This window comes from Delphinus delphis, chromosome 9, assembly GCF_949987515.2.
Source record: "Delphinus delphis chromosome 9, mDelDel1.2, whole genome shotgun sequence".
In the NCBI taxonomy this organism is placed as follows: domain Eukaryota; kingdom Metazoa; phylum Chordata; class Mammalia; order Artiodactyla; family Delphinidae; genus Delphinus; species Delphinus delphis.
In genome coordinates, this window is record NC_082691.1 from 85218106 (window position 1) to 85322158 (window position 104053).

General features: G+C 43.2%; 3 protein-coding genes across 9 annotated transcripts; 2 read left to right on the plus strand and 1 right to left on the minus strand.

The window, feature by feature from the left end:
- Positions 1-13408: 13408 nt before the first annotated feature.
- CPA5 (carboxypeptidase A5) lies at positions 13409-43294 on the plus strand. 2 transcript variants are annotated; one of them, XM_060020002.1, is made up of 12 exons: positions 13409-13524; positions 14688-14769; positions 15771-15905; positions 24417-24515; positions 25666-25767; positions 26967-27068; positions 27424-27534; positions 27999-28089; positions 31383-31582; positions 31838-31922; positions 32409-32623; positions 43282-43294. In XM_060020002.1, exons 1-11 carry the CDS (start codon positions 13409-13411, stop codon positions 32594-32596), a joined length of 1311 nt encoding a protein of 436 aa, XP_059875985.1. In that variant the 3' UTR covers positions 32597-32623; positions 43282-43294. The 2 variants fall into 2 exon arrangements, with proteins under 2 accessions (XP_059875985.1, XP_059875986.1); XM_060020003.1 differs by lacking the exons at positions 31838-31922; positions 43282-43294 and having other exon boundaries at positions 32409-32507.
- Positions 42458-50162, plus strand: CPA1 (carboxypeptidase A1). 2 transcript variants are annotated; one of them, XM_060020000.1, is made up of 11 exons: positions 42458-42496; positions 43282-43385; positions 44267-44348; positions 44806-45039; positions 45277-45378; positions 45906-46007; positions 46199-46309; positions 46934-47024; positions 47531-47730; positions 48245-48329; positions 49975-50162. In XM_060020000.1, the coding sequence occupies exons 1-11, from the start codon at positions 42458-42460 to the stop codon at positions 50160-50162; spliced, it is 1338 nt and encodes a 445-aa protein (XP_059875983.1). The 2 variants fall into 2 exon arrangements, with proteins under 2 accessions (XP_059875983.1, XP_059875984.1); XM_060020001.1 differs by lacking the exons at positions 42458-42496; positions 43282-43385 and adding an exon at positions 43732-43796.
- A 4680-nt stretch (positions 50163-54842) lies between these two features.
- On the minus strand, positions 54843-101384 carry CEP41 (centrosomal protein 41). Of its 5 annotated transcripts, XM_060020892.1 has the most exons (12): positions 101292-101384; positions 88817-88880; positions 76143-76190; positions 71886-71947; positions 70535-70604; positions 64864-65008; positions 63012-63163; positions 62540-62607; positions 61387-61501; positions 60729-60944; positions 59898-60042; positions 54843-55833 (listed from the first exon to the last, which is right to left on the minus strand). In XM_060020892.1, exons 1-12 carry the CDS (start codon positions 101322-101324, stop codon positions 55809-55811), a joined length of 1143 nt encoding a protein of 380 aa, XP_059876875.1. In that variant the 5' UTR covers positions 101325-101384; the 3' UTR covers positions 54843-55808. The 5 variants fall into 5 exon arrangements, with proteins under 5 accessions (XP_059876875.1, XP_059876878.1, XP_059876874.1 ...); XM_060020895.1 differs by lacking the exon at positions 59898-60042; XM_060020893.1 differs by lacking the exon at positions 54843-55833 and having other exon boundaries at positions 57589-60042.
- Positions 101385-104053: the final 2669 nt, after the last annotated feature.

Here is a 104053-nt window from a genome sequence, read left to right on the forward strand (position 1 = left end):
AACAAACTCATAGATACAGAGGTCAAATTAGTGGTTACCAGAGGGGAAGGGGGTTGAGAGGTGGGTGAAATAGAGGGTAGGGGGTCAACTGTATGGTGATGAATGGTAACTAGACTTGTGATAATCATTTTGTAGTGTATACAGATGTTGAATTATGATGCTGTACACCTGAAACTTATATAATAAAATATAATAATAAATAAATATCAACATTAAAAAGGAGTGAAGAAGAAATACTTTCCCAGACAAACAAAATCTGAGGGAATTCGGATTTTGAATTCTGCAAGAAATATTAAAAAAAGTTTTTCAGGGAGTAGGAAAATGACATAGGTCAAAAATTTGTATCTACATAAAGAAAGGAAAGGGGAAGGAATAAATGAAGGTAAAATAAAATATTTTATTTTTCTTATTCTTAACTGATCTAGAAGATAACTGTTTAAAAATGGTAACAATGAGATTACAGTTTATGGATAAGTGAAATATACTGTATTTCAGCAATGTTATAAGGGGTAAGAGGAAGAAGCTGGGAATGTTCTAAAGCAATGGTCCCCAACCTTTTTGGCACCAGGGACTGGTTTCATGGAAGACAATTTTTTCATGGACTGGGGTGGTGGGGGGATGGTTTGGGGATGATTCAAGCACATTACATTTATTATGCAGTTTATTTCTATTATTATTACCTTGTAATACATAACGAAATAATTATACAACTCACCATAATGCTGACAGGAGGCGGAGCTCAGGTGGTAAGGCAAGCGATGGGGAGCGGCTGTAAATACAGATGAAGCTTCGCTCGCTTGCCTGCTGCTCACCTCCTGATGTGCGGCCCGGTTTCTAACAGGCCACAGACCAGTACTGGTCCGTGGCCCAGGGGTTGGGGCCACCTGTTCTAAAGTACCCACACCACATGTGAAGTAATGTTGTTTGAAAGCAGACATAGATTAGTTAAAAGTGTACATTGCAAATTCTAAGGCACTACTAAAATAATTTTTAAAAGAAGCATACTTGATATGCCAAGGGAGAAGATAAAGTGGAATTCTTTGAAATGTTCAATTAAAACCAGAGAAAGCAGGTAAAGGGGAACAAAAGAAACAAAAACAAGTATAATAAATAGAAAACAGTTACAAACATGGTAGATATTACTCCAACTATATCAGTAATAAATTTAAATGTGAATGGTCTAATACACCAATTAAAAGACCGAGATTGTCAGTCTGGATAAAGAAGACCCAACTATTAAGTCGTCTACAAGAAACCCACTTTAAATATAAAGGTTCAGATATATTAAAAGTGAAGTGATGGAGAAAGCTATTCCACTCTAACACTAATCAAAAGAAAGTTGTAGTAGCTGTCTTAATTTCAGACAAAGCAGACTTCAGAAAAAGGAAACTTATCAGGGATAAAGAGGGGCATTATATAACAATAAAGGATTTAATTTTCCAAGAATATATAACAGTTCTTAGCATGTTTGCACCTAACAACAGAGTGTTAAAATTCATGAGGCAGGGCTTCCCTGGTGGCGCAGTGGTTGAGAGTCCACCTGCCGATGCAGGGGACACGGGTTCATGCCCTGGTCCAGGAAGATCCCACATGCCGCGGAGCGGCTGGGCCCGTGAGCCATGGCCGCTGAGCCTGCGCGTCCGGAGACCGTGCTCCACAATGGGAGAGGCCACAACAGTGAGAGGCCCGCGTACCGCAAAACAAAAAAAAATTCATGAGGCAAAAACTGATAGAACTGCAAGGAGAAATACACAAATCTGCTATCTGGTTGGAAATTTCAACACCCTTTTTTCAGTAATTTTTAGGTCAACCAGGCAGAAAATCAGAAAGAATATAGTTGACCTGAATAGCACCATCAATTGACTTGATCTAATTGACATTTATGGAACACTCCATCCAACAGCAGTGGCATACACATTCTTCCCAAGCGCTCATGGACTTTCACTAAGATAGACCACATTCTGGGCCATAAAAAATAATATTGTGAATTCCCTTTCAGTCCAGTGGTTAGGACTCCACACTCTCACTGCTAAGGTTGTGGGATCGATCCCTGGTTGGAGAACTAAGATCCCGCAACCCGTGGCATGGCAAAAAAAAAAAAAAAAAAAAAACTTAACAAATTTAAAAGAATAGAAATCATAGATTTAAGGTTCCCTACACTCAGGATTCCTCTCCTATAATTCAACCTACTGCCTGGGCAGGTGTCACCTGACCCTCTTTGTGGAAAATGGAACTCAGAGAACTGGCACAAATGCTGATATTGCCATGAGTAATAAAGTTCTTTGCCTGTGACCCAGGGTTTTGTGTCTTCTGCTGGCATCCAGGAAACGGTGGCCAGCCAACTTATTAACTTGAAGTCAGGGTAAAAATTTTGACCTTTCAGAGTTCTTGACAACATCTTTTATAGTTTTAATCTTTTCCTGTCCAAATCAATACCTAGTTACCTAGGTTACTCCAGTGAATGTCCGAGTGAGGCTATTTGTTTCCAGAATGTTTATTTTCCATCTTTATCTCAGTTGCATCAAGTTTATCTCAACGGTTTAAAAATTGGCACTAAAAATTTCAGTTTTCCATTTTCCACTAATTTTTACAAAATCTGGGCAAAATGTGCAAACAACTCTGTTTAGATGAAATCAAGTAAGGTGAGGAGCTAAACTGGCAGGCAGCACCCCATCCCCCCAGTTGCTGTCTTCTGTTGCACAAAAGTCTGCTATTGTACAGAGGCTGAGTTCAGCACATACAAGAAGTGTTACTATGTAATTAAGTCAAGGAGAGCCTGAAGTAAACATGGACCCAGCAGTAGTCTTAAAATTCTTGATCCCAAAGGCCTGTTATGGGGGAAGACTGTTCTGACACCACATGACAAAAAGGAGCAGCAAGGATTCAAAATCTCAATCAGACATCAGATTCTAAAGGCATAACCTTGCTCATAGCAGTGCTCAAATAGTACCCCCCCCATAATACATTGATTTCAAAGATAGGGAAATCCTCCAGTATCTGTCAACGTTGATTTAAATAAGTTTTAATTTAAAAAAATCAGATTTTGCCACCCAATGCTATGTAAGAGAAGAGGTACTTACAGAAACAAAGCCATGACAGTATGAGACTTTTCAAAATTGGTGCCAGATCATTAGGCCAGCATTCTTCAGATTTTTTTCATCCTGCCCTCCTACAATTAAAACGTTTTTAGCATGTCATACCCAACATATGTAATTATGTATTTATAAAGTCTGTATAAATACCATTGTACTTGTATCATGTATTTAGTAAAACACAAACAAAAATTGAAATAAAAAAGGATGAGATAAAAATATACACTAGAGGGATTTCCCTGGTGGCACAGTGGTTAAGAATATGCCTGCCAGTGCAGGGGACATGGGTTCGAGCCCTGGTATAGGAAGATCCCACATGCCGCGGAGCAGCTAAGCCCATGCGCCACAACTACTGAAGCCCACGTGCCTAGAGCCCGTGCTCCACAACAAGAGAAGCCTCCGCAATGAGAAGCCCGTGCACCGCAATGAAGAGTAGTCCCCTCTCGCTACAACTAGAGAAAGCCTGCACGCAGCAATGAAGACCCAACACAGCCAAAAATAAATAGGTTAATTAATTAAAAATATATATACACTAGAAGTCTTATTAATTTCTTCCTTTCTACCCGGTAAGAGCAAATGCCTCACTTTGGAGATCATTGGCTTTGATTGAAGAATGCTTCTAACTCTGGTCTCTGATTTCCCTTGAGCTTTCTAATAGTTTCCAATAGTCTCATAAATGAATGCCTGCCTCTTCAACTAGACAGGGGTGGGCAAACTACAGCCTGCAGGCTAAATCTAGATCCACTTATTTTTGTATAGCCCAAAAGCTCTTTATATTTTTAAATATAAGAAAGACTATACAGTGAGAATACTTGCTGTATATTGCCTCATGGGCCCCCCAAAGCCTAAAATATTTACTATTTAGTCCTTTCCAGAAAGAGTTTGCTGGCCCACAGACAGGAAAACTGTCTGGTCACCTTTGCGTTTCCTCCACACAATAGAGACTTCACCAGCGCCTCATAGGGCTGTATGCATGGCTCCCCAGCACCAGGGGCTGGCCCCTGGCTGCAGCTGCACCCCTTGGCCTGCAGGTGCCCTTCCTCCAAAAAAGTAGGAAGTGGCTTCTTGGGTGGTGGCTGCCAACCCTCTGCCTCACTGGGAGCAGGCTCTTGGCCTGTGGTCTGGGGCACCTGATCGTCATTGGCTGGGTGGTCCTGGTATGGCCAGCCCCTCAGCCACAGTGGGGTGAGAGCTGTGGGCTGAGGGCCAGGGAATGTCACTGGGCAAACCCTCTCCCCTTTAGGGACTGGGTGGAGGTGGACTGGAGCTGGGGTCTCCCGGGTAGGTGGCTGGACCAGTGAGGAAGAGGGTGGGTGTGCTGCAATAGAGAGGAGGCCAGCTGGGTGTCCAAGCAAAGGCATCCATGTGGCAGAGGGTGGCCCAAGAGTCTGTCATCAACTGCTGGGCCTAGGTTTGGGGGTGGATGCCAGTTCTGGGGGAGGGGAAGGAAAGACCCTGGTATTGGAGGGTTGCATTTAAGTATGATACCATGTGAGGTCTCTGACTGTGGGTGGTGAGAAAGGGGTCCAGTAACTAAAAGTGGGAAGCAGGACAGAGCAAAGATTTAGGAGCTCTGAGCTGGTAGATGCAGAGCTGGTGGAACAGGCAAGGGCAAAGGCCTAGGAAGCAAGGTTTGTTCCCCTAGGCTTTGGGCAGTTAGCAGGATGAGTGGATCAACAGATCATCAATAAGTAGGTCCTGGGCAGTGCCTGGGCTGTATGCAGGGTTTCTTGGGTCACACAGATGAATGTGACACAGCCCCAGTCCAGGGTGAGCTTGTTTTGTGTTAGACTGATGCTTGTGAAGAATTAGAATTTATATGGTGTGTGATGATAGGGGGAAGCATGATATGTGATGGAGATATGGTCGGTCAGCTACAGCTTCCCTTGCTGGAATGACCTCAGTGTGGGACTTTTCAATGATAAAGTTGATTTAGAAACTAGTCTAGAGCAGCATTAACCCACCTTTTGGTGCGTCATTGTTTTCTTGGATTTTCAGTTCTCAATTTCCTTGAAGGCGCCTGTTTGGCACATTTCTAGAAGGTGGGATAAGCCTGTTTTGTGTTAATTAAATCACATTTTGAGTGTCCCCGGGGGAGGAATGTTAAGAAACTGTAGTAAATCCTCTTGTCAGTCAAAGAATCCTTTTGCAGTGTGAATGATGATACTCCTGTTTTTCTGTTTTTTAAGATTACATTTGATATATTCATTTCCATTAAGCACCCAAAGGGGACTTCTGGAAATTAAACATAATTTAGTTTGGGAGTTTTATTTGCAAATATTGGAGCACCTCATGTGATCTCTGGAGATCATTAGGGAGGTTTCCAACCAGAAGTGGGAATTAATACCTTTAATGAAGAAAGAATTCAGGGCAAGAATCAGACTTCCTGGAACCTCTTCACCCTGCCTCAGATGGTTAACTCCTTCATACTTTCTCTGACTTAGCCCAAATTCCACTCTCTTTTTTTTGAGCTTTAATTTTTTGTGTGTGGTAAAATATACATAACATAAAATTTACCACTTTAGTAATTTTTAAGTGTACAGTTTAGTAGCATTGAGGAAATTCACATTGTTGTGCACCCATCAGCACCATCCATTTCCATATATTTTCGTCTTCCCCAACTGAAACTCTGTACCCATTAAACACTAACCCTTCATGACCCCGTTCCCTCACTAGCCCCCAGAAACCACCACTCTACCTTCTGTCTCCATGCATTTGACTATCCTAGGTATCAGACGCCACTTCTTAAACTTCACTTTTAGTTCAATTAATTATACGGCACATCGTTTAATGAGTCCAACAGGTCTACAAGACTTGTTATAAAAAGCAGCCGAGGGCTTCCCTGGTGGCGCAGTGGTTGAGAGTCCGCCTGCTGATGCAGGTGACACAGGTTCGTGCCCCGGTCCGGGAGGATCCCACATGCCGCGGAGCGGCTGGGCCTGTGAGCCATGGCCGCTGAGCCTGCGCGTCCGGAGCCTGTGCTCCGCAACGGGAGAGACCACAACAGTGAGAGGCCCGTGTACCACAAACAAACAAACAAAAAAAAGCAGCCGAGTCCTGCTCCCCATTCCTTCTTTCCATGTCTTGCTCTCCAGCAAAAAACAAACTGAATTCTTTTAGCCTTGACATTCACATCCATAAACCTAGATACAGTGTTTATATTGCTACCTCTCGCTTTGTTCAGTTTTAGGTATTTTCTATTGATTTCTAACTATGAAAAATAAGAATTTAGCTTTCCCATATTTCCTTTAAAATATATTTTATTGTGAAGTATATCATATGTACAAGAGCCTGTGTAAAGCTTTCATAGCCTGTTAAAAATATAATTAACTCTCTTACCCACCATTCAGCTTAACAAGAGCAAACACACCTTAGAAGCCTGCAGGTGCTCCTCATTGCACTCCCTTCCCTTCCCCAGATGAAACCACAAATCCACACTAAGTTCCTTCCTTTTCCTTGTAATTATCAGCTGTGCACATATTCCTAGACAATATATTGTTCAGTCTTACCTGTTTCTGAATGTATATAAATAGAAACATACAGTGCATGTTCCAATTTGGCTTCTTTCACTCAACATCATGGTTTTGAGGTTCGTCTGCTGGATGCATGTAGTTGTAGTCGGTTCATTTCCTCTGCTCTGTTGTATTACAACTACATCTCCATTTTAGAAATCCAATCTTGGACATATATCTTGCTGCACATGAGTTTCCTCAGGGCATATAGCTGGGAGTGCAGTTGTTAGGGTGTAGGATGTGCAACTTCACTAGGTAACAAGTGTTTTTTGAAGTGATTTCACCAATTTAAAGCTCTACCAGGAGTGGATGAGAGGTGCTGTTGCCCCCATCCTTGCCAACTCTTGGTATTGACTGACATTTAACTCTTGACATTGGTAGTATGATATGGTAATTTCACTGTGGTTTAATTTTCTTTTCCCTGACTAATTATAATTTTCACATGTTTATAGATCATTTGTGAGTCCTCTTGTGAAATGGACTTTTGTGTTCTTTGCCCATTAAAAAAGTGATTCACAGATGTTCTTTATATATCATGGATATTTTTTTTCCAGTTTTATGTGTTACAAATATGTCCTCTCCAGTTGAGGCTTACTTTCTACTCTCTAGTGAGAAGTTCTTAATTATAATGTAGTTGATTTTATCCATTCTTCCCTTTATGGGAAACTTTATAGTTTTTTTTTTTGCTTTTCACATCTTATTTAGAAAAATTATTACCTATCCCAATGTCATAAAATATTCTCTATGTTGTCTTCTGAGGGTGTTATAATTTTGCCTTTTACATTTAAGTATTTTAATCTACCTGGAATTGATTTTTGTATATGGTATGATTGAGATTTAATTCCATTTTCCCCATGTAGATCTACAGTTGTCTCAGCAACGTTTATTGAATAGTCTTTCTGTTCCACAATGATGTGCTGTGCCAAGTCTGCAAAAAATTAAGTTTCCAAATATGTGTGGGTTTATTTCTGTGTTATGTTCTGTTTATCTGTGCCAATACTGTACCATCTCAATTACTATAGTTTTATAATATGTTTCAATGTCTGATACGGAAAGTTCTCCTACTTTGTTCTTCAAGATTGTCTTGACTCTTCTTAGGACCTTTATTTTTTCATATACATTTATATAAACATGAAGTTGTGTGCTGTTGGGTTTTTGATTGGCATTATATTGAATCTCTAAATCTATTTGGGGAGAATGGATAATTCTATGACATTGAATTTTCTTGTCCTAGAATAAAGTATATCTTCAGGTTTATTTAGAATTTTTGCATTTTTCAATAAAGTTTTATAATTGTCTCCAGGAAGGATTGCACATTATTTGTTAGAATTATTCCTGAATATTTTTATATGTTAAGAATTCTTGGGAAATTGAAAGTAGTATTATTATGTAGTGACCCTCTTATTTCTCATAATGCCTTTTGCCTTGAAGTTTATTTTATCTTATATTAATAAAGCTACAGATATTTTCTTTTGGTTAACATTTACCTAGCATATCTTTCTTCCACCTTTGACTTTTAGTTTCTCTTTGTTCTTATGTTTTAAGCATAACTCTTGTGAATACATATAGCTAGGTTAAAAAAGAATCTATTCTGATAATTTTTGTCTTGTACTAGAGAGTTAAAACTACTTTTAGTATGACTGAAATATATTTAGGTAAGTTTCTTCTTTTTATGTTCTTTCCATTTGTCCTACTTTTAACACCCCCTTTTTTTCCCACCTTCCTTTCTGTCTTCTTTCGATTTGTTTTTCCCCTGTTTTTCATTTCATCTTTACCCTTTCTACCCATTTGGAAGTTATTACTCTAGCAATCTGAACATGCATACTTAACCTAAGTCTAGAAAAGTATCACTGTCTAAACTTTGTTACAGCAGAGGACCTTAAAACACTAACTCTGATTACCTGCTTGTAAATAATCTGCTGTTATTCTGCAGGATTTAAAATCCTGATGTTAAGTGATCCAGAGAAAAATATCTCCTGAGACTTCATAACCATAATAAGTAAGCCCCTACATGAGTCTGTGGTCTAAATTTATGCTAACTATGTAGTCCAAAATAATTCAAGCAAATTAATTTAATTTAGAGTGGTCTCAGGTTGGACGTGCCCCCCAGGCAACTCATAAAAATAAATGCAAATCCTCTCTGGAGGAACTCAACTTCAATCTAGGCCTCAAAGCAATTCCACAGGTAAAGGTCCAAAAAAAATGACTGGCTCACAGATAAATAGCACAGGAAAAAAATGCACCATGAATGAAAACCAGCAGAAATAGTATGCAGTAGAAATAGACGTGCAAAGTCTTCAGATATTGCAGTTATCTGCCACAGAATATAAGATTATTAAGTTTTATAAGTTTAAAGATTTAATTTTTAAAAATTTATTTATTTTTGGCTGTGTTGGGTCTTCGTTGCTGCGCACGGGCTTTCTCTAGTTGTGGCGAGCGGGGGCTACTTTTCACTGACGTGCGCAGGCTTCTCCTTGTGGTGGCTTCTCATGTTGCGGAGCATGGGCTGTAGGTGTGTGGGCTTTTAGTAGTTGCGGTTCATGGCCTCAGTAGTTGTGGATCACAGGCTTAGTTGCTCCACAGCATGTGGGATCTTCCTGGACCAGGGATCAAACACGTGTCCCCTGCATTGGCAGGCGGATTCTTACCTGCTGTGCCCCCAGGGAAGTCCAAGTTTTATAAGTTTAAAAAAAAAACAAACAAGAAGTTCTAAAATAGGTAAGAAATTCAAGTCATTTGGGCTCAAAAAGAATAAAATAGAACTTCCAAAAAATGAAAAAAGAATACCATACTGTGTTGACTATAAAATAAGATTGATCATAAGATGAGCCATAATTTTATGTGTCGTCAAAAATACTGACAATTATCATTCAAGATGCCACCGATTGTAAGATGCTCCCGGATTTCAGGGGTGTTAAAATCTGGAAAAAAGTTGTTTTAGAATTGATGAACTGTGTAAGTTGAACGTTAAAATTTAGGAGATTGATTAAAATACATATTAAGCTCAGCTGATGAGAGAATCAGTTAACTGGGCTAAAGAAACAATATTCAATACAAGTAAATTATCCAGATTGTAGCCCAGAGATACAACGAAATAGAAATATAACAGAATGACTAAGAGTCTTGGAGGATAGAATGAGAGCACCTAGCATATACTACATCAAAATTCCAAAAGGTAATAAAGAGACTGGGAAAAAGCCAACGTTAAAAAGTATAATGGGGGGCTTCCCTGGTGGCGCAGTGGTTGAGAGCCCACCTGCCGATGCAGGGGTCGCGGGTTCGTGTCCCGGTCTGGGAAGGTCCCACATGCCACAGAGCAGCTGGGCCTGTGAGCCATGGCCGCTGAGCCTGAGCGTCCAGAGCCTGTGCTCTGCAACGGGAGAGGCCACAACAGTGAGAGGCCTGCGTACCACAAAAAAAAAAAAAAAAAAAAAGTATAATGGGGGCTTCCCTGGTGGCACAGTGGTTAAGAATCCACCTGCCAATGCAGGGGACATGGGTTCAAGCCCTGGTCTGGGAAGATCCCACATGCCACGGAGCAACTAAGCCCTTGTGCCACAACTATTGAGCCTGTGCTCTAGAGCCCATGAGTCACAACTACTGAGCCCACGTGCCACAACTACTGAAGCCTGCGTGCCTAGAGCCCGTGCTCCGCAACAAGAGAAGCCACCACAAGGAGAAGCCCGTACACGGCAATGAAAAGTAGCCGCCGCTCGCCACAACTGGAGAAAGCCCGCGTGCAGCAACAAAGACCCAACGCAGCCAAAAAAAAGTATAATGACTGAGAAATTTGTGACAATAGTGGAGAGAGAGCTGTCCCCAGGTATAGTAATCCAATCTCAAGCAGGATAAACCAAAAGAAATTTATACTTAGACACATTATACATGTGTCTAAATGATTACCTTTTAACAGCAAAAGTGATAATGTTTTCGATGTGCTGAGAGAAAAACAATAATCAACCTAGAATTTATAACCAGTGAGACTCTTTCAAGAATGAAAGCAAATAGGGACTTCCCTGGTGGTCCAGTGGTTAAGACTCTATGCTCCCAATGCAGGGGGCCCAGGTTCAATCCCTGGTCAGGGAACTAGATCCCGCAGCTGCAACTAAAATAAAAAGGAAGATCCTGCGTGCTGCAACTAAGACCTGGCACAGCCAGATAAATAAATAAATATTTTTAAAAAAGGAAGCAAATAAAGACTTTTCAAACAAATAAAAACAGAGAGCTTCACTAAAGAAAATTTAAATATATACTTCAAGCAGGAGGAAAATGATCCTAGTTACAAGCTATTTTCTTTTAGGAGGAAGATCAAGAACTCTAGGGTTGAGAGACCTCTATCTACTCTTCAGGGGACATGTTTGCTTACCTCTCAGGTAAGTTTGCTTTTACTTCTTTTACTTCTTTTTGGAATCTGTAGATTCTTACTTTCATGCCAGCCCAGTGAGGTGTTAAGAAAAGTTGTTATTAAAAATATTTTATCTAGCATTTTAGTTATTTCATTTGGGCAGGATTGCCCACTCACCTGTAGGAGATGAAAGTCCTTCTAACAACTTCTTTAGGTTAACTCTCCCTGCCTCTTCAGTCTACATGGAGTCCATGTTACCCATCCTCCTGGCATGTTGTACCTTCCCCTTGTAGCACACACATCAGCTATATTTTCACACTTATTTTTATGCTCTTTAACTTAATTGTCTACTTACCCCATTAGAAATCTAAGGGCTAGGTCTGTATTGCTGTTTTATTCCCACACCTTAACAAGTGCTTGGCCCATAGTAGGTATTCAGTAAACATTTATTGAGTAAATAATGTCTACTTAATTAGATATTTTAATGTCTAAAAGTAAAATTAATTAATGAGTAATTAATTTTGAGTGAGAAGCCAATATTAGGTATTAGATCGAACACAGCTGTGTGTCTCTGCTTCAGATCCAGCCTTGGAGACAGTACTCAGGGCTGGTGAATTCCCATAGAACTATGCTGTCTAATATGGCAGTCATTAGCCACATGTGGCCATTTAAATTATTAAAATTAATTAAAATTCCTCACTCACACTCGCCACTGGTGGCTATCCTATTGGATACTGTAGACATAGAACATTTCCATTATCATAGAAAGTTCTGCTGGAGGTGCTGCCTTAGAATTCTCAAGAATTCTTAACTGCTCCTCTGTCTCTCTTTTGCTCTTGCTCTCAGTCTTTCTTTCTGTCTCTCCCCACCTCTAAACCAAGTGCAGGGATTGTCTTATTATTAGTGACTTATAATGGTGCTTTTGAACAAGAAGATGCTGGGTACTTTGGGTGACTAGCACCATCTCACTTTTCTTTCTTTTAAATTCCTGAGCTATTGTTTACTAATACATTCTTTTATTCCTATTTCTAACTGAAGCTGACTGTTACTTGGGTAGAAAGCCTAATTGCTTTCTTTTCTAGGTCCTTAAACCCTTTGCTAATGTTTCAGTCTGAGAGTTCCCAAAGCCAGGGTTCTAGCAGAGTTTGGCATGTCTGAACAGCTGAACTACGAGATAATGGAGTAGGTCCAGCGGGGTGTGGGAGCAGGGCATTCTCTCAATAAAAGAGCTCCCCTCTCTGTACACATGGCCGGTTAATTGGCCATTCTGGGAAAGCATGGATGGGGAGGGGGGGCTTCTGAGAATCGCCAGTGACAGTTAAGTGGCCTTTTGTTGATGTCCTCTGCTGAACAACTTTGTTGGATTTAGTCTCTGCCTTTCCTCCACCTCCTGCAGATTTTCTGTTAGATTCATCATTTACCATTCAGGCATCATCTTTCACTTTCTCCTTCTAATATGACTGCTTTGTGTGCTGGCCTCTGCTTTATTCCTACTGTTCCCACACTGTAAAGGGGGCTGTGTGGGGCTTCAGCAGCACTGAGAAATTGACTCTGCTCTCTGTTGAGAACTATAATAATGACTGCAGTGACCTTCATGTATAGCAGAAAATGCACTACCTGTCCTGGCATAATGGTGACCACCTGAAGATAGAGAAAAGGGACTCTTCACTGAATTCCTTCTCATAGAATAGATATTTCCTTTGTTCCCCTCTCCATTTTCTTCTCTCCCCTTCTCTCCACTGCAACTGGAGTCCTGAGCTAAGATGCAGCTGTGACTAAGAGCTAACGCTTTGAGATAATGACATTATATTTTGCAGGCTTTGCCAAGCCAGTTCACCCAAGTTGTCTCATCTAATACCCCCCAAAAATCCTGTGAAGCAGGGAGGAGAGATTTTATTAACCCCGTTTGATTGACTGATGAGTAAATTGAGACTTAGAGAGATTAGGTCAATTGCCCCAGACCTTTTAGACAGGAAATGAGCACCAGCTCTGTGTCTAAACACGGCATTGTTTCAGTGGTGTCCACATCCTTATGTGCAGGGAGGATATGTGTGAGTGGATGGGGAGGGAGAAGGAGCACAGAGAAAGATTAGGAAGAGGGAGGAAAGGAGTGGTTTCCTTTGGCCTCTGGCTTCTCTCATCTTTCTCTGGAGATGGAGGATTCGATGTTCACGAGAGGCTGGCCCAGCAAACCTCTGGGGAGGAAAACAGCTAAAGGCCTTGTCTTCCTCTTTCCCTCCCCTCCTCCCCTTCTCAGGAGAAGACTCACCTAGGAGTGGGGAGGGGCGCCCCAGCTCTCCAAGACCTGGCGTGTGGGAATCCCACGCAGGGTCTCCCCAGAGAGAGCCTAACGCACATTCTTGGGTCTGGCCTGTCGGCCTTTAGGTGCTCTGCTGTCCTGAGGCCTGGCCGTGCCCGTGCACGAGGAGAACCCCTGAAGTTTGCCTGGAGGAAGAAGCATGCAGGGCTTCCCCAGAGGAAGTGTGGGCCGAGGGCTGTCCCCTGTGGACAGGCAGACGCTCCTGGTCTGCAGCTTTGTCCTGGCAGCAGCTTTGGGCCAAATGAATTTCACAGGGTGAGTGGCTGCTCCTTAGTGGGAGGGAGGATTGCTGGGAGCCAGGTGACCGGGTGGCCCAGCGGGACCTGATCAAGGTGAAGGGATTCAGGATTTGAGTTCCCATCCTGAACCCACTTCCAACTCCGTCACCTCTCAATTTCATGTGAGAGGGCAGGACACGCAGCTGTATTATAGTCCCTCCCGCAACCTAGAGTTCTTAGTCTGGACTCCAACGGTAAGCTTTCAGGGCTCCAAGAACCCCCTGAAATCATATGTAAAATTTTTTGTGTATCTACTTTTTTTCTGGAGGAAGTGTTTGTAACTTTTCTCTGATTCTTAAAAAAGTTATAACCCCCCAAAGACTATGTACTCCTAACGTATGGGTGTGGTATTGTCTTCCTTTGAGTAAAAATAAGTATGAGTATTATATACTCTCTACGGACATGATTTCTCAGCTTCCCAAAGATCCCGCAAGGTAACCACTCCATAGTATTTCCATAGTAGAGAAGAGAAGACACAAGCTTAGAGAGGGGGTTCATCATCCAGGGTGTCAGAGCCGGTCACGGAGGGAGCCATCACCATCCCAGGCTCAGACCCCAGAGGTCACACTGCAGGCTGCTCAGTTACATGACCTCCCCACCCCTCTGGAGGGACAGGAAGGAGCTCAGCTTCCCCCTGTGAGGTAGTGTGAGATTGATCTCTTCCATGTCCTGCGGCTCTTGGGAGAAGGCAGGAGAGGGCACGGGGCTGGGGGCAGACATGGCCTTGGGCCCTTGTATGAAGAGCACATGGGGCCACCATTGGTGCCCCCGACTCCCTGTGTCTGTTCCTTTCTCTCCTTTATTCCTTTTGTTCTCCCTCCCTCCTCCATCCCCCACATTCCTTTCCCATCCTGTTTCCCCTGTCTTAGCATTGGGTTTATCAGCGGCACTGACAGGCTTTTTTATATTTAGTCCCCTGGGTGGTCTGTCCTTGGGGCTGGAGAGACCACTGGTCCTGGGCTAAAGGGCTTTCCTGCTTCCCAGGGCTACAAGTCCTTCTGCTCAGGGGTCCTCTGGCCTCCCGGCTGTCCTGCCAGGTCCCCGCAGTCTGGCCTCTTTTCCACTCTGCCTCTCCCAAGCAGCACGGTCTTCCAGGAATCCCTCTGAACAGCTCCCTCCACCCTCTCTGTGTCTTTCCAGTGACCAGGTTCTTCGAGTCCTGGCTAAAAATGAGAAGCAACTTTCACTTCTTAGAGATCTGGAGGGCCTGAAGCCTCAGAAGGTGAGGACTCCACAGGGCTTGGGGAGGAGTTCTCTCCTCCCTCACAGCAGCCTGCACCTTTGACTCCGTGTCCTGCTTCCCCCACCCCAAACCTGCCCTCTGGGTGTGTCTGCCAAAGATCACAACACTGTTGAAAAATCAAATGTGCCTCCTCTTCAAAAGAGGTTGGGAACACTCACCTGGAAGGTTGGGTGGCCCTTCTTGGCTTTCCCCTCTGTCCTGTAGGGGGGCTGCTCTGAAAATGGCTGGAATGTCCTGAAGCTACACGAGAGGTCCATGTATCTCTGGGTGGTATGCCATGCAGCATGCAGACTGGACACATCTGTTTCCCAACTGCAATGGCTTAGCTTGGCAAACCTGTGTTTTATTTGGGTTCGTCCCTGTCAGCCTGAGCATTGGTTTCTGAGAACATTTGTCCTCAGCAAGTATTCCACAAAGGAAAACATTTTCTTCAATAATAGAAGGGTTTTGTTTGAGGGCTGTTGAAACAACCGGGTATTTCTGGATGTGGCCCAAAGCCCACGTTCCTATTCGTTTGAGTGCCCCTATCAACCAGGACTCAGAAAACTTTATAATAAGTCTCTCCATTTTACAAACTGAAAAATAGACATGGCAGTCGGGTGGCACAGGGATCCAGATCAGGCCTCTCCTACCCCTTTGGGGTTTAGGGGCAGTGATGTCTCCCTCTTCTCACCAGGGTTCTTGTCCATGTTAATGTTCCAGATGATGAGCCGTCTCACCTTTAGAAATTATTTTGGGCTCTTTGCATCCAGGCGAAGTTACATTTTGTGAGTGAGGCTGGGAGATGAGGTGCTTAACATCAGGGAAGGAAACTCAGTGACTTAGGGATTTTGTTTGTCCCTGTGTTTCTGCTCGGCCTTAGGGGTTTCATTTTGGAACTGGGGCCCTTTCAACTGTATAAGAGAAGAACATCTGGCCCTCCAGGGTGCCTACAGGATTGTGTGATAAACATGCCCATTTTTTTCTCCTTTGTGATCAAGGTGGACTTCTGGCGTGGCCCAGCCAGGCCCAGCCTTCCTGTGGATATGAGGGTTCCTTTCTCTGAACTGAAGGACATCAAAGCTTACCTGGAGTCTCATGGCCTTGCTTACAGCATCATGATAAAGGACATCCAGGTGAGGTCCTGCCCCAGCGCTGTGGCTGGGGTCTCACCTTCATATCCTGTTTTGGTTTGGGCCTAACATGGAGAAAGAACATCCAGGGCTAAAATGGACGTTTTCTTTCTGGAGTTTCATCTGCATTTTTGTGAACCTACCGTGGAAAGAATGAAACCTCACACTTCTCAAGGAAAATTTAAATCTAAGACAGACTTCATAAGTCATAGTATGGTAATGGCAGGGTAGCTTGTGGAGGCCTCTTTTTTTTTTTTTTATTAAAATTTTTTAAAGATTTATACAATTTTAAAGGTTACTTTCCATTTACAGTTATAACAAAATATTGGCTATATTCCCCGTGTTGTACAATACATCCTTGAGCCTGTCTTACACCCAACAGTTTGTACCTCCCACTCCCCAACCCCTGTACTGCCCCTCCTCCCCCCACTGGTGACCACTAGTTTGTTCTCTATACCTTTGAGTCTGCTTCTCTTTTGTTATATTCACTAGTTTGTTGTGTTTTTAAGATTACTTGTGGTTTCCTCTTATGGAGGAATTTGTAGTTCATGACAAAGGAGGAGACGGGAGAGAAGGGAGACAGGAGGAAATAGCTCAGGTCTTCTCTAGGCACCATGGGGAGGAGGCACCTCTTCTGGATGGCTCCTTTTGCTTTTCTGACTGCTCCCTCCTGTCCCTGTTGTGTCTCAGCCATTTGATAGCAGGGGATTCCTTCACTCCAGAGAGGCAGGAAGAGGTGAGAGAAGCCGTGTGAGCCCTGCTGCGGTTTCCCTCCCCCAACCTCCACTGCAGGGCTCTCAGTACTGGGGGCCTCTCCCAGGCAGGATTCTGCCAGAGGAACAGCTTTGGGAGAAGCAGCTGCAGGCCTGCCCTTGGGGAGGGCGAAGGGAGACTTCATCCCAGGCACCCGCCCTCACTTGTTGCTGCACCTCACAGCGTCTTTTCTGAATGTCGTGAAGTTCTATTTTAATTGTTCTGTCTTCAAGGATATCCCAAGGAGTCTCTTTCCTAAATCGATTCTCTCGGGCATCACTGGGTTAGACCTCTCTGGCTGCACCCCTCCGCAGACGCCGTCGTGTACCTGTAGATTTGTATCCACGTAGATTCCTGCGCAGCCACATTGTGCTGCAGCTAATCTCCTCTAAGGGCTTTGCGTGTGGGAATACACAGTCCCCAGAGCGCACACACTTGACATCACATACCATTAGGTGCATTCCTTCCCCTGTAAGCACGGGCCTGGGGCACTGCGGTCCATTCAAAGACCTTTCTTCCTCCTCAGGCACATCTGTTTCCCGCTGGACATTTCCCTAATTAAATCCCCCACAAACAAAAATGGGGAAACTCCCACAGACAAGAGAGGCTACCACATCAAAAGACTTAGTGCTCAATTCTCATTTTTCACCCGTGCCTGCATTTTGAAGTTTGCATTTCCCTGCTTCTGTCCTGCCCTGGAGACCCTGCAGCATTTGGCAAAGAGATAGGAAGAGGACTCTGACATTTTTCTGTTGATTTCTGCATATCAGGAATGGACCCAGAGGCACCTGTGCGTCTCTCCCGCTTCACCGGCTCCTCTGGAACTGTCCTCTCCTGTCATCCCCGGCCCCTGGATTCCCTTCGCCAGTGGGAAACGGGGAGCTTTTCATGCCCTCTCAGTAAAATGCCCTCGACTCCGGGCCCTAACCCAGTCCGGCAGGATTTTCACCAACAACTTGCTCTGTCGGCAACGCATCAAGCTCTGATTGTTATACTTGAGATCACATTTTGGCTCCCAGGGAGCTGGGGCTGGGAGGAGGCTGCTGTGTTGAGTTGATTTGTGGTGATGATGGGGGAAGGTGTCTAGGAGGAGGGAAGCTCAGAGGTGCTAACAGGAGGGAAGGGCTGTGCACCACTCAGGTTGTTGGCCTCCAGTCTCACGTTTTAGTTATTGACGCACAGACCTGGTTGCCTTCTGTCTTCTGCATCACCTCACCCCAGTGTCTGGCATAGTGTCTCCTGCATGGTGGGCCCTCAACCACTGTGTGCTGAATGAATCGCTCTGTTGGCAGGTTCAGGAGGAGCATGCCCGGAGAGAGACCTGGCTAATATGCTGGTCTTTGTCTCCAGAGCCCCCTCCCCTGAGCCCCTCAAGGTACAGAATCATTTGCCTTATCTATCTTTATATTCCCAGCACCTACCATAGGGCCTGCCACTTAGGCGGGGCTTAGTAAATGTTAGTTGACTTAATGGACATGAGAAGGAGAGGGAAGAGGAGAGAGTATGCTTGCTTGTTAGTACCAGGCTGAGAGAAAGTGTGAAAAACCTTGGTGCCAGCTTTTACTTTGGCCAGAGGCGCTGGAGATTTTTGAGGAAGGGAAGTGCCCCCCTGCCACCCCTGCCTTGTGATCAGAGGGATGCTTGAGATCTGCTTGTTCATTCCACCCACAGATGCAGAGATACCTACTGTGTGCCGGGTATTGGGCAAGGCACTGGAAAAACAAAGATAAAAAAATCTAGTCACTGGATCCAGGGGCGCTTGAGTGCTGTGGGGATGGGAGAGTTGAGGGAGTAAATCAGTGATTACAATGGAGTGGATGATGCGCTGATGGAGTGGAGCAGGTTGCTATGGGAGCGAGTACAAGAGGCACTGCATGTCGCTCCCAGAAGGCGGTAATTACGGTGTGGCTGAAGAGTGGGAGGTGGGGGGCGGGGAGGGGAAGGGGCCTATGATTGGCACTGAGGCCAGACCAGAGCACAAAGGGCATCCTCCACCAGGTGAACAAGTCAAGATAAAATCCCGAAAAGCGTGGGGGAGCCATCGGAGGGCTCTGACATGATCAGATTTGCATTTTAAGAAAAATCCCTCTGACAGTGACAATGTTGACAATGTTGAGGTGGGGACAGGAACAGGGAGAGACTGACAGACAGGAGGGTGGTGAGGAAATTGCAGTGGGCCAGGGAAGAAATTATCTGATTCTGAGTGAGCTGTATTTGCATTTAATTTTTCTTCACCTCCTCATTCTTTTCAGCCCTTTGGTTTTGTTTTTTTTTTTCCCCCTGGGATGAGTCACCATGGAAAAGCTTCACTTGAGCAATCAGCTCTGTGGATTTTAATGGCTTTTTTCTGATTACAAAATTAATAAATATTCATGATAGATAATTTGGAAAATAGGGGAAAGCACAAAGGAGAAAACAAAAATCACCCATTCTCCAAGCACGCTCTAGAGCAAGATACAATTTAGCGTAAATACTGCTTCGCCAATTTTCCCCTCTCTCCTGGATCATTCCCATTAGCATACAAATATAGAGTTATTTCTCTCATCTTAAAAAGGTCCTCTCTTGATCCTTTCCCCCACCGCCAGCTATCACCCCATTTCTCCTTTTCCTCATAGAGCAAAACTCCTGGAAATATTGACTGTACTTACCATCTCCATCCCTCTCCTCGGGTGGACTGTCCACCGCCTGCTTCACCTCAACTGCCCTTGACAACGTCACACACAGCTCTTAGGTCCAACTCAGCAGTCAGCTCTGAGTGCAGTGTCCTGTTCTTTCATCTTTTAGCCTGACTGGTCACTCTCTCCTCTCTGGAACACGTCTCTCCTTCTGGCTTTCACGACACTACGCTCTCCTGGTTGTCCCATCTTACTGGCTGCTCCTTTGCATGTTGTTTCCCTGTTTCCCAGCTCTGTCCTTTGACCTCTCCTCTATCCCCTCATCCAGGATCATGGCATTGAATACCTTCAACCTCCTGAATACTCCCATATTTATAGCTCCAGCCAGACTTATATATCCGACCTGAACTCCAGACTGACGTATCTGACCATCTACTTGGCATTTCCACCTAGGTGTCTAATGGGCATAGCAAACTTCACAGGTACAAACCTAGCTCCCCTGGCCACTCCCTGGCCTGCTCCTCCATAGCCTTCCCCAACTCAGGAAATGACAGTGCCATCCTCCCGTCACTCAGACAAGAAACCTGGAGTCATCCTTGACTCTTTTCTCACATCCCACAGACAGTCCATTAGCAAATCCTACCGGCTCTCCCTTCAAAATATATCTTACCACATCCTATTCTATCACCACAGGTCGACACCCCATCAGCCTTCACCTGGATTATTCTGGTAGTTTCCTAACGGTTCTCCCTGATTCCACCCTTGCCTCCTTATTGCCTAGCCTCAAAACAGCAGAGGTGACCTTTAAAAATATGCAAGTCCTATTATGTCACTCCTCTGCTTAAAACCCTCAGTGTCTCCCCACATCATTCAGAGTAAAACCCAAAGTCCTTAAGACTGCTGTAAGGCTCTACACGATGCAAGCCCCACCCCACGTCACTGGCCATTCTCCCCTTGCTCACTCTGCTCCAGGCACTGGAACCTGCTTGATGTTCCTCCAGCTTGCCTGACCTATTCCTGCTTCAGTGCCCTTGACTAGGATCATACCTCAGGGCCTTTGCACTTGCTGGTCCTTGTAGCTGGCATGCTGCTTCTACAGATATCGGCATGGCTTATTCCCGCACTACTTTCAACACTTGATTCACGTATCAACTTTTCACCCTATTTTAAGTTGTACCCTTCTCCTCCCACACTCCCCCAGTTCCCGCTCTCACTTTTCTCCTTGGCACGTACAGCCTTCTAATATCCTATATGATTTACTTATTTGTCTTGTTTGCTGTCTGTCTCCCCTACCAGACTGTAAGCTCCATGAGGGCAGGCAATTTTGTTTTGTTGGCTGCCATATCTTTAGTGCCCAGTGTGTGCTTCACAAACACTGGTCTGCTGAGTAGAAGAGATTAAAAAGTGGGAAAGGTGTTGGCTGGGTGGCAGCTCTAAAGAGGAGAGGAAGACAGGAATAGGCAAGGAAAGGAAGGAATCATGGGTAAGGCCCTGAGGGAGAGCCAGAGTCTGGCTGCATGGGGATAGGGGGGCTGAGGAGGGTTGGGGGTAGGGGTTGGGAGACAGGGTCAGCAGAAGGACTAGGCCCCTTTCTTGGTCCCAGGGAGGGGTAGGGGCTGCCTGACTCACCCAAGTGACCACTAATGGGGGTCACCTGCTGTCCAAGTCCTGCAGACACCACTTCTCCCTGGAGGAACCCAGATTTCCTGGTCATGCCCTGTAATGATTATTCCACCAGAGTCCTGGAGTCACCCAAGAGTCACTGTTGTTGTCCTGTTGTTGTCATCATCATCATACCTGGCATTTACTGCATGCTAGGCAATGTTCTAAGCATTTTACATGTATTCACCCTTCTAATCCTCACAAGAACACTTCAAGTATGTGTGAAAGTACATGGTAACATGACCCCCATTTTATGAATGTGCAGAGAATTTCCTAATTTAGGAGACTGAGGCACAGAGAACTTTGCAATTTGCCCAAGTTAGTGACAACGTCAGGATTTAATCTGAGACAGCCTGACTCCAGGCCCTGGACCCTTTACTCTTGTGCCGTCTGCCTTCTCAAGTGGTGTCGTTGTTCGTATGGCGTTTTAGCTTTGCCTTTTGGGCAGGGAAGCCCCGGTTCGGTCTTGAATTCTGAGGGGTCCATTCTAACAGCCCCAGATCTGTACCCCCTCACCCGCCATCCAAACGTAGGCATGGACTGTAACTGCCACCGGCCATGCAGCTGCGACTGCAAATGTTAGGCCTGGAAGAGGAGGCCAGGGATGCATGAGAAGAGGTGACTGCCCTCCTCACAGAGCGGACATTAGAGCCCATCTCCTGCCCGCCACCACTGTTTCTGTGAACTTCGTCCATTTTACGTCTGTGGTTGGAGTGAGCTGTGAATGCAGATTCCCCTCAGGCGTCATCTTCACCGTTATGATCAGCTTCCCCCAGCCCCCCATCTTGGAGGTGCTGTTCTTAATGTCCCCATCCTTCCTTGCTCCTGTCATAAATTAATTTACACCGAGGTATTACTTTCCCTGTCAGCTTACGGCTTCCAGGGAGGCAAATGGCTTACTTCTGAGTCTTTTTTTTTTCTCTGAGAAGCCTGACAGGGCTGTAATTAGGCAAGCCTGCGGCAAGTCTGCATTCTTAGTTCTCCCATCCCCTTCCCTCAGCCCTGTGAAGGGAGCAAACATCTGCGTATTTTTCAGGCCAGGGTAGATTAATGTTCCTGGAATCAAGGGCCCAGCTGTGAGGGCTGAGCATTCCCAATTTGTAAGCGGGTGTCATATCCATTCACAAGGCTGTGAGCGTGTTTGGAAAGTTATTTGCAGTTTAGTGCCGACTTCCCATTTGCCTCCAAGCTGTCGTGTGGAACAAAGGACAGCCTTATGGGAACTCTCTTCCTGTGGGTGTCCCTGAGCTGTGGGGAAAGAACTGGGTCCTCAGGTCCTATCTTCCCAATTTTTCTTCCCTCTCCTCCACCTTCACTCACCACCTCCATCCCTAGGAGGTTAGATGTATGGGCCCTTTAACTTTATGGCGTTGGGGCCCTGACTCCGGGTGCGTTGGCCTGACCCGCTCTCTGCTCTGCAGCTGCTCACTGCAGCTGGTCATGCCCGGCCCACAGTGAGGGACACACATTGGTCATGGAGGCTGCTGAGATTTCCGTTGATTTTCTGGGAAGAAGACAAATTTCCTTTGTTAGAGCTTCCCAGGCTGGTGCTTGTGCCAGTGAATATCAGGGCTCCTCCAGCCATCTCTAACTAAACCAGCAATCCCAGCTTTGCCCAAGTGGGAACGTCCCCAGTCCAGCGAGTTCAGCTAGAGAACATTGCAATTACAAATGCCTAGCGTGTAGTTGGTGCTCAAAAAGAGAATGAAATGAGCCCCAAACATTGACTTCCACTCCCATTTAAAAATCTGTGAACTTGAGGGTTGTGAGCAAGCTGACAGGGGCGATGGGGTGAGTGTGTCATCTGATAGTGGCCTCAGCTGCAGCGGGGCAGGGCGGGAGTGTTTCTTCTAGCCCTGGGACTGAAGGCGCCATGGCTGCTGCTTTATTTTTAGCCATTTGGGTGTTTTGTCTTTGTTTTAGTATTATTTATTCATTTAGAAGATTTTCCTTATTGAAGTAGTGTGAGCACGTTGCCAAAATGCAAAGATAGAGAAAAGGAAAAATTGCTTGAAATCATAATCTTTCTCTCCTAACAGGCATGTTAGCATTTGGGGTTTTTTTTGACATTTTACTGTGTTGTTTTCCTATGTTTTGGGTATTGCCTTTTCATTATTTTAAAGCATTTTTAAATTACAAGAATAGTATGATGGACTTTTCACCTGTTGTTCATATTTTATATGTGTGCTTACTCTTTCTCTCTCTATGTACACACACACACACACACACACACACACACACATAGACATGTGTGTGTGTGTGAGAGATTCTTATTAGCTTTTAGTTTTGATAGCTAGCTGGCCTTAAGGAACATAATGTTAGAAACTAGGATATCTGGGTTTTTATCTCACCTCTGCCCCTAGTTAGCTTTGCTATTAAGTCTCTTTACCTCTCTAATTTGCTTTTTCTCTAAAACATGAATAGTTAATTCTTGCCCTGTCATCAGGTCATCTGACCAGATCAACCGAGGTGACGAGTATACAGATGCTTGGTTAAACTAAAAGACTCTGGCCTGAAGCAAGGCATTATCAGGATTTACTTGTGACCCAGAGCTGCAAACCAGAGTGACTCTGGGTTGACGGCCTCTGCTTTCCCAGCACCCCTGTGGCAAAGGGGCCCAGGCATCTCCCATGCTGCACAGGCAGGGCTGAGTCCTGGGGTGCTTCGTTCCCTGGGTGTCAATGTAAGGGTATGAGCTTAGGGTGAAGGGCACCTGCCTACCTCACTGAGTCCCGAGCTGAGAAAAATGCCCCAGGATGATGTGGGAGGTCAGTTCAACCCAGGCACTATACTGCCCGCTCTGTGGGAAGTACCACATGAGGATTGTGTGCCAACTCCAAATTGCCACTCAAGGAAGGACATTACTTTGGCTCACCTGTACTTGTGTTTAAGAGGCAGTTAAGATGGTGAGTGACAGACTGTTGGCACATTAAGTATAATGATTTGGACTGGCTTTTCGAATGGCTTGGACATCAACTGTCTGGGCTACTTCCTGGGGCAGAGGGCATGCTGTGGGTCAGGGGAGCCCTCTGCTCCCCCAGGGGTCAGTGTACATAGTTCAGCTTGGGCTTTGGCTCAACAGAGTGTTCACAGAGGACAAAAGCAATGTTGGCAGTAGCTCATGAGCATCTTTTCCAAGACACTTTTATATATTTTATTACATTTTATCCTTTTGAGATGGGCAAGGCAAGTCCCAATTTTAAAGCTGAGGAAACCAAGATCAAGGTTCCGCAGCAAGTTAGTGGCAATGGCACACTTAGAACCAAGTTCTCCAGACTCCTTGTCCTGTGCTCATCTGGGAAATGGCAGCATGAATGCCAGCTTGCCAAACGGAAGAATCACCCAGCAACCTGGCATCTCCTCCTTTTGTGCAGTTCACACTCACAGCGGCTCATTCTCGCGTGTCGATACTGTGTTTGTGCAGCCAGCTGAGGCAGGACCTCAGAAGAGACATGCCTGGCCCAGCCTCCTCTTCCCTTCCTAGGTGCTGCTGGACGAGGAGAGAGAAGCCATGGTGAAATCCCGCTGGCTGGAGCGCAGCACCAGTGGCTTCAGTTACTCCTCGTATCACACCCTGGAGGAGGTGGGTCTGCCAGGTCAGGCTCTGGGCTCTGTTGTCCTCTTGAGCCCTCAGGGTCTCCAGCCTCAGGACCCTGGGGTCTACAGGAGACTGTGAGCTGACGCTTGGGGAGTGCAGAGCACACACTGGGCGACAGGAGGTAGACAGCTCAAGGAGGTCCAGAAGCCAGGATTCAGATAGAGGGGACTGTGGCCCGGTCCAGAGCAGGCGTGGGAGGTGGAACACTAGAGCAGGGATCCAGCACCGGCCAGAACAGAGCAGGTAGAGGCACCTTCCTATCTGACATTCTGGCTAGGGATCCAGGGGTCTTAACCTCTGAACGACCATTCCTGTGTTAAGTGACCCCAGCTGTGAGTACTAGAGCATAGAGGGACAGGAAGCTAGGCATGTTAGAGAGCCATTTTGTAGAATTAAAGAGTTGCGTTCAGCTGGAGAAAATTTATGATTACAGTTACAGCCATTGAGGGCAGGCATGACTGATTGTGACTTGTTCATAAAGGTAGAATATGCAAGAAAAGCATAGAGACGCCCAGTCGAGAAAGAAACTCTAGGCACACATCCTATTTCCATGTAAAGGATGACATTATTGATATTGTCCATCTATTATTATCATTATCACTCTCCCCGTTTCACGAGGTCCGTTAATAGAGGATCCATTTTCTTTCGTATATTTGTTAATTTAATTATATATTGGAAGAATAAGAGAATGAATTAGTATATTCCATCAGTATTTACTGATGTCAGAGATAAATAATCCTGCCTTCAAGAGGCTTAGAATCTAAAAGGGTCAGGATGACTAAAAACAACACTGCAAGGACTGAGATCTGTCCAATGGATTGAATGGGCCAATAATATGGAAGCAAGAGAAACTTCCAACCAGAGAGAGCCGTGCAGGCCGACCCTGGGGACTGAGTAGGCGCAGCACGTGCTGCTCTTCCAGGCAAGGCTTAGGAAGAGCCTGGGAATCCAGGCTAACCACAGCTCCTGCCTTAGACCCAAGGTAGTCTTTGATTTTTGTGATACTTTTAGATCCTCAAGGGAGGTGGGAAAGCATTAAAGAGGGTGGGATGGGACAAGGAGAATACTCAGAGAGATCCTGGGATTTGCCCCCTCCCTGCTTAACTGCCCATCTGAGAAACTTCATTCCTTTCAGATATATACCTGGATCGACAACTTTGTAACTGATCATTCAGATATTCTCTCAAAAATTCAGATTGGCCACAGCTTTGAAAATCGGTCCATTCTTGTTCTGAAGGTAAAAGCTAGCAGTGTTGACCACTAGACTGTACAGTGAGTGCCTCTGGCATAAGTTGAGCTCATATGGGGTTGTGGCTGGGTGGGAGTTTTAGGGAGAGAGATGTGTACACTCTTGTCCCGAGGTGACCCACAAGCTTTGGGATGGTGGTGTTCGGGGACCCACCCTTGTAGGTGTGGACAGGTGGTAGTGCAGTGACCTGGCATGTCTGGGTCAGGAATCTGGTGGGAGGGTTGCTAAGGAGATGGAACTGCAGAGTGGCAGTCATCACGTTGGACTTGGGATGTGAGTGTGGGTGAGTCAGCATTCTTCCTGTTACCTCAGTTGCTTCATCTGTTCAATGGGAAGAGCGGTACCCAGAGGCTTCATTTACAACAACTGAAGTCATCTGGCTCAGGCAGCCCCACAGACAGGCCTGAGTCTATGAGGACGCCTTTCAGCCCTTCACAGGGGCCACTGGAAACAGAGCTCTAGTAAACTTGGCAGCAGCAGTGCCCTTGGCCATGAAGGAGGCAGGATGGGTGAGAGTGTGGAGCCTACGGGAAAATGATTCTTTGTGTGTGCCCTAGAGGGCACTCAGGAGCATGGACCACGCAGGGCATTTGACATCCAGCTCTCAGAGAAGACAGGCACTGCAGTCCTCAACAATGCCCTGGGGGACTCTTCTGAAGGGTCAAGTGGTCTCATCCAGCTTGGGATTTGACTTCGCCTGTGTCTGCTTTGATTTCCCTTAAGGGCTGTCTGTGTTCCCCCTTTAATGCTAAGACCTTGCTACTCAGTGGGGTCCTTGGACCAGGAGCAGCAGCATTCCTGGGAGCTTGTTAGAAACTCCCAGCCACACACCCCTTTCCAGATCTACTGAATCAGAATCTGCATTTTACTGAGCTCCCCGGAGGATTCACGTGCCTCTCAAAGTTTGAGAAGCACTAGTCTAAAATACTTTCAAACTTGGGAAATTCTGTGCCTCTGGCTGGATCACTTTGCTCTCCAAGAGCATCACTATGTCTCCAGGGCACCCCCACACGTGTGCACTTTCTATGGGCTCATGCACAGGTACCTCCACCTACAGCCCCCCTCTCAGGAACATGGGGCCACTCCAGGCAGTGAGGATACGTCTGGGGCCTCCTTCCAGGCAGTCTAGGGACAGCCCTGTAGCTGTTTTGGTTCAAACTTGTATGGGGTCCGGTGCTTTTCCCCAGTTCAGCACTGGAGGTTCGCAGCGCCCAGCCATCTGGATCGACACTGGAATCCACTCCCGGGAGTGGATCACCCATGCCACCGGCATCTGGACTGCCAGGAAGGTCAGCACAGACCATGGGGGCTGGGCTGGGGGAATGGGGGCTGCTCAACTATTTAAGGGCACCTCCAGTTGAAAACTTAATTCGTGGTTCTCCTAACCCGGGGGGCTGTCTACGCTCCTGCCCTATGGAACAGCTGCCATGTGCTCTGGCCTTTTGCAGCACAGAGCCCCAAGCTGTCCTCTGCTTTCTAGTTGTTTAAAATCCAAGCCTTTGGTTCTGCACAAGGCTGAACCTGATGACTGATGCCACCCCTGCCTGCAGCCACTGGCTGTACAGATGTCCTGCTCTGCTTCGGAGGAGAGCCCAGCAGGGCCTCCTGTCCCTCACCCTGTCCCCACCCTGCCCTTTCTTGCAGATTGTCAATGAATATGGCAAAGACCGCATCGTGACAGACGTACTGAATGCCGTGGACATCTTTAAGGAGATTGCCTCCAACCCTGACGGGTTTGCTTATACCCACAGCATGGTGAGAGTACCTGAGAGGGAGGGGGTCAAGGATCAGGGGTCAGCTCTGGGGGAATGGAGGAAAGGTCACTGTGGCTTTGGGATGCTTGGCTGAGGTTCCCTAGGGGCAGGCCCCACGGGGGCTCCTTGCAGAGCCTCACTGAGGCAGGCGGGCTGCTCAGATACTGTAGCTGCAGCTCTTGCCCTTCAGCCTCCCTCTTGCTGCCCAGGGAAGGCCACTGTTGATTGACTGTGCTTGGGCCTCTCTCCATACCCATGTTTAACCTCATAATACCCCAGGTTTAACCACAAAGCATCTGATCTGCAGCCTTGGCCCAGCCCCATGCCAGCCTCATCCTGCCCCAGAGATTCCTTCCTTTTGCCCCTCCCTGGCCCGCCAGACCCCGCTTCCTAGACCAGGATGTCAGAGGCTCCCACCCAGGAATGGGCCCAGTGAATGAGGTCACCTGCCCTGCGCATTTTCAGAACCGCTTGTGGCGGAAGAACAAGTGCAGCAGACCCGGAATCTTCTGCATTGGTGTGGATCTTAACAGGACCTGGAAGTCAGGCTTTGGAGGTACTGCAGTCTGCTGCACCCGGGGGCAGGGCTGGAGAGGACTTGATTCCTGGCACGTCTCCCACACAGTCAGATTATGTTGACTCATAACTGGGGAGGCAAAGCAATTAGCTAATGCAAGTGAGTCATGGCCAGAGACAGGCAGGCACATGCCTAGGATCGGCCGTGAGGTATGGGGAGAGGTTGCATATGTCTGTTAAATGTATACATATGCTAAGCCTTCATGGGAAACAGCTCCTTGCCTGGGGACTAACTGCAAGGGTCAGATCCTAAATATGGCAGAGAAAGGCTTAAGGAGGTCCAAAGTAGTCTTGCTCATTGTTCAAAACCCAGAATTTGTGGTGCCCCACCCAAATATCTCTAGCCCTTCCTTGAATGGAGCATGCCACAAGAAAATGCCTCCAAATTCATTCCCTGAGACCTGTGACCCAAATTTTGCCCTCTGGGGAGGCCAGAACAAAGGTTCGAACATAGAATAAACTAGTTCCTTATCATTAACACTGACTTGAGCCTGGCTTTTATTTTTGGCCCAATTACTTTGTGACCCTGGGCTGTTGGACTGTTGTTTACCTGCAGGGTTGTATCATTCAAGGGAGGGGTGGGCAGCTTCCTCCTGAGTTCCCTTGGTGTTCTTTCTGATTATCTCCCTTGCCACACGAGGGGCTTAGGGACTAGATGGGGAAACTGAGGCTTCCAGAAAGCCCAGAGATGAGTATGTGGACCCTGGGAATGCAGAAATTTGATGGTTGGGGTTCTGGGTCTAACCAGGAAAGTCTCCAAAACAGAGGGGTGTATGGGTACAGCCCTCAGCCCCCAGATATTGCTCCCACACTATACTGGGGAATCAGGGTTTGGCTCCACAGGAGACGATGCCGTGCTGTTGGCTGCTCCTACCCCCTCGCCATGCTGTTGAAAAGCAGATCTGCAGATGGGAGGTCAAGCCCACGAGATAGAACATTCTAGATCTGGATGCCCATTGCTTTGAAAATCTGATTTGAGTCTGTTCTCATTGAAAATAAGGACAGCTCTGAAGCATACAGAGCAAGGCCACCAGCCCACAGTGTAGGGGGTTGCCTGAGAGTCTGGGGCTGTGTTTTAGCTGCTTGTGTAAGGGAACACAGCCACATAAAATTAGGTTTCCACCTCCAAATAACCAGACATTTGCCCCCAAGAGGGCATCCACGTGGGCCCCTCAGAACTGGCTGAAGGGAGTGCCCACGTACCCTGAGACAGACTGGCTAGAAGAAAGACAAATTACCTCTTAAAGAAAATAACTTTTGTGAGTTTCACCACAGGAAAAAAAATCAGTATATATATATATACACAATGTAAAAAAAAATATGTGGGAAAAAAGCCCAGAGGGGACAAAAAGCTCCCATAATCCCCCTGCCCAAAGATTACTGCTTTTAATAATTTACCATGTCCTTCCAGTGAGTTCCCCTTGCTACAAATTACATTTTTAGAGAAGGAAAAATAAATAGCTAATGAATCCATTAGCAGGTACTTGTGAAACAGGCAGGCTCAGAGGACTTTGACTGTGAATGTCAGAGGCAGACAGCTAATTCCCATTTGGTCAGGGGAAGATTAGTTTATTCTGCCTAGCTCAAACCAGAACTAACGGCCTGATGTGTTTCTCCATATTTGGGCAAAGCCACCTGGTCGTTGGCAGGGGAACCACTTTCCATGCGTGGGCTGCAAACGCAGACAAAGCTTGCAGCCTCCCTCGCTCTGCTCATCTGTTGCTATTTGTCATTCATCAAGTGTAGCAGGTGCAGAGGCTCCCAACAGACACAACAAACAGGGCCACTGTTAGCTGGGCCAGCTCCAGCCTGTGAGGCTGCTCCTACGCCCTCTTTTCCTGCAGGCACATCCCCTTCTAACCAGGGTCAGTCCTTGCCCTAGGCAAGGACCTGAAGACCAAGAAGAGATGCGCTCCCAGGTGACAGAATTGCCTCTGGGCCTGCCTGTGGCCAGAAATATCGAGTGTCTGGTTAGTGACTCAGGGGGGAAGATTTTGTTTATGGTTTTATTATTGCCTTAATTTAATTGCTGCGTAAAGAGTAATCTGTAGATCATACCTCCCACCCCGCTGCCCTCACCTGCACCCTTGGGGAGGACCTGTTTGCTGCAGTCCTAGAGCAGCATCTGAACTGATGGGCAAGCCTCTCAGCTCTCTGGCCAACTCACTGCCCTGAGGGGTGCTCTGGCATCCTCAGGAGGCTTCAGAAGTTGGGGCAATCTCTGGCCTCTGACTGGGCTTCTGTGCAGTCATTTCAGGGAGGAGGAGTAAGAGCAGGACCTGGGATGCTCTTTCCAGTTGTGTTCCTAACCCACAAATCGTGACCAGCCCAGCCTAGCCCTCCATGACATGGCCCTTGGGGATGGGAGGAAAACAGAAGAGGAAGAAAAGAGATGGGGAGCAAAGAGTCTAGTAGGAGATGGGAACAAATTAAATTTGTGAACAGAATAGAAGCACAGCTGCTCTTTGCCCTCTCTCCAACTTAGGTCCCCAAGAAGAATTTTCAAAGACTCTTTGCATCTGTGGTTCCCAGACCAGCCTTGGGCAACTATGGTGATCTAGTCTCTCTTTTCCTCCAAGTTCATGCTGTTCTTGGGCTATGGCTGTGGCAAAGCTTGAGCAGACAATAAGTCTGAGCACTCAACTGACCCAGGCCTTTCCCATGGCAGTGGAGGGTCAGCAGAGAAGGATCAGCTCAAAGGGGTCACTGCTCATAGGGGAGGCCAGGTTGGAGACCTACTGGCAACTGCTGAGGCAGGCCTGCCTTTCTAATGGAGCCACAGTCAGGGCTTAACCAAAGGACAAGCCAAGGGAGCTCCCTACAGGGCCACAGAGCTGCTGAGTCATGGTGTGGCAACACTCCTCTGATGTACTAGGCTAGGGTATGAAGCAGTAACAAATATCCCTCCAAATCTCAGTGGCTTAACACAATATAAATTTATTTTTCATGCATACAAAGTCCAATGTGGGTAGGTGCCCCTCCTTGACAGCTTTCTTCCACTGGTGACAGAGGGATCCAGGACACTTCTCCATTTAGAGTTTTTTCCTTCAAGCACACAGACAGAAGAGAGTGTCGATAAGTCGCACTTGCTCTTAGCCTCCAACTAGAAGTGACACATCATCACCGCTCACATTCTCATTGGTCAAAAGTAGTCACATGACCTCAACCAAACTGCAAAAGAGGCTAGGAAATGTAGAGGAGTACAGTATATTTTGTGAGCACTAAGTGTCTTTCCCAAGCCTGGGAATTTGAACACTTTGATTCTACTTCCAGGAAATGGTTCTGACAACAACCCCTGCTCAGAGACTTATCATGGGCCCTCCCCTCAGTCAGAGCCAGAAGTGGCTGCCATTGTGGACTTCATCACGTCCCACGGGAACATCAAGGCTCTGATCTCCATCCACAGCTACTCTCAGATGCTCATGTACCCCTATGGCCACTCTCTGGAGCCTGTTTCAAACCAGGAAGAGTTGGTGAGATTGGCTGCTTAGGGCTTGGGGGAGGCATCCAGCAGACTCCCAACAGGCCCCATGGTAGGGAGTGGGGGGTGGGGGGACTTGTTCTCACTTGTGATCAAGTTCAAAACTGGAGGTGCTGTGCTTCCTTCTCACAAGAGCCATCTACATGTTCAACTTCCAAGACTCTGAAGACCCTGCTTCTCAGCAGCTGGTGAGGGTGTGGGAGTGTGGGGAGCGCCGGCATCTCACTCTCTGGATTTAATCTTGCAGTGCAGTCTTGCCAAGGATGCAGTGCAGGCCCTGTATGAGGTTCATGGGATCGAGTTCATTTGTGGCAGCATCAGCACCACCCTCTGTGAGTGAGCCTTCCCTTGTCTGTTGCTGCTTCAGGCACCACATCCACCTAGGGTCGGGCCAGGTGCAAGCTCTGCTGACTGGCAGGCCTGGTTGGCCACAGGGTTGTGCCATAGATCTAGCTGGGCTGGGCCAGAGCTGATTTCCACATTTGAATAGAAGGGTGAATGGTGGTACCCAGACACAGACACCTGTTTCTTTGCAGCATTAATTAGTGCCTATCTCCCAATGCCTGGGTTACTGCAATGTTCTTTGAGGGTAAATATCCCAAGTCTGGTGGCCTCCAGAAGCTTCTTTTTGCCAGGGCAGAGATTGGGCTGGGTGAGCAGCGTATGGCCCAGGTTGAGGCCTGGGCCAAGCTTGGTGTGGTCTGGAATGGGTGGGAGTTTGGCCCCCAGGGCCCACTGTCCTCTCAGGATGCCTCTGTACCTTGTGACCACACCCTGTTCTTCCTTTTGGGGGCATTTCTTTGCCCTTTTGTATCCAGATGTGGCCAGTGGGATCACTGTCGACTGGGCCTATGACAGTGGCATCAAGTACTCCTTCACCTTCGAGCTCCGTGACACGGGGCACTATGGCTTCCTGATGCCAGCCACACAGATTATCCCCACAGCCCAGGAGACGTGGATGGCCATTCGGACCATCATGGAGCACACGCTTAATCACCCCTACTGACAATACTGCTGAGGGCAGAGCCAGAGGGTTTGTCTTCTTTCCCAAGGCCTGGGCTCCTCCTGAAACCCAAGTTATGGATCCCTTCCCCACCCCTGCCCTGACTCCTTAGGAAATAAAAAAAAGTTTGAAGAGGCTTGGTGGCTTCTGGCACTGACTGCCACCCCTTTGGGCTCAGCATTGAGGAGGGGACAGGGGCCTTGGAAATGCCTCTTCATTCCTCAGGTATCCAGGCAGACAGGGGGACTAGCAGCCCTTCCTTTTTCTCCTCTTGAAATGTTCTCGGGGCCTAGAACAGATAGCACACCCCCTGGAGCGACTAATACACTGCACTGTCCCTTTGGTATTTACATTTTAAGTGAGCCTGGAGGGGACAGTATTTGATCTGAGGGAGTGGATCTCCAGTGGTGGTGTTTCTGGCACCCGGAGCGAGGGGTGGGTACAGACAGGCAGCCTCCTCCTCTTCCTGCTTCATTTCCCATGCTGGGTAGGGAGTAGACGCACATTTCAGAGTCCTCCATTCAGAAGATCCCTCTCACCCTGTTAACGAAAGTGAAAAAGTTGCTGGTTTGTGACCTGCTCTTCCTGGGCACCCTCACAGCCTCCCTTGGTCTTGGGAGCAGAGTCGCAGCCAGTCAGAGCCAGCACAGCACAGCACTGCACATCCAGAGAGAAGTCCTCTTTTTCCTCCTCACGATAATCATCGTGGTTGTCGTGCACTGAGAAGTTAGTTTAGGCAAGGCCATTTACCTTATCTCAGGGAGAGATTCTGAGATACAAATGAGGTCCCTTCCCCCATCCTCAGGCTTCCTTGTACCTTTTGCCTTCCCCCATCATTGGGGAGCCGGGAGGGTCTGTTTGCCCTGCTTTCAGGGGAAGGCAAGTACCCCCGAGAACAAGAAGTCAACTGGAGAACTGAATGGGCTTGTGTAAGTCTGAGGCAGGAAGCAAGACTTTCATTTGCAAAAGCCAGACTTTAGTAATTGTTGTTGCTGAAGGAAAGGATTGTGGATACGCATGAACTGGCGCCTGCAGGACACGGGGTGCAGAGTTTTACAGACAGGGAAGAAAGTGGGGGAAAATAGGAACAAGTCCCCCTTTCCACCCAACCTGTAAAAGAAGACAGAAGTTGGACCAGTTAACGGAAAGAGGGGATCAGTGGTGATCAAAACTCTGGGTATGGGCCATGTCCAATATGGCGCCTGAGCCTCAGATTAACAGTGGCTGAGCAAGGGCTCTGGACAGGTGATTAGAGGCAGCCATATGGCTGGGTACACATCAGTAATGCAGCTGTTGAGAGCTCTTAGCAAAGAAATGAGAAGGTTGGCGGGTAAGAAGGCTTAGGGTAGAGGCGAGTAGGCTGAGCCGAGGGGCCATGCAGCCAGCAGCCATGATGGCACGGTGGGCATCAACTGGGCATGCCTGTGCCCAGGACCAGCTGTTCCGTGTGGGAGGCCTGAGAAATCAGGGAAATGAACCCCTGAAGAACCTAGATCATTTCCAGGGGAAGGGCCAGTGACAGAGGATGAAAGAATCCTGACTCGGGCTAGAGTTTCCCAAAAAAGATGAGTTTTTTTAGAGCTGGAAGTGGTCTAGAATTTCCAAGCTGAAGTTTTCTGCTATTAACAGAAACCCGAGGTCATGGGCTAAGTTAGATAAATAAAGCAAGTCATACTTTTGCACACTGGAGTCTGTGATTATAACTTTTATGCCCTTTGCACAAATATTTTTATTTCATCCTCAGGGGGAGGATATTACCGATATTAATAAGCTTATTAATAAGCTCAGATAAGGAGAGCGTGATTTGGAGAAGTTTTAAAGGCCACAAAAGGCCATATAGATTGAAAGTTGAGGGAGATTTGAACTTGGGTTTGTCTAACTCCAAAACCACCATGTCACCATTTATCCAAGCGTGGCCTGTGGCAGAATCTATAGGAAGTCATTTAACATAAAGATGTTTGGGTTCCACCCCCAGGCTGAAACAGAATCTCTGGGGTGGACCCCCAAATCTGCTTTTTTTACCATCTTCCCCAGAAATTCCGAGATCCCTTAAAGGCTGAGAATCTCTGATCCCTGCTTTCCTGTTTCCCAGAAGGAACACATTCAAGTCTTCTAGGGGGAGTGGGGCTTTGGGCCTCCTACCCTCTGCCATTGTCTATTAGGGCTGAAGGTGACTACAGCAGTGGGAAGCCAGTCATCCTTCCCCAAAATATTCCCAAGGGGCTGCCTTGACCTTAGCCAAATGCAGTGTGGTCTGCAGACCACAGGCATCAGCATGACCTGGAAGCTTTTTGGAAATGCAAATTCTCAGGCCACCCCAGCCCTACTGAATCAGAGTCTCTGAGGATGGGACCCAGGTGATGCTAATGCCTAGTTGGAGAAGTATTGCCTTAGAGGCAGGAGTATGTGGACGCTGATGGGCTTCCCAGTAACAGTGAAAATAATAAACTCTTTTCTGGCACATAGTGTGCAGCAGGCATGGTTCCAAGGATTCAACACATTGCCTCCTCACAGCTCTAAGAGGTAGGACTATTTTTTTTTAAATAAATTTATTTATTTATTTTTAATTTTTGGCTGCGTTGGGTCTTTGTTGCTGTGCGCAGGCTTTCTCTAGCTGCGGTGAGCGGGGGCCACTCTTTGTTATAGTGTGCAGGCTTCTCATTGCAGTGGCTTCTCTTGTTGCAGAGCATGGGCTCTAGGTGCACGGGCTTCAGTAGTTGTGGTGCGTGGGCTCAGTAGTTGTGGCACGCAGGCTCAGTAGTTGTGGCGCACGGGCTTAGTTGCTCCGCAGCACGTGAGATCTTCCTGCACCAGGGCTCAAACCCGTGTCCCTTCCATTGGCAGGCAGATTCTTAACCACTGCACCACCAGGGAAATCCCGAGGTAGGACTATTACTGTCCTTATTGTCAGATGAGGAAGCTCAGGCTCAGAGAGGACAGTGGCTTTTAAAAGGCACATAGCTACTGAGTGGCAGGCCTGGGACTGGCCTTCAGGTGACCCTGAGTCATGCCCAAAGCCCTTCAGGACCAGGGCCAGGAACTTGTTGCACAGATCTCTGTGCAGCCAACAGGCCCACAGAAGTTGGGGCTGAAACTGCTTTCCAGATGGGGGGGTCTTCTTAAAAGGCAATTTTTTCCTTAAAATCCTTCAGTGACTTAAAATAAAACCCGCCCAAGGCGCCACATGGCTGGCCCTGCTATAGGCACTACAAGGTGGCTGGCCCTCTCTCACCTTGTTTCAACGCCTCATTCGTCAGCCCCAACCTCACCAGCTTTTTCTCAGTTCCTTCAGCTCCTTCCCAACTAGGGGCCTTTGTATGTGCTGCTCCTCCTTGTCTGGAATATTGTTTCCTCTTACTCTTCCTGCGTGTGGCCCACTCCGTAAAATTTCCCCTTCAATTTCATTGCTTCACTAGTCCTTCTAGGACCACCCACTGGAAGTAGATCTATTATTTTCTTTTCCTGAGCCTTATTTCTTTCTTTGATAGCAGTGATAATAATTAATTGACTTCTTTATTTGTTATTGTCTCTACTGCTAGCTTGAGAGCCTATGAGGGGAACGACCATGTCTGGGTTATTCACTCTCAGTTCCTGTCAGGCACACAGTAGGTGCTCAATATTCGTTGAAGGGGGGTGTTTCTTCTCCTCAGCCTAGTGCAAATTACAACTAGGTTTAGCGTATGTGACAGAAACCCACCTTACTGTGGCTTAACCAGATCAAGGTTTTATTTCTCTTACAGAATAAGTCGTCTGCGGTGGGCAGTGCAGGGCTAGTTCAGTGACTCCTTGATGCACTGGGGACCCAGACCCCTCTGGCCTGTTCTGTTTTGCCACTTTCCTACTATTTTGACCCCTAGTCTGTTGCCATCATATGACTGAATTCCAGGCAAAAAAAGGGTAAGGGTAAGGGGCAAAAAAATGTGAGCCAGCTGAATTGGCCATCCATGGGCTTAAACTTACATCTTATTGGCTGGGACTGTGTCAGGTGACCACGCCCAGCTGCAAGAGAGGCTGGGAAGTTGCTTTATAGCTGGACACATTACTGACCCCCCCAAAAATTGGAGTTCTGCTGGTAAGGAGGAAGGGGAGGATGGATATTGGGAAGGCAGCCAGCAGCGTCTGTTGCAGCTTCTCTGATGGGAGAGAGGATTTGAAGGGGCCTTTGAATCCATTTCTTTGCTCTAGCTCATCAAGTGACTGACTTTATCATAAAGCCATAGAATTTTCCAGATGAAAGGGTCCTTTGAAAGCTTCTAATCCAACCCTTTGCAGTTATAAAGACTGGGGGCCTCCGGATCATCTAACTTACGCAAGGCCCCACATGAACCTAATGGCTGAGAGAAGCCGGGGATCGTCCTCCTAGGACGGAGGGGTCTCCTCAGCAAGCCCAGGGGGGTGATGGCTGGGGATTTAAGCTTATCAAGTAAAAGCTCAAGACTTAGACATGCAAGTTTTGAAGATATTACAGAATAATCTCTTTTTCATAAAACTTGATTTCCCCCCACCCCCATTTCTTAGGTATATAATGCTAAACAAGAATTTATTTTTCTGCATTCTGCTTGTTTTTCTTTTTCCTCCCAACAAGCTGTCTTTTTTTCATATGTTTCTTCATCCTTTTCACCAGTAAAATTTATGAGCATTTATTTAAAAGAAAAAAACATTGGAAAAACTGAAGAGAGAAAGAGCGATTATACATATGGAAAGCTATAAAGAACCACAGTGAATGTGCTGTGGTTATTGCTTTCTTAAAAAAACAAACTAGGCAGGCAGTTTGGAATGTGAAAGAGTCCTGTGTGAGGGCAGGGCAGGCGGCAGAGGCCAAGGGTGATGCACTAATGGCTGGGGTCCTGGGAGTCCCGTGAGGTGCTGTCCACTTCCCCTGTCCTCCTCCATCTCCCCTCTGACCACCCCATACAGGGCCAGAGAGAAAATGAATTTACTGAAAAATAAAATTAAAAACTAAAAAGCTTCTTTAGAAAAATAAGAAGGCCCAGGCAGCCACTTAGTACAAACTGAGGGAAAAACCAGTGAACATAGGGCCTGTCAGTGCTTGACAAACTGGTGAGGACATGTTCCTCTTGTAGGTGATGGTGGGGGGGTGTGTCCTGAAGGACAACTCCAGCCTGTTCGCCTTCAGAGTCTCCTTACCCCAGGATTCGGGACCATCCTTGGGAATGATGATACAAATCTATTTGTTCGGCTTGTCCCTCACTAACTTCTCCCCGGGGTCTGCACTCGGCCTCTTGCTCTCTCCTAACCAGCTTTACCAACTTCTGTGGCTCTCATCCACCCACCCATCAGCCCACCTCCCTCAATTCCCCAAAGCATAGCCAAGACCACAGGGTAACATCTCACAAAATTTTGCTTGGGAATACGGAAGGGAAACGCAATGTAGAAAATAAAGCACTTAAATTGGATGCTGGAGATTGCTGTCGTTGGGGTTGGTTCATGTTCCTTCATGAGGTAACCCCTACAGCCTTCATTCTCCTTGACCCTCTGCCTGCTCCCACATTGCCCCCAAGTGTAGCAGTGCACCCTCAAGTGCTCCCCAGCTCCTCTCCTAGGCTCAGGCAGAGGCAAACCTCCCCTTCCCCGTTTTTCTTTCTACACATGGGACATTCCTGCTTGGCTCCTCTCTCTTTTGCATCTCTGTTCTGAGATTTGGGCTCTGACTTGACTTTTTTTTTTGCAGTACGCGGGCCTCTCACTGTTGTGGCCTCTGCCGCTGCGGAGCACAGGCTCGGGACGTGCAGGTTCAGCGGCCATGGCTCACGGGCCCAGCCGCTCCGCGGCATGTGGGGTCTTCCCGGACCGGGGCACGAACCCGTGTCCCCTGCATCGGCAGGCGGACTCTCAACCACTGCGCCACCAGGGAAGCCCTGACTTGACTTTTCCTAAAGACCCACTGGAGTGCTGCTCCCTCCAGGTGACTCTTCCTCCAAAGAAAAATTCTGCCTCCATTCTGGGGACAAACACTGCTAGCTACTTTAAAACGACAGTTCCACAGCTTCAAAGCAAACAAATAGGCTCTGCTGGACACTCAGTTACGAAAGCAAAACTCAAGGAGGCTGCTGATGGGCCTCCACCTCCTCGTCTTCCACGTCACCCCCACCTCCACCCCACAACCCCCTGCTGCAGCTTCAGCAGGATGTGGTCCCTCCCAACCTACACTACCCTGGGAACACTTACCCACTGCAAACCCCAGGGCCCCTGTGGCTCTATTCTGATCTTCCCACAAACCTGGTGAGCCTCTCTCCACCCTGCCCAGACCTGTCACGATGGCTGAGATTTGTTTGGGGGTAAAAATACAAATGTCCCAGAATCATAGAGTGTCACAACTGCAAGGGACCATGGAGATCATTCTGACCAACTCCCTCCCTTCGTAGATGAGGAAACTGAGGTCCAGGGATGTATAGGGACCTGCCCCAAATCATATGCTGGGTTTGTGGCAGTCTACTTTTACAAGGCATTCCTCTCCCATTTTGCTCTCTTCTGAAGTTAGACAATGTCTGTGTGAGCTGGGTACTTTTTTCTTTCTTTTTCTTTTTAAAAAAAATTCTATTGGAGTATAGTTGATTTACAATGTTGTGTTAGTTTGAGGTGTATAACAAAGTGAATCAGTTATACATATACATATCTCCACTCTTTTTTAGATTCTTTTCCCATATAGGCCATTACAGAGTATTGGGTAGAGTTCCCTGTGTGATACAGTAGGTTCTTATTAGTTATCTGTTTTATAGCTGGGTACTTTTTTCAATCACATGTGACAGAAAACCTACTTGAAAAAGCTTGAGGATAAAAAAGAGAATAGAATTTGTTGGCTCATCCCTAGAGCTGGGGTGGGGGTGGGGTGGCTAGGTCCACCTGAATCACATGGCCTCGGAGTTGGGAAGGGTGGACCCTCAGGGAAAAAGGAGATGCTGTTATCAGGAGGAGGATACTCGGTGGGGCAAATGAGAGATGTCCTTTACAGCCCACCACTTGGCTGCCTCAAATTCCCATATAGACTTCTTTTCCCACATGCACACTTTACCACGTACAGCCTTAAACACACTTGCCAAAGGGGGATAGCTGAAGTCTCATCCATCTACTTCTTGCAGCCATTCTGACTGCACCCGTTTGTGCTCTCTTCAAAGTTCTCCCTTGCCCACTGTCCCCCTTTGATCTCTAATATGGACATGGGGGACTGCTTCTCCTTATGCCGCTTTAACAACCCATTTTCTAGGTTTTGGTTTGGGGGTCTCTAAGCATTGTCTTAGAGCTTCTGTTGACCATGCCTGGACATTCTCTGGCAACAGGGCTGCCACGGATAGTTGCCCAGTTTGTGCACTGCACAAAGGTATTCTGCTAAGGACAAGGGATGATGTCTGTCCAGAGTGGGAGGGGTGCCTTTCTCCATTTCACATAAAGGCTCCCCTGGGCTAAAATTTATTGTCTTCTGACAATACAAGTACTTTAAAAGCTTAGTAAGTCCACCAGTTAGAATGCTTTTTACAGCAACAACAGAAATCCCAATTAATGAAAAGAAAATGAATATTCTTTCATATTATATAGTCCGAAGGTGGGGCAACAGACTTGACAATATTCGAGAAAGGTACCTCCTTCTCAAGAGTGGGGAAATGTTTTCTAGAAGCTTCCTCACTGGCCTCCCCTCACATCTCATTGACAAAACTGTGTCACGTGCCCACCTCTAAACCAATCACTTCACTTGCAAAAGAGAATGAGATTCCTTGAAGATTGTCTTAGACCAATCTTAGAATTTATCCCTAAGCTGGGAATGGGGTGACTTTCCTGAGGGGTGACACCTGCATTCAATCTGGGTTTGCTCAGCCAGCAGGAAGGAGAAAGGGATGCTGAATGCTTGTCCACGTGGAAACAGCAGGTCTTTCGTCTATTTGCGCTCAGGCACTTACCCAGTGACTTGTCCTTGAATCTAGATGCCGGCCTGGTGGTTTCTTTCTCATGCTAATAGGTCTTGGTGATCTGCCTGTTCCCCCAGCTTTCAGCCCAATGGCCCTCATCCTTTGCCCTTGCTCTGAACCAATGTCAAACATGCCCATGGGTAGAGAGGCAGAGTTGTGGCCCTCTGCCCCAGGTTCCAGTCTAGCAAATTGGTCTTTACCAAAAGGCAATTTTCAGCTTACTGAGGTGCTTTGGAGGGACCCCAGGAATTAGGCTTAATTTCCATCTGAGACCCACATTCCTCTGCCACTGTGCTTTCAGCTTCCTGCCAGTGCTGGCCTTAATTTCAACTTGCAACATTGAATTAATCTTTTCCAACCTTGCAAGAAAATAGACTATATGACTCTTGGACAACTTAGATTGCTGGCTGGAGGCAGCAAGAGGCCCCTTGGCGAGGCAGTGCCTTCCCCCCACCCCTTTTCCAATGGTCTTGTCTTTTCTGGAAGAAATTCACAAAAGGCCAAGAGTTAGCCAACACACCCTTCAACATGTGTAGTGTGCATGAAACATTAAAAATTATAGGACCACTTTTGATTTAGAAATAGAAAAAGAAATATTGTTTTCATAATGCAAACTAAAGAAAGGCTCTACAAAACTTTCTTTCCTAGTGGGGAACAGATTAGAGCAGCTCGAGGGGCTTCCTTGGTGGCATAGTGGTTAAGAGTCCACCTGCCAATGCAGGAGACACGGGTTCAGGCCCTGGTCTGGGAAGATCCCACATGCCACAGAGCAGCTAGGCCCAGGCGCCACAACTACTGAGCCTGCGCTCTAGAGCCCACGAGTCACAACTACTGAAGCCCGTGCGCCTAGAGCCTGTACTCCACAAAGAGAAAAGCCACCGCAGTGAGAAGCCCGCGCACCACAACAAAGAGTAGCCCCTGATCCCCACAACTAGAGAAAACCTGTGCGGAGCAATGAAGACCCAACACAGCCATAAATAAATAAATAAATAAATAAAATTAAAAAAGGAACAGCTCGAGAGCACTGCAGGGCACTAAGAGATGAGGGGGACTGAGGGATGGGTGAGACCTGGTTCCTGGTCTCAGGAAATGTCTAGTCTCATTGGGGAGACAGAAATAACACTCTAGGAACAATTAAGGAGAAATAAATATCAGTTTGTGCTCAAGAACCAAGCAGTGTGATAAACACCACTTCCCTTCCATCCCTGGCAAAATCCAGTCATTAAGACCCAGATCAAGTTCCACATTCTTGGTAAAGTCTTCCCTGGACACTCTTGGATGAGCCCATAGTTCTAAGTCCATACCCCTACTGGTACTTTTCACTTCACATCACAGGAAATGCACTGCTCAGGTCTCCTACAGCAAGGAGAGCAACCCAGTGAGTGTCTTTTATGTTTAATCCTGTCTTGGTGACAGCTTCTTGGAGACCTGTTGGAGAACCAACATGTTGGTTGGTTACTTCTGTCTTTCCCGCTAGACTGTGAGCTCTCTCAGCTCCCTGACAAGTCAGTGGGGAGTATCACCGTGGTATGATGTGGCCACACTTCCCACGGGCTGTTCCCAGCTAGTGACTGAGCACAATGCGGCACTAGTACCAGCATTCCTATAGGACGCAGGGCTCCCTGAACTGCAATGTTGGCTCCAAGATTCAAAACTGCACTGCTGCCCGAGTTCCTCCTGCCCAATCCTCTCCCAGGTGTCAGACCTGCAACGAGGTAAGGCTCTTCTCTCTCCCCTTTATCCTTCATGGATGTGTCTCCCCATGAATCTCTTGCATGCTTAATCCTGTCTTATTGACCCACAGCTTCTTGGAAAGCCTGAGAGGACACAAGTTAGTTGGTTACTTCTGTCTTCTCCATTAGACTGAGTTCTGTGAGATCAGGGACCCACCCATCTGCTTCAGGCATCATCTCAGGGTGGAGCACAGGACCTGACCCAGAGGATGAATGAGCAAAGAGATGAACATTCAGAGAAGGGGCAGGTAGGTGAGAGAGAAAGAAGCCAGAGGAAGCTTCAGGGAGGTGGTAAGCCTTGCCTGGGGTCTGGAGGGCAGGAAAAGCTGCCAGAGTAGAAAGGAACAGTCTTCATGGAGGCTCAATATCTGTTGAGGATGGATTCAGTGTTTCATCATCTTCCCAGAGCTATGCTCAGGAGAGAGTTGTGGGTAAATGTAATGGGGTCACTCTGCCTTGGCATAGGAAGGTTGGACCATAGGAGGTGGGCTAGGGAGGCAGAGGGAAGAGATGGAAACTGGAAAGGGCCGCCTTCGTTGTTGGCAGTGCCCAAGCCTGAGGCCCTGACCCAGAGCAGGGCCCCCAGATGCTGCCGGGGAACCACTGGGGCCCTGGTGGATTAGGGCAGATTTGTGTTAGATGTCTCTGCAATGAGGTCAGCATCCAGAGCCAGAGCAAATTCCCCGTTGTGAATTCCAGTGTCTCCTATACAGTGTGCAGTCCCAACAGGGTTCTGGCCCTGGTTCCCACCACCGCACTTTCTACTCAGAGGACATCTGGTTACAGTTCCCATCAAGGGCAACCCTTGATCCCAGAGCCCTAGAGCAGTGGGGGTGGAGGGAAACTTCTGCTTCTGTGCTGTGGCCTGATTCCCACAAGGCCACCGAGACTGGTAAGAGTGGGGCTGGGAAGTTTCCTTCACGGGGTTGTACCCTAAAGGTCAGGCAGCCCTGGACAAAGCCCGTGTGGTGAGAAGCCAGGAAATCTGGGAGCTAGCTGGGGTCCCAGAAGGTCCCATCCTGCTCTCTCATAGGAACAAAAGAGCTGGTGCTCCGGGAAATGGGAGAAGAGGACACCTCACATGAGGCTGCAGCTGGTGTGGCCACTCCAGAGTCCTGGCTCCTTCTCCATTGCCGGGTCAGTAAACAGGACCATAGGGTCTGTGGGCTGCAGGGCTCTGGGCAATCAGGGCTCCAGCTGGGAGGCCTCAGCCCTAGCTGACCCTCAGGCCCAGGACGGCCCCTCATGGCCAGGGGTTGAGGCCTGGCTTATCTCTCCAGCTGTCCTGTTCCCTGCCACTTTATCAGGGAGAGTGGGTAGGTGTCAGAGCTTGGAACTCCCACCTCTCCCTCCCCGTGGGATAGAGCCCAGGTGCAAGTGGAAGGACAACTCTTGGGCACAGCCAGGAGACCTCTGTCCTGGGAGAGTTTAAAAGGCCCCAGGACCTTCTCCGCCTCAACTGACCTTCCCAACTGGCTGCAGCATGCAGGGGCTGCTGATTTTGAGCGTGCTGCTGGGGGCTGTCCTTGGCAAAGAGGACTTCGTGGGGTAGGAGCATGGAGAGGAAGGGGTGCTCAGAAGGGAGATAGGGAGGACTTAACCCCCAGCCAGCATCTGGAGGAGAGGGACAGACAGACACATGGGAAGATGGTCAGAGAGGAGCAGACTAGCACATCCTGGAAGGAAGGCTGACTGGGGACCAGGACTGAGAAGGGGTCAGGTCTCTTAGGACAGCCTCTTGAGCCCTGGAGAATATCTGAGCTCTGAGGAGGACTCTTCAGAAGAGGAGGCAGGAGGAGGCCTAGCTAGCTTTAGAGAGAAAGAGTCTAAGCTGGGATAGGGACAGCAGCAGTGTCCAGAAGGTTCCGAGGAGCCCAGGCCTCCCGTCGCTAGGATCCCTCGTGCTTCCCCTGCTCAGCCCAGAGGACCGAGGCCCAGCCGCCCTCCTCCCACCTGGGGAGCACGCATAGCCAGTAGGAGCTGCTCAGGCCCTCAGTCTCCCCTCCCGCTCTGCCCAGGCACCAGGTGCTCCGAATCTCTGCGGCCGATGAAGCCCAGGTACAGATGGTGAAGGAGCTGGAGGACCTGGAGCACCTACAGGTTAGAGGATGTGGGAGCTGCCCTGAGGCCCCAGGGTACGTCTCAGGGCAGATGGGCTCGCCTCAGACCCCCTCCCACCTGGGGCCAAATGGGGCCTGGGCTCTCTCTCCCCAGCCACCCAGGAGGGAGCCATGGGACTGATCCCTGTTAGGAAGTGACTTAAACTTCCCAGTGCTAGAATCTTGCTGCCTTTGAGCATCTGAGCAAAAGAGCCCCCCACATCGCCCCAACTTCTAATTCTTCTCTCTCCCTTGCTGCCTCAAAGCCTCTCCACTCTGCTTCCTGGGCCATTTCCCTGACCAAACTGGACTTTGTCCAGCACCCAGGGATTCCCTGCAGCCTCTTCCCCTAACAGCTGTGCCCCATCCCCAATTATATGGGAAATTCTGGTGCCGACACCCTATCCCGGGCAGGCCCTTTCCCAGCCCGCTGTGACAGTGGCTCTTGTCCTCCCCAGCTGGATTTTTGGAGGGGCCCTGCCCAGCCAGGCTCCCCCATCGACGTCCGAGTGCCCTTCCCCAGCATCCAGGCTGTCAAAGTCTTCCTGGAGGCCCGTGGCCTCAGATACACAATCATGATAGAGGACGTGCAGTCGCTGCTGGACGACGAGCAGGAGCAGATGTTCGCCTCCCGGAGCCGGGCCCGCAGCACTAACACCTTTAACTATGCCACCTACCACACCCTGGAGGAGGTGAGGGACCCCGGGGCCCCGCTCCACAAGCACCAAGCTCTTCGTCAGACTGGCAGAACACGCCAGGGCCAGCCTGGGTGTGCGTGACATCTGCTCTGTCACCATGTGGCCTCGAGGCTCTGGGTCGTGGCTCCTCCGCATTCAGGGCTCACAGCAGGCTCGCTAACGGAGCTGCTAAGGGAGGCATCCAGGTGCCCGGAAGCCATGAAGGCAGCCTTCCCTCCTCTGCCTCCTCAGATCTATGACTTCATGGACTTGCTGGCGGCCGAGCACCCACAGCTTGTCAGCAAGCTCCAGATCGGCAGCAGCTACGAAGGCCGTCCCATCTACGTGCTGAAGGTAACGGGCACCTGCCAGTGGATGTACGTGAGCACATCTGCAAGACTGGGCCCCCACATCTGTGCGTAGGCACCCATGGGTGAGCCCAGGGTTACAGAGAACACACTGTTATATGGACTCCCTGTGTAGCATAGGTGTGTGCATACCAGTACACACACAATTTTAGGTGACGCAAGTGTTTCCAGTCAAGTGTCACATTGTGGAAAGTATCCCAGTGTCTGGTAGTCCAGATAAAATGTTTTGTTTGTGACCTCCGACAGAGAACTATGTATGGGCATTGGAACATGGAGGGGCCCGAAAGTCTGGCTTAGTCATTATTTGCGCCAAGCTTGAGCTGAGGGCAGGAGGCAAAGCTCTGCAGGATCCCGGTCCAGACCCACTCCCACATCCCACCTGAGTGATGGTCCCACAAACAGAGCCTCAACCTGAGATACCAGAGAGCAGACAGCCTCTGGGTTGGGGTGCACTCCCCTTCAAGGAGGTGAGACAGGGCCCCAGCTGAACTATTTCCTGCTCTTCTCATCCAGTTCAGCACTGGGGGGAACAACCGTCCAGCCATCTGGATTGACACGGGCATCCATTCTCGGGAGTGGGTCACCCAGGCCAGTGGGGTCTGGTTTGCAAAGAAGGTAAGCCTACGGAGGTGAGGGTGCTCTCGCCTGGTAGGGCATTGGTATCCAAGGCCCATAGAAGCCCTGGCCCCTGCTTCCATCCAGAAGCAATGACCACAGAGGGAGGTCGAGGGCAGGCATCCATTGCTCTAGCATGGCAGATTCCTGGCCTGGCGCGCTCTGCCCCTCTGCTCCCCAACCTCCACCAGATCGCACAAGACTATGGCCAGGACCCAGCTTTCACTGCCATTCTGGACAACATGGACATATTCTTGGAGATCGTCACCAACCCTGATGGTTTTGCCTTCACCCACAGCAAGGTACAGGCCTTCTCCTCTTCTTGGGGAAAGCAGGGTGGGCCTCTGTCCTCTGAGCCCCACAAGCTACTCACCCCTAATCTCAACTCCCAGAAGTTGAGAGAGGGACAAACAGACCTGTCCCCCTAGACTAGGGGTTCTTGACCTTGGCATTCTTGACGTTTGGGGCAGATAATTCTTCATGTGTTGGGGGCTGTCCTGCGCAAGCAGCTTCCTGACTGACTCAAGCCCCCAGATGAGACAACCGAAAACATCTTCAGATATTGCCAAATGTCCAGGTTGTGGGGGACAGAACTTTCCCCAGTGGAGACACACTGCCCAGACCTTCTTCCCTGGTTCTACTTTATGTCTATGGGACAGCATGCTACCAATCAATTTTGTAAGGGGCTGGGGGGGGGGGGGTTGCCACATGCCTTCCTCTTTCTGCCAGTAGAACCCCCTGGCCAAATGCCATCCATTGTCTCCTCCATTTTCCTTCAGCCAAGAGCCCCCTTTGCAGACCTTCCTCCCTGACAACCAGTTGAAAGTGGCTTCTGATTCCATACTGTGTCCACACCCAGGCTCCGGATTGGGGCTCTGTGTTGATTGTGGCCTCTGTTGGGTGGCTGATCACTTTTTCTTTCTCAGAATCGAATGTGGCGCAAGACTCGATCCCTGACGTCGGGCTCCACCTGCATTGGGGTGGACCCCAACAGGAACTGGGACGCTGGCTTTGGGAGTAAGGCCCAGTGTGGTTTGGGGAGCAGGGATGGACACCCCAGAATGGCTTCTTACTGTCCTTTGTCCTGTCATCCCCCAACCCTCTCCTGCCCCAGCAGTGGAGGCGCATGGGTAATGTTGGCCTCTCCTCCAAGGTGCACAGTGAGGAAGGTGGCCCTCTGAGATCTGCTTGTCCCTTGCCTGTAAAGTCCTTCCCAATGGAACTGAGGTCTGAAACCAATCTATTGGTTGTCTAGCGTAACTTCAGCTCCTTCCCTCTGTGGTCACTTCACTGCAGGAACTGGTGTTGCTTGAGGAGCCCTTCCAACCTCTCTGGGCATGTCCATCAGCTTTGTCCAAGTTTGGCTGGGGAGGGAGGCAGGACCCCCAGCTTATAAAAGGCTTCTGCCCTTTCCTTATCCGGGGTGGGGGTGAGCCCTCCTGCATCTCAACTCATGCAAAGACCAGAAGCCATGGAAGCTACATTGCTTGGGTGTAAGGAATGCCAACTCTCCCCTCCCACAGAGGCCGGATCCAGCAGCAACCCATGCTCGGAAACTTACCGTGGCAAGTTTGCCAATTCCGAAGTGGAGGTCAAGTCCATCGTGGACTTTGTGAAAGAACACGGGAACATCAAGGCCTTCATCTCCATCCACAGCTACTCCCAGCTCCTCTTGTATCCCTTTGGCTACAAAAGAGAATCACCTGCAGACAAGGATGAGCTGGTACGTGCTGATCCCTGCTTGCCCTCTCATCCCAAAGGCAGCTTTGGGTGGGCCTGGGTTTATCCATCAAACCTGCTTAAGGCACGAGGCCCTACACTGTGCCTAGCACCCCTTTCTCCCATGGACCCCTGATGGCTTGAGAAGACCAGCAGGGCAGACTAGCCTTTCTGTCTGGAAAGCTGAGGCACAGAGTGGTTGAGTCACTTCTGTCACATGACAGAGGAAGGGGTAGGGGTGGACTTTGAGCTTGTACCACAAGTTTAAACCTGGAGCTGCAGGGTGACCAAAGGGCAGTGAAGTAGCAGCCAGACATCCCACAAGGTCACATCCTGCTGAGTTCCCGGGCCTGACCCTGCAGGACCCAACAGGTTCCATGCTCTCTGCTGGGGGCCGGCTTCTGCAGGGTATGTGCTCCTGGGTCATCCTGCCAGCCCCCAGGGTACCCTGGCCCTGTGGTTCTGGGGGTCTGGCACTGCTGGCCATGACAAGCAGTGTTGCTTGGCGTTTTCTCCAGGATCAGGTGGCTAAGTCTGCTGTTGAGGCCCTGACCTCTCTGTATGGGACCAAGTTCAAGTATGGCAGCATCATCACAACAATTTGTAAGTAGGTGCATTGTCTCTGTGGGTGGTCTGGGAGGAAGCTCAGCTGGCTTTCCCTGCTGGAGGAAGTGTCCCTCCTGGAGGAGGTAGCCAAGGGTTCCCCAACCTGGGAGCATGGGTGAGGAGAACAGCCCTGGCCACGCCTGACTACTGCTGGCTTGGTGGGCAGCGGGGCCCTTTCCTCATGTGAACTCTGCCTTCCTCGATACCTTCAGACAAACCCTTCAGTTCCTCTGAGAACTCTTATCTTGGGGTTAAGTTCAGCTTCATGCATGGAGCGGGTAGAGAGTTCTGCTGGCCTTTGTATTGTAGATCCCTAAGAAATTCAACTTAAAAAATACTCTTCCTCCAATGCCCTTCAGTTAGAGAATATATCCTATCTTTTCCCAGCTTACTTATCCATGCACTGCCCCTGAGAGGAGGACTGCTACATCAACATGGAATTAAGTCAACAAATGTTTATTGAACACCTATGATACACCAGGCCTTGTTTTGTGTGCTTGGGATACAGTTGGGAATAAAAATAAGCCAAGATCAGGAAACCTCCATTCTAGCCAGCCATGACAATAAACATGAATAAGGAAATGATACCATGTGTTAGGTGATAAGTGCTGGGAGAAAAAGAACTACTAGGACAGGGTGAGGGGACTCAGGAGTACTGGGGGTGGAAGCAGGGCAGGTGGACTGAAGCATAGGCCTCATTGAGAGAGTGAAATTTGGGCAAGTATTGAAGGAAAGGAGGGATGGAGCTAAGAGGCTATTTGAGGAAGAGCCTTCCAGGCAGAGGAATCTTCTAGAACAAAGGCCTTCCCGTGTGCCCTGACCTGGCGTGTATGGGAACGGCAGGAAGAGCACAGAGACCCAGTGGCTGCAGCAGAGACAGGTGGCGGGGATGGCAGCAGGGGTTGAGGTTGCGGTGTTCAGATCCCATTGAGCCCTGAAGAGACACAGCAAGCTTGTGGCTGACAGGAGGTGAGAGTACTGAAGAAGCAGGGCGCAGGGACACACCTCAGACTTCCTGCCCCAAGTGCCCAGTTCTGGGGGTGAGTGAGGCACAGTCTCACCTGGGGCTGGCCTTACTTTTGGACTCCAGGCCTTCTTTGGAAACTGTTTTAACCCTGAGTCAAAAGGTTCTTGCTTTGTTCAATATTGTGGAGTTAAATCCTGATATGCAGCCACCTCCCTCTCCCGTGCCCGATTCTGCAGCTGCTTTGATACCTACTGCAAATCTGTCTGCAAAAGACAGACGAGGGGCTTTTGCTTTGACTCTGACCCTTGCACTTTCCCCCTGCAGACCAGCATCCGGGGGACAGTCCTGGTTACCCAAGTGGGCAACTCTGGTATATGTGGGGGCTTGACCCAAGTGGCTGTTAGATGGAGGTGGCTTTCAAAATCGTGGGAGCTTCCTTGCATGACCCAGTGAGAGGAGAACCATCGCTGGTCTGCCTCTCTGGGCCTCTTGGACTAAGACCCTTCAGGGGAGCTTCTTGGGAGGAAGCCAGGCTGCTTGGTCAACAGTAGGAACTTAGCAGATGCTGACTCCAGTCAACACTGCACGAGGCTCTGGGCTTTGGACCATTAGCCCAGCCCATGCAAATGTTTTCAAGCGAGTGACCTTTGTTCTGCCGGTCTGCTCCTGCCCCAGACCAAGCCAGTGGAGGCACCATTGACTGGACCTACGACCAGGGCATCAAGTACTCCTTCACCTTCGAGCTCCGGGACACCGGGCGCTATGGCTTCCTGCTGCCGGCCTCCCAGATCATCCCCACGGCCCAGGAGACATGGCTGGCACTTCTGACCATCATGGAGCACACGCTGAATCACCCCTACTGACCCGGCCCTTCAGCGCTGTCTTCCTCCTCCTCTCCGTCCCCACCCAGGCAGCCAAATAAAGTTTGAGTGTACATGGACCAGAATGGGGCTCATGTGTGGGAATGCATGTGGCATGTCTGCCTTTTCAAGCTGTGGCAGAAGTGATTTAGTTCCCGCAGGTCTCACTGGAAACGTGTGGGTAGTTGGACTAGATGACCCTTAAACTCCCCTGCATTCCAAGGTCCTGTGAAGTTGTATCCAAGTGGCATCTGTTTTAATTAGACCACCCTGAGCTCAGCTCGTCAGTGGGGTGATTTGTTCATACCTTAGGAGCAAGCAGCAGCCACAGCTGCTAACCAAATGCCCGGCACCCCGCAGTGGTGAGGAATTCAGCTTGTACAATAGTGTAGCTGGTTGGATCCATTCATCTACAAAAGCAATAACCGTGAGTACAAACTAGAATAATCCTAGTGGCCAGTGTTGTCCCAAATCAATGTTGCAGCCAGGTAAAGCAAATTTCTATAGAGCAAAGTATGGTCTCCCACTCCTAATTAAGTTGGAAGGACACAGTTGGGTTAAATGGAATCATTTACTGAAGATAAAGAACAAACACCAATCCCAGGGCATTTTATTAATTGAAGTGTATCAGGAAGACTTTGCCTTTAGAGACAGAAGTAGTTTACTTCTCACTGCCCCATCCTTTCTAGCATCTCCTGCTACATTGTCTCCTCTTCCACTCACCACCACTCATTATCGTTAGCAAACTTTCTCAAACGTAAGGCTCTCCTCTCCTTCCCCATACCCTCCACAGCTCCTAGAATTTGGCTTCGCTCCCTTGCTTGGTGATTCTGGTGGCTGTGATATCACACTTAGTGGCTAGCCCCACAGCACATAGCATATATCTCAACTTTTTTTCAAAGCAAGAATCTACATTCCGTTTCTTCCAAATCTCTTAAGGTGTGACTGTCAAGCAGGGGGTTCCTCCCACTGAACTTGCTGGGAAGTGGATGGGGGGTGGCTTGGTAGCTTCCCAAATAGGGGGGCTGGGGTAAGGATGGCAGCCTCTCCCTGTATCAGTCAGATGAAGTATCACAATGCATCCATCTTCACTGACTTAAAATCTGTGTCTTTTTCACATAAAATAGCCTGAAGATCAAACGATTTTTTCTTTTTTTTTAAAGGCCCATTGGGGAATTTTCATCTTGGAGGTTTTTTATAATTTTTAATTTTCTAAAATTGAGGTATAGTTGATTTACAGTATATATTAGTTTCACATATACAATATAGTGATTCAAAATTTTTATAATTATACCCCATTCATTTTTTTATTTTAATTTTTTTTTGCTACCAAACATTCTAAAAAACAAAAAGAATGAGGCTGACTATACATATAGTACACATACAGTTATACATATATGAGTTTATAAGGCAAGGTTAAATGGTGTTTCAGTCTTTACAGAAGGATGATCTAAAGATTTTATGACACTTCCTTCAAGTTATCTTTTGGGAACCATTTCCCTTCAATTTATGTAGATAAGCTGAAACCCACTGTAATGGCTCAGTTTGGGCAAGTAAAAAAAAAAACGAAACTGATCTTACTGTTTAATAAAGACTGATAAGTGAAAAAATATTAAGTTAGCAAGACAATATATCATTTTACGAAATTGGATTACTTAGGCTTCAAGGGTAGAATTGCTTAATTTAAAATAAACTGTACTCCCTGATAGCAGAGACCACTTGACTTGGCATTCAATCTCCAGAACCATCAACAGTACTTGACATACAGATACCCAATAAATATTTGTTGAATGAGTGTTCTCCACATATACTAGAGAACTTATAAATTTTATAATCTTTATTTTGTAGGCTTGCAAGTCATTTTGAATTTCCCTGAGTTGTAGTTTAGAAAGTAAGGCTCTGAGCAACTAAGAGTCTTAAGAAAGCTGAAAAGACAGGAGTAAAGCACCAGAATGAAAATTCCATGAGGGCAGGGATTGTGCTGTTTTGCTCAACACTCAATTTCTACTGGTTGGCCAAGTACATGACACAGAGTAGGCACTTAATAAATGCTCGTTAAATGGAGACATGGAAGTCATTAACATTTTTTTTTCTATTTTCAACTACAGGAAGAACTTTCCAGTTTGCAGATACATATTTTTACAAATCTATGGGTAAAAATTTTATTTTATAAATAAAATCATAAAGCTAAAAGAAACAAAAATTTTAGAAAATAATGTGGTGTATATGAAAAAGTATTAATAACCTTGAGGGGAAAAAAGCTCTTACAAGTAAAAGGGGTTTAAAAAAAAGACTAACATTTCAAAAGAAAAATAGGCAATTCCCAAAAGAAGAAACACAAAAAGCCAATAAATGAAAGATACTGATTCTCTGAGTGATTATTTTTTGTACATTAAAGAAAAATATATTATTTTTCTCCCATCAGATTGACAAAGAATAAAAAGACTGACAACTCAGTGTTATCAAGAGTATGAAGAAATGAGACCTGCCGTATACTGCTGGTGGGAGGATAAATTTACACGACCCTCCTGGAGGGGAATTTGGCACTATAAATAAAAAATTTCAGCGTATTGACACTTTGACCCAGTAAGTCCACTTGGAGGAATTTATTTTATAAAAATATTTTGAGAAGTTCAAATAAACATATATACAAGGTTGTAATAATAAAAAGTTAAATTAAAAGGAAAAGAACCTAGATAGATACCAGTATTGATATGGGTATTACCCATTTACACAATGGAATATCGGGAAGCCATTGTAGTCTGTGTTGATATGGAAAAATGGTCACAATATACTGGGCAAAAGAAGCTGGTCACATGATGGAAATAGTCTAAAACAGGATTGTGGTGGTGCTTTCTCAACTCTGTACATTTACTAAAAATCACTGAATTGTATCCTTAAAATGGGTGAATTTTATGGCACGTAATTTATATTTCCATACAGTTGTTTAAAAAAAAGCAGGCTACAACATAGTATATTGAGTATGAATCTCATTTTTGTTTGAAAAACGCACACCCACTATGCCTGGAAGTAGATATTCCCCAATAATAATAATTGTGGTTACCCCAGGCAGCGGTGGTGGTTTTCCTCTTTATACTTTTCTGAATTTCTTGCAATGAGTTTGTATAATCAGGGGGGTTAAAAAAAAGCTATTTCAAACACACCAGATTACCTGTGGGTGAAGTTATCTAAGATCAACTTATTATCAAAATCAAACATCTAAATGGCCATCTTAATTTGTGCCCAGATTCTTTTTCATCATTTGTCTAAACTCATTTCTTCTGCTGTTGCCCAGAACAAGGTCTTATTTTTGGAAAAGTTTATACTCCAGATAGAGCTGGAAGCAAGTGTTTCTACCAAGGGCAGGGTACTAATGTCTCCTGGTTGGGGGCCATTCCCTAAGCACTCTGTGGTAGCTCAGATGACAACTCCCAAGAGCGCTTGCTGCTCACTTTCAGTTCCCGCAGCAATCTGGGGAATTGATTATGCTAATGCCTATTCTCTGGGACTTTTCAAAAATCTTTATTTTTAAATGAACTCATTTTACTTTGTTCTTAGAGCATTATCTATGGTTCTCAATGTGGCCCGTGGGCCATTCGTGGTCCATAAGAATCCTTTGGGTGGTCTTTTGAATTAACACTAAGATATGCATGTCTAGCTTTCTGGCTTTGGCCTGAAGTTAAAATTGAAATGTCATTGAATACAATCCAGATATGACCTCACTGGTCCCTCATCCAGTACAGGGCTATTCATCATCTCAGCAATTGTTTTGCAAGGGCAAGTGGGACTAGGTGGATTTGAAGATGCAGACGAATTCTTGCTCTAAGGGCTCTAAGGACAGAAACATCATTCTGTGAACACACTACGACCCAGATGCTCCTTACAGGAAACTGATATGACCAACCAAAACATTCAGATCGGCCAGATGAAGGAAGAGCTCTGAGAAAGAAGCACAGAGCACCCGTCAAATCTGAAAAACTGTCAAAGGGTAATGAATTCTCCCCAAAGCTTTCAGGATCCACATTAATTTGGCAACTCAAACTGTGAGCATCAGCTAACGACCCCAGAAGTGAAGACTGCCAAATGTTTACTGCCCAACTGAAAGAAAGTTATAAGTCTTCTGCTTAACTACCATGGTATGTTCGGCTACATTTTTAGAGGAGTGCGGTGGAATGAGAGCTCTGCTAACATGGACTGAGGCACAGAGGTTTGCTGCTGCTTCCTCCCACGAAGCCCAGGCCTGCGGCCATGAGCCAATTCACACAATTTATGTTTCAGCCTAAATCAGAAACATCACCACAAAGGAAAGAGAAATTCAGACACAAATCATATCAATATGGTTTTATTGGATAGTTCAACCATCAGGAAAACAGCCTTTTCCCCTACAATCTAATGAAAAGTTTGTAACTCCCATTCCTTAAGTGATACCTCATTAAGAAACAAATCTCACAAACCCTGGAGCACCTGTCTTCTAGATAGGTCACCAGACACAGACAGTGGAATGGTCCCAGGAGCAGATGTTTCAGTCCCTGAATTCCTCACCTTTTATGCAGGCAGAGGAGGAAAGCTTTCAGTGGAATCTCAGGTGACGAGGAAGGAAGGGAAGCCAACAGCCAAGGGAAAGTTACTCTTTTTTTTTTTTTTTTGCGGTACACAGGCCTCTCACTGTTGTGGCCTCTACCGTTGCGGAGCACAGGCTCCGGACGCGCAGGCTCAGCGGCCATGGCTCACGAGCCCAGCCACTCCGCAGCATGTGGGATCTTCCCGGACCGGCGCACGAACCCGTGTCCCCTGCATCAGCAGGCAGACTCGCAACCACTGCGCCACCAGGGAAGCCCAGAAAGTTACATTTTTGTTAGTGAATTGGAGGCGTAGCCAGGGAGAGAGTGGCTGTACCCACCCAGAGTGGACAAGCACAGAGCAGAATGGTTTCTCAACCTTCCAGCTCAGTGACACAGGGCGAGTTGCTTAATTTCCATTTGACCCTCAGTCTCCTCACCTGAAAATGGGGGTGCCTACCTCGTAGGGATGTTCTGATGATAGTCAAATGAGTCAAAACATAAAATGAAGAATCTAGGAATACTGCCTAACACATAGTAAGCTCTCCATAAATGTTTGCTAACATTATTACCTGGAAATCTTCAAGATTTGAAACAAAAGAGAAAATAAAACCCACTCTCAGATGGGGATGGTGCAGTTGAATTCTGAAGGCTACTTTGAGCTTGAGGGGACCATGGAAACAGGCAGACTGCAGACAGCCAGGCTAATAATAACGGCCCTAACAGCTTCTTGGGTACCTCCTGCAGAGGGTAATCTAAAAATCTCAGAGTGATGAATGTCTCACATACAAAAGTAGGATGTACAAGAGGACAAGGGATAACAAACTTTTCAGGTCTCCAGAATGGCAGACCAGCGCTGAGTGGCCACCACAATGGGCTTTACATCCCAGACTTCAGTCTTGACAGGTTCAGTTCATTTATTCACACACCCTTATTAAGGGCCAATGTCATGTAGTTGGTGATTTTCACCCTCTGGGAGGTTATAGTCAAAAATAATTTTAAATAATTTTTTTAAAATGTAGTCCATCAGTCAATAGTATTTAATAAGTGACCTCTGTTTGCCACACATTTCACCAGGTGCCTCAGGATGTTATGCAGGTGAAGAGAATCTGCGTCTGCATTTGGAACAAAGAGGATAAGCATCAGAGAGTGAGACCGTAAGGAGATGGGGGAGGAGGGGGGCAATATAGTTTTGTAAACACATAAAATCATGCACTGAATCCTGTCCTGTCAGAATTCACTGCTGACAAATTGCCACCATTACATATTTTATGCTATAACTGACCTGTGTGCCAATAAAGGACGTGGCAATAGCAATTTCAGTAATTACTGCAACTTTAGGAACGTATTACTACCCAAATGTCTTCTGAACACTTTGGAAGCACAGTGTGTCCTATTTATTGTTTTTTATGGGAAAAATATATTTTAATCAAGAAATTAATTGAACAGTAGATAAGCATATCATCATGCTCACATAAACTGATATAATATCCACATTTCTGATGTTTCTTGAAAAAGAAAAAGGAAAGTATTATGGGAGTTGAAACTGAAAGAATTGTGAAAAAATAAACGCACATTAGAGACACTGGGAATATTTTGGAACTGGGGAAAGAAAGGTTCTTAATGATTATCTTCAGAGTAGAGCAGGAAGGGAGTCATGGATTTAAATCCAGGTGGACAGAAATTAATTATCCCCCCTAAAAATGTCAGATAACATAAAAGACAGAATCTACAACCAATTTATAACATGACAGAAACCAAAACCAACACAAGAAAAATTGGCTACATATATCTTCCTAGCCTAGGACTCTGATTTCACTTATATTCCACAAGGGAATTAGAGAAAAGAAGGTTTTGTTTTGTTCTGTGTTCTTGGTGAGTAGCCTAAAGTCTTATGAATTTTTGTATAATCTCAGTAGTATCACAGGAAAAATCCCTCAGCAACTAATGAACACTATTTGTTCTCTTTTAATTCTGATTTACACCCCAAGTCCAATATGATTGTGCTAGTTCTGGTTTTCTGCTAAAGGTAAAAAATAAAATTACATTTAGGTAATTTGATTCATTCTATGTCTTTCTTTTTACTTTTTTTATAAAGTTTTTTTTTGATGTGGACCCTTTTTAAAGTCTTTTATTGAATTTGTTACAATATTGCTTCTGTTTTATGGGGGGTTTTCGTTTGTTTTTTTGGCTATGAGGCATGTGGGATTCTTAGCTCCCCAACCAGGGATCGAACCCACACCTCCTGCATTGGAAGGCAAAGTCTTAACCACTGGACTGCCAGGGAGGTCCCCATTCTATGCCTTTCAATAGATTAAACCTGACATTGTAACAGCCCGAGATGTTCTTTTTGTACTCAAATGAGTAATGTTGCCTTCCCCTTCCTCCCTCCACACTTTTTGTTTCCTTGCTTCTCTCTTTCCTTCCCTCTTTTCTTTCTTAAATACAGTAGATAAAGTACTGAACTTATTATTTAGACTTTGGCCATCACCATTGCTCAGATGGAGCAGCAGTTGTACATTGATAAAGCATTTTCCATCTAGGGGGTCATAAGTTCCCAGGCAAGGGAAGCTCATCAACCCCCAACGCTGACAAGAAAGCCCCGCTCTAATGAGTTTAAGGTGGCAATCAGTCCCTGCTGGGCATGAGGAGAAACCCTTCTGACTAGAAAGCTAAAGTCCACTGCCCTAATTGGAATGATTTCCTGGTTCATTTACACAAAGAAAATATGCATTACTGGGAGATAGAGCAAAAAGAAGTACTCTTTCAGATCACCCCAGTCTCATGTGACTCCCCACAAATCATCTCAACAGAGAGGAAGAGAGAAGTTGGCAGATCTCAGCATATTAACAGCAAACAACAAATTAAGAACTATGTACTTTAATCTTCAACTTTCACAATTGCACAGAGTATCACAGATCGCTTAGATAATACATGTCAGTTAATCTAACGAAGAAACTAGTAAAGTAGAACATTCAAAGCAATACCTTGAGCGTGTAAAAACTGCAAGTGACATTTAACACACAAAGTGCAGAACCAGAACAGGTCTTTGAGGAGTAGTTATTTAAAATCCTTACCAATAGGCAAAGCGCTATGGAGAAACACACATAAATATAGTCAACCTGCCAGATCTCTCAACTAAACGCACTGCAATTCTAATAGGTTCAGCTATACTGACTTTGCACATATACATAGTAGTTTCTAACACTCTAGTGTTGTGTGGTGATGAGAATGCAGAATAGGAACAAAGGGGGACTACCATTTACTTTCAAAATAGAATCGAGTGGGGAAATCTAAACTCCTGACTAGTCGACTTGAAAATGGCATAACCAGAACTTTGTCACAGAGAAAAAAAAGTTTTTTTCTTAAAAATGCATATGTGTCCAAAATGGCTGAAAATCTTGTCCATGCTAGGGGAAAGTTGAGTGTGGAAAAATTTGCATTTTTAAAAATCTATGCTGTAAAGAAAATAAAAAGCCAGAGCATTTTGGCATTAGCAAAAGGCTGAACTTAGTTCTCAGGCAATAAATTTATGGGGAAACATGACAGGCTCCTCTTTAAAGCTATGTGTACGTTGGCTGAATTTTATACAAGATTCTTGAATCTTGTGGAAAATTGGGCACAGCTTGACATCTGAACAATGTCCCTGGTTTGTTTGATTTCTAAAGCATCGGAAAATGTTGCACTTTGGAAATCAAGTAGAGAAGAATAAACACACTAAAACAGAACTGGGCTGAATGTGAAAGTTATTTTTCCATATGTCTCTATAAGATATTTATTACCTTTATTTCTCCTACAAACACAGCCCCCCATGCTGGAAATACTGTGATACATTTTTTTTTTGGTGGTGAGAAAAATAGTCCTGTTAAGACAAATCTTACCCAGCAGCAATAACCACCTAAGGATAGGCAATTTTCAGCTGGCTTTTCAGAAGCTGGTTGCCATGACAAAGAGCACAATTTATTCCTTAGTCCCTTATCACAGCTACAGATCACAGACCATAAAAATTAACAAGGCTCTTTTTCCTTTGCCTGATGATTTCATAGTTCCTCATCCTTACCTGAGGTCTTTTGTTCCCCCAATTAAATGGAATGAATGTCAGTCATCTAGCAATTCAATTAACGCTGATTCAAAATTCTGGCCCAAACAAGAATCTATATTCAAAACCTCCTAATCACAGCTCAGTCATGAGAATGAGAAGTAAGCAGGGAATTGCACTAATTACTCAATTAGACTAATACTGTATTTTTAAGCAAGGGTTTAAAGGGTTGTCAGCTCTGACAAAGGACTGTGGAGTTGTCCTCACCTTGTGTGCGGGCAGTGGCCCAACCAAAGCCAACGTTTTCAAGTGGCCATAATTTCTACCCATCTAAGATGGATGGGCCTGAGCTGGGTAATGGGAGTTTACAACTAATAAACCAACCGCAAATGAGGGACGGCTCCAGGGGGCTTCAGTGGCTCTCAACCCGGCCCTGAACAGTGGGCAGGACTTGCCCGTGAAGGCAGCTGAGCACACATCATCACCTGTGCTGGTTCCAGGAAAACATCTAGTGAGGAGGAGAAGCGCTGAGCACATGTGAGAGCTACTACTAAATCTTAACTGAGTGACGCTCACAGGTACCGGCTTCCAGACGGAGCCTGCCTCGGGTGCTGGGCGAAGAGCTCCTCAGCCAGCGGGTCCACAGCTGGTGGGGGCTGAAAGCTACGAATCGTCTGCACCCCCGGGGACAGCTTCTCAGGCTGCAAAGCCTACCGAGAGAGCCTTCGTGAAACCAAGAAGAGTGAGTGAAAAAGAACTGGCTGGGAAGGACACACCAGATGCACCTGAAGTATTTACAAAACAACGCAGGATATAGACCAAAACAAACTGGACCTTATTAAAAACAAACAAACAAAAAGAAAGCCTAAAAAAATTAGACTTTTTTCCTACTCAGTTTCAGAGACTTAAATATTCTGTAAACAACAGGGAGGACACTAGAGCCTGTCATGCCTCTGGGTTTTGTAAAAATCCTTCCCGGGTTGGATGTGGGAGAGGAGCTGGAGACAGGAAGAGGGAAGAGGGCCTGACACACGTTGAGGTCTTTCCTCTGCAGCAGCTTCTTAAAATGACCAACTTGTGAACTGCTCAGGGGTTCCGAAAGGAGAGAAAACATTTATTTGACTAAGACAAAGTCTTTACTTCCAGGGTTTGCCTTGCAGGTGGCCACTGCCCAGCGAGCGGGGGTTCTGGTGGCCGCCAGGGGCCCCGGCAGGCAGGTTCTGACCGCTGCGGGAGCCTGGAACCTTGGAGTCTCTTCCAGAAGCATTACCTTGGCTCAGCCGGCCTGAAGGGAGCAAGAAAGCAGGGAGCAGAGCTGCAAAAATGATTCCAGGGACAACCTGCCAAGTACACTTTTAAACTAATGAAGTCTTATGCTACAAACCACTTTTAAACTAATGAAGTCCTATTCAGCATCTACTTTAGGCTAAAACCTACTCTTCATCCTTGAGATCAATTAGAAGGTGGGGAAGGGGGCAGGGATGAAGGGAAACCCAGATAGCTTTTCTTTCCTTCCTCTCCATTATCCAATCAACCTCATCTGTCCTTCATTCCTTCTCAGTAGAGAAGGGTACAGGAATGGTTAGAGGAAAAAGAGAAAGCAGTGTGCCAAAGGAAAGGCCAGAAGTAGTTTAAAGGTACCCAGAAGCAGCAGAAGGAAGCAAAGCTTTCCGAGAAGGAATCTGAAAGCCTTAGCTTAGCCTCTCAACTCTGCCTGAGATGCACACTTTATTTGACTGATACCCTCTCTTCTCTTTCTATGTCTGTGTGCAATGCCTAATTCTTACCATAATCTCCCCTCCACTCACCTCCCCCCTCCTCACATAGCACCTGCACATTCCCCTTCTCCTGCAAATATTTGAAGAATCTGAATATAAGAGATCAAGCTTCTCATATGATGAGGTTGGTGTTCAAAGCTGCAAATCTCAAGTTCTACAGAAAACATTATTTCTAAAGGTCAAAATATCTTACTAGTACTGTCTGCAGGACCCTGGTCCTCTTCCAGGTAATATTCTATCTTCTTTAGGTCTTCTGGGGTAAATCTCCATTTATTCTCGGCTGCTGGGGGCGGCACTTTCGGGCCGGATCGTTTCCGGGCAGAAGCAGGCGGAAGGGTCTGCTGGCAAGATGCTGGCAGGGAACCCGTAATCAGTCCTTCTGGGAATTTCTGAGCTAAGACTTTTAGACCTAGGTGTGGAAGATCATCAGAAAAAGCCGTGTTAGCACGGTGAGGCCAAGGCAACCTGGAAAGGAGCCCGCATGCCTCCTCAACACAAGGACAGGAAATCTTTCTTAACTGCTTCACCATTAAGTAAATTACACCAGAAAATGTCAGTTGTTATGTGGGATTCTGAGAATTCCACCAGAAATCGTTTAGCTCAAGTCTGCAGCATTAAGGCTTTCTTACAGAGCCATAAAGTAACATCATTATTTCAGGAATTAAAAACATGTGCTGATGGAGCTAAAGGAAGTTTCACGTATCCTGACTCCTTTCTGCCAGCATGGTTGTCTCTGTTTCCAGAATACTAAGTTCTGAGCTCCAGGAGGGAAAAGGCGATAGGGGTGGAGTTGAAGGAGTGTGAGCCCAAGTATTCGCCTTTTACGTCCTAAGCAGAACACAGCCCCTCACCTCCGGAAAGCATGAAGAGGTTCTCAAATCCCCGCTCGCACATGGTGGTAGCTGCCTGGCTGGCCAGCCTCTCATCGTCGTCATACAGAATGATGATCTTGCCATGGGCATTTTTCTAAGAAGCAGATGAGTTAAGGTTCGACCACACTGAGCTAATGCTCCTAGACTATACAGAAACCCCTGAGGAAGAAGAGCTGTCAAGGTTTACCTCTCTGAGTTCAAGGAGCATCGGATGACCCCTCTTCAGGGGGTTCAGGACTTTTTCCTGTCGTGGAAACCACACAAGCTGGTATCCTTTTCTTCTATGAACTAGTATCACCATGTCCAAGACGGCACTAGTTACACACTGTACACTCTTTGGCTCTTTCATCTGTACAATCCTGGAGAGTAAGTATTACAACCTCCATTTTACAGATGAGGAAACAGAAAAACTTTTATGCCCAACGTGTCCACTGCAGTCTTATTTATAATAGTAAAAAAATGGGAACCACCTGAAAGTCCATTCCTTCAAAGAGGAATGATTTAGTAAATTACAGTAAATCTAAAGATGAGATCTTATACTGCATCAAAAATAGAGTTTATAAAGAGCTTGTATTAGTGTGGGGAAATACACTGTAATATGAAGTGGGGAAAAGCAACATACTAAATTATATATACAGTATAATTTTTACTTTGTTAAAAAGATAAAGAAGACAGTCTGGAATAAAATACACAAAAAATGTAGTAAGAGATTGTTGTTCAATTGTGTGGTTATTTCAATTTTCTTTTTTATATTTTTCAGTATTTAAATTATTTTCTATTTGTATGATTTTTATGAGCAAAAAATTAAAATTTCAAGAAGCAAAAAAAAATTAAAATAGAAGGAAAAAAATTCACTCCTTACATTTTACTTGGGAAAACTTTCTGGGGAAAACAGTCTTAGGACTGACTCTCAACAGATCATAACCTTTAACCTAATGTTTTTTGTCCTACTGCAGGATGGCTTGGAAGCATTCTCAGCAACAGCTAAGGATCAAAATTCTAAAATATGCTAAGTAAACTAATTAATATCAAAGGTCCTTCATAGGGTTTTCTTACTAGGAGCATGATTCATGATAAGATTGAGTCTTCAGTCTTTATACCATCCAACTCCTTAAAATGCAACAAAGGATACATATTCAAGAATATCATTTGAATAAGGGTTCATTGTTCTAGACAGAGTTGCAATTGGGTAACTGTAAGCTGCAAAGAGAAGAAAAAGCTTAGGAAGTTTGTAGCTCTCGGTACAACCTGGCCCCAATTCTCAGCTGGTTTAAAGTCTAAGAGTTAAAAGAAACATATTTTCAAAATCAACTAGTTATAAACCTAAATACTTTTGTGAAAGAAAAGAAACAGGACACTATGAACAAATAAGAAGTGTCACTTCACTGTTTCTGACATTTAGCCCTGGGCCCCTGAGCCCCCTGAGAGAGTCACCAGCTTCTCTCAGAGCATGTGGTAGAGCCAACTTACAGGTTCCCAGAACACATCTGGCTAACACAGGGTTTCCCCAACTGCTGACCACAGGCTGTGGTTTGAGCCTGCCTGGGCTCAGTACCAGGCTGTGTTCTCAGGAGTGAGACACTGTAAGGCCTTCTCTCTCTTACCTCCAACAATGTGGCACTGCTGGTAAGAATCTCTATCTCTCACATCTAGCAGCAGGAAGGGGCAGTCGGGATAAGGTTTGTCTTTGGTACTGGGCTCTACTTTCTTCACGAGCCCTTTGTCTAGATCCAGTTCCCCAACGCCACTGATGACGCTGCAAGTGAAAAAGTAGGTCAGTAGACACTAGTCAGGGATTGGTGGCTTAAAGGTCAAATGTGTTTCTTCAGAATGGCGAGAGGGTGCTCAATGTCTCTTTAAAAGACACTTCAAAGAAAAAGGAAAATGGATGTGGTGTCTCAGTTCTGCCTCTGAATGCAAGATCCTACAGATGGATGGATTCCTGTTCTCTCACCCTGGACCCAAAGAAGGGGATCCACTGTCCATACTAGCCTTCAGAGAATGCACGTTAGGTCATTAGCACGCAGAGGGGCAGAAACTGTAAGCGCAAGCTGCCTCCAGAAGCAAGGGCAGCATTCAGAGAAAGAAAGAGGCAAACAGTTACTCCAATGGAATTTTGATGAGTGTGAGAAAGCAGAGCAAAAGAGGAAAGAATACGGTTGACAGGGCAGGAAAACTGAAGGCATTTCTATGTATATCATATTTAACATAAAGTAACAACAGTGTTTTCATGTATTTCATATACTGATACAGTGACTCATCCAGTATGGATTTTGAACCTTAATGTTTTCAATAGTTGTCTGTAGTCACTTCCATTTTATAGGTTACAGTGTTGAGGCTGAAGAGGCTTTTAGATTTGGCAGCATTTGTGTAATGAGACAGTGGAAAAGCTAGGATTAAAACGAGGGAGGTCTGTTTCTGACCTGTTTCTGAGGTCATAAAATCACTGAAATTGGTCGCCAGGTTAATATAGGCAAAATGTGGCAAAAACATGAATCAGAGAAAAAAGGATAGGTGTTATGATCAAAGTGGCGAGTAGTGAAATATCTGTATTGGGATAAGAAGATAATCACTCTTCCAGGCAAATATGAAGACACATGTGCCAAACCACAGATTAGTCTAGCAATAGTTCCTCTCCCATCACAGCAAGTCAAATTCTGCCTTTAAAGCCAATGATCACTACAACTATATGCCCTATAGTGCATATTTTGTTGAACCAAAGGAGAAGAAACTCTATTTCATGTGAAATTACGTGCTCAGTGGAAGCCTTGTTGGTCTATCTTGTTTTGAATGCAATTTTAGAGTCCTTGCACAGAAGTAGTTATAAAAATAATAATAGTGCAGTCGACAATAGCAATTCTTTCTCTAGTAGAACTAGCTTCTCTAGTAGAACTATTTTACCAGTAGAAGGGATGGATATGTGCAGAAAATCAGCACCGTCTTATAATCAACAGTGAATATCTGTGAGGAAGTGCTGCATCATGAAACTGCCATGTGCATTTGAGAGTTGACACCAAGGCTGCTTTCACTCTCCTTTGCGCCTATTTAATATCAGAGCACTATGTGTGGCACTCTATTTTTCTTCTGATTCTAGACAGGGTAATTATAAGCTGCAGCAGACAGAAAAGGAGAGGGGGGGGAAATCATACTCCCTGAGTCAAAAGATAGTGGTTGTAAAGCTAAGTCCTAATAGCAAACTTGCATATAGGAAGACTGAGAAGAATGGGGTTGAGGAGTGAAAATTAATGCTCTCCTATCAATATATTCTTACATTAACTAAGAATGCTGTGACAAGATCCAGGAGGTGGCATTGATATAAAGAGAAAATAGAATGGCTGAGATGAAAATGTGGGACTTCACTACGCCAACCTGTTTCTAAGGTCGTTAAATCGCTGACATTGGTATCTAGATTAATGAAGGTAAAATGCAGTGAAAACATGAATCTGATGAGAGCACCTCTGAAGGGTCGAGCGGCTGGAGTCCCCGGCTCCCTCACTGTTTATGAACTGGACGGGGCTTGGCGACTGCTCCCCAGGGCTCCCTTTCCCGTTGGTCTTGGCAGTGATTTCAGCATCAGGGTCTGAGGTTGCAGAATCATTGTCTAAAATTTGCAAGTGAATAAATAAATAAATTTAACCTCAGAATTTTTATTTACTTGTTAGGCAGTTCCACTGAAATTAGGTCAAGAAAAGGAACTCGTATTACCATTATTAAATTGTTCTAAGAGTTCTAACATATAGGCTCTCAAACTGTAGTCTGTGGACCCCAGGAGCCCCCGAGACCCTTTCAGGGGATCTGAAAGGCGAAAACTATTTTCATAATACTAAGATGTTATTTGTCTTTTTTACCATGTTGATATTTGCACTGATGGTGCAAAAGAAGTGGTGGATAAAACTCCTGGCCCCTTAGCAAGAATCAGGGCAGAGGTACAGAGCTTTATTAGTAGTCACTGTATTTTTCATCAACATGCACACACTCACAGTTAATAAATATGGCAGTCACATTTTTAGAAGTCCCTGATGAAGCAGTAATAATAATTTTATTAAATCTCACCCTTAAGTACACACTTTTTAAATATTCTGTGTCATGAAATGGGGGAATCCACATACAGCAAGTTTGCTACATACCAACGTCCCATTGTTGTCTCCAGGAAAAGTATGTGTGTGATTTGTGCTGCTTTTGCCTTGAACACCACTTTTACTTGGAAGAAAAACTGACAGGAAAACTGTGGTTATTTAGACTTGTGCATTTGGCAGCTATTTTCTCAAAAATGATCTAAAGTGAATTTCTCATTTCAAGGAAAACAACCGATGGTATTTGTTGCAGTGATTAAATTTTGAACAAAAATCAGAATTTTGGAAACTATTTGCCATCAAGAGCTTGACTTCTTTACCATCTTAATGACTTTTCTGATAAGACACGTGTTGTGGTTAATAAATGTGACTTTTTTGATATTGTGTAATGAAATTTGTCAACATTAGGAAGATCTTCATAACTCAGTGAACCAGTATTTTCCAAATGACCAATGAATGATGTTATAAAATTATGTATGAGTAAAAGATACATTCAGAGTGCAAAAGAGACCAATGGGTTTAATGTAAGAGGGTATGAAAAGTTCATTGATATGGTTTCAGATTCCACACTACAACTAACCTTTAAGAAGGTACCAGCTATCAAGTTCTGATGTAATGTCAAAGAAAAATATCCACAACTATCTGAAAGGGCTATTAAAATATTCTTCCTTTTTTCAATTACAGATCTGTGTGAGGCCAGATTTTCTTCATGTCCTTTAGCCCAAAGAGCAAACTGCAACAGACTGAATGCAGAAGGTATGAGAACCATCTGTCTTCTATTAAATCAGACATTAACAAGACTTACAAAAAAGTGTACAACAATGTCATTCTCCATATATATTTTTGTTTTGGTAACATAGATATTTTGCATAAAAATATGTTATTTATGCTTGTAATGGGTTTAGTATTGTTTCTTAAGGTAAACAGCAAGTATTTTTAAAATTCTTGGTTTAAAATTTTAATACCCTAAATATTAATAGATATAATTCACAAAAACCAAAACTCTTTGAGGTCCTCAAAAATTAAGTGTGGAGGGAGACTGATACCAAAAGGTTTGAGAATTTGCTGTTCTAACCAATATAATGAGAGAAGACATAGAAATAAGAGGCCTAGTTGTTAAAGAGCATATTAAGTTTTAATTTGCATATGATATAATACACCTAGAAACTTTAAGAGAATCCTATGAGAATAAGGGAAATAAATATGTTAGATTATAAAAATAATCTAGGTTTTATGGTTAATTATAAAAATAACCTATTTATAAAATAAATAAGTTAGATTAAAGAAAATATGGACAATCAAAATATTTTTCCTATATATCAATTGGAAAATAACATGAAGAACCTCTCATTTACAGTAACAACTGCAGATACAAAATATACTCTCCTAGAAAATAAACCTATTAAGAAATTTAAAGGCTGTATAAAAACTTGTAAGTCCTTTATAGGTCTTATAAAAATTTTACTTAGGGACATTAAAGAAGACCTGAATGAAGAGAGAGTGACATACCTTGCATATTCCTGACTTGGTGACTAAAAGTGAAATGATGTTAATCCCTTCCAAATTTCCAAATTTTTAGCCTTAATACAAATCCCAATGGGCTTAAAAAAAGCTTAAAAGAATTTTAAAGATGAGAAGAGAAAAAAAAAGATATATGTATGTGTATATATATATATATAGAGAGAGAGAGAGAGAGAGAGAGAGAGAGAGAGAGAGGGAGAGAGAGAGAGAGAGAGAGAGGAAAGTAATTTGGAGAACCTGCCTTTTCAAATAGTAACATATACTGAAAAGGTAAATGATCAAAACAATGCACCAGAACAATGGAAAATAACAAAGAATTCAGAAACAAATCCTAGAATATATACAAAAATCTAATGTATGTTAAAGGTAACATCAAAAATCAGTGGGTAAAGGGAGAACTATTAAATAAATGGTGCTGGGATAATCTGCCAACTATCCAAAAAAATCAAATTTAGATAACCCCTTCATATCATATACCAAAATATATAACAGATGGATGGATGTAGGAAAAAACCCAAAGCAACCAAGCAAGCTAACAGATGAAAATATAGGTGAATATCTTATTTTGGATTTTATGAATTTAAAGCACTAAACGAAAACACAATATGAAAGGCTAATAGATTTAATCATGTAAAAACGCAAATCTCATATATGTCAAAAAACAACACAAAGAAAATTAAAAGGTCAATAACAAACTAGGAAAAGTATTCGTGACATATATAAGTGAGAAAAGGTTAATACACATTATTAGGAGTTTTAAAACTAGTTTGTTAATAGAAAAAAGATCATGTGCACAAGGTAAAAATGCAAACAAGATAAAATTGCTAATATGGAAAGGAAGTCTTCTTTTCACTCCAGACCTGCAGGCCCTCAGACCTCCACCCCCAAGGGAACTACCTTCAAATATTTGTCTCCTTCCAGAAATGAAACAACTACATATTTTGTATATATTTTGTATATATTTTATTTCCTCTCCTTTTTACATATCTAGGAGAATGCTATTCATACTGCTCTACACTTTGATTTGTTGTTTATTTTGTTATTTATTTATTTATTTTTTACTTAATAATACAGCTTGGGTATTATTCCAAATCATCAAATAAAGATTTTTCTCATTTATTTTCAAGGCTGTATTGGTTTCCAATGAATAAAGATATCATAATTATATAAAGATTTTACAAATCAATAAGTAAAAGATGAACATTCCATTAGAAAAAAAATGGGAAAGGACATATAATGTCCTCAAAAGAAGAAATACATATGACCAACAAACACAGACATACACAAAGCTCAATCACACTATCAAAGAAATCCAAAATAAAAATATTAGATACCATTTTTCCTCCATCAAATTGGCAAACATTTACAAAAATGAGAATTATTCATCATTGGCTAGGATGGGGAGAAATGGGTCTTCTCATTTGCTTGGTGGGAATGCAAACAAGTAGAACCTTTCTGGAGATAATGTGGAATCAGCACCGAGCATTTTAAAATGGTTCCACCCTTTGACAATCTGCAGCAATTTATCTTCAGGAAATAAATCAGAACCATACAAACATTTATGGGTTTACACTGCAGCATTATCTTATAAAAATGAAAAATTAGAAAAACGTTAATGGCCAACAATAGGAGAATAATTAAATATGTGGCATATACAAAGGAAAGACATTATATGACAACACAACCTTTACAATTAAGCTTTTGAAATCTATTTAATGACATAGGAAAGTGTGCATGATAAAATGTTAACTGAAAACAGCATAATACAAAACTATATACAAAGACTACGGATGTGGGTGGGGAAAACAGACCAAAATGTTAATACGGTTTATTAGTTATTTTAATTTTCTTCTTTATATGTTTTTTACAGTTTTCTAATTTTCTAGAAATATACTTTTAAGTCAGGAAAAAACAATAAACATTATAAAAGGAGTTTTTTTATTCCTTCAAAGTTGGCCAATACGCATACAGATACAATCTGTGCTACAGGCATTCCTGAGTTATTATTCTGTATAGAGCACTAGAAAAACACTAATATTACTCACACATTATGGTGTCCTACTTTACAAAAGCCTGCAAATTTATCTCAGAAGAGAAAATTGCATGTGCCCATATGTTCTGGTGTTGTAATCTCAACAATGAATTAAAGGACAAAATCCAGGTACTTATATAACCAGGTTAAAATTGGGAGTACTGGTATGAGGAGACTCAATTATCTCTATTACAAAGAGCCCTTATTTCTCTGCTGTGTTAGAGGCATCTGTCATAGATAAATTCCTGTCTTTTACAGATTCTTTTTATCCTCCCTAACAAAAACAAGCCCAGGGAAATGACAGTCGAGTTGTACAAACCCAGTGTTCAGACTTCCTGAGAAACTTGTCTTGAAATCAGAAGTCAAATTCCTGGCCTACATCAACCTTAACAAAACACATTCCCCTTCAATAAACAGCCACACATTGACAGCTGAGGACTTCAGGATAAAATAAAGACCTTCACTCTGGGAATTCTTTTCATGACAGAACACCTAAGAGGTTTTCTTTTCAACTTGGTATTTAAGAAAGTAAATCTGGCGCCTATCTATCTTTCTAGCCTTATCTCCTAACCCCGCACCTACCCCTCCCTCAGACCACAGCCAGACTGGATTATGAGATTCCCCAAACACGCTTGGACTTCTTCTCTGTGCCTTTATTCAGGCTGCTCCTCAGCCTGAGACAGCCTCACCCTTAACTTGCACCTGTTGAGATTCTACCCCTAAAGGGGGCAGAGACCCAGTTCAAAAGCCTGGAAGAAGCCTACCTCAGTTTCCTAGCTGGAAAATACAGAGTTCTCACAGCACCCTGCATCTCTCAAAAGGCACATTCCAAGACCCCATAAGGATGCAATAAAGGCAGTGAGAAGACACTGGCTGCTACCAGAGATATGCAGATTTGTATCCTATGTCCATTCCTTATTGGCTGTTTACTTTGAGCAAGAAGTTTAACCTCTGAGGCTTGGGCTTCTCATCTGTACAGTGTACCTTCCTTCTATAGTTTTTGAGAAGATTAAATAAGAAAACTCATGTGAAGTACCTAGCAATATATATTCATCAAACGATGGTTTCCTTCTAGTCCTCCGTGAATTTCTGTCATATTAGTAATTCTGTGTTTCTGTTATCATTTTCCTCACCCAATACACATACATATGTGCAGTGCACACTCATAGCTGCAAACTCCATGTAAGCAGAGCTGTGTCTTATTCATCTTTGTAGTCTCATAGCACCTAATTCTGTGACCTGTACTTATGTAGAAGGCACTAAAAATATTTGTTGAAAAAAAGTAATTAGTATATTAAACACGTTTAAAACATTTAAGACACGTTTACAGCCAGAAAACGAGATGGCTTTTTTAAAGAAATAAGAATTAGCAAAGCACCAGATAGCATTTCTCAGAGAGTAACAATCTAATTACAAACAGATACATCAAAGTCCCTGTGAACACAATAGCACAGTCAAATGGCCAATTTGTTATTTTCCCCATATCCTCACTTCTCATTACCTTCTAGCCTTTTAATCTCCTCAGCTGTCACTTCCAATGTTTGATCAGATAGGGAAGCAACTTGGATGACCTGATAGAAAAAAGAATGAAATGTGTAGAAGTGTGTATGTTTGTTTGTCTTAAACAGAGGCAATTCTGTTTTTAACAAAAGATGAGGAAATATCAAACATCAAAGATCTCCTGTTTTAAGAAACTGTCAGTGTCCCCAACTGGAGACTAAATCTCAGGTCTTCTTACTTTGGGGGTGGTAATTACACTGCAGATGATCATTCCGGAAGAAAAGATTTCTTTAAAACATTACACAATAAACTTAAAAGACCAAAAGGATAATTTTGGACACGAAACATAAGTAAGAGTTTAAAACTGCATTCATACATATTCTAGTCCCAACATAACATGCTATTTCTTGAAAATGCAATACTTAAAATAACAGCATTGTATCAGAAATTCTTCATGCAATGAAGAAATAAATGTAATTATGAATATATTGATTACAATGTTGTATACCCAACATACAGTTTTTAAAGCACTTTTGCCTGGGGGGAAGTGATAAATTAGGAGATTGGGAGTAACATATACATACCACTATATGTAAAATAGATAACTAACAAGGACCTACTGTATAGCACAGAGAACTCTAGCCAATACTCTATAATAACCTATAATGGGAAAAGAATCTGAAAAAGAATGGAGATATATATATATATATATATACACACATATATAAAACTGATTCACTGTGCTGTACACCTGAAAGTAACACAACATTGTAAATCAACTATACTCCAATAAAAAATTTTTTTAAATGCTTGGTAGAATTCAAATTAAAAAAATAATAAATCACTTTTCATGACTTAGCTCATAAGACCCAACATTCACCTTAAGTTACATCACTGTAACCCTTGTTTGGGGGTCAGAGAGACACTTTGTCCATAATTTTCAAATGAAAGAAGAAAGCGACTTTCCTAAAGTAACAAAATAGACCATGGCAGAAAGACTTGGAAAAAGAACCCAGTCATAGATGGGAGATCACCTGCTTTCCACAGAGAAAAATGTCCAAGCAATAAAGAATCCAGAATTCTAGATTCTCAATATTAAGATAAATGGGCAAGGAAAAATAAAACCTAAACTACAAATTTGATGATTAAAAAGGAGAATGTACATTTTACTTTATAAAATTCTTATCAAAGAAAAAAGAAAATTTCATACCAATTAGTCCTCTCATAGGTGAAATATAAAGAATCAGAAGAAAACCCTCTGCAAACATTACCTAGAGTTGAATTTAGAAATACTCACATAAAGCAGCACAAATTAGAAAGTCTTTACTCCAATGGAAGATCATTAAACTTACCAGCTGGGCAAAAGTTGTAACTTTTAGTCTCTTAAAAAGCTCATCTTTTTTGTATCTATAATCTGAAAAGCAGAACAGGACAAATATTTTTTCCAGGCTTATTTTGCTTTCTTAGAGATATTAATTCTTTCTAGTCATCAAGTTATATGGTATATTTTTCAAGTTATTTACATGTTTTATCTCATTTGATCCTCATGATATCCTCAGAATTAAGCATGGCAGGTATTATATCACCTTTTCATTTACTCCTTTGCTTTGGCCAGTAAGAAGCCTCAAGCTGAATTTATAAGCCACCTTTTTGGGCCTAATGATTTTACCCCTCCCCTTTATTTGTGTACCATTTTCCTTACTATGCTGTCTCTACTGTATTGCATGCATTTTTGTAAGCCCTTTAAATCCTTTTCAGAATAAGCAGGGAATAAACATCTGCATTTTACAAATGAGAACAGAGACCCAGAGAAGCTGAGTTGCCCTAGGTCAAGAGCTGGTAAGACATTTACTATTCTATCTCTGCCCTGAAAAGAGTACAATTCTATTCCTGAGGTTACAAACTATGCTAGAGACACAGGCCAACCCTTTTTTTTTCCTGGAGTACAATGCTGGGCACAAATTTGTAATTGGTCCTGATAATCTCTTACATCAATTTTCCCTCAACTCCACTTCAATAAAAATCAACCTATTCAGTTTTGAATATGAAAAAGTTCTGGAGATCTATTGTACAACAAAGTAAATATACTTAACACTACTGAACTGTACACTGAAAAAGGTTATGATGGTAAATTTTGTTATGTGGGGTTTTTTTAACCACAATTAAAAAAAAAGAAAAATCAACTGAAAACATCAATATTTACTCAGTGCTATCTTTACAATTCTGAGACTTAACTCAATGGGGGTACTTTTGCATTTGTTTGTGTTAATAATTCTTCATATCATATTAAACAGTTTTTAAAAATTTAGCCAATCTCACTTTATTATTTGTCCCATAGAGGCATATTAAAAATTGGCTTCCCTAAACTTTTCTGAAGATGACTTGCCAATTCTGAAGAGTTTTCAGCTTTGAACTCCTGCCTACCCTTTCCCTTCACTCCTCTTCTAGGTTTATATACTGATGTCCTTGACTCCTTAAATACTGCCTCATTATTTCAGAATTACTGAAGGTTAGCTGGATAATTACCATGGCCTTCACTGTCTCATAAACCAAGACTCCTAGCAACAAAGGAAAGGATTAAAGGTACTTAAGATTATTTACCTGGTGATACTAATCATTTCCATGAATTTTCCAAAAAACCAGCACAGACCAAATAGTTACTTTGGAGGATAATGTTAGCTTGGTTTACCAAATAGCTTTCGACTCAGAGTCAGGAAATGATATTACCTTAAAAACAGGCCTTCTGTAAATATATCAAGACTCTTTCTTATGGGAATTAAAGCTTCTCTGTTCCAAAATGCCCTAAAGATAGCAATTTGGCTAAAAAATGACCTTTCTTCCAGAAAATTCTTACAACAGCTTCTTCTAGATACAAGATGCAAAGGAGCTTCTAAAACCCACCAGGATGCAGACCCGAATAAGCTGAGCAGAAGCTTTAAAAAGTGCAAGTGAACGACTATAGTATTTCTCTCAATTGCCACCGACTTGCCCACCAAAAGTTATTTACATAAAGCAAAATGGCAATAAATCAGCCAGTGAAAACAGTCAACAGCTTTCAAAGTAGTTTGCACTGTGGCATTTATCCACTGATATTCTTTTGGTATAGTAACATAGTTTGAAATACTTCTCCAATTCTTCACATTCTAAGTATAAAAGGTACACATTAAAATCCCCTTTAAATAGAAATCACCTTAAACGAGAAAACAGGCGCTGCTATTTTCTAATGATCATAGTTTCTAGCATCCTCTCATAAGCACTAGAAATCCCAATGCACATTTGAGCCTGAACTCTACATACCTGGTTCTGGTTTAGAAGGACAGCCATCATTAGGACTTTCTGACATTATTACTCAGAGATAAAAGATCAAGCTAGACGTTTTACAGTAAGTTTTAAATTTTATAAAAAGGATAACTTGGAAAGCTCTGACAGTCTGTCCTTGCAAGGGCGAACAGAGCTTTAAGAATGGAGCTTCTGCTACTATAGCTTCTCCCAAACTCTGTGATGGAGACAAAAAATCCTAGTTTCAGATATGTTATCAAGTTTTGCTTCTCTGGTAAGTCTGGAATCTAAGTGTGTCTCTCTCGAGTTACTGGAAGGACAGAGACCTAACTATCTAGGATGTTTCACACTGGGCCCAACTAGTGTCATCTAACCACTGGAAGCCAAGAATGGGCTTTGTGAATGGTCAATAGACACAGTGTGTCTATTTTCCCCAGGCAGAGTTGAAAGAATATTCAGATTACAAAGGAATTCTGCGTTTTCAGGGTTCTGTTAAAACACATTATTAGCAAAGGGAAGTTGGGCTCACAGTGGAAGACAAATCAAAGGAAGTAACAGCACAAGGTTTGTGATTTCACAGAAAGACATGGCATCTAAGGTAATCCGAGAAAAGTGACGGGTTTAGGGTGTCATGAAACAAGGCAATATTCTCCTCCCTTCTGACCCAAAAGAACACCTACAACAGAAGATGGGAAAAGAGAAGGAAATATCTTCCAAAATATACATCCCAAACCAGAATCTGAAGTAATTCTAGTCGGGGAATCGGCACAAAGCGTGTAAAAGGTGAGACGAACCTGCTGTCTTACTAAAAGGAAGCTCACAACTTCTAAAGAAGGAAGGTGAAGTAAGCATTTTCGAGGACTCTAATCCACAGGTGTTTCTTTTGGGAGATAAGCTCCATTTAAAGTTTAGATATTAAAGAAACCACATTGTGCTTTTAAGAACTGTTTTAAACAGGGTTTCAGCAATCTGGGTGGAATGGGACAATTTTTATGGGACAAATTTTGGTGTGGACAGGTGAGCTCACACTCAGCTACAAATGCTTAGGAGGTGAAAGAGGCTACAAACCAAGACAGAAGCAGGCCAGTTGAATTTTGCTTGCCGTGGATGAATTAAGGACGACAACAATGAAGTTTAGGTGAGTAAACAAGATTTTTTTCCATAGTTTAAAATTTTAATATACACTTAAAATATATATACTTAAAGTGGAATATTTTACAGATATATAACATTTAAAATATATAGCATAAAATGTTTAAAATATAAAATATATAAGAAGAAAAGGATACTGTGACATCACACATTAAAAAACAAATGTCTATAGCATCAGTCCTTGTAGTTGAACGTGGCAAATAACAGAGTCAGCAAGAAGCTGCTCCTGAGTCCAGATCTATTGTCAGGGGTTTCTCAATACGGCAGCAATTCAAAAGGAACAGGAACATTATCATTTAAATTAAAAGGCCTGCTGTGTAAAAACAGAAGTTCTGGTGAATTTTGGATTTGTAATATTCTCTTCCCAGAAGATATATATTACCAGAGCCAAGTCCTGAACTGCTATCAATCAGAGTACCTCTTCACTGCCATTAGCTCAATATTGCCCTAGCACTGGGTTCTCCTACTGAAGTTATGAACAAATCCATCTTAGAAAATAGATGTTCCTACTTCTCTAATTCTAGACTTGATGTGTACATTTTACATCTGTTTTGGACACAGATTGAAAAATTATGATTTTGTGCGAGGGCAGTGCACTCAATGACTAGAAGCATATCTTTGCTGAAGATTAGTTTTTTAAAAGGATGTGCATGAAATATGATTTTTAATTAAAAGAAAGCCAACTGCAATGAATTTATAATGTATAACACCACTTTAAGAATAAGCTCTTTCTTTCTTACACCGCTAAGTCTTTCATGAATACTGTCGAATTTATACTCAAAAGAATGTTATAAGTTATTATTACTCCTATCTCAGGTATAGAGAAAATAATAAAATAGGAAAGATTAAGTACCTTGAATAAAGGTCATAAAGACTGCAGTACAATGAAACTAGAAATGTGGGTTCTCAGTGCTTCACTAGAGGTTATTTCACATTCCAACATTAACATCTCCTATGGGATCTAAGTCAGGTAGAACTCAGACTCAAAGACCACAATCTTAGCAGCTGACCAGAATGGCACAGTGTTTCCCACATCCTTCTAGGCACCTGCCACACTCACCTGACACCCATAGCTCTGTGTGTGTGTCAGCTGTAGAGTGTGGTTAGGCTCGTTAATAACCAACTTGTAGAGCAACTACAGGGTTCCATTATCCCAAACCATCAGTAGTGTTACTCACTTTTTTTGATCTCTTCTAGCTTCTCAATGTATTTAGTCATACTGTTACCTAAAAAGAGAAGCAGGATTTTAGCTATGCTTTTCATGGAAGAAAATGAGTAACACTGTGAAAACAGAATGGAGTACAAGTATTCCCTAAGCCTTCCCATTCTGCTTTTACAGAATTACAGTAGACAAATGGATCAGACATAGTAAATAGTCTTTTGGATTATACAGCATTATTAAAAGGTAAGGAATCCAGGGAAATGTTCTGGTCAAATGCATTAAGCTGAGGTGCACACCCAATAAACATTAAGTCCCCCCAGGCAGTACGAATGATCACTTCATGTAATGTTTTTTCTTTCTGAGTTAAGCCTTTCCTCTTCCATTTATCCCCCCATAAGCTTTTTGTGGGGAAGATATGCAGAGGAAGAGAAAGAAGCAATGACCTCTGAATGTCTAAAATGTGCCGTTGTGCCTACCCAAGCAACCCTTTCCTCTTCACTTAATCTTTGTGGTTTCCTTCTCTTTCCTGAACTTGGTCTTCCACTATTCATGCTGATGTTGCAGCCTGAACTAGACCACACAGTCTGTACACCAGTATTCACTGTGGATTTGATTTGCTGAGAAATAACAGCAGATTCCCACCACTGTGGAGAGTCCTCAACCCTCATGTTTTATGGCCTGGTTCTACTACACTAGGCTCTAGCCAAGGTGGTTTGGAGAGTTTTCATGCATTAAAACTGGGCCAGGATCCTTCTGGTTTCCGAATGAACTAAAGTCTGCTTCTCAAGCCAGGGGCTATTATTTTTTACTAGGCATGCTTCAATTTGATTCATTTCAGCACAGCAAGCTCTATCTGGCACCTGAAAGGTATAGCAAAACATTCAGAATAATTTCTCATTTCTAAAATTGTGCTCCTAACTTTTAAGCCTTGAGAAGAGCTAGTCAGTTTCAGTCACAACTTCAGGTAAAAGAAATGCTTCCAATTAATAGCATGAACTGATGTTTTCAAGCACTATTCTGAACTTTTCTTCATGTTTAGGTCAGAAGCAAAGAAAGAAAATCCTTGCTCTAAAACCCAAAGTACATTTTCAAAAAACAACTTATATCATTTGTTATTATTAAGTCCTTGTCATGAATTCATTATAGAATAAAATTCTACTGAGTTAAAAATTTTTTTTCGTCTGAAGACACACAGTCCCCAAATCAGAACCAAAAAGCACGACTCAGTGTAGTCCTGGACCCAGACTGTATCCTTCCAAAAGCTCAGAGAGACATGACAGTAGTCAGGGCTGCTCAGAAGCTGAGGGTCCTCAAGACAGACACTGAGAACATCTCAGAAGAAGTCCAAATAGCACCAAAGACCAAGATTAGAACAAAATATGATCTTTTCTAGGTTCTTCAGGCTATAATGGACCTGAGATGTGACCAGATCTCCACAGTGGAAACCATGAATCCTTCCCAGACTCACATCCTCTTCCCTGCAACTCTGCACTTGGGCGGGAACTTGACTGGTCAGTACTGGGGTTAGAAGACAGGGCAAATGGTGTGCTGTTCAGCGTCCTACAGTCTTATTCTTAAACTATTTTACGTAGGAGCTTCTGGTTATATGTTCCTGAGTCCCTTACAGTGCCAGGCTGTTGATGTGGCAGTCAGTTTCTTTTGGCTGGAGAAGCTTTACGCCTCCTTCCAGAATCGTCAAAAAACTGAGGTACAAAAAGGATCACTGACTTGTCCAGTGACACAGCAAGTTGGTAACTAAGTCAAGATTAGTACTCCCAACCTCCTGGTTTCTAATATGGCTCACAAAAACATATCATTCTCTGGCTGTGCTGTTTTAAAAACATGATTTCACTGTGAGGTAAATATGTAGGAAGTGTTACTTCCTTTATAGTATTGGGTGGGAACCATTTTATGCTCTAAATTCCCTGAGGCATACTATGAATGGAAAACAACAGCCAACCTTATTATATAGTCTTTATTATTAAAACATTGCATTTCCAATCTATAGCAGTTTCCACTAACAACATGTCTAAAATCCATTTCTCAGTCAGTTCTCAACATTTTCAGTGTATTTACACAACACTTCATCTTCATACCAGCAGAGCCTCACAACGACCCTGTGAGGTAGGTTGTCATTCCTACTGATTATTTTTCCCACTAAAGGAGAAGGCAGAGAAACAAAATCTTTTGCAGAGGTGTACAAATACTTGGCTAAATTAAGAACAAATCTAAGAGGGCTATTGATAAGTTCTTTTCATTACAGCCATTCATTCTATCCAAGTAGAGGGGGGTGGAAAGAATATGGAGGATTTCTGCATTGCTTCAATTGGAGAAATGACTGACACAAAAAAATCTCTAAAAATGAGTTTAGAAAGTATGAAAAGTAGTATTTTATCCCACTTCATATACTGCTTATATCTTAACTAAGCAGCTCATCTTACTGGATCTAATTTCATCTGAGAATAGTTTTTTGACTACCTTTTAAAAAGAATACAAATGAATCAATTCTATAATTGACTTATTTATAAACACATTTTTGTTTTACACAAAAGTAAGGCACCTAAAAGACTATCAACAGACTAATTTTTTAAAATTAAAATTACACATTACTGCCAGATACATTTTCCTAGACAATACTTTGATTAAAAAAAGTCAGCGGCTCCCCATCACTTACTGACTCAAGTTTAAACTCCTTGCTCTACTCGTGAAGGCACCAACATCTTACCTACCTCTTCAATCTTGCCTTAATTACTAAACTTGACAAACTCTCTGTTAGTCTTTGGTTCTCTAACATGTCACCTTGCCCATGTAATCATAATAGCTCACCCAGCTGGAAGTGACCTTTCCCTCCTCGGAACTTCTACAGCACTCGGCTTACCACTCACAAGGCATTTATCATTGTACTGCCTTATTTGTGCGCAAGTCTTATCTATCTTATTATACTGACAGCTCAAAACAACTATTTACACACACACACACACACACACACACACACATCTTTATCCTTTCCATTGTCTAGTGTAGGAGGCAATCAAAAATATTTGCTAAATGAAAAATACTATGAAGATCTACTAGCTGAAGAATCCTTATAATGAATTATATTATAATGTAAATAATCACACCCCAATTTGGTTTGAGTTTTTGGATACCTGATTTTCTCTAAGCTATGCCCAACCTGATTTATATATAGTACATATATGTTACATACTACTTAAATGACCTATATTGTTTCAGGACTCAGGTAACCTAGAAATGTATAAGATGGTATTTAGCTTCTACTTAGTTTATAATTTAAGTTGCAACAAAAGATATATAAAAAAGTTTTACAACTGGAATCAAGAGAAAAACACAACTCAACTATATCAATAGTGCTAAGTAAAGAGAGCACAATCAACGAACTGAGTGACTCATTCATTAGATTTTTTCCTTTGTTTTCCTATAATTTAATAACATTATTTGAACTGAGCCAGTAAGAAAAGTAAGTGATTTTGAGCAGCAGTAATCTAAAGTGGGTAAGATTTATAAGGCACGAACTCAGTTGCTAAGAGACAATTCCATTGCTTTATTTTTCTTCAATATTTCCCTCCTCTACGGAGAAGTTCTTTTGGCTCAGAAGGAGCAGAAAGCTTGAAAAGAGGCACAGTGGTCCTTTGTCAATCTCAATAAGTTATACGAGTGCATAGTGCTTTCTGGTTTGTAAAAGGCTTTCACATACATTTCTTCCTTTGACATAAGAAACAGAATTAAATACCAAATAAAAATGAAGAGTACTTAGTCTATAATGAGTTTGAGTGCTTAAAATCAAGGCTATTAGCAGATATTCAGGAAAAGTAAAGACTAAGAAGAAAAAAGGAAATGACTAGTTTGTATGGAGATAAGAAAACTAAGGTGAATTTCTAAAAAATAAAAAAAGGCTAGAAAAGACTGAATGGAGATTGTCTACAGAATTTTAGAAAGCTAAAGAAATTTGAAATTAGATTGAATATAGATTGAAATGAGAGAATAATGCCAGCAATGAAAGAGTGTAGGAGACTAACAAAGGGAGAGCCCTGTGGTTTGGAAAGTTAATCAGCCTGCAGTGCTACAGAGCAGAAACCCAGAGAGGGTGCTTGAGAATACACAAGAACCCTGCGGTGGAGACTGAACAAAACGCCGTCAGGGATTTCATCGGAAGCATAATCCATTCATGGCACAGTCTGGCAATGCTGGGGAGCTGGTAAGATACACTCAGGCACCTATGGAACAAAAGAAATATTTGAAGTTCAAAATAATTCTGATATTTCTAGCCATGGCTATACACTGGTGTTTGAGTTTATAAGAGAAGTAGCATCAGAAGGATAGAAATAAAAAATTATCTTTACCCAGGAAGAAGATATCAGTCTTTGAAGAGCTCAGTAGAAGGTGATTTGGGTGAAGACAGGAGATGCCACGAAATTCTTGATTTCTTGTGATTAACTCTGAACTGCTCACTGTTTGGTAAGAAAAGATTAAAGACCCATCTATTTAGCCTAGAAATGAGAAATGCTCACTCATTATCGTGCCTATTTCCACGGCTCTGACTGCAGAGCTTAAAATCATACCACAGACAGGAGTTTCTTACTTTTACTTGACCTTTAAAGTAACTCTGGTGTTTTCATAACCAGGACTCCTCACACTTTTCACCTCATGGCAGACATATATAAGTGATGATATTTGGACAAAATGCTGAGGTTTGGGCTGTCTCAAGCCCTGATGGCTCTCCAAAGGTTTGAAGGGATCTGTATCCTGGCTCATAACCCATAGGCCACTGTACCGAATACAAAGGGAGGTAAGTCACAAAAATAAATAGAAAAAAAATTAAAATCTTTTCCTTAAACTGACTTTAAAATAATTTCTAAATCTGAAACAAACAAAAAATTGAACACTAGAATTAGATTTCTCACACACTGACTTTAAAATATGTTGAGTTTTAAGCAATGAAGCATACTCTGGCCCTTCCAAAGGCATTATAAAACTAGTTTGGGAGACTTCTGCTTCCAGGAATATGAGGTAGATGTACTTTTCTCTACTCCTCCTGCTAAGTACCACAAAATCCCTGGACAACCCGCAAAATGGGAGAAAATATTTGCAAGTTATACTCCTGATAAGTGTCTACTATCCAGAGTATGTAAAAGAACTCCTATAACTCAGTAATAAAAAGACAAATAACCCAACTAAAAAACCAATGATATGAATAGCCATTTCTCCACAGGAGCTATATAAATGCCAATAAGCACATTAAAAGGTGCTCAACATCATTACTCATTAGGAAAATGCAAATGAAAACCACAATGAGATACCACTTCACACCCACGAAGATGACTATAATCAAAATGATGGACAATAACAAGCATTGTTGAGGATGTGGAGAAAAAAAGAGCCCTCCTACACTGCTGGTGGGAATGTAAAGTACAGCTACTTTGGAACACACTTTGGCAGTTCCTCAAAAAATTAAACACAGAGTTAATGTCTGACCAACAGTTCAATTCCTAGGTACATCAACAAAGAGAACTGAAAACGTATGTTCACACAGAAACTTGTACACTAATGTTTTAACAGCATTATGGCCAAAAAGCGTAAACAAACCAAACATCTACCAGATGATAAGTAGATAAACAAAATGTGAAATAGCTATATAAAAGAATAGTTTGGCAATAAAATGGAATAAAGTATTGATACATGCTACAACAATGATGAGCCTTGAAAACATTATACTAAGTGAAAGAAGCCAGACACAAAAGGTCACATATTGTATGATTCCATTTATATGAAATGTTCAGAAGAGGCAAACTCATAGATACAAAAGATAGATTAGTGATTACCAGGAACTGGTAAAAGTAAGGAATGGGAAATGATTACTTTGGGTACGGGATTTCTTTATGGGATGACAAAAAAATTCTGCAATTAGATAGTGGTGATGGTTTCACAACCTTATGAATGTACTAAAAATGTCTGAATTGTACATTTTTAAAGGTTGAATTTTATGATATGTAAATTATATCTCAATTTAAGAAAACACACCAATTAGAAAAAAAGATTGAATAAAAAAAATCCTAGATGGGATAAATTAAGAGTTTGGTAATATCAGATACACACCACTATATATAAAATAGATAAACAACAAGGTCCTGCTGTATTGCACAGGGAACTATATTCAATATCTTGTAATAACCTATAATGGAAAAGAATCTGAAAAAGAATATATAGTATATATATATAAAAAACAGAGTCACTTTGCTGTATACCAGAAACTTAACACAATATTATAAATCAACTATACTTCAATTTAAAAAAATCCTGTACATTATACATAAAACAAACATAAGAAGACTCTAATAGGTAGAGAGAGGAAGGCAGACTGGTTAGGGACCTCAGGACCCGAGGAATGACATAATGGCTGAGTTACCTGGGTGCTGTCTGTTTGTTTTTTGCCTCATATACACTAGACTTGGAGCTGAAGAAGCCAGAAACCCAGAAATACCTATGAATAGACCAAAAATGTCCCTAACAAAAGCCTGCTGTCTCCAGCCAAAGGACAGCAAGACAGAAAACTATTAGATAATAACTGCCTTTTTCCAGCCACATTCCACAGAAAAGCTATGTCCTACCCTTAACTGCCAGCAAAGGCCAGATAGGGAGCCTTGATTTCCATCCTTGCTGGACTGTGATGAGATGCCATCAAAGTACCAGAAAGAGGAGAAAGAGGCTGGGGCTGAAAATGTACTCAAAATATAATTGCTGAAAACTTTTCAAATTTGGCAAGTGACATGAACTTCAGATTTATATAGAAGCTGAGTAAACTCCGAACAGGACAGACCCAAAGAAATCCACACCAAGATATATCATAGTTAAACTTCTGAAAACTAAAGAAAAAAAAATCTTGAAAGCAGCAAGAGATAAATGACACCTTACCCATATGGGAAAAACAGTTTGAATAACAGGAGATTTCTCATCAGAAATCAGGTGGCCAGAAGAAAGTGGCACAATATTTTTCAAGTGCTGAAAGAAACGAACTGCCAACCCAGAATCCTATACCTAGAGAAGATACTCTTCAGGAATGAAAGGAAATCAAAACATTCTCAGATGAATGAAAACTAAGAGAATTTGTCACCAGCAGACCTATCCTAAAGAATGGCTAAAGGAAGTTCTCTAATTAGAAAGGAAAATATAAAAGGAGTCTCGGACTATCAGGACAAAACAAAGAACACACTAAGCAAAACTATGCTTCTTTTCAAGTGTCCATGGAACATATGCCAAGATAGACCATATCCTGGGCAATAAAATGAACATCAATACATTTTAAAAAGTTAAAATATACAGAGTACATTCTCCAACCACAATGGAATCAAACTGGAAGTCAATAACAGAAAGATGACAGGAAAACCTCCAACACTTGTAACTAAACAACACACAGGACTTCCCTGGTGGCACAATGGTTAAGAATCCACCTACCAATGCAGGGGACACAGGTTCGAGTCCTGGTCCGGGAAGATCCCACATGCCACAGAGCAACTAAGTCCACGCGCCACAACTACTGAGCCTGCGCTCTAGAGACATGAGCCACAACTACTGAGCCCATACACTGCAACTACTGAAGCCCACGTGCCTAGAGCCCATGCTCCACAACAAGAGAAGCCACCACAATGAGAAGGCTGCACACCACAACAAAGAGTAGCCCCCGCTCACCGCAACTAGAGAAAAGCCAGTGCGCAGCAATGAAGACCCAACGCAGCCAAAAATAAATAAATAAATAATTTATAAAACAACAACAACACATGTCTAAATAATCCATGGATCAAAGAGGAAGTCTTAAGGGAGATAAAAAGATACACTGAACTAAATGAAAATGAAAATTCAACATATCAAAGTTTGTGAGACACAGCTAAATCAGTGCTGAGAGAAATTTACAGCACTAACTACATGCATTAAAAAAGAGAACAACTCTTAAATCAATAATCTAAACTCCTACCTCAAGAATCTAGAAACAAGAGCAAAATAAGCAGAAGGAAGGAAATAAAGATAAGAGCAAAACAATAAAATTTAAAACAGAAAAACAAAGAGAAAATTGATGAAACCAAAAGCTGGTTCTTTGAAAGGATCAATAAAATGGACAAACCTGTAGTGAAGAAAAAAAAGAGAAAAGACACAAATTACCAACATTAGGAATGAAACATGGACTATCACTTTAGATATTACAGACTTTAGAAGGATAATAAGGGAACACTACAAACAACTCTATGCACATAAATTTGAAAACGTGGATGAAATGTACTACTTCCTCTAAAAACACAAACCCACAACTCATCCAATATGAAACAAACAATTTGAATAGCCCCATAACTATCAAAAAATTAAATTCAAAATTTAAAAACTCTCAAAAAAGAAATCTCCAGGCTCAATGGTTTTACTGGACAATTCTACCAAATGTTTAAGAAAGAATTAACACCAATAATATATAATCTCTTCCAGAAACCAGGAGGGAACATTTCCCAACTCATTTTATGAGACCAATATTACAATAATACGAAAACCAGGCAAACACAATCCAAAAAACAAACCAAAAACTACAAAGCAATGTCCCTCATGAATATAAACATAAAAATCTATAATGAAATAATAAACTGAATTCAGCAACATATAATAGGAATTATACACCATGAGTGAGTTTTACTCTATAGATACAAAACTAGTACAATATTTAAAAATCAATCAAAGCAACCTATATTATCAAGCTAAAGAAAAAAACCATATGTTATATCAACTGATGCGGTAAAAGCATTCAATAAAATTCAATAGTCATTCAGGATAGAAACTCTCAGAAAAATAGGAACAGGAGGAAACTTCCTCAACCTGATACAACTAACATTATCCTTAATCATGAAAAACTGAATGCTTTCCCACTAAGTTTGGGGTAAAGACAAGGATGTTCGCTCTAAGCACTCTTACTTCACATAGTTCTGGAGGTTCTAGCCAGTACAGTAAGGCAATAAAAGGAAATAAACAGATACAGTCTGGAAAGGAAGAAATAAAACTGCCTTTTTTTTATATGACATGATTGTCTACATAGAAAAGCCCAAGAAATCTACCCAAAAAATTTCTCCTTTACCTAATAAGTGAGTTAGCAAGGTCTCAGGATACAAGATAAATATAAAAAATAAGCTATATTTCTATACACTAGCAATAAACACATGGACACCAAAATTAAAAATGCAATGCCATTCACAATTGCTCAAAAAAAGTAAATACTTATGTGTAAATCTAACAAAACATGTATAGGATTTATACGCTGAAAACTATACAATGCTGATGAAAGAAACAACTAAAGAAAGCCTGTGTGCAACAACAAAGACCCAATGTAGCCAAAAATAAATGATAAATAAAATAAATACAAAAAAAAAGTACAGCAATATTTCTTTGTAAATGTAAACAAGTTTATTCTAAAATTTACATGGAAAGGCAAAGGAATTAGAGTAGCTAAAATAATTTTGTAAAGAAAAATAAAGTGGGACTAATCAGTCTAACCAATTTTAAGTATCCAATTTATTATATAGCTACAGTAATCAAGACTGTGATATTGGCAGAGGGATAGACACATAAATCAATGGAACAGAATACAGAACCCAGAAATAGATGCATGTAAGTATACCCAACTTGTTTCTGACAAAGGTGAACACACCAATTCAATGGAGGAAAGGTAATCTTTTTAACAAATGGTGCTAGAGCAATTGGACATCCACAATCAAAAAATTAATCTCAATCTAAGTTGCACATCTTATACAGAAATGTATCATGGACTTAAATGTAAAACCTAAAATATAAAACTTTTAGAAAAAAGCATATAGAAAATCTTTGATACCTAGGCTAGGCAAAGAGTTCTTAGACTTGACAACAAAAGCATGATCCATAAAAGGAAACACTGCTATACTGGACTTCACCCAAATTGAAAACTTTTGCTCCTTGAAAGACCCTGTTAGGAGGATGAAAAGACAGGCTACAAACTGGCAGAAACTATTTGCAAACCATGTATCCAACAAAGGACTAGTAGGTAGGATATGTAAAGAACACTCAAAATTCAACAATTAAAAAGCGAACAATCCAATTGGAACACAGGCAAAAAACATGAACAGACATTTCACTGAAGAAGGTATACAGATACACAAATGGCAAATAAGCACAGGAAGAGATATTCAACGTCATAAGTCATTAGGGAAATGCAAATCACAAGGGCAATAATATGCTACTACACACCTATCGGAATGGCTAAAATTAAAAATGGCAACACCACCAAATGCTGGTGAGGATGTGGAGAAACTGGATCACTCATACACTGCTGGTGGGAATGTAAAATGGTCCAGCCACTCTGGAAAACAGTTTGGCAGCTTCTTAAAAAACTACAAATGCAACTGCCATACAATCTAGAAATTGCACTTCTGGGCACTAATCCCAGAGAAATGAAGACTTATTTTCCCACAAAAATCTGTACACAAATGTTTACAGCACCTTTATGTGTGATAATCAAAAAGGGGAAACAATTCAAATGTCCTTCAATAGGAAAATGGTTAAACTGTGGTGCATGTATGGAATGCACCATGGAATACTACTCAGGAATAAAAAGGAATGAACTACTAATACGTGCAACAACCTGGAAGAATCTCCAGAGAATTTGCTGACGGAAAAATCCAATCCCAAAACTTATATATTGTATGATTCCATTTATATAGCATTTGTGAAAGACAAAACTATAGAAATGGAGAACAGATTAGTGGTAGCCATGGGTTAAGGCACAGGTGAGGGTGGAAAGTGGATATGAGGGATCCTTGTGGTCATGGAAATGTTCTGTAGCCAGACTGTATTTATCAATGTCAATATCATGGTTGGGATAGCGCAGCTCAGTTTTGCAAGATGTTACTATAGGAAACTGAGTAAAGGGTACAAGGAATCTCTGTTTTATTTCTTACAATTCCATGTGAATCTACAATTACCTCAAAATAAAAAGTTTAATTAGAAAAAATACTAGATTAAAAACCTCAAAATATAAAAGGAGATAGGCAATTATTTTGTATTATAAAAAGCAGATAGAAATATCTCAATTTCCAAAATATTGAAATTAATTTCAGGTACCACCATTACTGAGTCAAACTTTGGTTATGAACTGAGGAATTGAAGGGAAAGAAATCAGTTTTCATTCACAAAATTCAACTTCCAGGAGAAAAAAAAAATGAAGCTATAGACAAATCTATTTATCTGAAAAAGACTTCAGCTCTTACAAATTTTAATTTTAAGAAGGTTCCAAAAGAAATGCATTAAGCAGTCTTTAAAACGTTGTCCGTACTGCTCAGAGAAAATATGGTATTTTTAATCAAAGTACTTCCCTCGCAGAATAACTTATTCCAGAAAGGTGGGTCACAATTGCTAATAAAGGCAGATAGACAGAGAGGCAGGAGCTGAAGACATTTGTGATAGAAGAAATGAGGCTGGAGGAAGCACTGGGACAATGTGGCCGAAGTGAGAGTACGCAGGACATCACACCAGGTCTCCAACATCAACTTCCTCATCCTGCACACAAATCCTAGTTCTATCTCCTTTACTGAACTTCAGGTAAATCACATAATCTCTGGACTAAAATTTCCTCCTCCTCAAAGACAGAGATAACATTTTTTACCTCCTATCAAACAGGATATTTGCAAGGATAAATATCTGTACAGCACAAAAATGTTTGAAATAAAGGTCCCAAGAAATAGTATCTGCAAATGTGGTTCATTTAAAACATTTAATTTAAGTCTATTTTATTTGGGGAAACATGCATAACAGAAGACAGTAATTTTGAAGGAGACTGGGGAAAGAGAAAGACAAAATGAATGAGATTTAAACAAAGTCAACACCCCAGTTTATTTTCTCCGTTGTCTTGAGGTTACTGGTAGAAAATTCAGTATTGCTAAAGGCATGTGGTACCCCTATCCACTAGCAAAACCATCTTAATAGGATGGATTTTCCACAGCAGACTTTAAGATGTTGAAAAAAACTAAACAACCAACCAAAATCTCACAAGACTGAAAATCCACCAGGGATCTGGGGAGTGGTTTTCATCATCACACTGAAAAATGTCAACAGCATGGAAATAAGCAGTAATGCACTCTTAAATTTCATTTTACCTGAATTGCAGCACTAATTTAATTTTGCCTGGTATTTTAGTTACTCATTCAAGTCTGTCTGACTCCACTTGAATCTAAGCTCTTTGATTACAAAAATCACAATTCACACTCATCTTTACATGTCCTGTAGCCCATAAATTTGCATGTAGTTGCACTGTGCAAATATGGAATTGAACAAACATGCACAAGTATAATCTATTGATCCCAGTTTTAAGGAAGATACTTAAGGTGTTCCAAGATAGAGGCTGACGTCCTGGAACTTATTAGCCTCAGTCCTGGAACTTATTAAATACTGTTTTTATCAGTTTCTCAATTTATAGTAAGCTCAATTATGTGAATGGAGATTTTTAATGATAATCTGAAAAACAGCTTTCAAAGATAAGTCCTGAGCTCAGAAAAACATCAGCCCAGACAGTAAGAAACTTTTAGCTGTGATTCATACCAGGCATGACATGCTGTTTTTTGTCAATAATCGGCTATTAGATTTTTTTTAAGTTTTTATTTTCTAGTCTTTACTTACCAGTGTCTAGTCTTGACTTGACATGCTGATACCTTGGGTTTTGTGGTATCCTCTTGGTCAGATACTAAAAAATAATAAAATTCACAAATAATTGGGTTAATGTAAGGGTAAGGGTGGCAAAGTTGGAAAAGAGGTAAGATACTTTAAAAATTAGAACAAATGCTAAAATTTCATTGAATTTAAAGATGGAAGGAGCTCTAGAGGGCCAACCGTTCCTTCAAATAGGACACTTCACACTACAGTATCTCCACAGGTGAAGATGGTTATCATGTTTCTGTCAAAACATTTCCATATTTTGTCAAAATAATCTCATAGCGCTATGTAATTAGGAAAAAAAGCTCTTAAAAATTATTTCCAACACTGAGTCAAAATTGATCTAATTTCCATCCAGTCCACTGGTACAACCCAGAATAAGCCATTCCATCCTGCCTCAAGCAATCCATTAAAATAACTAAAGGCAGCTCTCTTGTTCTTTTTAATTTTACTCTTTATATGATGGTTTGTAGGCCATCTTCTCAGATACCCTCTAGATTTTATCCACACATGCCCTAAAAAGTGGCACGCAGACCTGAGCACAGTGCCCAGATGTTGCCAGGCCAGGACCCGCTGCTTGCCTTGAGTCTGACGCTCCACAGAAGTCACCACGACGGCATCTGCTCTCGGGGCAGCTGGGGCGTATCATGGGCTCAAGGAAAGTTTATGGTCAGCAAAATGCTATGTCAGGTCTCCCCTGTCCTACGCTCTGGGAGTAAACTCTGAATCCAAGTACCAGGCATTTACCCATATTAAATTTCAGTGGCATTTTCAAAAGGCATTAAGTGAGGGAAGGCTAATGAATAAAAACATTACAAAATACAGTTTTATTGCTCAGGCTTTTTTCTGGACTACAAGTATGAAAAGTATATGTTCAGTAACTGGTAGCTGTGGAAAAGGAAATTAAAACTGGGCAATACCCTTCCAGCTTCACTTCATCTTCTGCCACTCTCCCACATGTTCCCAAGTTGAAGCTGCCCAAATGTTCCCGAAATTTGCCACACTCACTCAGGTTCCAGTCATAGCAAATGTCTGCCTAGAATGCCTTTCCTCAACTTGTCCATGGGTAACACTTCACTTCCTCTATAAAGCTGTCCAAGGTGGAATTAGGTACTTTCTCTCTGGTTCCTAGAGTACTGACACCTTGTACTATTGTTCACACCTCGACCTTCTTGCCTAGTCTAGAATTTCCTTGAAGGCAGGGACAATAACTTACTCAAATTTGTTTTCACCCAGTACCTAGCACATGGTGGGCACATTTATTGATATTCAACCAATAAATGAATATCTAGAATGAGGATTATATTACAGCAACTACATAGTTCCTTAGAACAGAACGTCAAACTTTATAACCTGTGTCACTTGCCCTTGAAAACATAGTTAACTACAGCACGTCCTGTTGGAGGATTGAAAAATAAATTTATATATTAAAATACTTTTCAAATGACCCACAAAGCATAAAAAAAAAAAATAGGGTACATTTCAATGTCTTACAGAATATCTATTGGTCAGAGTTCTGGACTTCAGAGACCAGGAAGAATTTTTAAAAACTGAGGTACCTACAGAGAATTATCAACATTTAATTTTGACAAGGACATCAAAAACAAAGCAAAACCTCACAACTACCGTCTGCTATTTTAATACTTAAAAAGTAAGAAAGAAAAAAAAAAAACCAGAATAAAAAGGTCAGTCCTTTAGTGCTACTAAAAAACTCATTGATATTGTCTGTGTTTTTCATTTCACCCCAGGCAAGTAAAACCTTTTTCATGGACGCTTAGCATTGGTCCTCAGAAGTAGAACCCCTGAGCTACTTTATCCTCAGAGAAAGGCTGGAAAGCTCCTTTCTCCTTCTGATCAGCAACCCGCCATCGGTAAGAGAAAGTGACCAATGCCAATTCCAACTCCCTCTTAGATGAAGAAAGAGAAGATTCTTAAGTGAGAAAAGGAAAATACTCAAAGACTGAAAAGGAGGACTGTAGGATGAGTTCTTCAGAGGGAGGCAATATTGTGGCAAAACAAAACAGAAACAAAAAACCCAGGGGAAAACATGTGCCTGGTAAATTTAGGAAAGCTAAAACTGGAACTTAGTTATCTTAAGCTAAGGGATTTTCTTTTTTCTCTGTCATTTTCCTTCCTTCCTTTGTATTTTTATAACTCCTCTCTGTATTTTTATAATTTCTATATGCTGTTTCCTGTTTTTACTTTTGTTTTGTTTTTCCCACTAGTTTCCTAGCAAAGCTCCTTTGAAAGATTCCAGGCTAGTCTCTGCTGAACCAAGGGGATTTGTCCATACCTCAGCCAACATAGCTAAGAAGTGAGGGTGTCTCTGGGGACCAGGTGTGGTGGCAGCAGAATGATGGGGGGAGAGAGTGTGGACAGCTGCAGTCGCTGAGCCCTTCCCACCCCCGGTTTTCCCTTACATAGACTAATGAGAAATCCATACGCTACAGTACAAAAATGTAGTGTTTCTTTCCCATTTTCCCATTTTGGTCCAAATTCTTGTTCCTGACTTTCTGGTACCAACCATAACGTAAAACTATTTGTGTTCCACTCTATGCAGTGCACCACAGAGTTTATGGAACTGCCAGACTTTTTTCCTTAAAATCCTTGCTTTGGGGGTGACTGTTTCTTGACCTACTGACCAACTAGCTTTTTTTCAATTACATAAACAGGATGGAATGGTGGAAAGTGAAAGAGCTGAGAAAAGCAGCTGTTTCAAGGAGGACTATTCATTCATTCAACAAAGCCTTATTGAGCACCAACAATTCATTCAGTCGACATTTACTGGATGCCTACTAGGAGTAAGCCACCGTGCTAAGGACACAGAGGTAACAAAACACAGTCCTTCCCATCCAGCTCTCGCTGATGCTGGGAAGAGAGACAAGTGAACAGACGTCACACTGCATGATGAACAAGCAGAGGGAAGCAGGGGGTGCAACAGGAGCATGTAAGATTGGCACCTAATCCAGATTAAAAGAGTCAGGAACTATTTCCTGAGGGGTGACTTCTGAGCTGAAATCCAAGGGCTGAGAAAGTTAGTCAAGTTAAAGGAGTGGTGGGTGGGAGCTACAGGGTTCCTGGTAACTGATAGACCTGGAGTGGAGGATAGCGGGCAATATGGGGTCAAATGAGGCTGAAGAGGCAGGCAGGGGAAGAACACAAAGGGCCTTGTATCCATGCTAAGAAACCTAGATTTTATCCTGAAGATCAAACAGAGGCAATTTTGCTCCCCCAACTCATGGGGTCACCTGTCAATGTCTGGAGACATTTTAGGTTGTCAGAACTGGGTGGTGGGTGTGCTACCATCAAGTAAGTAGAGGCCAGGGATGCTGCTAAACATTCTACAATGTCAGGAAGACCCCCAACCCCGAAAAAGAATTAGCTGACCCCAAATGTCAATAGTGCTGAAGCTGAGGAACCCTGGTGTAGATGATGGGAGTCACTGAAGAAGGTTAGGGAGAAGGGATGGGATTCTATTTCCATTTTAGAAAGATCACTCTGGCAGCACTCTGGAGAACTAATAGGATCATAGTCAAGAATGGAGGCGCAAAGATCAGGTAAGAGGTTGTGCTCGGAGGATCTGTGGTCCTAAGAAAGCAGCAGTAGAGATGAGGAGAGGGAGACAGTTTTAAGAAGTCTTTAAGATATAAAATCTTTAAAACTGACTAGTGTAACAGGGGAAGGACAGTGATACCATTCCCCAAAAAAGGGACTACGGAGGAAGCATATATTGAAAAACACGATGTGTTCTGTTTGGGGCATTTTGAATATAAGGTATCTGTGGGTTATCCAAAACGGAAGTGGTAAGCTGGCTATCTGGGGGGTCTGGAGATCAGGAGAGATTTCTGGACTAGAAAAAACAAGATTTGGGGGAAGCCATGGGAATGTACACAATCACCACTGGAGAGTGTATAGGCTGAGAAAAAAAAAAAAAACCAACATTTACCTTCAGGTGGAGAAAAAAACTGTGGGTGAAACTTGCAAGAGGCCAGAAGAAAGTGGGTCATGAGAATTAAAGAAGAAGAGTTTCAGGAAGAAGAAAATGGTCAACAGTGATCAATGCTGTCAAGTCAGAGAACAAGAGGTCAAATATGAACAAGCGAACAAGAATGCAGGTCAGGGAAGAGAAAACAGAAAAGTGAATTTGGATTGAACACACCAGGACACTGCTGATGACCCTGCTGGATGCAGTTACAGTAAATTGACAGGAGCAGAAGCAAAAACAGCAGGTTGAGTGTTATGAGAAGGGAGGATAGTAGCCAGATGGTCTTTTTTTCCCCCTTCAGAGTTGCTAAGGAATAGTTTTTGTTGTTTGAAGAAAGGAGAGATTTGAGGATGTTTATAAGCTAATGGGCTGGATAAGAGGTTGAAAATGAAGCAAGCAGGTATGAAAACAAGGGAGCGGGAAAGGATGAGGCCCAGAGCCCAGGTGGAAGGTGCAGCTTTGGACGTATATTTAAGATAATGTAATAAGATAGGTGGTCATAATGAAGTTCAACAAGAGAAGGGAGAAAGCTAAGAAAGTTGATGTTTGTGGTACTCATACAGGCTCTTTGAAAGCAACCAAAAACGACAGAAGCCCTTTGGGGGCTTACATCTCTAGGGAGGGTCAAAAGATAATGCCCTCTCTGTTTACCCACCCCATCCCTGCTCCTTAACCTCTGGTTGGCTTTTAAGACCCAGCACAAACACATCTTCCGGGAAGATTCCTCCTCTGGGGGGCCCAGTCAGATAGAAATCTCTTCCCTGCCTGGATTGTCACCGCACTTTGTACCATTAACACTCCTCACTGCCTACACTTGGGACAGAGGCTCTACCTCTGTACCTGCTACAAGGCCTTGCACCAGTGTGAGAACAATAAGTACACCAAATGGATGGAAATGGTTCTGAGAGCTGAGCAACACGCAGTGTGCGTGCTAGTGCCCCGTGGACAGCACAGACATCGAGGGCTCGAGGAACCTGAAACAAAAAGATAGCTCTCACACTGCGGGTGATAAGGGAGACTGCATGGAAGAAGTGGCACTGGAGCTGTTTTAAGGGTTGAGCTTCTGTGGATAAAAAGATGGGGAAAAGCGGGCTTCCCTGGTGGCGCAGTGGTTGAGAGTCCACCTGCTGATGCAGGGGACACGGGTTCGTGCCCTGGTCCGGGAAGATCCCACATGCCGCGGAGTGGCTGGGCCCATGAGCCATGGCCGCTGAGCCTGTGCATTGGGAGCCTGTGCTCCACAACAGGAGAGGCCACAACAGTGAGAGGCCCGCGTACCGCACAAAAAAAAAAAAAAAAAAAAAAAAAGATGGGGAAAAGGGATGGAAAAAGTATTCTAAGTGGAGGAAATTATAATAGCAAGGCCACTTTAAAAGCATGTTTAAAGAATGGCAAATTGTTCTATTTGCTGGAGAAGATACAACAACAACAATAAAGGTAATTGCTGCTAAAATTTATTGAGCACTTAACTATGTTGTCAGGCACTCAGCTAAGCATTTCTCTCCCTTATCTCATTTAATCCTCACAACCACCAATAAGGTATATACTAGTATTATCCTCATTCTATATATTAGGAAGCAGGCATAGAGAGGTGGAGTGACTTCCTGAGGTTAGCTGGTAAGAGTGGTAGAACCTGGAATTAAACTGGGCAGCCTGGCTCTAGAGCTTGAACTCTTAAACACTTTACTGTGCAGCCTCATTCAGGCAGGGGTTCTGAATACGGGGTCCACTGATGGGCTTTAGGAGGTCCATGAGTCCCATGAAACTATATGTAAAACTTTGAGTATATGTACATTTTTCTAGGGAAAGGGTCCTTGACTTTCACCAAATTTTCAAAGGGGTCTATAACCCCAAAACGTTTAAGAACGGTGGGTATATGGAATCCTGTGCTGTAAGGTTGGACATGGATACGTAGGCACCAGGTGGAGATCCCTGAATTTAGGCTGAGGGTCTGGACTAGGCCCTGAAGACAATGGAAGATATCAAAAACACTGAGATATGAGCCACACAATCAAAGGAGTATTTTGGTAGATTACTAATATATGCAAAGTGAGACCCGGCTTTGTGAATACATGGATGTTGTAGAAAAGGGAGAAGAATGAGAAGTCAACAGTGGGATTTTTCTGAAGGAAAATCACTTAAAAAATGAGGGAGATTGTCTGAATCACAAGTCATTCAAAAATGAATGAGCTTTTCTGACTTCCCACTTCTTTTAAAATGGAACTCACAAGGCTGTTCACATTGAAATTGTAATGTATGTAGTAAGATTTACATTTAAGGACTAAAAAAAATTCCATTATATATTTTGTTCAAAATTTCTCTACTTCTCTCATTTGTATAAAGAGGACGTCAATAAAATAAAGGGACTAGGTGTCAACTTTAAAAGAGATTTTTGTTTATAGGAGTTTTAATCTGGACCAATCCTACCGATCTCAAACACCAACCTTGACCCATGTTTGCGTGTGCAGCAGCCCCTACTCTGCCAGCAGCTACCACCTGGGGCTGACTGTAGTTTTCAAGATGGCCACAACAGAACTTCCCAACCACTCACACTGTGATGTTGACACTCCTCCCAATGAGGGGTGGGGGCCTATGTTCCCTCCCCTTGAATCTGGACGGGCCTGTGACTGATGGAAGTGATGCCATACGACTTCTGAGTCTAGATCATAAAAGACAATACGGCTTCCACCTGGTTCTTTTGGGACACTTGTTCTTGGAACCCAGCTCAAGCTACAAGGAAGGCCAAGTCACATGGAAAAGGCCATTTGTAGGTGATACGGCTGACAGCACCAGCTGAGTTCCCAGCCAACAGACTATATCTTCCTAGAAACTCTAGACCCAGTTTCTGTCTGCAAAACCACATGAGAGAGCCCAAGTAATTGCCTAGCTGAGCCTAGTCAACCTCCAGAACTGTAAGCGATAATAAATAAATGACTATTGTTGTTTTAAGCCACTAAATATGGGGGAGACTCATAAGAAACCAATATATAATTGGAACGCCAACCCACCCTTTTTACTTCCTAGCTAAGCTCGTTGGTTTTTTTTTTTTTTTTTGGCCGTGCCGCACGACAAATGGGATCTTAGTTCCCCCACCAGGGATCGAACCCATGCCCCCTGCAGTGGGAGCGTGGAGTCTTAACCACTGGACTGCCAGGGAGGTCCCTCTAGCTAAGCTCCTTGGGAGAAAACAGAAAAACAAAAACTACACTGAGTAACTGCAACTTACTCCTCCATCCAGTGCAGTGTGGCTACTGTCCCCATCATTCTACTGTGGCTCCCGTAGGAGCGAGCCAATGTCAGAGATCCCCTAACTGCTAAATATAATGGCTGCTTTTCAGTCTCTAACTTACCTGACCTTTCTGTACACTGTTATATAGTCCCACCTTCAGCTTTCACTTGGCTTCAGTAACGGCTCTCTCTAATGCTCCAATCACACACGGATGATTCTTCTGTCAGCCACTTAAACACTGTGTTCCCCAGGATTCCATCTTCTTAATCTACAGGTTCTCTGTCGGCCATTTAGGTTTAATTCCATTTACATGCTTCTAATTTCCAAATAGTGAACTCTAGCCTTGACTTCTTCCAGCTCAGATATATTCATTTACTCATTTAACAAATATTTAAGGAACAATTATTGTGTGCTAGGCAGTGGCGCAGTACAGACAAGGTCCTATCTTATCTTCCTGTAAGTATGCCAAAAATAAACAAGCAAATAAAATAATTACAGGTCATGGCCTACTGGGTGAAGACAGCATATTGAACAAATGCATCTAATTTCACTTCCTTCCAAAACCTCAGTAAAACCTCATTAAAAGGATACTATTTTACAGACACAAAGTCCAAAAAAAAAGAGAGTAAGAGTGGGAGAAGTGATAACAAGTGATTTCTGAAGTCTAGAAGGCACATCAACAAGTGAAAATGACTTGATGGACTCAAGAAAATGGAAGGGAAAGCCAAGAAAAATTCTTGAAAGGCCCAGGAATTGGCAGCCCCAGGCACCTCCAGAAGTGGGAGTAAAAGGAGTGACTGAAATAAGCAAGACTGCTTGAAGGCTGAATGAGAAGCTACTGGATCTCCAAAACCTTCTCCCTCTGTGCCACTAGGTGATTGCCCTTCCCCCACCATAGCAGGTATCTACATATTTATTCCCTGGAAAGGGTTTCTGGACTGGGGGGTGTCTCCAGATACAGGGAAAGGATGTCATTACTGAAAATAGGGGTAGTAGGTGAATGATGCATACTAATGTTGAAATTTAGCCCCTAACCTTAATTCTTCCAGGAATTCAACTAGGCCTTTACTCTCAGGAGAGGGGAGTTCTCTGGAGAAAATGACCAGCCTGAGAGGAAAGAGCTGAAGATACAGATTTGGGAAAGGGAGTCCCCAAATCATGGCCCTCTGAGATCTTCTGGTAATTAAGCTCACATCAGCAAACTCCTCCCAAATATACAGAGGTCTCAATCACCTTTTTAAGTCTCCTACTCAAAAACACAGATTAACAATTTTATGTATGGACTGAATTATGTCCCCTCCAAATTTGTATGTTGAAGCTCTAACTCTCAATGTGACTGTATTGAGATAGGACTGCACCTCTTTGGGAGGTAATTAAGGTTAAATGATGTCATAAGGGTGTGGCCAAAATCCCATAGGATTAGCGTCCCTACAAAAATAGACACCAAAGAGCTCATTCTCTTCCCTCAAGTGCACACTGAAAGAAGAGGTCATCCAAACACATAGCGTGAAAGTGGCCATCCACAAGACAGGAGAGAGTTTTCACCAGAAACCAAATCAGCCAGCACCTTGATCTTGGACTTCCAAGCTTCCAAAACTATGAGAAATGAATTTCTGTAGTTTAAGTCACCCATTCTGTGGTATTTTGTAATGGCAGTCCAAAGCTGACTAATAAAAATAACACCAACAAAACAAAAAGAAAAATAGCAATATGGAGGAAACTGAGACTATGTAGGGAGAAAACATATTTTAAAAAATTATCATTAGAGAACATATCCACACAAAAACTTATACAGGCATATCTCAGAGATATCGTGGGTTCTGTTCCAGACCACCCCAATAAAGTGATTTTTGTGATAAACTGAGTCACACAAATCTTTTGGTTTCCCAGTGCATATAAAAGTTATGTTTATACTAAACTGTAGTCTATTGTGTGCAATAGCATTATGTCTAAAAAATATATATATGTATCTTAATTAAAAAATACTTTCTTACTAAAATATGCTAACCATCATCTGAGCTTTCAGCAAGTCGTAGTAGTAACATCAAAGATCACTGATCATCATATCAAATATAATAATAATTGAACAGTTTTAAATATTGTGGTAATTACCAAAATGTGACACAGAGACACAAAGTGAGCAAATGCTGTTGGGAAAATGTAAGATGTTCAACCTCAGTATCAACTAGGAAAATGCAAATTAAGACCATGATGAGATGTCACTACACACCTATTAAAACAACTAAAATAAAAATTATTTACAGTACTAAATGTTGCCAAGAATGTGCAAACACTGGATCTCTCATACACTGGTGCTGGGAATGTAAAATGGTATAGCCACTCTGGAAAATGGTTTGACAGTTTCTTTAAAAATAAATATAAGCTTACCATACAACACAGCAACTGCACTCCTGGGCATCTATCCCAGAGAAATGAAAATTAATGTCCATACAAAGAACTGTACCCCAAAGTTCAAATCTCTATTTGTAATGCCCCAAACAGAAAACACCCAAAATATCCTACAATAGTTGAATGGTTAAACAAACTGTTATACATCCATACCACAGAATACTAATCAGCAATAAAAAGGAATGAACTATTGCTACAGGCAACAACTTGGATGCATCTTAAGGACATTATTGGAGTGAAAAAAGCCAGTCTCAGAAGGTCACATACTGTACGATTCCATTTATGTAACGTTTTCAAAATGACAAAATTACAGAAATAAGAGGACACATTAATGGTTGCCATGGGTTAGGATGGTGAGGGGGAGGAAAGTGGATGTGACTAGTAGGGAGTAGCCTGAGGGAGATATTTGTGGTGAAGGAATAGTTCTCTATCTTGATTGTAAATTGACACACTTGCAAATCTTGATTATATCAAATCTACACATGTGATAAAATAGCCTCAAACTGTACACACATTGTATAAATGTCAGATTCCTGGTTTTTATATTGTACTATATTTACATAAAATATAGTCACTGGGTGAAGGGTACATGGGGCCACTTTGTACTATTTTTGCAACTCCCTGTGAATTTATATTTATTTCAAAATAAAGGTTTTTTAAAAGGACGTCAGAGTCCAAAACACAGTTCTTAAGAATTAAAAACGTGATGGCAGAAATTAAAAACTCAATAGAGGGACTGGAAGATAGAGTTAAATCTCTCAAAGAGAACAAAAAGACAAAGATCTGGAAAACAGGAGATAAAATTTAAGAAAATTAGGGAACCAGTCATATAGAAGCAACATCAGAATAATGAATTCAAGAAAGAGAGGATAGAGAAAATTGAGGAAGAAAGTCAACAACAAACGATTTTTTAAAATTTTGCGGAATAGAAAGGACATGAGTTTCTGGCGCCCACAAAGATAAGTGAAAATAGACACATAACAAGGAATTTTTTGTGAAACATCATAACACTGGTGACACAGAAAATTCTACAAGCTTCCAGAAAGGAACAATCAAGTCACATACAATGGAACACAATGGCTTTGAACTTCTCCACAACAAAAACTGAACAGTAGAAGACCACAATGCAATGTTTTCAATATGCTGATGATTTCCAACCAAGAATTCTATACTTAACCAAACTCTCAGGGAAATAAATATGAAGGTAGAATAATAACATTTTTAGACATGCCTAATGTCATAGACATAAATTTAAAATATTTATTTCTTATGCACTCTTTCTCAAGAAACTACCAGTAATTGTGCCCCATGAAAACAAGAGAGTGAGCTGAACATCTTTATCCAGAGCACAAATGGACAACCGCACAGGGCAACCCAGCTCTTCTACCCCTACACTCCTAAGATTATTCCTCTTTTTTCTCCCATATTTCTGATCTCATTAATGGCATCAGCATCAATGAGTAGCCCAAGCTGGAAACCTAAGTCATCCATCACACTCTCATTTCTCAAAGCTCATTATTAAGTCATGATGATTTTATCCCCTAAGTATTTCTCTCTGTCCCTAGTTCCATGGCCTTACTTTAGGTCCATATCATAATAACCACCTAACCAATCTCCCTATCCCCAGTTCTGGACTCCTCAATCCATTCTCCACAATGTGGCTACAACCACTGCCTAAAATGCACATCTGACCATGCAACTCGGCTACTTAAAACTCCAATGCTTCTCAATTCTGACCAGCAGGCAAAATAAATACACAGTGGTCAAACCACTACTCTCCACACATACCCCCCCGACATCCACGGTAGACATTATAATCCATCATGGCACTCCCCTACAGAGCCTAAACTCAACCTCACAACTTTCTCAGCAAAGCTCACAGGCATCCATCCTGAGATGAGACACGCTGCAACTCCTGTTCACTGTAAAGGCCAAGAATGTTGGCAAGGTACAGAAGGCCCTTCCAGACTTGACTCCTGCCTCTCTACAAGGAACTGTCCACTTTCATGGTTCTCAGCTCCTAAACTTGGCTCAAGATGTTCTCTCTACCTGGGATGCTTCTTCACCTGGTTAGTAACTTGGGATTTCAGACCATCTCCAGGACCCTTCTCTCACTCCCTCGGTTGAGTCCTAGCTTTCTTCTGTGCTCCCCTAACATCCTGTTTCCCAACCACATTGAACTCAAATTTCGTTTATAAGTCTTCCTCACTAGACTGAACTTGTTAAAGGACTAAAAGGTCTTGTCTTATCTTTTTGTATTTCTAGCACTCCCTGCACCTTAGGAATCCAGTAAACATTTGTTGAGATGAAATGACCACATATGCAGCAGGGCACTGGAGGTGAAACAGACAAAAAAGTAAAACGTCTTAATCGAGCAGAGGGTAAAACTAATGTCATATTTTGCGTCCTTTCCAAATGGCTTGGTCTGCTTATTCCTCCTCTTTCTGTACCCCAATAATCAGAAATGATGGCTCCTTTGATTCTGTTCCTTTAGCGTTTTGGGCTTCATCCAGATGTTACTTATATTTTGTAACTGCCACTCCTAGACTGTAAGCCCTTTGAGGGAAGGGACTTGTGTCTTCATGCACTTCGCTCCTTTGAGCGACAAATACAGTAAGCCTGTGCGGGATGGTGGCCAGGCTGCCCGGGCTCGGAGTCCCCCAGGCCCGCTCCTCCCCCTCCCTCCCCGCTCCAGACCCCTCCTCACGCCGCGGCTTCCCGCCTTCTGGAGGGCGGAAGTCCACGTATTCCCTGCCCACGTGGAGCCTTTTCCGGTACGCCCGCCCCCTCCGATTCTTCGATCTGGACCTGGCCCTCACCTCAGGATTCCCAATGTGCCTCCGGACAGACATATTTGCTCCAACCGACCACGCTCGAGGTTCTAGCCTCACCGGTAACCTCTAACCCTAGCTCCCTACTCCCACAATCCAGCTCAGCCGCCTCTCTACAACCTCTTCTCCGATTGGCCTGCCTTCTCCTGCCAGCCAATGGATGCCCTGTTTACTCTCTTATTGCGGGGTCAAGGGAGAGTGAGACGCCACTCTGGTTGCCAAGGGCAACGCGGGACACCGGCTGCCGAGGTCCTTTGGGCTCTCCGCTGGGCCCGCTGACGCCAGCTTCAGCGCGGGTAGAGGGGCGCGAGGGGGGAGGGGCAGGTTGCCGACTGCGCGTGGGCGGCTGCGGAGAGCTCGAGGGGGGAGGGGCTCGAAAGTGTGGGAAAAAACAAGTGTTTCTAGCTAATGTGGAAGCACAAATACCGCGCAGGGCCATCCCCCTTTAAGGCCGTTTTAGCCAAACATCTGGATACTCTTACACAACAGGGGATAGATATGGGACATGGTTGTTCAGCAGGGATGAGAATCTGTAGTTTATTATTTTCGGGTTAAGTTAATATGCAAATTATGCAAAATACCATGTGGAAATACAGTAATTATTGTTGTTTTAAAAGCTTTTAGCTAGCAACAGAACGGCAGCCTTAATTGCAAAGCACACACATCATTCTGTGATTCATCATTCATTTAACAAATATTTAATAAGCACCTTATGAGAAAAGCTGCAGTAGGTTTTGTGGAGGATGAGAGGATGACTAAGACCCAGTCCCGTTATCATGGAAACCATTGTGACTCCTGCCATCACCCACCACCTGTTCTTATTCCAGATTTGAAAATTAAGTCCTAGCACCTTTACAAAACAATCACACACACAGTTTGACTTGGCTCCAAAATGTCCCGCCAAATCCATCAAAATTATTATTTCCTTTTACATGGGGGGAACAATACAGTAACCCTTTGCCCTTTGCTCTAAGTTGTTTTTCCAGGAATGGAGAAAGGTTACCCTGAGCTGTTCGTAGTGGCTGGCTCTCTGCTTGTGAATAATAGCATACATCTGAGCTGCTTCAGGGTCTGTGCAGATGACCCATTCAACAACATGGCCTGACATGCCCTTGTCCTCTCAGACTCCTCAGAAACCCACCCTTCAGGTCAAATCTTGAATCGTGTTGTCACTCAGAGCCGCTTGACCTCAAGGATCACAGCTGTCTCTTGGCAAGTTCACGCCTCCTGATTTTTGTTTTAACTTCCCTGTGTTCTCCAATCCTTCAACTCTCTGAAATTCCCAGTTCCTCTCCCCTCCACTAGGATAAGGAAGAGTTTAGAGACTGCAGAAAATTAGAAGGGGTGGGGTGTGGGGGGGATATTTAGAAGGTTTTGCATAGCAACCAGGGCTTATAGACACATTACAACTTAGAATGTATGCTCACCTGGTGCAGAGTCGGGGTGGGGTGATGATACAGAGTATGGGTAGAATAAACAGGAGAAAGGAAAGCAGAGAGGGAGATAATAGGGACGAAACTAAGGGGTGGTGAGAAACAGGTAAAGAGATTTAAAGACATTTGGAGGTAAAATGAACATTTGTTATATATATGGGAAGAGATAGGAGTGCAAGGAATAGGAAGACACCAAGGATGGTTATAATTTTTCTGACTCGGGGACTGAATAGATGAGTGATAATGCATTAATCAAGTTAAAGTACAATGGAGGTCAAGAAATCAAAAGAACAGAAAGTACAAGACCTAACAGCCCAACGAGCTGGAAGCTCAACTTCCATTTATCAACGTTTGGACTCACTTCTCTCTATGGTTGGCTCCCTTTTGTTTCAGAGCCTATGGGAATATCAGGTTTCTTTGCCTCAGTAGTCATTGTGATTGTCAAATTTGGGCTGCATATAAAGTAATCAGAGATATTATAGAAATGTGGCTTCTTGGGTCCAGTTGTCAAAGATGCTGACTCTTTGTATCTGGGGTGGGAATTTAGGAATCTGTAATTTAAATGCATCTTCCCCAGCTGCCACCCTTGATTCTGATGCATAGGATCCAAGGGCCACACCTTGAGAGACTAGAAGAGCCTCCCATTTCCTTCATATTTTGCCTCAGTGGAATCCTTGGAAAGCTTAAATCTATAAGTCAAAAGGCTTTCAACATCATGAGTTTCTCTTCAGGATTCCTTTTGGGTCCTGCTATAGCAAAGCTGCATCAAAATTAAAGCAAGGTTCTCATCGCCAATATGAAAAGTGCGTAAATGGTGCAAAATGATAATTCATAGAAGAAAAGCATGTGATAAACGTATAAAGAAATGTCTGACTAATAAGGAAAGAAACACAAAATGAAACAACTAGATCCCATTTTTCAACTAATGAACAGAAAAAGGTTTTTTGTTTTCTCTCTTTTTTAATGATAATGCTAAGTGTTGGCTAATGATTCATGAAACAAGCATACGTTGTTAGTGTGAAAAGAAGTGAAAAGTAATGCAAGAGTGGTCCCTCAAATTTTAATATGCTGAGGATTCTTCCTGAGGAAATAATCAGGGAGATGCACAAAGATTACACACACAGGTATTTATTGGAATCTTATTTAAAATGATGAAAAACTGAAACTGATTGATCATTAGTTTAAAAATGATTAAAATAAATGATGGCATATCCATAATGAGTAATTTTATGGAACCATTAAAAAATATGTTTCAAGGAATAATTAAGGTAATGGAGAACTAACTGTTCCTGATGGAGTAAAGGGAAGAGCTGGAAA

Bases quoted from the DNA above. Each gene is read 5' to 3' on its own strand.
- CPA5 (XM_060020002.1), top strand. From the start codon at position 13,409: ATGCAGGGCTTCCCCAGAGGAAGTGTGGGCCGAGGGCTGTCCCCTGTG. The intron at 13,525-14,687 runs GTGAGTGGCTGC...GTGTCTTTCCAG, and splicing joins GGCCAAATGAATTTCACAGG to TGACCAGGTTCTTCGAGTCC. The intron at 14,770-15,770 runs GTGAGGACTCCA...TTTGTGATCAAG, and splicing joins AGGGCCTGAAGCCTCAGAAG to GTGGACTTCTGGCGTGGCCC.
- CEP41 (XM_060020891.2), bottom strand. From the start codon at position 76,290: ATGGGAAGGCTTAGGGAATACTTGTACTCCATTCTGTTTTCACAGTGT. The intron at 61,502-62,539 runs GTATCCTTTGTT...TCTGCTTCTTAG, and splicing joins CAAATGATATTCTTGAATAT to AAAAATGCCCATGGCAAGAT. The intron at 55,834-59,897 runs GTAAAGACTTTG...TTCCAAATGCAG, and splicing joins CTGCAAGGCAAACCCTGGAA to ACGCAGATTCTCTTCACCTG.
- CPA1 (XM_060020000.1), top strand. From the start codon at position 42,458: ATGAATGAGCAAAGAGATGAACATTCAGAGAAGGGGCAG. The intron at 46,008-46,198 runs GTAAGCCTACGG...AACCTCCACCAG, and splicing joins GGGTCTGGTTTGCAAAGAAG to ATCGCACAAGACTATGGCCA. The intron at 48,330-49,974 runs GTAAGTAGGTGC...CTCCTGCCCCAG, and splicing joins CAGCATCATCACAACAATTT to ACCAAGCCAGTGGAGGCACC.